This window comes from Setaria viridis, chromosome 2 (genome assembly GCF_005286985.2).
Source record: "Setaria viridis chromosome 2, Setaria_viridis_v4.0, whole genome shotgun sequence".
NCBI classification, from domain to species: Eukaryota; Viridiplantae; Streptophyta; class Magnoliopsida; order Poales; family Poaceae; genus Setaria; species Setaria viridis.
The window spans coordinates 1,862,343-1,984,238 of NC_048264.2; the positions used below are offsets into that span (position 1 = coordinate 1,862,343).

Genomic DNA, 121,896 nt, shown 5'->3' on the forward strand with positions numbered 1-121,896 from the left:
ACACGTTGCATTGATGGTTCTAGGCATGCAATTATCATAACACTGCAACCCAAAGTAGCATTGGCCAGCCATTTCATGTAAAAGCATTGTCAACAAATAAATGATAACAAATTGATCTCAACAAATGGTTTGGCAATTACAAATCAAGATCTCCCTTCAACCCCAAGGATAAATAGACTTTACCCCATGATCCTATATATGTTGACGCACAAAGAGGTAATGAAGACTCTGGAGATCAACCAGATCGAAGGGGATGACGAACAAGCACTAGAAGACCTCAGGACGATCGGCCTAACCACCCCCAAGCTGATCTACTAGGGGTATTTCCTCCTCTTGAACTCCGCCTCAACTCACCTTCTGTAGATCTGATATCTTCTCTATTCCTGAACTTGTGGCAGCAGTAGAATGGTGTACGCGCGGTTCTTGGGAGATTCTCCTCTCTTCTTCTAACTGTGGTCCTTCAGGGGATATTTATACTCCTTTTCCAGTTCGTTGGGAGGTGGATCTGAGCGAATAGTCGCTAGAAAAACCCTAGGATATTTGTAGACATCACGCTAAAGAAATGGAAGCACGAACAGGCCCTGGAACAGGCGAGGTCAATCGGCCCAGAGGGTCCTAGGCCAATGGGCCTAGGCTCTTTTTGGCCCATCTAGTTCTCTCCTGTCATGTGCTAGCCTTCCTTGATGATCCATGTCCAGTTATGAATTGAGCTCCATATGAAAGCCCTCCGGATATGTTTTATTTACTGTCAAAACACAATATTCTCCAAAATACTATACATATGCAATAATGGGGTTATTTCACATGCTAAGGGGCAGGTTAGTATAAGAATTAATCTAAAAACACCACATAAAAAGCACTAAAAGGGTGGCAATAATGAGTGCCAACAACCCCCTCACGGTTAGCTCTTGCTTATCCTACAGCAAGTCAGGCGACCACAAACTTCCAATGGGGTTAAACAAAGATCTTGAATTAAGACAACCCAAAGCAAGCGAAGCAAGTACTGAGCCTTTTAAGTAAAAATCAGAGAAGCTGCAGAAATAATCCAAGTATGGGTGTTCAAAGGATCATCTAAGAAATAATGCCAGCCCCCACAGCTTCTCATCTAGAACTAGACAACTTCAATCAATGATACTTACTTTGTGGTTTGCCATGGAGGGTTTTTCTTCTTCTATTGTAAAAACAATCTCCCTGCACCAAGAATTATAACCAAAATTTTATTCCAGCTACTCACATTATGCACAATACAAAGTGGCTATCCTATTTGATTTGCAAGCTCTCATCGCTTTATATATCTCCTAGGTATATAGTGGAGCTTGGACAAGGTTAGCAAGAGTTAACACACAATACTATCAAGCTAAGAAAACTCTAACGGTTGCCTACCTTCTAAGCCAATGATCATGAGAATTTCCACATAATGAGAGGTTTTCAAGGATGAGAAGATATAGAATGGTGGACATGTGCAAAGGCAATAAAAATAAGTGACTCTGAGGCAAAGATGTCATCCTCATTATCGGAATCAACATGGTTGGAATGAAGAGGTCTTCCAGCCTCGGCTCATACAGAGAAAAATCCTAGAGCTATCTCGGAGTACTCTACTGATATTTATGAATGTGTTTTCTTCAAAGAAAGTTCCGAGAAGAGAAGGAAAATAAACAAAGAAAGAAAAAAAGAGAAAAAAAAGAAGGAAAAAGAAATAGAAAAGAAAGAAATAAGAAAAGGAGTTTTTAGTATCGAGAAAAAAAAAGTGTAGAGAAAGATTGCATTACTGCTTAGAGAACGAAGGCCTAGAGGAGTCTAAGCCTATCGGCTTGGCCTCTTCTGCCCTCCTCTTTAGCTTGTCTTGCTAGTATAGATATCTTGTGATATTCATAGCTTATTTATATGCCATCCATGACATGAGATGGAATAAATCTTCAAATATTGGGTTGTGTTTAAGGAAAAGGTAATAAAACTGAGAATTTTTTGTTCAAGTTTTAGAATTCAGTAGATCACATGAGTGATCCAATTAAGAACTCTCATTATTGAATATTGATGAGGCTAGCAATAAGAGATGATAGTAAGGACATGATTGATACTTAAATTAAAGCTTCCAAGAGAGCGATCATAACCCAATTCAATGCATCAATTCTGCATATGGTGGATAGGATAGGCAAAACTCTCAACCTTGTAGCAAACTGATCAACTAGATTTTGTAGAGGTTTTAGATAAGCAATTAAAACTAAAATAACCTTCAATTTAAACCTTACTCATATCCGAATCACTAGACCATGCTAGAGCATGGGTATTGCATAGATAAATCAATTACTAAGCTCCACAACAAAGATTTTAAACTTAACACAAGGCTCATGATCAAATGCTATAAAGACAAAGTAAAAGACAAGATTGCAAAGGTAGAAAAGAAATTAAAAACACATTAGCATGATCCTCAAATTTTATTCATGCTTCTTCCCATGAAGACTCTTGTTGGCAGTAGTTAGTGCGCTAGTTTGAAGTGCAAGCGCACGGATTTAGTCATAGCTTTTCCCTTAAAGTGTTCCCCTAAGGTTTATCAATCCATGGAAATAAAGTCACATGCCCTAAACTAACTAACTAATTCAGGTTGCAAGATGTTTGTGAATAGACATGAAGATGAGCAGATGTGAACAAGATGTAACTCATCTATAGCAAAGCCTAGACTATGCATATGTTGTAGTTCTAGCTAGATGGCAAGCAAAACATAGTTCTCATTCAAAGCATCTTTAAAGCATCATCTTCGATCTGACTCCCGAAAACCCCCACCTTACACGGAAGCAGACCCTGTCTTGATCCCCCTATCGATGCAAGCAGTTTAAGGGCATGAAATAAAGCACATGTCTAGCTGTTATGATAGATCAGGCATGCAATTATAGTCACCATGACTAGAAGAACACCCTATGCAATCAACAAGATTCATAAAATAGAATAACCAAACTCATAACAGTAGAAATCATAAAAGGAGGCATATGGATCACTATTGAATAGGAACTCATCTATTAATTCACCAGGAATAATTGTTCATCACAAGATCTCCACTAAGGTCATACCTACGACTTATGAGTCCTAACTCCAGAACTTTGACATGGATCTTCCTCGTAGGGTGATCACGCTGGCCAGAGCCTAGCCTAAGCTAGCCTCCAGACAAACCGCATGGCCCTCAGCTCTCTGTAGATGGTTGTCCCTCAAGTTCCCCAGCTTCTGTTGTGAATTGTTCTCTTCATGCCGATGGAGAATTGGGATATTTATACCTGGAGAGGCCGCAGTCCAAAAGGGAAATTGAATGGGCGAGAGAAAGGCCCAGGCCGATCAGCCTTGCCCTTCCTTTTTTTCCTCTCACATCCTACTTCGCTGCCAAGTCTTCTCTAATCTTTTGGAGTCTTCTTTTGTCTTTCATGTGGGTCTAGCTCGTCAATATCCTCTAGATAAGAATGGATCTTGATAACCTTCCAAATTGTTGCTTGCTTCATCTTGATCCCGAGTTCAACTTGTCATATCTTCAGAAACTTAGCTAAGTCTTCCTAGAGGAATGCTTGCCGAAGATGAGCATGAATGGGCACCATGGGACCCTAGTCCGATCGGCTTAGGCTCCATAGGCTGATCGGCCTGGGCCTCTTTTAGGTCCATTGGCCTTCATCCTTTTCTAGGTTGTCATTGATTCTAGACTTCATCAAATTATGCTCCAATATAGTCCAATTTTCTGCGAAAACAGAACATCCTCCAAAATGCAAGGCATATGTGAAAATAGCTTGATTGCTAGGTATGATCAATGTAAATGGTGTCATTTGTATGCCAATATTGAAGATAAACAGGGGTTAAAGTGTGTCAATAACGAGCGCCAACAACGCTAAAGTACTGATCTAGTCCTAAGTCTTCCCATAAGCTTAAGAATACTACTACTTTATCTACTTTTGATTCAAACCAAACACTAATTAAGACTCACACAAATTGACTCGACCTCGACCGAACTGACTCCGAAAAACTCAACACGAGAAGTAAACTCCCCCCCCTAATGCTCAAATCTTATGACATCCTCATCGTAAAAGCATTTAGTACAAAAGGGTAAGATGCTCGTATATGCACTAATCTCGCTTGCCGCACTAACACAAGGGGCGGATGCTGCTTTCTTCCCCGTTGCTCTTGTCCTTCCTCATGTTGTTGCACATCCCAAAGATCCTCCTCACATTCTTAAGCAGGAATTTGTTGTCATCCTCCTAACGACGCTCGTTCTTTTCCATCTTCTGGCTCAGCTCTTCCATTGCCTCTTCTTGAGGAGCCGACATTTGGTTTGAGCTTGTGATCTTCACAAGATTGGTGTTGATCCCTTTCTGCCTCTTCTTGAGGGATAATATGTTTTTGTCTCAGTTGTGTAGAGACGTTGCCCTTGTCTTAGGGGACCGAGACTTCGAATTTCGAGTGATCTTGTGTCTGCCTTTTACCCTTGGTATTTTGATTACTTGAATGAGCCTTTCTTTTTTCTTTCCCCTTCTTTTCTTCTTTTCAACCTACGAATTTGTGTTGGGTGTTGTCAATGCACTCATCAAGGGGGAGATTGAGGACCAATGGTGGTCATCCTTAGATGATGAGTGATTGACAATGTTGTGTGGAATGATTTTGCTTGGCTTGTGATGTGCAGGTGTAGGATGTGACATGGCGGCCGATGACGTGCAGTGAAGGTCAAACGAAAGCTTCATGCCGATGGAGCAAGGGTGGTGAAGGGTAAACGTGAGTAGGCTTGAACCGAGGGACCCGAGGAGTTCAGGCAAAGTCATGGGCAATCCACATGGTGCATGGAAAAGTAAGAGAACATGACGGGATGGAGACGGGGTCGGTCGAGTCGAGCGGGAGGCTCGGCGGAGGTCAGACACGCGTCGACATCGAGGAAGTCGCGTGGCAGCCAAGCGGAGATGGCCGGTTTGGGTGGTTTGGGCCTCAAAACCACTGCGCAGGTAAGTTTCTCGATTTGGGCCTCAAAATCAGGGGCGAGCTCGTTGCGGCTGGAGCTTCGAGAAGGAGGGCACGTGGCATCATCGCGAAGCTTGCGTCGAGGCGAAGCAAAGTCGTGAAGGTGGCGTGTCCGTCCGATGCGTCTAAAAAAACTAGACTAAAATGCCCCTGCGTGGGCGGTTATCCTAGTTATAGCTATAGGGGTATTTTCATCATCAACCAGAGACTATATATGCTAGAGTTGGCTAGTTTAGATGTGTGCTTGGAACCCTAATTTCATTTGTTTAGAGGCTAGCCAAGTGCTTAGAGAGAGGTGAGGAGGTAGATGAGAATCTAGCCTCGTGATTTAGTCAAATTTGTGGTTCAAATTTGTGGCTAAATCTTTTGTTTCTTCCTTTTTCTTTTTAGTATTTTCAGAGCTATTTTTGGGGATTTTTGAGATTTATTGGGGAAAATTGTTGTTAGAACCCTTGTGAGCATCTTTGATGTGATCTCCAAATCCCTCACGAATTTAGCTTGAATTTGAGTTTTTCCCAAACCGTGTTATTCGTATAGTGTTTCGGTTATCTCCAAAATTCGTGATGGATACTTGAGTTTTTCGAGATCTTTGCTAGGGATCTATTAGCCTTTAGGGTCAGCGTGGTCAGCGGGCCGCTCGCTCGCCAGGGTCAGGCAGCGACTCAGGCCTGCGCAGCAGCAGGGAGGCGGCCTAGCAAGCGGCTCAGCAGGCCCAGAGAAGCAGGCCGCGTGCTCCAGGCGCGAGGCAGGCTGAGCGCGACGCAGGCCGGCAGCAGCAAGCAGGCCCAGCAAGCCATGTGCTAGCATCAGGCGGACCAGCGACAACAGCAGCAGGCCAGCAGGCCGTGCGCTAGTGCCAGGCTAGTGAAGCGGGCCAGGTGCAGTGGCCCACACGCGCAACCAGACCAAGCACAGGCGGCCCAAGTTCCCAGGCAGACAGGCGGCCCAGCTGGCACAGAGCAGGCCACCAGGAAGACATCCACCAAGCACAGTGAGCTTAATCATTTAGTCCTCTGTTAATTCTTACACTTTACTAGTTAATCATTGTCATCTTGTTTAGCTATTTATACAGTACTTTGCCTTGCTAATCCTGAGATGCTTAGTCGAGTAACCTTTAGTTAATCCTTCCATGTCTAAAAAGTAAGTGGTTAGTGTCTTTACTTCGTCTCATTTGTGCAAGTTTGTTGGAGTTACTTTATGCTTTGCTTGCGCTATGTATTGAGAATATCAAATTGTTCCTAGGCTGAACTTGTCACGAGTTGACTTGTATCATCTTGACTATTTGACGAGTTAACACTAAGTGTGTTTTGGGATGGTAGTTGGGACGTAGGTCTTGTTCTCCTAGAAGAATTTTAAAGGCTCCCCTTCCCCCTATGGTCGTTTCCTTCAGTCTCCGATGAGGGATCATCGGTGACGCGGAAAATTCGCGTCTCCGATGTGATTTACATCGGTGACGAAAATTTGGTGACATGAATTTTTTCAGTCTCCGATGAAAGTTGAGCAGCGTCTCCGATGCTGGATTGGCACCGTGGGAGCGCTTGGTGCAGCCCTTTTCTGCAGATGACGTGTGGTCTTCTGTTGCTTGGGAGCAAGCTCCGCATGTCCGCAAGATCTGCGGCCTTTTGTTGATTATGTCGAATCATGTCAAGGGTCTTGGGATCGTATATGGCTGCGCCTGCTCTCACCCTTGATTGTCATCGGGCCCTATGGGGTAGCAGTGGCTCCCGGCTTCCACAACCCCCTCGTAGTTTCTTCCGAAACCGCTCATGGGAAGTTGTCTGAGCTGCAGCTACTCACACTCAGCCCAGACGGCAGAGAAACAGCTCCAAAGCAGCTCCGGTCTTCTGGTGCTCCGGTAGCTCTGGATTCAACTCATCTAAGCGATGGTCACGGTCAACAACCAGACCTTGAATAAAAAAGGAGGCACAACTTACAAGAAGTCAAAACAAGCCGGTCGGATAAAATCATAAGACAGGAAGGATTTACATGCAATAACTCCTGGGCGTCCCGCACTGAATCTTTTAGCGGCTCCCCAATACGTCTAACCAATCTCTTGAGAACAAAGGAATAGTGACGAATAGCATATTCCAGAAATAATACACTATTATGAGCCGGGTACTCTACGTTACCTCAACTCTACCGCCAAATTCCTGACGTAAGGAAGTTTACACTGTGATTATTCAGAATCCTAGCTAGTTTTATCTCAAAGGCATGTCAGAGAAGTTACCTATGACAAATTCAGCTATAAACAACAGCTATCACCATGGCATGTATGTCTACAAATTAAGTGTTGCCTTGCAATGATCCTTGTAGAGAAACATTGACTTGGGTCTGGTAACATGCATGACATGACTCATGAATGCGCCTTCTCGTCATTTATTTGCGCTCTGAGATATTTATCTGATGCAAGAACAATTGCAGAACCATTCTACAGCAAACATAAGAATGAAAGATAAAATTCCTCACACATAAAGTTTTGGTCCAAACGAAATATCAAATATAAGGTCTGAGTTACTGGAACGGAGACATCTAGCCCAGCGCCCTGCATTTGAAGAATGCACACGGTGGCCAGTTTATTACAAATTCAAATTCGAAGGAAAACAAAAGGATTCAGAAGACATATTTAAAAATGATGAAACACCTCAAAGACTTAACGATGAATAACTCAAGAGCCAGGAGTGGTGTAAGTCAGATGAGGTTCCTCACGTTGCTCCATTTGCACTATTATTTGTGTTCGCGTGATCCACTTGGGTTCTTTGGTCTGATTTTGACATTTAGGTAAATTTCCTGATCTGGTTTTTCGAAAAACTTCCCCCAGACCTTATCGTCATCCACGGCCATTGTGCCACTGTTCAATTTTGCAATTATTATCATTGACTTATTTTCATCCTCGGTATAGCCAAGTTTCGTCTTGATTGTTTCCCTAACTTCGGCAAAGCTCATTGTCTTGGATGCCACAAAAGAGGTTCCATCAACGTCCCACTCAGCTGTTACAGCCACAATTTTTTCAACCGCATCTGTGAAAGTGAGAAACATGTGTATGAAAACCATGAATTGATTAATCAAGTGTTTGAAGCTTTAAGAAAAGCATGGTTAAACCATCTTTTTTCCGATTCTTTCGCTAATGCATGCATGCATTGGATTAATTGATCTATTGAGTTATACTTGATTGATCATGCCGATAAAACTGTGGATCTATGTAAATACATGTTGATCGAAAAGAACTAGATTGAGGGAGTGAAGGAAATGTCCACTTGCATGCAACGATTGTAAAAGTTTTATGAATTAGGGTTAGTTATTGAATTGCAATAGATGACCATGAAATGGAAAAGCAGTCAAATATACAGAGCTTTTTTGTGAAACATATCAAGTTCTCTAATTGCATGATTTTTATTTAATTATTGAGAAAGAGTGGGGAATCAAAAATCGAGAGTCAAATGTACCTGATTTTGGAGTTTAGAAATTAAAGCAGCACTTAAATGTATGTCATGTGCACTATAACATGCATGAACAAATTTCCTATGGAATATGCATGTACTTATAAATTCCAAACTGGACACTTACAAAGCAGCATACATGTGGTCTATACATAGAACTGCAAGACCATCTTAAAAATGGTTTATACTGATAAAACATTATCTCCTGGAACCATTGATAGAATGTCAATCATCAGTGGTTCACACGTCCATGGATCTATGATGGAGGGTAGAGAATTTTGTACAATTATGACTGTAAAATGACAACTAACGATTCCACAAAGTACAATTAATATAATTTGAAATAAAATTGCTCCTGGCTGAGATCCGATATAAAGACATAGATGAGTATTAGTAAATAAAGACATTTGACATTTGACTGCACACTATTTTTGCTTTAATTTAATTTATAGCTACATGCATTCTCAAACTTGTTGAATTCGTTACTGCGGCTATACCTTCCACTGCTTGTTTTTGTCTTGGAACACTGGAAAGTGTTTCCGAAGGTTGTTGTGGAATTTGCCCTCTCTTCGTAGGAAGTTCGTTTGGCGACATACCAGGAGAACCTTTGTCATAAACATAACGAAGGAAAGTAAGAACTATAGCATTTGTTGCATGTATCATTTTAACCACGTCAATGGTAAGCCATATATGCAACTACACAAGGACATAATAACAAAGGATTTGGGGCTTACCACCGGTATTACTAGCTGCAGCCGTTGTCCAAAGAGAAGATAGATTGGATCCGGACAAGTGTCCGCTCCATGGTTTATATAGCATGAGCTCATACGAGACAACAAAAAGAATTGGAAGTGGCTTAAAACAAAACGTGAGGTTCCATTGACTTAAATTCCCCAGTAACCGCGACGTGGTTGGGTTCCTTGAGGTGAAATCTGTTCACCTAGATTCGAGTCATATACTCATATTAACATGTGGCTTATTTTAGAATTTAACGGTACTACGACGTGCATGTAAATACCGAGATATGTATGTTGATTTTGTCAATCTCAAGATCTACCAGCTCAATCTCTCGAATATCTTCGTAATGATAGATTGTGCGTACCTTCATTCATAGGGGTAAGTGTGCTTAAGTCTATGTATATGGGTCTATGCTTGTGTACAGTATTTCAAAAAAAAAGTGTTGATAGGGGTTGGATGTGCATACCTACATTCATAGGGGGTGGTGAGTGTGCGTATACATATGTGTGTCTACTTTAAAAAAATGACAAAACATGTAGGGTGTGCATACCAACAGTTACAGGGGTGAATATGCATATGTATATGTGTGTCTCTACATGTATACTGTGTTTCAATAAAGAAAATCCCCAGTAGCCTGCACCATTGATGCTAGACATCAAGCAACTTAAGTGAGCCTGACAGAGAATATATAGGCTATGTATACGCTAGGGAAGATGTCAGCCATAATGTCCATTTGATGACTATTATAAGAAATTGTGGCTCATGCACCAACCCAAGTGAAAATTTTCAATCTCCTTTATGTTTTTCCTCAATTCCCCCTTTATTCTCCTCCCTCTCCCCAAAAGAAAAGGAGAGACACATCCTCTCTTGTTTCCCTCCCGCATCCTCTTCTGTCCGTGACTACTCCCCGTGCATGCCTGTTCAGGTCAAGTGCTGCCTCCCTCATGATCCCAGCATGTGTCGCCCTAGGCGAGGCCACGAATAGACTGCCTGCGTAATTCCCCCCACCTTCCATCACCCACTACACCCATGGCACAAAGCCGCCACCTAGGGGGCTGCCCACCGCCACGTTCACATGTTGTTGCCTCCTTACCTGTACCGACTGTGCATCCATAGCTCTCAATGTCGTTTGTGCATTGCCCGTGTCTTGCTACTACTCATCTATCGACCCAGCACATCCGCCATTACTCACCGCGTGCACCCCATTGAGTCCGTCACCGTCGACCTCCGTGACGGGTGCATCCATGTCCCTGCCTCTGCCATTGCCAGCCATTGCACCTGAGCCCACTTCACCGGCATATCGCCTCATTGCAAGCCAGGCCTCACCACGTGTGCCGCTTCTCTACGCCATGTGTGTGGGGCGAGAGATAGAGAGAGACAAGAACTGACATGTGGGTACCCACATGTCAGTGGAGATGAAAGGGAAAGGATATTTAATGCTTCGCGCACCTACCCCGATATACTAAAATTGTGAAAGAGAATTCCCTATATAAAAAAAAAGTGTATAAAGGAGAAATGTTAGAGCTGCCACATACTCCCTCTATCTCAAATTACAAGTGGTTTTGCTTTTCTAGATTCATAGATTTTGCTATGCACTTAGATATATATTATGTCTAGATGCTAGGTGCATAGTAAATGGTATGAACCTACAAAACCCAAAACGACATATAATTTGGGATGGATGGAGTACCTTAGATCTAGTCTATCAGTACGTTCAATTGTTGTGATGAATATACAACTATAATGCGGTGTTATGGAATTATAGTTTTCATTTATATTTTCTTTGAACAACTTTATCTTAGTACGCTGCAGAAGTTGACGGATTCTAACAAGTCTTGTCAGGTCTCCTTTTATTTCCTTTTCTTTTCAAAGCAACCGGACCAACTAATTGGGCAAACAGCTGGATTTGCGCTATTTTACTTACCAACAAAGTCTGACAAGCAAGCGAAGTGTTAAAAAATGAAACTTCTACTACAGCCCGCAAATACGCTTTACTGCATGTGCATGTTACAGAGCAATTAATGGCGGTGCATACTTTATACCGGCATTTTTAGAGATACAGTCAAATACGATGTACATCTATCTAACTAACAGAAGTTTGACTTCCAGTACAAAAATATATCCAGTTCGTTTAAAACTAAAAGGGTGTTTGGGAACACCCTATTAAAGTTTAACACCTGTCACATCGGATATTCGGATGCTAATTAGGAGTACTAAACATAAGCTAATTACAAAACTAATTGCACAGATGGAGTATAATTCCCGAGACGAATCTATTAAGCCTAATTAGTCCATGATTTGACAATGTGGTGCTACAGTAACCATTTGCTAATGATGGATTAATTAGGCTTAATAGATTCGTCTCGCGAATTAGCACAAGGTTCTGCAATTATTTTTATAATTAGCTCATGTTTAGTCCTCCTAATTAGCATCCGAACATTCGATGTGACACTGTTAAAGTTTAGCCCCTCGTATCCAAACAGCCTCTAAAAGCTGGTTGCTGCCAGAGCAGAGACGATAGCATATTCGGTATTACTCCCTCTTCATGTTCTTGTGCTTCCCATACGTTAGTGGCGATTCAACATCTTGTTTGTTTTTATCAAATGAATCATGAAAAAAGTAATCGTTTTTCTGATGTGGACTTAAATGCTGGCAAGTGTTAGAAAAAAATTATTCAGTCCAAATTAGCTTTATCTTCGAAGTCCATTTCTTTGATTTTGGAATAGAGCCCTACGTCAATTAACCCTTACAAGATGCTACTAGAAAATTGGCCTTTTAACACCGGCTGATAACCCCTCCTAAGTACTGGATGTACAACCAGTAATGTGAAATTGAGACTAATAACATTGGTCTTGAGTTTAGGGAGGCCTACACACAATTTATCCTAAAGTCACAGGTCATACGATTTTTTCCTGAAATATGCGCACACGGTGCATATGATTCGAACACAAGACCTCTCACCTTGTATGTAGTATCCTTACCATCTCATCTACTCAGGAGATTTAATTTAGGTAAGACATGCTTTCCTTAAATTCACCCGTGGAGATTCTAAGACCTCCAAAGGTTCCATCCACCATATATATTCGTGCCAGTATATATATGTGGTGGATGGAATGTACGTAGTGAGAAGGCCACGGGTGGACCTGTGGCAGAGGGTTTCATCCTACACGATTGTTCCAGTTGGGGACCTAAAAGTTTTAGCAAGATATATATATATAAAAGACATACAAAGATCAGTATGCGCTACCAGCCAATATATTGTTTTTTTACCGTAATCAGCGGGGAAGCCCAACCTATTTTTAATATAATTTTTTTAAGATCTATTTAATTCGCTCCCATAGTCGTAGACCTATTGGATGCTACTCAGTTGCTCTATCCATCCTTTCACAACAACCAATATATTGTTACAATCTTATGATCTACAATACAACAAAGATATTTTGGATCAAATTCCCGTGTAAAGCGATGATTACAAACAACACTAACGATGCTATCTATCAACAATCGGACAAGTGAGTCCAACTATATGTGTGCTAGGCAAGATATGTCCGTCAAAATGTCCATTTGATGAATATTTGAAATCTTTGTGGCTCAATAATCTTTAGAAAACCTTTTTTAAATCAGTCGATAGTAGTTCTTAACTATCATCGACCAACACTACAAAAAACGATTTGTAAGCGTGCCCCATTTTCTTTTTAGGTCGGATCGAACGGTTACCCGCTCCTACAATAAGAATCGGTCACCGTAGTTTCCGACCTGCCACTGGATATTTCCAAGGACGGAAGGGGCATGGGGTGAGCCGCTCCTAGAAATAGGAGCTATTTCCAACGAACCGTTCCTGAAAATCTGGGTGGCTTGGATTTCCAGGAGCGGACGGAATGGTCGCCCGATCCTGCGAAAACAAAAGAACAGAGCCCGGCGCCTCACTCACATGGTGCGCTCCACTCCCATTCTACCAAACCTTATCTATTCTCAGATCTTATCTCGTCCCATTCACCTCTAGCCTCCCTTCCACTCCTCTCTCTCCTTCTTTCTCTCTCCTCCACAGGTGGACGGCGCGTCCCTGAGCACCGGCCCTGCGGGCGGCGAGTGCGGACCTATGGTCGGCCGGCTGGCCGGCAAGCGGCGCGATCCCTGCCTCGGCCAGCTCCCCGGCGCAGCGCGGGGCGGGGCCCGAGACTCGGCCGGCCGGCCGGCGAGCCGCGGGGCGGGCGGTCGGCTCCCCGACGCAGCGCAGCACAGGTCCCCCTGCCTCGGCCAGCTCCCTGGCGCAGCGTGGGGCGGGGCCCCTTGCCTTGGCTCGCCGGCGCAGAGCTTCTTTGACGGCGGCGCCCCCTCGTGCTGCTCCGGCAGCCGCACCTAGGTGGTAGCGGCACGGCGGGGGGCCCCGGCTGGCGCGGAGCTGCTCCAGCAGCAGGGCGCGTCTCGGCAGCCGGCGCGCAGGCCCGCGTGGCGGCGCATGGAGGCGAACCCCAGCGGCGGCCGTGGCAAGCGAGTGCGTGAGCTGGCCGCCGTCGGCGCAAGGTGGCCCAGCCCCATTGGGAAGCGACACACTGGCGGCCCAGCGCCGTGGGGAAGCGACGCGGCGGCACTCGGGATTGTATTTTTTTGTTTTTTATTCAACTAGGATCGTGCCTGTGCGTTGCTACGGGCAACAAAACATTTATATTATAATAGAAATGCCCGTGCGTTGCTACGGGTCATTACTTGCTGTCACGTTATTATACGTTTGTTCGTACCATTTTTGAACTTTGAACAAGAATTTTCATTTGCAAGACCTGCGCTCTCTGTGCCCAATGTTGCCCATCAAGCTTAGCACAAATAAATAATCGAAAACAATCAATGGAGTATTTTTCAGACATAAGGAAGTAATTTTCCCAATAAAAACTTTTTGTCACTTTAATTACTATCAGGGACACTTTTCTTGTCTATCTTTACATATTTCCTATCAATGCTCTTCTTCCCTAACAGCAAGCAGACAGCAAGGAAATCCATATGTTTCCGAGTACAGCAATCAAGGCATACCATTTAGAAAGTGTGTTTTTTTTGTTTGCAGGAGAATCACCTATTTGAAACAGAAATAATAAATGTCAACAACAGTTATCCCACACATTCACAAAACCGGCAACTCCAACGTTCCGCTCAGGGGTCGGACACTCCCGACCCCAGGACTCAGGGTCGGGCGAGGCGGAGCTTCACTCGGGGGTCGGGCGCATCCGACCCCGGGACCAAGGGTCGGGCGAGGCGGAGTTCCACCCTCAAGGGGTCGGGCGCATCCGACCCCGGGACCAAGGGGTCGGGCGCATCCGACCCCGGGACCAAGGGTCGGGCGAGGCGGAGTTCCACCCTCAAGGGGTCGGGCGCATCCGACCCCGGGACCAAGGGTCGGGCGAGGCGGAGTTCCACCCTCAAGGGGTCGGGCGCATCCGACCCCGGGACCAAGGGGTCAGGCGCATCCGACCTCGGGACCAAGGGTCGGGCGAGGCGGAGTTCCATCCCGCAGCTATGTATACAGGCAAGAACGCAACCTCGATTCCGATCCAAGTCGGCCTCGATTCCGATCCGATTCGGCAGCGAACTCTCCTGGCAGTCTGGCCCCGACTCAGCCTCGATTCCGATCCGAATCGGAAGCGAGCTCTCGTGGCAATCTAGCCTCCACTCCAATCGCTGCCCGCTTCGCTGCCGCCTCGAGGATGCGCTGGCCATTACCGAGTCGACACAATCGGCGTCGCGCGGGTCCCTGAAGATGATGATGGCGTTGATGTCGGAGGACGGCGGAAGGTCGTCGGTGGACATGGGGTGGAGGGCGAAGGTGGGAAATGGCCGCAGGCCCCGGATCCGGACGGAGCGGCGGCGGGAAGTCGACAGAGGATGATGACGTCGATGTCGGAGGATGGCGGGAGGTCGTCGGTGGACATGGGGTGGAGGGCCGGACGGAGCGGCAGCGGCTAGATCCCCAGAGGGAGGGCGGCGGAGGAAGGGGAGGGGAACAAGGGAGCTAGGTGGAGGGCCGGACGGAGCGGCGGCGTCTAGATCCCCCGAGGGGCGGGACCGGAGCCGGACGGAGTGCGGCGGATCTCGATCCCCCGAGAGAGGGGAGGGGAACGAGGGAGCGGAACTCTTTTCGCTTTAATCCCTCGTTTTCCTATTTTTTTCCACTCGAGCCCCCCTATACTCAGAATTGGACTGCGGGTTGATATCACAAAATGTTAGGGGTTTTTTTGAAAAATAGCCCGACAGACGAAAAATCCAGGCAGAAACGTTACTTGCTTTAATAATAGGTAAAGATTACACAACCTATACATGGCAGTCCTTCGTAAAATTATGGGAAAATATAAAACTAAATCACCGGTGGAGACTAAGTACTCTATAGTAGCCAAAATCTATTTGCATCTACATCACGGGCTTACCTTTTAATCCTGCACACACTTTCACCGGTGATTCTCAACTTCTGTCAAAATGAATCATCTAGGACAAGTGCTATCACTAAAAATTTTGCTTACAGAATTGTAAATCAAATTAGGATTAGAATTCTAACCAGTACAGAGCATCACTGAGTAGGCTACCAGCTAGTAAATCATGCAGCATGATTGAGTAACCTTCCATTAAATTAAATAACTAATCGAATTCTTATCCAAAATAATAATCAAATTCTTGATTTGCACAAGCCTGATGTGTGTTTGACTAACTGAATTCATACTCAACTAAGAGGTGCCTTTACAATAATGACATCTACATTCTGGCTTATACCATTTGATTTTGTGGGCATCCATTCCATTATCAGATCCCTTAGTCTATTGGAGCCAATCATCAATGAGATTCAGGCATCACCAGTCACCACCACACCCTGCTGGCCACTGCATGAATGAATCTTATCAGCATCGGTTAAACAAAATCACAAAAGGTCACTCCTTTCCACAATGTGCCCCTCAATGATTTAAGCCAAGACTTGAAGTTTATTATGAACATTTCACCCTGCGTGTAGTAGTACATGGACTACTTAATCAAGTAGATCATCGTAGAAATTAGGAAAACTGCATCATGCCTTAGTGGTGAAAAAGCAAAGGGGATTCCATATTCCTTTCTTAAAAACTGTGAAGCAAGAAGAAAATATAAATCACCTTGTTCCAGTTTTAAAAAGAGCTTCATAGTGCTTGTGCAAGCAATACCTTGAACTGAGCCAACTCCCCTGGCTCTTCGAAAAATAATGAAAATATTTCCTACCCGTTGTAAAAATTATGAACATAAACATACATTGTTCAAAAATTAATAATAATGCTGGTACGTACCATTTGCTTTGATCAGAAATTCATTGTTGCTTCAGACCACCACTTGCTTTGATCCTCCCAGTTCAGAAATTCATTGTTGATTCAGACCACCATTTGCTTTGATAATGAGACAGCCATTCGAGAGCAGCAACTCCAAAGAACATAGTGAAGTCAATAAATAGAAAACCTCCTTAAAGCAACTCATGCATCCAGGCACGTACTCGATTTCAATTGTGGAAGCAACTGTGTATATGAAGAGAGAACAGAATGCATCATAAAAATCAAAAGTCTAATTAACCTTTGACAAAAAAAACATTTGAATCTGTACACACTTGCCAAGGCCAAAACATCTCACCACCACTCCAGATAAACAGAAGCAATCAAACATGTTTTTATTTTTTTTTACAAATGAAATACCAATGAAAAATAATTTCTATGCTCAATGCACTACAGCCACTATAATGAGAATTGCACAAATGGATGCTAGAAGTAGGAACTAACAGATTTACACATGCTTAGTCTATGTACATCGTATTTAAAGACTAATTAACCAGTTAATTACGACATTACCAGGCTGCAATGAGTTCCGTGACTGACAACTGCCCAGGCGTTGCTCTTGTAGGTCCCCCTCCATCCAGTGAAACTGCATCCAGGATGGGGCCTATTGCATCACGGGAGCTCCAGCCCCCTGCCGGCAACATCGTCGTCCCTGTCGTGCTAGTCATTTGTGTGCTGAGTGGGAGCATAAAAGATCTGAACTTGGACCTTGTTTTGAAGGAGAATGAGTGGATCCGTTAATTGGTAGCAAGGAGAGGTTGCTGATAAGATTTCAGAACGTACCTAGGAAGAAGAACAATAGTGAAGCAATGTTGTTTTGTAGGCAGCCGCACTCGACGGCGTAGAACCAAAGGCGATGGGCCGGCATCGTCCCTGGAGGCTTGGATTTGGCCCCAACCCCGCCACCGCGGGTGCACTTGAAGATGGTCGTGATGGTGCGCACACGCCGGACGGCAGCCCGAGCATGGCGGCCGCCGCCGCGGTGCGCTGGGGCTGCTGCACCCACGGGGCGCCGGGGCCGAAGAAGACTGGGTTGTGGGCGGGCGGGCACGCCGTGGAGGAGGATGTCGGGGGCGTCACCACCTCCGACCACGCAACCGCACTGTCGCGCCGTGTCCCCGGTCGATGGGGAGAGGTGGCGCCTCGCTTGATCCGGCGGGGATGGAGACCGACGGCGGCGGCGGAGTGGACAGCAAGGGTAGGGATCTGGTCGGGGACTCGGGGTGGATGGAGGGGAGGGGACTGCTGGCGGCGGCTGCGATGCTGGGCGAGGGAGGAGGAGTAGGCGAGCGAGGGGAACATCGGATGGCGGAGCGTGAAGCGCGGAGCGCGAGGAGGGGCAGCGGACGGCGCGCACGGTGGGCTTCAAGGCGTTCCATCGGAGGGCGGACCGGGATGCGCGGAGGACGCGGGAGCAAGTGGACGGGTGAACGGAGCGGAGGGGCAGACGACGTACGAAGTTTTTTCTCCTCTTTGGTTTTTTTAAGAGTAGAGATTTCTTCGGGCCGGTCTCGACATAGCCCGTCACTGGAAATAGCATTTGCAGGGCTAGATCGCCCGCCTCTGCAAACAGCAATTTCTTTCACAGAAGCGGGCATCCCGCTCGACCTTGCAAATACCATTCAACCGCTCCTGTGCAAACTTTTTTTAAGTAGTGCAACATATTCAAATTAATTTTATTCAGCTTCTATTTTGGTAGGCTGAGATAAGCATAAACCCCACATTCTGAATGAATAAGTTAAAAATGAAGTTTTCACTAAAGATGTATTATTTATATCTACTAAACAAAATGGATCTGAATTTGAGATTCTTTTATTATAGTAGCATGACTGCCTGAGGAAATGGTCATGTCCGCATGCGCTTGCGCGGAGAGGCTGGTGGCTTAGCTGCTTCTGCGAATGCTATACCAGCATGTACATATAGTTTTTGTAGTTGTGATCAAACCTCTGAATTAATTTTGGGAATTTTTCCTTGATAGAGACAGCATCCTCCCTCATGTTTTTAAAAGCGTTTATGACAAATAGGCAATAAAGCTTTTAAAATTATGACTTGCAATATGTTTTGCACATTTCGACATGATAGGTCAAACAGAACAAATGTGTCAAAATTCATTCATAGTAAAGTAGTTTTGTTGGCATACCTAGACATATTGAAATCAAAATTATTTGTGTTGTCAAAGTTATGTTTGGAAACCATGTCAGTGCAAAAATAAAATCTACTTTTCATGAACAGTCACTACTGCAGAAACAAGCTGTACTTCGGTTCTAAACCATTTGTACTGGCGGTTTTTGAACAGACTGTAATGAAACATGCATCTGTCCGAATAGGTATTGGAACAGACGGTACAGCGGTTCTAGCCACGAACTGTCTTCAAAAAAATAGATTCTTACACAAAAAATAGGAAAACAAATTTGCACAAGAAGTGTCCAAGGAATCTTGTTTGCCCTATATTTCCAGAAGTCTTCGATTGACAATTGAACCTGTAATTGCGTGCTCGCGCATGGTGCTCCATAGCCACTCCACCTATGCAGTAGATATTGGAGAGATGTTTTTCCTTTTAATCATTATTAGCCGAAACTTTTGATGATAATTTAGATATATAAACAACTTCATAAAAAAAAGTTGTTTAACTACAAAGTTGGGATTTCGATTCCATTTGTTGAGTTTGTTGCTCTAGTGGTTTTATTGCTTGTCAACCATAGACCTTGTTTTCAGCTCGCGGATTAACCCAAATACAATGAAAGTTTTGCCCTATGTTTGATCTTTTGTTGAGAAACTTTGTTCAGCTAGGTTCAATGTTTGGGTAAAAATAGTTTTCTATTAGAGGTGAAAGAATAGTGTGTACCTAGAAAATAAAATGTACGAATAAGTGTTTTCATAGTCGGTTTGCGGATAGAAATTGAGTTAATGTCATTTTTAGTAGGTTTTTGTACGGTGAAAATGCCCTTGAACTTTACCGACGGCTGATGCCATTTTCACAGACGATCTTAAATTGCCATCGATTGTCGAAAGTATTTGGCAAGGCACTTAGGTCAAATCCGACTCTGTTGTTTTTTTTAGAAACGACTGTACAGGTGGATTCTTCAATATTGAGTTGAGAAAACAAATTAAATCACATTTTTACTTGAGACCTTACCTGCCACACAAGTCGGTCAATAGCATCGATTCTTGTGTAGATCCAACTAGTACGATATTTATAGTTTTCGTTTACCTGCCACACAAGTCGGTCAAGAGCATCGATTCTTGTGTAGATCCAACTAGTACGATATTTATAGTTTTCGTTTACATTTCCAAAGAACAATTTATGTCTTGCGTCGAGGAGCTGACTCCACAAGATTACCTTTGTCACCTTGTCACATCGAATATTCGAATGCTAATTAGGAGAACTAAACATTAGCTAATTATAAAATTAATTGCAAAAGCTCTAGGCTAATTCGTGAGACGAATCTATTAAGCCTAATTAATCTATCATTACCCATGATTAATGTAGCACCACATAGTCAAATTATGGATTAATTGGGTTTAATAGATTCATCTCGTAAATTAACCTCCATCTGTGCAATTATTTTTTAATTAGTCTATATTTAATAATCCTAATTAGTATCAAACATCCGATGTGACATTTAGCTCGTAGGAAACAAACACCCAAGTCTCCTTTTAGTTACTTTTCTTTGGGAGTAAACAGACGAGGTGGGCAAACAACTGGGTTTGATGTATTTAAAATATGCAAGTATTTTACTTATACCGAAGTCTAACAGGCGAAGAGTTACCGATGAGATTATTTCTATTACAGAGCCCGCAAATACGCTTCGCTGCATGTGCATGTTACAGCGCAATTAATGGCACTGAACATTTTATACCTGCACTCAGAGAGTCAGATGCGATGTACATCTAAAAAGTTTGGTTTCTTGGATGGTCAGATTTATCGTATATTTAGAGGGTGTTTGGGAGATAGCGGTTAAAATCGGATGTTTGACACTAATTAAAAGTATTAAATATAGGCTAATTATAAAACTAATTGCACAACCTCTAGGCTAAATCGCAAGACAAATCTATTAAGCCTAATTAGTCCATTATTAGTGACTTTGACATTATGTAGGCTAGTGTAGAGACTTTGATAGTTGGGCCAGTGCAGGCTATGATGTCCGTGCATGTCTTTTTCCATTTGCCATTGTGGACAGGGTCCATGGGTCCTGTCAGTAGCGTTCTATATATGAGACATTCAGGCAATGTTCAAACGCACTACTAACACTTCCCAACCCGAATCCACCGTTTGTAGTGAGGTTGCGTCTCCCTCTAAGAAATGTCATCGTGGAGGGAGGAGAAAAATGAGGTTCCACCATGGAGTGAGCACCCCAAATGCCACCGCGACTTCCGTGCGTGGTTATAGGTACGGGAGGATCGCATACCTAGGGGGAAGAAGGGGTGTAGGTACTTCAAGTGTCCCAACATTGACGATGATTTCAAGATCAGGCTGTTCATAAACATTTTGAATATATTTTACCTTGAACTAATCAGGAATGAACATGCAGGCATGCACGTTCACGGAATGTGATGAGGACATCACTCCTTTGGATGCACACGATACTCCTCAAGTTGTACAAGGACCAATCACTCGAGCTGGAGCACGACAAATGAATCAACAGGTAAGCTCGTTTTTAGGTATGTCCTTTCATGATTATAAGAATGAGATACTACCTAATGATATTATTGTGATTAGGAACTTAGGAGAGGACCAGTAAGGACATGGAGAGAGTTTTGGAAGTGGAAGAGACCAGCGAGGGCGCCCAAATCAAGTTGGAGATGCAATACAACTCGGGTTCGTTTCAGCCTCGGATTTCAGGAGTAGCAAGTAGTAAATTGGACGCTCCGGTGGCATACGGAGGCCGTTTTGGACGTTCTTTATATGGATGGAAAGATAATTTCGAGGAGCTTCCAATAGCACCAGTCCACTGCAAAATACGGCCGGAGTCAACAGGAATCGTCGAAAGAAGTTGACGTCCAGAATCTGTCTGGGTGCTGCGTCACCATCTTTGGGCCGTTGGCCCATGTATCCTGTCGAGCCCATTAGGGGGCGCGTCCCTAGGGGTATGCACACCCCAAACCCTTATTTCCTCAGTAGCCGCCATCCTTCGAGGGTTAGGTTTTTCTTAGATTCATTCTTCATGCTTTTTGATGGAGTTCGCCTTGCACCGGACCGACTAGGCTGCTGCAATTGGTTTATGAAACCTCAACTTGAGTGCTTAATCATTCATCTGCAATTCGGATTGTGTTCTTCTCGTTCTTGCTTGTGTTCTTGGATTCGCTTGCAGGGATTAGCCTTCTTGGCAAGGTCATCCGCGTCCTGGATGGGGGTGATAACCAACGGAGCAGTGGTGTAACGATCATGGGGTGAATCTGTTTCGGCAGGAGCCCTAAATCGCCAACGTCGAGTCTCCACAAATCCAACATACCCTACCTACTGGAAGATCGGGACCAACACCCCTATTAGCTGGTATCAGATTCACAGGTTTCCCATTAGGTAATTCTCGTGATCTTCCTTTTACTGTCCTAGAGTCTACTAGCTGAAAAACACAACAAAAAATCCCGTCCTATAGCCCCTTTGTGCCTTTCCAATTTTAATTTCAGTGTTGCTTTATTAAATTTGTGTCCGTAGTTGAGTCTTTGTTGCTGGTTTAGATTGTGTCCAAGTCTGGTTATGTTTTTCCTTGTGCCGCCACCCATCTCGCATCGTCGCCAACCCTAGCCGCCACATTTGTGCCACCGTAAAACCCTGATTTCGGGGCAAATGTTGAAACGGCCATAACTTTCTGCTCGGAGGTCGAAACGGGGCAATTTTTTTTCACGGACATCTACAGAAAATTTCCTACGTGGTTCTCCCCCACTTTGTCCAGTTCGGTGAAATCAGATTGCCGTAATTCCCTTTGCAAGATTGTGTTTTTGAGGTTCAAAGTTGTTTCTTCTCATTTTCTAGTATCTTCGTGAATTTCCCTAGCTCACATCTATTATCCACATAAGTTGAAACTTGGTGTGCTTGGTTCTTTTGGTTCTTAGGTGCTCCTGGTTCAGAAAAAAATATTCAAAAACACAAAAAAGAAAAAAAAACAAAGAGACAAAAAAAAATTTACAGAGGAGCACCTGAGACTTGGTACACCCTGAGCAGAGCTGTGAGATCCTGTCCTTTGACTTGCCTCATTGTGGTTTACCCTGCTCGCTTGTTGTTCTACAACTTCTACTAGGTGCACATTTAGGCCAGCAACTATGACGAGTCTTACGAACATTTATTCAGTTTGCATATCTGTTATTACTATCATATGTTCCTTGCTACTTACATAGCCTGCCCAAGCTCCACTTTCTCCTAGTCAAAAAAGCTTCAACCTTGGTGATCTGCCCATGCTCCGCTTGGTGTTCCCTCACCGGCTGGTACCCTCCTTGCAGTGTTGGTAAGAATATTTGCAAGTGCGGGTAAGACGCCTGATGAGTTGTTCCACCTCACATATAGCCACCAGACCCCCCCCTCATACTTGAATAGGGCTTTGTACTTCCTATTTTCTTTGCTAACATTCCAGGAACCGACAAAGACAAAGAAGCTACTAGCCCATCCAACTTCAACGAGTGTGTTTCTCGGGCGGACCTTGATGCTACCACACGGATGATGACGCAAGCGCTTGAGCAGCTCCAGCGATGATGACGCAAGCGCTTGAGCAGCTCCAGCGTTCTATCGCAGCCATTGCTACTCGCCTTGCCCACATGGAGGAAGAGCAGCGACTGCGCTGACCAGCACCACCGTCTGAGGATGAGGGTGATAATGAGGATGACGCCACCCTCACTGGTGAGGATGCTGACCAGCGACAACCTCCACATAGGTGTAGCCCTGGTAACCACCCCGCCCAAGGTAACAATGATCCTTATTCCAAGGTTAAATTCTCAATATCGTCATTTCCTGGTACCTATGATCCAGATGTTTATCTAGATTGGGAGATGTCGGTTGAACAGAAATTTAATGCTCATATGGTGCCTGATATACATCGTGTTAGATTAGCTACTAGTGAATTCACTGGGTTTGCTATTCTTTGGTACTCTGAACTTGTTAAAACTGGCACTGATCCACCAACGTGGGATAGGTTAAAACGAGCAAAGCGTGCTAGATTTGTTCCTCCTTCATATAAACGTGATTTGGGCAAAAGATTACAGTGACTTAATCAAGGTAACAACTCAGTAGAAGAATATTATCAAGAGCTGCAAATTGGTATGTTACGTGCTGAGGTAGAGGAGGACAATGAGGATAAAATGGCTCATTTTTATGATGGTTTGTGCCATGAAATTCAGGATATAATTGATTATAAAGAGTACAATACTATCAATCGCTTGTTCCATCTTGCTATGTTGGCAGAGAAAGAATTGCAGAGACGTCAACGGACGAGCGGACAACCCCGGACGAGCGGGCAGCCATGGCGTTCACCACCATCGGCTTTTACATCCCGACGACCAGCGACTTCATCTACACGGCTAGCAGCACCCCCTCCATCAACTACACCGACTGAGGTGAGCAAAATAGTGAGCATGAAGGCGAACAACAAGCCTTCGTCATCTTCTACCTCTACGGGTCGTTCGGCACCTATTCAGTGCCATCGTTGCAGGGGTTTTGGACATGTCATGAAGGATTGCCTGTGCAAATGAGCTTTCATTGCGACAAAGGACGGCGGATATGTAAGTGCTAGTGATGTTGAGGGTGAATTTGCACTTGCCGCTAACCTTGCAGGCGACGACGATTTTTCCAATGAGGATGGAGCCATTTTAGGAGCAGCGGCTTCGGCGGGCCATGAGAAACTCATTGTGCAGCGTGTCTTGAGCGCTCACATGGCACAGGAGGAGCGGATACAACGCCACAATTTATTTGAGACTCTCTTCGTCGTGCACAAGAGGCCTGTTCGGATCATCATTGACGGTGGTAGCTGCAACAACTTGGTGAGTCAGGACATGGTAGACAAGCTCCAGCTTCCCACACGTGATCACCCTCACCCGCACCATATTCAATGGTTCAACAACAGCGGTAAGGTTAAGGTAAAGCAAACTGCGAGGATTCATTTCTCCCTAGGTGAGTATAGCGATGTTGCTGATTTTGATGTTGTGCCTATGCAAGCATGCTCACTTTTACTTGGTTGTCCTTGGGAGTTTGATACTGATGCTACACACCATGGTAGAAGCAATAAATATACTCTTATGCATAAAGGAAAGAAACTCACTTTGCTCCCCATGACCCCTGCTGAAATTGTGCAATTTGAGATGGAAAAACTTGCTAAATCTACATGTAAAACTGCTAGTACTTCTGAAAATCAGCAAGTAGCTAATTCTATTTTCCCACCTAAAAATGATAAAGTTGCTTCAAATTCTTCTCCTAATGCGATCAAATTGAAAGATGGTGTGATGCTTGCAACTAAATCTGATCTTGCTGAAATTTGTGATGAGGATGCGCCTTGTTATGCTTTGATTTGTCGAGATGTGCTATTTTCCATGGATGATACATCTAGCACTTTGCCTCCTGCGGTCACTAACCTTTTGCAGGAGTTTCGATATATTTTCCCAGCTGAGATACCTCTAGCCCTTCCACCCATTCGAGGCATTGAGCATCAGATTGATTTCATACTTGGAGTGAGCTTGCCGAACCGTGCGGCATATCGGACCAACCCTGAAGAGACTAAGGAAATTCAGCGCCAAGTGCAAGACCACCTTAACCGTGGGTATGTTGAGAGCCTTAGTCCTTGTGCTATTCCTGTTATTTTGGTCCCAAAGAAAGATGGCAGTTTTCGCATGTGTGTAGATTGTAGAGCTATTAACAATATCACCATTCGTTATCGTCACCCTATTCCTAGGCTAGATGATATGCTTGATGAGTTGAGTGGTTCTATAATTTTTTCTAAGGTAGACTTGCGTAGCGGATATCACCAAATCAGAATGAAACTAGGAGATGAATGGAAAACTGCTTTTAAGACTAAGTTTGGCTTGTATGAGTGGTTAGTAATGCCTTTTGGTTTAACTAATGCACCTAATACTTTCATGCGCTTAATGAACAAGGTCTTACGTCCTTTCATTGGAAAAATTTGTGGTGGTATACTTTGACAATATATTGATTTACAACAAGTCTTTACTTGAACATCTTAATCATCTACGTGTTGTTTTCAATGCTTTACGTGATGCACGTTTGTTTGGTAACCTCGACAACTGCGCCTTTTGCACCGAACGAGTTTGTTTCTTGGCTATGTTGTGACTCCACAGGGGATCGAGGTTGATGAAGCTAAGGTGCATGCTATACAGACTTGGCCGACTCCCACATCAGGTCTCAAGTGCGGAGTTTTCATGGACTAGCCATTTCTAGGAGCAATGATGGTACCACCCCCTGCAAAAAATGATTTCCAAAGGTGGGTGATGGTACGGCCCGCCCTTATAAATGGTCCCACGCAAATAAATTCATAACTTTTTTCGTATGATCTCGGACGAAGACAAATTTTATATTAAAATTGTAGAGCTCGACGAGGTATAAAACTTTATAGTTGATAACTTTTTCATTTAAGATCATTTAGTAGTCCAAAATTTAAGATCATTTCAAAGTCTTCAGGGTACCCGCACCTGCAAATACTGTTTCAACTAGCCATATAAATGCACCCACCCTGCAAATGTTGTTTCAACTAGCCAGCCCTGTACCCCTACGAATGCTGTTTAAACCTTTTTTAGTAGCGATGGGCAAAGTTCTCCGCAACATTACGACCTGTGACATCACCACCAACAACGGGCGACGGGATCAGAGGTTAAAGCCTATTAGTGAGCACTTCGGAAATGCACTTAACGGCAGGGGCGGATCTGCACCCCGTGCTGAGGCTGCTGCAGGCTGCAGCACCCCCTTGCCCCAAAAAATTCATCTGTCAACCCTTAATTGGCTAAATTGCACTATATAAAGATAGACCTTATGGATCAAAGCTTCTTTATTTATTACTTGTTCAAGCGAAATATTTAAGTAGCTTGTCATGATTAAGATATTACTCCCTCCGTTCCAAATTATAGGTCGTTTTGACTTTATTAGATTCATAGACTTTGTTATGCACTTAGATATACCCTATGTCTAGATACATAATAATATATATGTATCTAGAAAAGTCAAAACGACCTATAATTTGGAACGGAGGGAGTATTTAGCTCGAACTCTGAAGAAAGCAAGATTTTTAACTTGTCAATATATAGCACCCGCTTTGCTCCGTTCCTGGATCCTCCACTGCTTGACGGGACAGTTTTGCAAGGGAGATAGGCCGAAAAGCTTCAGGGGCATGAGCCGTTTCCTTTTTAGTGGTACGAACAATTTATGCGCTCAAGCTCGGCCCGGCAGGAAAAAAAAATTAAAAAGGAGCAACAACAGCGTGTGACGGGCCGGGCTCCTATTTAACTTCTGGTAGCTAGTTAAGCTAGCGAACTTTGAAGCCCAATAACACCGAGCAAAGCCCAAGTAGAAATTCTATTCCACGCCTGCTGCGAAGACTGAGCTACTACTACGGCAAACGTCAGCACCACTGTTTCCTTGCCGGAAATTTCTAAACGTGCGGATTTTTCAAATTGTATACAACATTATATTTGATTTCAAAATAATGGTGAACTGCATTTATTTGCATTCAACATTTTCAAATACACGATTCAACATTTCATCCAACCTAGTTCAACATTTTCGAAAAACTATTTCAACATTTTTTATATAAAATGTTGAAAGAGTATAATCAAACTTTTTTTTATATAAAATGTTGAAATAGTGTAATCAAACTGTTGAAATAGTGGATTCCAAATGTTGGAATTGCGTGTTCGGGGTGTTGAGTTTTACACAATTTGGAGAAACTGGTGACACATTTTGGAACCAGTGGAACGGGGCTGCCGTGGGGCTGCGGCTCGCGGCAGCGGAGGCAGGGCGCGCAGGCTGAGTGGTCGACGGCGGCGGAGATGAGAGCCGCAGCATGGCGGAGCGTCGGGGCGGCGCACATGGGAGCCACGGCGACGGAACTTTGGGGCGGCGCGCATGCGCACACAGCCGCAGCTGAGCGTCGGTGGGACGGCATGCATGGGAGCGGTGGCGGGCGCGGCACACACGCAACGAACAGAGGCGGCGGCGGCTCAAGCAGATGGGGAGTGGTAGGAGATGGTGGAGAAGATGGGGGCAATAGGGCTCGGAAAGATGCAAAGCATCCGATGGATGAGAATGTGGGCACGAATCTCGAACACCGGAAGGAAACGGGCAACCGGAAGTTACATAGTAGGATCTCCGCGCCGTGACCACATCCGATGCAGCCTTGTAAAAGCCTGAACCAAATCCATCAGGCCCTGGGCTGGAAGCGAGGTGCATTTGTCTGAGGGCCGCTTCGATCTCAGCCCGAAGGAATGGGCCATCCAATAAAGGTCATCAAGACTAAACCCCGCGCAACTCCAAGCTGAGCAAACTCGTGATTACGAGACTCCTCCACTCCTACCACAAGCAGTTGGATTTTATTACTACGGATATGCAAATTATTTTTTTTAAACATTGGCAGGAGCTTGCATTTAAGAGGAATAGAAGTTTTGTTTACCAGTTACATAGCGATTACATAATGAACTAGTACACTCATACATCCAGGGGGAAATGGTAAGCGTGTAGACATTAGAGGTGAATTATGTCTTCTCGTATCCATGGAGTGCCGCACGGCTGACGACGAGTGAGAATATCCTGTTGAACTAAGCCGAACACTTGATCTAGCCGCATTGTTGTGTTTTCGAAGATCCTTCGATTTCTCTCCTTCCAAATATTCCAAGTGACGTACATTAATATTGCTGCTACTGATCTTCGCTGTTTTGCTTGCATCGGCGTAAGAGTTTCACTACAAATTTCTGAATGTCATCCTCATTGCCTAATAGAAATCTGGCACCCTAGCCCATCCAATTGTAGAGCAGCAGCCACACTTCTTTTGCAAAGGGCATTGTAGGCAACACACATTTGTTTCAGGAGCTTGATCACATAGGGAGCATGTTTCTGAACAAGTCCAGTTCCTGCTAATCATTTTATCTGCTGTGAGGATTTTCTTTTGGACAAGCAGCCAAGCAAAAAAATTTATTTCCCTTCAGCGTGGGCTCTCCAAATGTTTTGATGCTGTCCATTTGAGAAAGTTCCTTGGAGCTGCGCCTGAGATGCCGATTTTGCATTGTGTAGTCCATCTGCAGACCAGCGCTATTGGAAGATATCATACGCCAGAGCTCCTCGTCCAACTGTAATTTGTGAGTTCTTGTTGTACTGTTCGTTGCTTCCTCCAAGCCAACTTGTACAAATTCGATGCAATGTCCATGGGGCTCTTCCATCCAACCAGCTGTTGTGCCAGAACTTTGCAATTGCTCAATTACCCACAGTAACAATAGTGCTGATCCTGAATGGTTGCCTGTCTGTATTGTCACAAGGTGTGGAAGACCCCACCCAAGGCCTCTCTGGATCTTTCCATTCATACCATAGCCACCTTAACCTTAGTGCTGTACTGAATAATTGAAGATCCAGAATGCCCAGCCCTCCCAGACTTTTAGGTAGCATACATTTCTTCCAATTCACAAGGCAATATCCCCCATTAGTATTTTCTGCTCCCTTTCAGAGAAAACTCCTTCTTATCTTGTCAATCTTTTTGTTGGCCCATTTTTGCAAGGGGAAAACAGTCAGAAAGTATGTTGGCATGAATGAAAGAACTGATCTCACCAGTGTGGCCCTCCCAGCTATGTCCATCAGTTTCCCTTTCCAAGCAGGTAGTTTTGCTGCAATTCGATCTATGAGAGGTTGTGTCTCAATTCTTCTTAACCTTTTGGAAGTCCTAGATGCGCAAATTAAATTAACACCCCCCCCCCCCCAGTTCCTTGATGGAGTCAAAAAGTGATGACCCAGTTGCAGTCAGTCTCACGTTGCGAAATGGACCCAGATTTCCTCCGTCATTTCTTGGCTGCCACACTTCTAAGGCGGGGAACCAGGGAAGTGGCCGCGTTTTTTCACCACAACATCGCTGGGGTGCTTTCTTGTGTTTCTTAAGTCCAAATGCAATGCTACTTGTGGACTGATTACTGAAGATCCTCTACATCCTTCATGACCTTGCATAAGTAGTAGATTTGACTGAACGCACACAAATCATAATTGATCAAACGTAGACAAGAAATAGGAGATGCTAAAGCTTAGACCGGAGTGTAGAAACTCGAGTAGGGAAAGACTGAGTATTTTTCTTTTTCATGGCAAATTGAAAAATGATTTTCTTTTTATTAGCAGCAAACTAAAAATAACACATTTTGTACAGGACATTGAACATGGATGTCGTGATGTATGGGCCCACCAGCAAGTTTGGACAGTCGAGAAAACAGGGCTGGGCATCAAGACGTATCTAACATGGAGAATATAGTGCAGGATGGTGTAGTGGACATGTAATAGAAGTAACTAGTTGAGGATAAGGAAAGTACTCGTTGTAATAAGAGTAGGACTCTTCTAGTCGTATCCGACTAGTATTCTTGTTATCAATCGACATATAACCCTGCCACCGACTATATAAGACAAGGCAGGGACCCCCTTCAAAGCAATTTAATACAACCAACGCAATACAAACACACAGGACGTAGGGTATTACACAATTCAGTAGCCCAAATCTATCTAAATCGTGTGTCAGTTTTCACCTTCGAGTTCCTGATCTCGGTGAAACCCACTAAAAAATCCACTACCTCGGGATACCCCTCAGTAGGTTACCGGTCTACATACAGACAGTTGGCGCTCCAAATAGGGGAATTCTCCGATGATCCCCTGGCGAACTCGATGGCACAACTTATCATCAAGCCTATCATCACGTTTGAAGAAGGCACGATGTTCATCTTCGGCTCATGGTTCTATGTCGCAGACGGCACCAGCCCCGAAGAAGAAGAAGCTTTCCACCATGAAGCTCCAACAGCAAGACATCAATGATCTCGTCGAGAATTTCAACAAATTTTCAATTTCTAACCTGGTCAGATGTGAGGAAGACAAGTTCGCTCAAGCTCGACTTCTACTCCGACTCTGATCGATCCGCTCGAGCAGGCTCCAGACCCATCAAGCATAACAACAATGTAGTCTTTGGTTTGTAATTAGGGAAGATTAGTCAAGGAAAACTCTAATTGACCAAGATAACTAGTACCGTTCTCACTGAAACTTCCCTGATAGCAACTTTATTATGGTTCAAATCTGATATTGTACTTTTATCATATTATGACTGTGACATTGTTGTTTAATATACGTGTATCACTGTAAACTATGGTTACAAGGAGGCAAGAACTGATGCGGGAGGCGTATAGAGGAATATACCTAGAAGAAGGGTTCGACAAATGGTTAACGAGTTTGACGATACGGATTATTCTAGAAAGACATAGAGATGGACCTAGAACTTGAACAACATTGTAACTACTACTATTCCCTCCGTCCCAAATTGTAGGTCGTTTTGACTTTAGATATAGTGCATGTCTAGATGTATAATAATATCTATGAATCTAAAAAAGTCAAAACGACCTGCACTTTGAAATGGAGTGAGTAGTTGATAGATGGTTGGGTCCTTAAAATTATTCTAATACCTCTATCAGTCATATCAGTAATGGTTTGAACGCGGATTCATATCATGTGTACCTGCCAAGATACCTTAATAATGATCAGCCTGTAATGGTCATGAAGTTTAAATAATGTTATAATAATAAACTAAAGTAAGTACATATATAATAAGAAAATACTCCATCCGTCCCAAATTACTATTCATTTTGAATTTTCTAAATACATATCTTTTGACGTGCACCTAGATATATACTATGTCTAGATACATAGCAAAACTTATGTATCTAGAAAAGTCAAAACGAATAGTAATTTGGGACGGAGGAAGTATATATAATGACCAATCCTTTGGTATCATTTTGCGCTGTTGGAGAAACTCTAATTTTCTTATTTGACGTTCATAAAATTTTAAATGGTTTACTTGCATTGAGACTCTAACATAATCAAAGTTCTAAAATAAAGGAGCTATTAGTACAAATACAATTCTTCCCTTTTATTTATTAATACAATATAAAATAGTATAAGTACATTTACCACATGTTTCAGAGTGCGTGCGTACGCGCATGACATACGGCTCTTTCATGCGCTAGAACGAACTAGAAGTTCTTGATAACATAAGTGCCGGGTAGTGCTGCTGCTGCTGCTGAGGGTCCCTTGTAGGCCTTGTTAGGCCTCGCTGTAAATAGCCCATAGTTTGCCTTGGATGCACCAGCTTTGCCATGTCCTCCAATTCTTGATGTACCACCATATGCCATGCAGGTCGTCGTGCTACCGTAATGTTGTTTCATGTCCATCCCATAGCCAAATAAGTCCCTAAACGGCCTGCTAGGCACGCCTAGTATGACATGCTCGGGTGTCGTCGTCATCGTCGATGCCCTGTTAATCTTCTTACCCTCCTCCGCCCATGCATGCCAATGCAAGCCGCCGTTCATATCCGGCGCCGGCGCCGGCGGCTGGTTGATGAAGCGCACTATGCTCTGCATGAGCCTCCTACTGGTGGCGCGCAGCGGGCTGTAGAGGTGGAAGCCATGGTCCTCGCCCTCCGACTCCACCAGCGTCGCCTCGCCGCCGGCAACCGCGTAGTAGTCACGGATGCGGCCGAACAGGCGGCGCCCGCGCTCGCTCAGGGTGTCCTTCTCGGCGACGGCGACGAGGAAGCGCCGGCACGTCAGCGACGCGATCTCCTCGTCGGGAGGGTTGAGCCGGGGGTCCTCGTTGCCGGCCTGCCCCGCCGTCACGAACGGCCACAGCCTGTCCACCCCGTACGCCGGCAGCACCGCCGCGCCGTCGCCGCAGGCCGCCTCGGAGGGCAGCCGCTCGGCGCCCCACAAGTAGGGCTGCACGATGACGACCCCCTCGATGCCGACGCCGTCGCGGCTGGCCCGGACCGCCGTGTGGTAGACGATGTTCCCGCCGGCGCTGTCGCCGGCGAGGAACGTGCGCCCCGGGTCCGCGTGGTCGGCGAGCCAGGAGTCGGCGTGGGACGCCGCCCACCGGAGAGCGGACCAGGCGTCGTCGTAGGCCGTGGGGATGGGGTGCTCCGGCGCGAGGCGATACTCCACGGACACGACGAGCGCGCCGGCGGCCGCGGCGAGGGAGGTGGCGTAGCGGTGGTACGTCCGGCAGAAGGCGCTCTCCGTGCAGAAGGAGCCGCCGTGGACGTACACGACGAGGGGGAGCCGCCTTCTGCCGCCGCCGGCGGCCATGGCAGCGCGGGAGGGGAGGAACAGGCGCGCCGACACGCCGGTGCCCGGGTCGATGACGACGTCCCTCGTCGCCACCCCGCGGTTGGCTGTCGGGTTCTCGGAAGCAGGCACGAAAGGGCTCCTCAACAGCCGCTCGACGCGGCCGTCCTTGTACCGGAGAAGGAATGGGTGGAGGTCGACGTCGACGTCGACGTCGCCGACAAAATTATTCACACAGTTCTTGTTGGCATGCATGGCGTGGTGAGCTGTAGCTCGTTCTGCTTTTAATTCAGCCTATCTATGTTTGCTGCTCTTTGTTGTGTTGTGGGCTTGTGCGGTAGCTGCTTGTGGGGTTTATATAGCTGGAACATTATTTCATTCCAGTCCGTTAGGTACCATCATATTACAAATTGGATCCATTTTGAAATGGTGTTACAATTTTAGTAGAGAAGAAAAATCTGCACATGCCTCTTGCAGTGTTGGGTATTGATCTTATTAATTTTGACCTCCTTTTAGTAATAGGAAGTCCGGCTCTATTTGGTATGGCTCCAACTTTGGGTGGAGCTGCTCCACTCCAGAACTCCAGGTGGAGCCAGCTCTGGGTGGAATTGGAGCTGTCTGATGGAAGTGTTTGGCTGGATGTCCACAGCTCCAGAAAAGAGGAGTTTGAAGGTGAATTGCCATTCTTGTTCCCAACTCATGGTCCCACCTGTCATCCTCTTATCCCCCTCTTTTCTTCCTCAGGAACGCAGCAGAGCATGACAGAGCAGGGAAGAAAGGGAAAGAGAAGAGGAGAAGTGTCGCGATCTTTCGATCTAGAAGGAGTTGGATGCCCTGAGAACCTTGGTGGAGAAGAAGCACGCGACGCCACCCTCGAAGAAGATGGCGTAGGGAGGGCAGAGTGCAAGCATGAGCGCATGTGCGGCCACATAGGTCGGCGCCGCCCATGGCCCCAGTGCGTCGCGGGCCTCACGGAATGCCGCCACCACGGAGGCCCCATCCTACCTGTACCGCCAGCCCGCGCCCATCGCCGCCATGGCCACGAACGCCGCCGCTCCGCGTGCCCAACCCCTACCTCGTCTCACCGCCATCGCCGCGCGCCCAACCCCTGTGGATGGAAGGCGGAGGGCGTTGGGCGGCAGCCGGCAGCGGGGCTCGACGGGCTGGCGGAGGTTGGGAGGGAGATGCGGCCGGCGGAGGGGCTCGGCGGCCAGCGGCGGGCTTCAGGTGACCGGCGGCGGCAAAGGGGCTCGGCGGCTAGCGGCAGGGCTTGGGCGGTCGGCGACGGGGCTCAGGCAGCCGGCGGTGAGGGTGGACGCAGGGGAACAGGCACACGGGAGGGAGATGTGGCGCGGGGGGGTCTCAGGAGGAATAGAACGAACCTTTTTTTGTTTAACCAGTGGTATTGGTGGGTAATTACCCACCAACTCCACAAGGAGGTTCAAAGAGGTAGTTTTGGAGCTGCAAAAGAGGTGCTCCAAAATTTCACCCCATTTACACTACAGCTCCATGGAGTTTTGGAGCTGGGGTGTTTGGCTGGAATTTTTGCTAGAGTTGTTGGAGTTTAACTCCAGAGCCATGCCAAACAGAGCTTTACTATTGAGTTGTATGCGCTGCCTAACAATCCAATCCAAATCTTAGGCCCTGTTTGGATCAATGGGTTAAATTTTAGTTGGCTAAAACTTAGCTCCTATGATCCAAATCCAAATAGTGGGGCCAAAGGTGGGCTAAACATTAGTCAAACCCCCAACTAAACTTCAGTTCATTAGCCCTCCAAACCTAGCTAATGAGGGCTATTTTGAGACACGAATTGCAAAAGATCAAAAATACCCTCCACTAAAATCTTACCATTTTTCTCCATCACCTCCCAAGTGTGGGGACCTCCCTTTGGGAGTCCCGCTAATCACCTGTATTAGTCCCTAGATTAGTAGGCTAATACAGTTACCATCACAGTTCAGTATTTTAAGCAATAAAAAGCATATAATTTAATAAATGAAAGGTTTTTACCTTAGCACAGCGAAGGGAAACGCAGGTGCCCATCCACTAACAGGATGGTCTACAACACCTGGAGACCTGTATGATGAAAGAAAGGCTGAGCCCACTTATGGTTGGTATTCAGCAAATCCCAACCTTAACTAGTATATTATATGCAATATGGGAGGTGGTCAAGGAATATGGTTGAGAGGAAAAACCTATGCCTAAAACATCTCACATATGCAAAATGGATTTAAAAGGTGAGTTTTTATAAAGACTCTCTAAGATGGTTATTATTATATTAATGAAGGTTGTGGTCCTAGGGGGGAAGCTGCCTCCCCTACCAGTCCCCAGGTTTTAACTATGGAATTCGGTCCACAACCTTCATCCGGAATTCTTATCATACTAATTCCCACCCAAAGACTAATCATGGCGGCTTTAACAAAGTAGCTCATAACTGTGAGCCTCGGCTATCGATAGATTTGCGCAGAGGTGTACATATCCATACGTTCGATTAGCCCATACGTTGATCCTAGGCGGTACTAACCTACGATACCCATGCCCGCCCACGTTCATCTCTAAACAGCATTCCCTAGGTCCATCCACGGATATATTAGGGTCTAAACAAGGGCCACTAACCATCCGCTACGCAGATCCAATCCCTGAAAATGTGCACGAATATATAAAACAGGGCCTCTAGCCCTCAGGGTCTCCGATCCTCTAAACAGTCAACCCGTGCCGATCGGACCTGGAACTCTGTGAAGGTCCTGCTCCAGCATGTCTGTTGCCCACCTTGGCCCCTTGGGATGGATGACTAGATTCAGCTAGCAGGGTTCGAATCAAGGCCTGACATGAACAGGCACTCCCGAAGGCTGTACCTTTTTGGAATGTATGGTTGTGCGTGTCACAAGAAATACTCTCCCGATGAACCGATCCTTACTTGACCAGGGTAAGCGTCAGCGCAGTATGTCCTTCATAGAGGTTGTCCGCAGGCCCAAAATACAACTTAGGGTTTGTATTACTATCATCTTGTTTATTAACTCACACATTCCCAAAGGAAAAACCCTTCCTAAGTTTTTTTTATAAAAATATAAATATTTATGGTGGGGTGTTAGATCCTCTCCATAGAGGATCCAACTAGGTTTTATTCCCCATTTACGGGGTGTGACTCAACTTGCCTAGCATATCTACTATAGAATGGGTTGGTAGGAAAAGTAGTTTTCCTAGAGTGTTTTGGCCTGTGGCATTTCAATAGCAAAAAGGGAAATTCTAGCAAGCGCATATTCTAAAAAAATATTTCTAAAACAATGCAGTCAATATTAGGTTGGTCAAATTATTACTCTCGCACTCAATAGGATAAAACATGAACTAGGTGTCAGGACTTGCCTTCATCCAAAATCCTTAACGTCCTAGGGCGACCAGGGTTCTTGGCTTCACGCTTTTTGGATCTTCATCTTCGAGCAGAGCCTGGCCGTCTACCGGGTGATAAGAGCGCATAAAATAACAATCAATAAAACAATACACCAATAAATTCCTAAGAAATAGAAAGAAAGGTAAAGGATAAGTATTTTGGGAATTACCTTATACTTAAGGGTGAATTCCTGGGTATTCGAAAGATAATTCATTAATTATTTAGAAATGGGTTTCTAAATAATTAATGGGTTGGTTGGTTGGATTTTTTGGAAATTCTAGGGTTTTGGTTGAGTAGCACAATGACTGGGTTTGGACGATAATTTGAGATTTGGGTGGGTAGCACTACGGCTAGGTTGGAAGTGTAGATTTTATTTGGATATCAAATTTTGGAAGGGTAAGATTTTTCGGAAATTTTAGGATTTTGGTCGGGCAGCACGACGCCTAGGTTTGGACGATAATTTAAGAGTGAGGCTTTTGGAGATTAGTCAATTAAATCAAAATATATTTTGAATACATAACAAGCGTTTGATTAGGACACGTACTGCGTATGGAAGATACAGACCTGCGCTACGCCTATGTCCTTGTCCCATCTGTGCGCATGACGCATCTCTCAAAGGAGAAGGCCGGCAGGGCAACGAACTGGTAATTAATGAGTAAATAGATGTGGATCAGGGAGCGGCAGTGAAGTTTACCTGCCGCTGCAGGCCTGCAGTACGCAGGCGGTGTTCCCCATTGCTCTGAATAGCGCCGGCCATCTTAATTCCCTGTAGTGATATCGCTGGACTGATCACCAACAAGCACAGCAGCGTGGTGTAGTCCGGCGTCGGAGATTCGGAGTCCAGCGGCACCCACGGCAGCTTTTAGATCTATTTTGTGTTAATGACGATGGAGAGAGAGGGCCAGGGTTATGGGTCGATCCTTATGTAGCGGTAACTATCAGTTGTAGGATGGGCAGATCGTGGAGTCCGCTGCGGATTTACCGAGAGGCTGTAGAGAACCGTCGGTCACTTCAACAATAGCCGACCGTGATTATGAAAACTTTAGGTCATCAGGTAACTTCAAACTTCCATTCATCAGGGTAACAATAGCCAACGATGTTATAATGCACCGTCGGTGACTATCAAACCATCGGCAAATAGTAATATTCCCAAGAGGTAGTCGGGAAATTCTTGTGACGGTTGGATATCAAATTTGAATGGAAGTTTGAAGTGTAGGTTGGGGATTAAGAGTGAGGCTTTTGGAAGGGTTTGGAGTTTGATGATATGACTAAGATTGAGTAGATGCCTTATAGGGGTTTGAATAGTTTTAATATTTGAATGAAATTCAAATATGGTTTCTAAGGTTTTTGGAAGAGAGATTCATCGAGGAAACATTTCTAAGGAAGATTTAAGAGGGATCTCTAGAGCAATCAAATGCAACACAAATGTGAGTTAGATGCATAGATTTAATTTACGAAATAGGTTTTGAATGTTTCAGGAAAAGAAGTTTAGTTTGTAGTTAGAGAAAAAAATTTAAAAGTACATATTTTAGATGTTCTAAAAAGCGGGATGTTACACTAAGGATATAGTGGACTTTTACAAATAATTGGCTAAAAATTAGCTTTAGCTCCAAACAAGTCATGGCTAAACTTTAGTTTTAGTCCATCCAAACAGGCCCTTAAGCGGGTGGAAAATAGTGGACAATTCACTTATACTTTATCACTCTCTCTCACGTGGAGGCTGCCTCAAGCCTCATACATGCATGTAACATGGAGCTATCAGCAATTTATTTTATTGTGCTTATCAGGTTTTGAACTCGAGACCTCTACCTTGATTTGGGCCAAAGGTCTCGGTGCGAATCTTGATTGGTGCACGTTCCTTTAGGCCTAAGTGAGTCTCCATGTGAAGTAGCTAGAGTGTTGAAGGATAAATAAATGCCTATATATTTTTCATATTGAGTTGCATGGCTAACCAATTTGGTCCAAAAGTTTAAGTTAATGGAAAAGGATGGGTAATCCAATTATACTTTTTCGTATTGAGTTGCATGGCTAACCAGTTTGGTCCAAAAGTTTAAGATAATGGAAAAGGATAGGTAATCCAATTATACTTCACGTCTTCAACACATAAATTGACCAAAATTAATAAAGGACCTATAATCTCATACAATAATTCTAATGAGTTATGTGATCTGCATATATACTTGACACATTCTACAATAAAATAGCTTCTATGGTATTTATGCTAGGTTTCCATGGTAAAGTATGTGCTTTAATGATGCTTTCTACAAAGACGTACAAGCATTCTCCGTGGTCTTAATTAGATGCGAGAAATTTAGAATATAGTGCTGCTATGGCATTTTCCATTGGATGGCTGAACCCTGATCTATCAACAAGCAGCTGAGTGCTGCTATTCTGCTATTGCTTCGATCCTGAAGTTGAAGCTTGATGTCGTCCACGCATTCTCATGTCCTCTTCTACCCCCAAGCCCTTAAGCTCTTCAGTTGTGCAATTATTATTTTTTTTGGTTACTGAAACAAGTGCTCATATCGTATGATACCTTTCAACATCACAATCGACGCATGCAGTCTCCTAGATTTTACGTTTAATTTCACACTGCTATAAAATTATTTTTCAAAAGATGGGTGGCAACTGTGTTTTCACATGTATTTAGCCAACCACATGTAGAAATGGCTAGTCCGCCTGTGAATATGGATTTTCATAGGCGGACCTAAGAAACTGCCTGAGCATGTAGAATATCACATGATGTTATCACGAGGACCGGCGTGTGCTGTATATTTTTCCTCGAACCAAAGTTAATATATATTTCACTATAGAACATATATTCAAGACACTATACAAATAATCATCAAATAGAACAGATTCAATTCCATTCTCTATATCTCTCAACCATCATCAAAGACACAAGGTTTTTGTGATAATTTTTCTAAACGAGTTTGCCTCTCCTTTTACTGAAAGCAAACAGTAGTCCACAGCACATCATCTGGCAACAAAAAATTCAGAACACGACATGTTTCGAGATCTTGGCTCCACCTTTTTCGCATCAACATAGCTTCACCTAAAATTAGATAGCTGCTGCCTTGACCAAGCCATAATTTGTGTGCAAACAAAGATTAGGTTTTCTTGGTTGTGCACAGTTCTCACCATTAAGATTGCATAGTGACATCAACGAGAACCAAACTGTATGCATTAATGGTGCATGCAAGCACATGCACGTAGTATAGCAGTACATGCATAAGCATTATTGACCAGTTGACCACACAATTCACAGCTCGCTGCCAAGATTAGCCGGTAAGGTTCCTTGTGGTGAACCTGCTCACCAGGGTTCGAGTCCTCGACTCAGCACTGATATTCGTATTTTTCTGAATTTATTCCAGGATTTAACCATGTGATTTGAAAAAAAAATCCCAGCTGGCTGACTGTGCCCTCCTTGTGGTCTCGTGTGGACCCGCCTGATGTGCATCAAGAATTGGGTATAAGATAAAGATACATAACTATAGAATTAGATAGACCTAGCTACATCACGTCATAATTGGTAGCTCATAAAGATTGGTATGCCAATTGATCACCCATATGACGGCAGCACCTAACATGATAAAGATTGGCACCTAAAAATGGATAAGACTTTTTTTTGTCATAATTGCCATGCCCACGTAGAACATCACTAAGATTTTGTTATCGTGACGTCGACAAAATCGTAGGAGCCAATTTATAATGTTTCTAGGGATATTTGGTAGGTGTCATAGAAATTGGCTGAGAAATTTCTAAATGTATACCTCCTTTTGGACTTGAAGTCTGTATAACACCTTATGTATATATTTATTATTTTTTATATAAAAAATCCTGCTAATCTGCTCAAAAAACATCTAGAGCAATTGAATAGTGATTTGCGATGTAGTTAAACAGAGTGCATTCCATATACACAAGAGAACAAGTGTACCACATTAAGCACTGGCGAAAAAAGATGGAGGCGAGCAAGAACTGTGTTCGCAGCCAAGCCTATGATTGGAGCTTGAGAGAGAGAGTGAAGGTGTACAACGAGAAAAAGCTATGACAAGCAGGATTGAAATGAACAAGGGATAAGGCTTTGTATACGATAGATGATACAAACTCCCTCCATTCCAAATTGTAAGTCATTTTAGTATTTTATCCTATGTCCAACTTCTTCAACTTTAACCAAATATATAGAGAAATATGTATTAACATAAATAATACCAAAAAACGTGCTGCCAAGTTATATTTCAATGTGTGGATTTAACGAAAGTAATTAAATGTTGTAAATGTTGATGTGTTTTTGCATAAACTTGGCTAAAGTTAGAAAAATTTGATTTAGAACAAAATTAGAATGACTTGCATCTGAGAACAGAATGGATGAAATGTCTTTGATAATGACCGGCGCGGCGGCGGCTGGGCAGTGTGGCGTGGGCGGCCGGGATATCGGCAGATCCAAGATGATCCCGCGGTGCCCAACTAATATAACAAACCATACAGAAGAGGACGTAAACTTGTGCAGGACCGACGTCCAACTAACAGCATGTGTATGGACGAAGAAGACGGCTATCAACCAAAAAGTGTCTGAGGACCACGGTGGTCAACCTAATTAAGTTGTCACGATCATGTTCCGGCCGATCAGGAGAGAAAAAAAATGGCATGTCGATCTCATGCATGGGTGAGTATGTATGTATATGTACGGTCGTCATCATCTTGTTAGCAGCAGCAGCAGCAGCTAGCTCCACCTACGAAACAAGCTCCAACATGGCATCGGCGTCGGAGCCCGTGAGCCCCGTGGAGAGACTCATGAAGGATCTGTACGTGGTCGCCGCCATCGGGCTCGCCGCGCCGCTGGACCCGTCAGCATTTCGCGCGGGCCTGGCGGCCCAGACGGCTCGCCACCCCCACTTCTGCAGCATCCAGGTGACGGGCAAGGACGGCGCGCCGCGGTGGGTCCCCACGGCGGTGAACGTCGACGACCACATCGTCGTCGTCCCGAGGCTGGACGGCGCCGAGGCCGACCCGGACCGGGCCGTCGAGGACTACCTCTCCTCCCTCTCCACGCTCCCCATGGACCCCGCCACGCGGCCGCCGCTGGAGTTCCACCTCATCGACGTCCGGACCTCCGAGGCGGCCGCCACCGTGGCCATGCGCGTGCACCACGCGCTCGCCGACGGCATGGCGCTCATCACGCTCCTCGTCTCGTCCTCCCGCAGCGCCGCCGACCCGGCGATACCCGCGCTGCCGCCGCCCCCGCCGGCGCGCCGAGCGGGAGCCATCTACGCTCCTGCGCCGCCGCGCTCCGGCGGGTTAATAACATTCCTCGTCGTGTGGGTCTGGTCGTATCTCTTGCTCGCGTGGCACACCATGGTCGACGTCGCTGCCTTCGTCGCCACCATCTTCCTCACGGATCCGCCCACGCTGTTCAAGCGAGCGGACCATGGCGGCGAGCCGCGCCGCGGCATGCGCTTCGTCCACCGGACCTTGAGCCTTGACGACGTCAAGTTCGTCAAGAACGCCATGAACTGTGTACGTATATAAGAGCAATTGATTGTTTCAACAATTTATTTGCACAAGTTTTGCATGTCTTTAATTATTGTTATCATTACTATCAGATTAATTCAAAAAATTATTAGTTCCTTTCTCTTTTAATCTGATTTTTTTAGTAGTCCATGTTAGTCGAGTCTCTCTCATATATTTTGTGACGTTCCCTGTATATATACGTGTAGACTGTCAATGATGTGCTAGTTGGAGTGACTTCTGCTGCTCTATCACGATATTTCTTTCGGAAAACCGGTGACACAAAGACAAGGAAAGTAGTGTTGCGATCAATACTCCCTGTCAACACAAGGCCAGCCACTAGCCTACAAGTAAGATGTTTGCCTTTAATTTCTGGCATGCAACTAATGCTAGATCTCCATTTTTTTTCCCGTTCCCGTGACATTTCTTTTTTTAAAAAAAAAGAAATTTCATCTCACTATCAGATATCTTTGTAGCTCATAATAATTACTAATTTTCAATATGTGTATGGGCAGATGGATGTTGATATGATAGAATCTGGTAAGAGTAATGCTGTGAGATGGGGAAATCAACTGGGGTACATCATCCTTCCATTTCATCTGGCCATGCACGATGATCCGCTCGAATACGTTCGCAAGGCAAAACAGATTATAGATAGGAAAAAGAGTTCACTAGAAGTGGTCATCATCCATATGGCTGTTGAAATTATCTACAAAATATTGGGCCCAAAGGTACATTTACTACCATTTTACACATATACTCTTCTAAGATATCAAATTGAAAAAGACCTTCCACAAGTCAAAAGTCTCCAGTTTGTAATTAAATTAACTACCACATTACCTCCTTGTAAGTGTACATGTTTCTAATAATCACACTGCAATGCAACTTGTCGCTTGAACCAGGCGGGAGCTTATATCTTCAATAATGTGCTCAGAAATACAACCATAACTTTCTCAAGCTTGATTGGGCCACCTGAACGGATAGAGTTATTTGGGCATCCAGTTGCCTACGTTGCACCCAGCGTCTATGGGCTTCAACAAGTAAGCCACCCAGCCATCTATCTTCCATACAAAACCTCAAGTCTCAAGTTACTTCCAAACTAAATGCAACATCGGTCGTGTAGTTTTGTCAAATAACAAAAACGATCCACCAGACAATGCATAATATAACGATTCCAATTTTTGCTGAAAAATGCAAGAAAACATAAAAATATTTATTTGGTTATGCATGTTTTCCTCACAAAAATACTACTTGATTTTTACTCTTTGTAGGCTCTTACCGTGCACTACCAAAGTTACAGCAACACCATCAAAGTCATTCTAGCAGTTGATGAGGCACAGTTTCCAGATTATTGCCAACTCTTGGATTACTTTGCTGAGTCCCTCAACCTTACCAAGGACGCGGCTGCAAAGACTTCAGCAAAATCGATTAAGAATGAGTAAGGAAGGAAGAAGGAATAGTTCGGTGAATGCTCCAGCTCAAGAGCCAGATGTATATGTGCTTACTGGTACTGATAATGTGTACCGCATTAATATGTGTGATGTTGAGTAATTATTAGTAAATATGTAAAATCTACCGGAGTGCAATGTGTCTACTCTTGTTGTTAAATAATGAAGTTTGCCAAGTGAATTATATTGGGGTTGATATTTTACACATCTAGATAGTATGTCTATCTATAACTGTATGTATACAACTGTATACATGCAATATGTGTGTTTGTATATATAGTATATATTCAGATCGATGTATATATACATATACATCACCTTATTATTTCCTTCCCAGCCGAGCCAAATTTGTAGAGAGCACCATGACTGTCTGAGGTGGTTTTCAAACACGGCCTATCCTATTTAATAACAATATACACAATTACACATCAACATCAATCAGCGCAATGTCGGTCATTTTCTCGTTCTTGTGGTTATACTCTGACTAGCTATGTATCATTATGAAATGTACTACAGTTCTAGGCTTCTAGCCTGCTTATTATGTTGTGGAGCTTATTTTGCCTATAACAGATTTTATGAAGGTAAATATATAATTCAAACCCCATGATCAATCTTGTTACCTTAATGCAATGTTGTAGGCTTTGCCAACTAAAAAATAAACTTTCTATAGCGTTCAATTAGGACATCATGCATGCAGTAAGAGATCATAGATCGTAACCAAAGATGCATGGTGCAGCGGAGGAAGAGTTGTAGAAACCCGACCATCTTAATGTCATATATCTCGGTGTAGAGCAAGTAGTCGACCGTGCCCACGAACTGAACGTCTCCTCGCGTGCTGGCACCAACCCCAAACTCATCACCAACCAGCACTGCATAAACAGCAACAATGACACCAATTGTACATGTTGAGGGGCTTGGAATGAGAAAACTTAAATATTTGCAAAAATTAGGGAGAGTGTCCATTAGAATGCTGACTTCTTTCAGACATCTTTATATGAGTTTTTTTCATAAGGATTTCTCATTCAAGGAGAGCATGTTGACAAAAGGTTATATGTTATATCCCCCATAGGGTTTTTTAGATATGGTCATTTGAGACACGTTGGTATTTATCTAAATTAACTATGAATAGGGTTTTTACATTATATACCTATATCTATATTTCTTAGATTTTGCACACACACCATTTTTTAGAGAAATTGTTAACAACTATAGGATGATAAGACGAAGGACAGAAGGAGCATCTGATCAAGTGTTGGAAATAGATCGGGTAACTAACAGTTACTCCCTCCCAGCATAGTTCAAAAATCATATTTTTCACAAATGATAGTCCTATTTTCCATCAACGTAGACCACGGCAATAAATTACATCGATAATGAGGACTCATCGCTGCGACCACTGGAGGACTAATGGGGATCGGAGAAGCATTTTGCATAAATTAGATGATAAGCAAGGTTGTTTTTCTTGTCTATGTATTGTCAAGGTGAAATATGTCTATCAAAAGAGAACAGAGGAAGTAGTAGATAATAACCACTTGTGGTTGCTAATGACAGATATGTGCGCCCCTTACTTTTTCGAGAAATTTTGGAAAGTAATCGCTTACTTCTCAGCATTGCACGTATATGTCGCTTCACACACACAAACAGCAGGATATGGGTATATTAGCACTCCCAATAGTACCTACATCATTTCTATAACTTGTATTATTTTATTTGTAATCGCATAGCACGACACCCTTGCCACTCCCAATAAATATGGCAATAATAATTCAGCTCCAACCGAAATAGGATGGCAATAATTAGGCTGGCAGATGTTGTTCCAATAATTTAAACCCTTCTCTCAAAAAATAATAATATTTTAAATCCTCTTGACAATGTATAAATAGTACCATCACTTGTATCACTTATGCTCACATATACATACTCATTAGTCATCTCTCTTGATATCCTTGCCTTCACAACAACCATTGTACTCCCAATAGTCCAAGACGATGCCAAGCACATTGGCCCCGGTCCGTGAGATCCGGCGTGCGCAGCGTGCTGATGGCCCAGCAGCCGTGCTCGGTATTGGCACTGCAAATCCAGCGTTTTGTGTTCTTCAGGACGAGTTTCCGGACTACTATTTCCGTGTCACGAAGAAGGAGCACCTCGTCGACCTCAAAGACACATTCAAGACACTATGTACGTAAGCTGCTTAAGTAATCTACTGAAAAAATGCTTGTTACTCCCTTTATGTAGTCATTTTAGTTTTAATTGTCTTACATTGAACTTCTTTAACTTTGATCTAATTTGTAAAAGAAAAATGCACCAACGTACATCTGCAACATCAAACAATTTTCATTAAATCCGCCATTGAATACGTGTTGATAGTCCAGTGTCTTGATCTAGATGTTAATGATTTTTTTTTTTTTGGAAACATTCTCATATTCTGACTTGATGGCGATCGACACTGCTCCCAACAATTGGGTTAATAATTAGGTCGGCTCACGGGGCTGGAGAGACGTTTCTTTCACCACACGGAGCAACTGCTCAACGCCCACCCGGGCTTCATCAACGGGACGCCCTCGTCTTCCCTAGACGCGCGGCTCGACATCGTCGCAGAGGCAGCTCCAAAGCTCGCCGCGGCGGCCGCCACGGAGGCCATCGCGAGGTGGGGCCGCCCGGCCACCGACATCACCCACCTCGTCGTCGCCACGAGCTCCGAGGCCCGCGCCCCAGGCGCCGACCTCGGTCTCGCCGCGCTCCTCGGTCTCCGCCACGACGTCCGCCGCACCGTGCTCCAGCTCAACGGCTGCTCCGCCGGCTGCGCCGCCCTGTGCCTCGCCAAGGACCTCGCTGAGAACAACCGCGGCGCGCGCGTCCTCGTCGCCTGCGTCGAGCTCACCATCACCTCCTTCCGCGCGCCCCGCGAGGACGACACCTTCGACACCCTCATCCCGCAGGCGCTGTTCGGCGACGGCGCCGGCGCGGTCGTCGTCGGCGCCGACGCCGTGCACGCCGCCGGCGAGCGCCGGCTCTTCGAGATGGTGTCCGCCTCCCAGGCCTTGATACCCGGGACGGAGCACCTTCTCAACATGCGGCTCGGGGAAGGCGGCATCGACGGCGACGTCTCCGCCAAGCTGCCGATCTTCGCGGCGCGGCACCTGGAGCGCTGCCTGCTCGACGCGCTCGCGCCGCTCGCCATTGGGGGCGGCGAGGGGAAGTGGAATGACCTCTTCTGGGCAGTCCATCCGGGCAGCCGTGGGATCCTGGACCACATCGACTCGGTTCTCCGGCTGGAGCCCCGGAAGCTGGCGGCGAGCCGAGCTGTCGTCAGAGACTACGGGAACATGCTCTCGGCGACGGTGATATTCGTGCTCGACGAGCTGCGCCGGCGGATGGACGAGGAAGGGGATGAGGCTTCTGAGTGGGGGGTGATGGTGGGCTTTGGGCCGGGATTCACTGTCGAGACCATGGTGCTGCACGCTACAAAGTACTAGCAACATGCTACATGATACGTCAAGAAAAAGTTTACATTAGCACTTGTTTAAGAAACAATGCAAATTAAAGCAGGCAAATTGATGTTGATCCCCTCATTATGGTTAATTGGCAAATGAAGCTGATTGATTCTACTCTATTATTTGTTGGATCTGCATATATCTGATCGTATATGCAATCTGTTGTCGTCCTTTTGTTGGTTATTCTGTCTGAAAAAAAATAGTCTCAATTTCGGTTTTGTGGATCAGTTTCAGTACACAAGGCTGCAGTGCACACGGAGAAGGAACTGAGGAACGAAGTATCTTTGAACAAAAAGTTTATCTTTCTACATTGACATCGAGGTGCTATGCCATCACATGAATCCCTTGTTCCGGGCTTGGTGCCGCAGTTGGGAACGATGATTGCAAGCTGCATACAGTAGTGACTGAATGCGTCGCCCTTAGTTTATTCGAACCAGCTTATTCACTTGCCCTCGAAGGTGAAATCTCAAACTACCTAGCGGAGTTGGAATATGATATCATTACGGAAACATCTAAATTAGGTTCAAATTTTGTAATGACCGCACCACCTCCTGTATACCATTTCCAATCAACACCGTCTGAAGAAAAATGAATAAAAGAACTAACAAGAACACTTCCAATTTCGGCCACATAAATCCGACGATCACATGTGAAAAGGAAAAACAAATAATGAGATAGATTTATATTTGATTCTAGACTAAACTTGCCTCCACCAAGGTTGATGAGCTTAGCCCTTACCATGAACCAGTTCCTGGGTGTGTCGAGATCCTCCAGGACATGCGACACCTCCGGTGGTTGCTCCAGGGAAATGAGGTACTCCATGGCAGAGAGGTCCGATGTCGCACACAGGTGATGGGGCTTGTTCGGGGGAGAAGCCGAGCCAGAGCTCGAGGTCGGGGACGTACGCTACTCCGCCCATGAACGGCAGCTCCCAGTAACCGGCGTGCCACCATTCACGTCCCATCGTTTTTTCGTGAATACGCAGGAGAGCTGCGTATCTTTGTATTAAGAAGAAAAAAGTTTTGTACATCGGGCCTATTCGGGCGCACGCACACGGGTTTAAGCATGTTTTAGCTTACATTACACCACCGCAACGACAACACAGGTGGCACAGAAAGGCCGAAATCAAAAATGCTGATCTAAAACACCTGATGGTATCGGCCAGCCTATGGTAGCTAGGTGTTTTGCACCAGAGGCGCACCAGAGTTGCCCTTCCTGAATGATCTCCTGCAGCAGTTGTGAGGCATCCTTTGGTGGCGATCTTGCAAACACCCTTTCATTGCGTTCCTTCCATATTTTCCATGAAACAAGTATAAACGTTGAATCGAAGCCTTTCATTTGCCCGGAATGGACACCGCTTCTCTTGCTGAGCCACCAGTCTAGCAGTCCGACTTCATTTGCCGGGATGGCGTTGTGCAGGTTCAGTACTACACTGACTCGATGCCACACATGCATAGAGAAAGGGCACCTAGAGAAGAGGTGATCTGTAGTCTCTGACTCCTGGTCACACAGGCCACAACGCGCATGATCTTGCAATCCTCGTCTCTGCCTCCTAGCATGTGTCAAAGCAACAGGTGCCAAAGCTGCATGTGTGCTGCCTGGGAACGATGACAAGCAGATGGTGCGGCCACCGTCGATCACGGTGTGGGAGGCGACAGCTTCGTTGGAGGGTGGCCGTGGAAGAGACTCCCATTGCCAGGCTTCGCGGCTGGTGGGCCAACGAAACAAGTCGGCGGGGCCAAATCCGAGGACGTGGAAGCCGGAGTGCAAGACGTAGAGGTCCTCTTCCCGGCCGTCAGGGTTGCCGGTGGAGACGACGGCGGTGGGCTTGATCCCGGTGAAACCTTTCATGGTGGGCACGATCAGGTTGGAGTGCGCGTCGGCGTCGTAGACGACGGAGTGGCCCTCCTTGTTGCAGCGAAGAACGGCAGATCCGGCCAGTCCGAGATGAGCGTGGGGTAGAAGAGATGCTTGGAGACGTCCAGGCGGTGCACCGTGTACATGTTTTTTTTACTGCTCCGCCACGATGATCACGAACCGTCGCGTGATCATCCTCTTCCTTCCTAGTCTTGGATCTGTGGCTGAGAAGAAATTAGGAGGCCCGCGCAGGGATTAAGTCTCTCCGGTCAGGTGCGGAGGCGCCTAGCCACCTGGTACGCGGCGGCACTGCGCTCGAAGAGGTCGCCGACAGGCGTGGCGACGCCCGTTCTGCCGCTGCCGATTTTGGGGGAACGGAGGGGTTTTCCGTACTGGAGGAGCAGAGAGGAGAGAGGTCGCCCGTTTCTCCCTTCGTGGGTTGGCCTGGTGGGCTCGATTGGGTCGCGCGTTGGGCCGAATTACGAAGCAGGACGGAGATTTCAGCCTGGTGTGTATATAACCTGCTTTGTAGAAGCGGTCCAATATGGACCACGGCCCACCCGTTGTCCTGGCGGGCCTGGGCCGAAGGGACTACGTGGCAAGGCCCATGGGGTGCATGTTTCACTCTGAATTTGACTAGTACGACTGAACTATAGTGCATGTCATCCATGGGAATTCTGAAAGTTATCCTTCCACGTTCCACCACCTAGTGCCCTCGGTGTTTCTCAGAAAAAAAAACTAGTGCCCTCGGTAAGTAAGGTCTCTGTCTTCATTATCTGAAAGATAAATTCTTTTTCTTGGATTTCTTCATCTCTATGACTGACGAGTAGGTAACCAACATGCGGTGCAGTCTTAACTTTGTGCTGTGTGAACAGGGGGTTTTGCCGGTTGATAGGGGGATTGGATGACCTGGCTGGGTAGGAAATCATGGTAGAAAATGGGTTCTACATACCATGGATGTAGAGGCAGTACTTAGAGCTATACAACTAAAGAGGAAGGTGCTCAGAGGGATAAATGGCAAATTGTTCCAAATTATCAAAAGAGATTGGAGTTTGAGAAACACATTGCCAGCTTTTGTAGGCCAGTTTGTGCTGGTCGAGGCATATGGCAGGTTTCGATGGCAGAATTCACCTTCGTTGTTGATTTGAATAGCAGAACGTGTGGATGCAGGAAGTGGGATGTAACTGGTATACCGTGCTGCCATGCTGTGTCAGCCATACAAGCATTCAACCATAGGCCTGAGGAATATGTGGATGATTTGTTCAAAAAAGAGGCATATTTGCTAGCATATGCAGGACAAATCATGCCTGTCCCAGATAAGACACGGTGGCTGCGGACTCCATTTCCAGGTGTTGATCCACCTAGATTCACGATACAACCTGGGAGACCAAAGAAAAAGAGAAGAAGGGCTCCAGGTGAGCGACATGTGGCATCAAGATCGTCAAAAAGGGTAGCAATCAGGTGTAGCCGTTGCAAGAGTTTTGGCCACAATGTTTCTGGTTGCAAGATGAGGAAGAGTGTGGAAAATAGGGTTAGTTCCTATACTTGTGCCTACAACTATTGGCATGGTACTGATATTGTCTATGATAAAAGGCCTTACATTTTTACATTTGCAGAGGGGACCAAGACAAAAGGTTCGCAAGAGAAGAGGGGAAGGAAGCCCAAGAATGATGCAACTTCTAGCTCACATGAGCAATCTCAGCAAAATACTCAGATAAGTGCACCACAGAAGAGGGGAAGGAAGCCAAGGCATGATTCTACTTCCAGCTCACATCAACAATTTCAAATGATGTCCAATTCTCAGCCTGAGGTTCAGATATATTCACAGCAACCTCCTGATGCTATACCCATGAACAATAGGTATGGAATTGGGACATTCCACCATGTTGAAGGAGGCCCCACAATTGACAGGATCAGAGCTTCAAGGGAAAGATTGCTTAGGAAGAAGTAGTCATGTGAACAAAACAGGGTAATGTGGCCATTTGTAATTTGTGTTGCCTTGTACAACCTTGTTACATTGGGCCATGTGACCACCTGTTGTAAATATATGTGTACAAGAAGTGTCATAAACAACATTACATTTTATTTGCCTGCAACAAACAATCTGTCATTGCCATGATATTTGTGTCATCTCAACACAAGCCATCTTTTTTATTAGTTCAGAACACACAAGCCATCTTTTTTTATTGATTTGGTGTTGAGCACATACATAACAAGCTTGTTCAGAACATGTGTTGCATCTGCAGAGCTATAAGACATACAGACATTGAACCATGGCACCTACATCTACTGAATCATGACATCCATATCTGCATAACCTCGACAGTTGACATCATTCTCACAGCAAAAAAGGATCTATCTTGGGATTGCAAGTCCCAGTAATCATGCCACTCTTCATAGACAATAATTCTTCCTCTTGGAATTCAGCTTATCCTTCATTTTTTTGTGCTATCTTGCACCCAGTTTTCACCCCGTTTCTTCTGTATGTCCAATGCAAAGAGTCCACAATACTTGTTTCTGCTCAACCTGCAAAAGAAACAAGGAATTTTAATAAAAAATTCAGAAGACACAGGACATCATTTACCAATAACAATAGACCGATTGAATGGCCAATTAGTTAGATATTATCATAAAACAAGCTCTACGAGCTAAATGAAATTGATATGCGAAAGGCATGTGTATCATTGCTCTGTCTTACTGATATTCTGAATTTTTTGTACGACATCATTGTTCAGGCTTTAGACCGGAACATGTATCCGAGTACCATCGGCTTCGGCAATTAGCTTCCTGACGAGATTAAGCTGATTTTCATGCTAGCTTCCTAAACTTTAATGTCCAATACCTAAACCAAATCTCTAATTGCCCGCAAAAAAATACAAATCTCTAATTCCCAAAACCTGTACCAAGATTGACGGCACACCTGTGGGACATCAATCTGTCCTGCTTGCGATTCGCGCCGGCGCCCTCGCGCAGCTTGCCGCCTTGCACCGTTGCGCTGCTGGCAGCTTGCTGCCGCTCATCGCTGGTTGCCGGCCGCTGCCTCGCACCGCCGTGGCACAACTGTGCGACATCAACTCGCGATTCGCGTCGTCGCGCTTTGCACCGTTGCTCTGATGGCCGCTTGCTACCGCTCATCGCTGGCTGCCGGCCACCGGCCGCCGCCTCGCATGTTCCCCTGGCCGCCTCTGCTCCGTCTCGCCTACGACGAATGCAGCGGCTGGCCGCGTCGCGCGTCCGGCTCGGCTCGGTGGCCTGGTGCGGTCTTAACCAGGCTGCGACGTGCGAGACTATGCCACGCTGGCTGGCACGGGCCGACGTGGTACGTGGCCACGTGGGCTCCGGGGGGGGGGGGGGGGGGTGCCGATTGCGCCTAGGCCGGGAGCAACAAATGGGCTTATGGGGGGATTATCAAACCGAAGGTGACATATGGGGGGTTTTATACAATTTTGCCTTTTGTTTTCCTCCTGCAACCTGATGAAAGTGAAGGCCTGTTGCCGTCGTCTTCTCGCCGATGCGCATGATGATGGGCTGCCGCGCGCTGCGCGCCTTCTTCTTGACAGCCTGGGGGTGGCGCCGGGCCGGGGCCCGGGGCCCACGCCACCAAACGAATGCAAGTTGCCCGGCACGGGGACGGTTGGGCAGGTACCTCCGGATGGGCCATGGGCCAGCCCGGTGTCTCGTCCGTGCATGGACACTATTCGATCCCTCCAAAATCTATTCAGGTGCCCGATTTAGATACTGCTTTCCTTCCCATCAATCACTTTCTCCCTCCATCCCAAATTACTATTCCTTTTAGATTTTCCAAAAAAAACTTTCAGCAATCATGTTGGTTGCCCCTGCTCTCTCGACCAGCATTTTGTTGGTCGATTGGATCGGTAATCAGTACTGATGAATAGCACTTTAAATGTTTCCTCCTCTTGCTTATAAGAAAATGTTTTCTCCTTTGTCGGACATGTATGTGTACTTGGATGCTTCAATTTTACATGCATGATTTGATCCCAAATCATAATCTTGATGTACCAAACGGGATATCGAGAATCTTTTATGTATCAGAAAGAAAATCAAGAAGCACGTACTAAACAAGACATTAACGATCCGTGAGCGCCGCATTAGTGGCTATCTAATCAGCTAGTGCTGCATGTCTTGTTCTTGGATCAGCATCACAGTCTGCGACGCTCCCGGCCTACGGGCCAGCCCGGTGTCTCGTCGATGCTTGGACTTTTCGATCCCTCCCCCACCTGAATTGACGTTGCCTTTGGCCAAAAAACTTTGGCATTTTGGGGATGTTACAGAAGCTCGGGGGTTTTGCACGTGGTTGTGCTTACACGGGGGAAAGCAAAGCAAATTACACCAGGACTCTACGACGGGAGCGTCCGCCCGCGGTAGGCGGGATGCCCAAAGCCGTGCGTCTTCTCTGCACGAACGGAGGATGTTGTTTAGGCACGGTTGTTGCTCGTTGAAGACGACGCCATTTCTGTGTTTCCAGAGGTGCCAACAACAGAGGAAGGTGAAGACGTCTCGGTGCTTCCGCGGGAGGCCGCCGGGCAGGGGCGCGCGCCACAGCTCTCGGTGCATGGCTCCGGTGCGGCGGCGGCCATCAGTGTACGGTACAGGAGCGAGGTGTTCAGCTGCCCCGCGTCCCTTGTAGCGGGCAGCTGCGGACGTCGTCCCCATCGCTTAGTTGATCTTCGGCCAGCAGTTCATGCAGCTTCTCCTTTTCCGCCGCTCCGGCGCGTGTGAGCCTTGGTTGGAGGTAGCCGTCGATGCCCCCTTAGAGCGCCGGCAGCCTTTCAGGCAGGGGTCCTGTAGGGAGCCAGGAGTCGTCCCAGAAGGCCAGAACGACGTGCTAGCACCATCCCGGACCTGCACTGTGGTGATGGTGCGGTACGTCGGCAGGAGCTCTCGCAGTGAGTTCCAGTGGCTCCCCACGACGTCGCCCTCCAGCGTGACGAGGTTGACGTGCCGCCGCACCCAACGCGCCCAGGCGGAGCCCGACGGGTGGAGCAGCCGATGCAGCAGCTTGAGGAGGAGGCACTGGTTTTGGAGTCCCAAATGCTTCAATCCAAGTCCGCCGAGCTCCTTTGGAACGCGGACGTGCTCCCAGCCGACGAGACATTGGGCTCCGTTTGCGTTTTCTTCACCGGTCCACAAGAATGCCCGGCGTTTCGCGTCATGGAGGTTCTAATGCATACCAGTATACTATTGTATACTCCATGTAATCTCCCATCGTTTAGAGTAATTAATAAGTTTACATGTGTTTGGTTGCATGGATGATTCTGGATGGAATGGTATAACCAATTTACTTATACCATATGATGTATTAATGCTTATACCAACCAAATAAAATGATGATTATTAATTTTAATCATTTCATATATGAATTAAATGATACAACTAACCAAACAGTAGCAGGAGTAGTATTACGCGCACACGTATACGTGCATGCCTTGCATCGTGGAGTAGTTAGCCAGTTGGCCTGCGGCCCCTATCTCGCCCGTGTTGCTCACCAGCTGCGCGCGCACTAAGGTTGGATTCGATAGGACAGAGTTAGCTCTGATGTCACGTTCTTTCTACAACTCCTGCTAGAATGCTAGCTGCAAATACCAGCTAATAATCCTCGAAACCGAGAGCAGTAACATGAAAAAAATCCGGAGCACCGCGAATGCACGCATGCGGTGCACCTAGCTGGCTAGCTGGGCAGAGCTGGGTTCATTGTCTTGCGTCATGGTCCATGTGGCATTCGGCAACGCATGACCATTTTTTGTACGTGCACCAAAAACCCTTGTTGACATGATGATGTCTACACGTTCGGCCGGGTGGAGAGGGTCCGACTTTTTTGTTTTTTTTGTTATTTTTTAAAGATTCTCACATATACGCTCTGGTGGAACCATTTCAAAATCTGGACTCTTAGCTTGACGCCATTCACGCTGACGTCAATCTTGCATATCTTGGCATCAGCCTTCCTAGCGCTAAGGTCCATGCGCATATGCTGGTAGGAGCTTGACGCCAGCTATTGTGACGAGGGTTGACTACTTACAGCAGGACAGGTACGTACGTAGTACATCATGTGAATGGCATTGGACGATATATATTGATCCGTTTTGGTCCGTGCTCTGTACCGGGCAGGAATTAGCTCGTCCTGACCGGTGTGCAATTATATTAGTATATAAGTTAACTGTTAACATATCGAATTTGGTACGTGACACCCGGCGCATCTCGAGAGAGAGAGAGAGAGAGAGAATAATTCCAACATCTGGCGCGGTCGGTACAGTACTACGACGAGCACGCACGCAGCCCTCCAACATGATTGGGAGTTTGGGACCCACCCACAGGCAGTGGGGTGCGCGCGTGCATGCACGCCGCCACGTTCGTAGTGGGGGCGGCGCTGACGTGCCGGGCGCCGGCGGAGCAGTGATCCGGCCCGCCAGGCGCCAGGAATGGACGTGATTGTCTGTTCGTCCCGCGGAAGGGGACGGAAATTATTGGGCACATGTTTCACATTCGTTCCTCGCCTCTCCTAGCTAGGTTAAACGTCTTTGTCGTCATATGGGTAATACTGCAAGGGTGCAAGATCTTGCAGCTTAATCATTGTGATTGCACCCGAGAATGGGATCTTGTGACGCGGAAAAGGACACGTAGGCTCGATCGAGCACCGTGTGTGGCAGCGTCGCATTATACGCAGAGACAGAGGGTCCGGGCAGCCGGTCAGGTGTCGTTTCCACACCATCTGTGTGAGTATACATGCACATGAGCAAGATCACGCAGTCACGCATGTGCATGCCATGCAGAGTTAGTTCTGATGTCACGTTCTTTCCACAACTCCGATCCGGCTGCAAGTACCAGCTAATAAGCCTTGAAACCGGGAGCAGCAACATGAACAAAATCCGGAGCACCGAATGCATGCATGCGGTGCACCTACCTGGCCAGAGAGCTAGGTTCATTGTCATGCATGATGGCCCACATAGCAGTTAGCGCGCATGACATTTTTTAACCCTTGTTGCCGTGCATGATGTCTACACGTTCGGCCGGGTGGAAAGGGTTGACTATAAAGAGCAGGCCGGACAAGTACGTACACGTAAGTACATCATGCGCATGGCATCGAGCGTCCATGTTCGCGCACTCTTGTGCTTCCGCATGTAGGGTTAGTTCGTCGTCGGGGATCGAGACGACAAGCTTGCATTGCGACGGTGGTGCGTCACGTACTCCCCATGCAGAACGTTATCCAGTACCACCTGGGCACGCGAAAAACAGCCAAAGATCTGACGAAGTCCAAGCTAGCTGAGCAGCAGCAGAAAACAATATCCGATCCGGAGCGCTGAATGCACTGCACCCTGTACCAAGATCGAGCAACTCGATGCATCGCATTTAGGATGGGGGTATGGAGGTCGTGGACTCCGGACAGAGTGAAGTTTACTGCTATCTCCTAGCTCGAGGTAGTAGAGCGATAGCTCATCCCCACCGAGTTTCTGCGAAGAACCATTCGTTTGTACATACCCACTACTACCTTAGCACACGCACCAAAGTTTGTACTAGCTAGCTAAAACCTAGCTCTCTTAGCGCAACAGATTTTTACCATGCTCTGGTGTGGTGCGGTACCCGACCACAAGAGCACCAGATGCAGCACCTGATGAAATTGAAGCAGCACTGAAGCCTGTTTGGCTGCATGCTTGCATTGGCCGGTTTCATGCTCTGCTTTGTCGTCTTCTCGTTTGATGGTATGGCTGTTGGCTGCTGCTGCAGTGCCTGTGCCTCTCTCTCCTGCTTTCCAGCCTGGGGTGGCGTGAGGGCACCCCATGGGCCATGGACCATGGGCCAGCCCGGTGTCTTGTCTGCGAATGGGGCTGGCTATTCCAAGTCAGTCCAAGCGCGATTCAGGTGCCTGATTTAGATCCTGCTTTTCCCCATCATCACAAATTAATAATAATATAATGCTACCAAATCTTACTCGCCTGATCTGTCAAGTGAGATTGTTGCTGTATCATGTATGGCTGAGTTTTTGCCTGACAAGCTAATGGGCTGCTCTGCTAGGGAGAATCTCAACGCAAGCATTGCCATTGCTGCTGGAAATAAAAAAGCCGTTGCATTCACAGTACAAACTTTATTTTGGGATTTCAGCCAACTATTTTATTCCCTTTTTTCAAAGAATATCCATACAAATAGTGTCTGTCTGGAACTAATTGTATATGAGGTCACGCTCCTAGAAAAGCCTCACACTTTCTTTTTTTTTTTTTTGAAAAAGCCTCGCACTTTCAGCGTCCACTGCAATCATGTGGCTTGCTCGTGATGGCTCCACCAGCATTTGTTGGATCGGATCAGTAATCAGTACTGAACTACTGATAATATAGCACTTTGAAATGTTCCCTCCTTTTTCCATATAAAATCCGTTTCCTCCCATCCTTTTTTCCTACATAAAGAAATGTTTCCTCTCCTTTGCTGGAGACATATACTTGGATGCTACTCCGTACAATTTTCTACGATTTTTCGATCCCAAATGAAATTTCAGATGCACACCAAACGGGACAGCAACAGTAGGCCAAATCCATCAGGTGCCTACCACAGGCTCGTTCGTTAATTAGTGCCTAATCGATGCTTGGACTCTTCGATCCCTCCAAATCCATCCACCAAAGCAAACCTCATCAGGTGCCCGATTCACCACCACCAAATCTCGCAACGTCTCATGTCACCTGCCAAACGAGACTGTGGCTGGAATGGCAAGGGCCTGCCTAGCTTCACTGAATAAAGAAATTTCACGGCACAAGCATCGCAATTGCTGCTGTGGTTGTTCTTCAGTCATTTCTTGCATGCATTCTGATTCAGCTGGCAGACTCGATTATCCCTCACTTTGAAGCATCCTCTGCAGCAAAAAAATTTGCTGGATCAGCCAACCATTGTACGGGGATAAATCTCTCCGAATTATTGGAGGTTCCAACCTACAACAGTGATTGTTCTGTAATTATTATTAATAATGGGTGCCATTATCTGCACAGTTAGATATGCAGCATTCATATTTAATCATAATAATCATTGAGCAGCTCCTGTGTGTGTGTGGGTGGTAATCACCCGAAGAATAATTGCAGTCACCAGATACGTATTCCTGCCCGTACATGCAGTATCTATTCGGTAGACAGTACAGCGCATGCTCCCAGGAGTAGCCGAAAGATTCCTCGGTAACAAAGAATACCAGAGAGGAAGCAGTAGAATGTACTGTACATTCGTATCATTGCAGCGCTGTGCCGTGCGTTCCAGAGCATGAATGTTCCCACACGCACGTACAGTACAGTGTAATGTGCGAGCGTCGCGGTACGGGGAACAGGTAGAATAAGCAGGAGTCGTCGTCGCCAGTCGTGGTCGCGGGTCTGTATTCCGGTCAATGATTTGGCCTGGCAGGCAGGCCAGCCGCACAGGCTGGTGAGAAGGCAAGATCCTCCATGCATGGATGGACGGCGCCGGCAGCAGGATGGCTGGCCGGAGGTTATTCCCGGTGCCAGCCAGCCAGTGTCGACGAACCCGGCGGCAGGGAAGCGGCGATGTGAAATGCATGATGAATCCGTCGCATCTCGACAGAGAATTTGGACGGGGTGCCGCGCTAGACAAGCATGCACGCAAACGACGCAACGCAATGTCCAAGTGGATCCATCCATCCATCCATCCCTCCTCCAACATGATTGGGCTCGCTCATGCTTCGCGTGGTTGTGGCTCGTTGCTCGCGTCGGGCCCACCAGGCAGCCACAGGGCCGGCCGGCCGGACGCGTGAGGCCTGGGCTCCCAGCCAGCCGGGGCGACGTGGCCACCTAGCTACACGCTAGTAGTACACGCGGGTGGGCCCAGCGAGGAACGGCCGTGGACCGGAGGCGCATGCACGCCGCCACGTACGTGGGGACGCCCGCTGACGTGCCGGGTCCCGGCGCCAACACCGAGTGATTCCGCCAGCCTGGAACGGAATTGATGCGAATGAAAAATGATTAATTTATATTTAATACTCCTAATTAGTATCAAACTTCGTGGCTGGTACTAAAATCCATTTTCTTTGAGGGCAGTCCCAATGGAAGAAACCAACCTAGTTTCCATAGTCTAGGATATTGTATCAAGAAATCATCCTTCACAATACAACTTTTTTATCTAGAGTCTAAATAAAAATCCAACCAATCATTATCCCTTCTAGTACCAGATCCTCTGTGCATCATATAAAGGAGCTCGAGTGATGGGTAGCAACGGTGCAAGCGCAAAGGATCCTGCAGTAATTAAGAAGAAACTACTTGGGTCTCCCCAATGCAGAATCGCTGATTTCTTGGCTCATTGGTGCGCGTGAGGACTTGGTTTCCTCTCTAAGAAATGGTTTTTCTCTCTCTCCATAATAAATCTACTGCCACATCAGCAAATTGCTTAGTTGGCATGACAATTAAGAGGGATAGAAACTATCATCAATGTTCCATTGGGACTGCCCTGAGAGAGAGACAGTGGACAACAATAATTGCGCACATGTTTTGCGTTCCTGCCCTCTCCTGGATTAAATGTCTTGTCAGGGTTACTGTAGCAACAAGCAAGCCAGCAACTGTGTCCCTCCGCTTTTTAATCATCGCGTTGCGCGGTAGCGGTGCTACTTGGGCACAGCTACACTGCCCCTGGCGCACGCGATCTTGTGACTCGGAAGCGGACACGTCGGCTCGAGCACTGTGCGGCAGCGTCGCGTTACGTGCAATGAGGGCTTTTGAGGGCCAGGACAGCCGGTCAGGTGTCGTTTCAACAGCATGTGGACGTATACATGGATATCCTCTTGTGTGGCGAATTCATCATGGATAACACAATACTTTATGTAATCTCTATCCTGTAGTTTATTCTGCTCCACCGGGATAGTTTATTAGGGTCGTCGGACCCCGACGAAATCTCAGCGTAAAACACTCTTCATTTCTATACTTGATCCTGCTGTCCAAAGTAGCCGACTCAGATGGCAGGCTCGTCTGGCTTCACCCCAGCTCGGCTCTAAAGATATGTGTGTGTCCGACTCCAAATCGGAGAGAGAAGAATAAACAAAGGTGACCATACAGTACCTGCGTTAACTATCCAAAACACGTCGACGATGATGACGTTATATACGTGGAAGAACAAATAGGGAACCATCCACAACTACACAAACATTCGTCACCGTCAGCCTCAAATCCGACGTCACCGACGATTTTGATTCCGTCGACGGTGATGGGCTCTGGCCACACCCGCACCAGAGCCTCACCGCCACCACACACCGGAGCACCAAAGAGAGGGGGGAAGCTCACGCGCCTTGTGATCGCCGTAGGTCGTCTCTTACCTCGTCGCACCACCGACCGCTGAGGTAACGCCGTTGCTCCACCCGCACCGCCGCTCCTCCACCTGCGTCGCTACCCTCCACGTACACCTCACCCCGCCGCCGCGCCTCACCGCTAGTGAGGGCGAGTGGAGGAAGGAGGGGAGGGGCAGCCCTACACCTTCGGCCGCGGCTGCCACCGCACCGTTGCGAGACGAAGGGTACAGAGAGGAAGAGAGAGGGGGCGGAGAGACAGGACGTGGGGAGAGAGACAAGTGCACGTGAGGGAGAGAGGAGGGGATAAGGCGGGCGTGAGAGAGAGAAGAGTGCGTTTGAGCGGATAAGGCGGATGTGAGGTGCTATGAATGGAGATGGATAGAATTTTTGGGTCTGAACCTCAAGGTTATCACCGCTGGTTTTAGTTTTCATCGTCGCCGTTGAAAATCGGCGGTGATGGGCCGGCGGTGATGGCATTTTCTATAGCAGTGAATCTTTAAACAAAAACAAAGAAGTCTTTAATTTTGCAGACCAGACGTGGCAATGTTGCTCACCAGCTATACGGTAGTGGTACCGGTATAGTACGCGCGCATGTGCATGCGCATGGCAAGCATCGAAATTCGCGTGCATCCGTCCATGTTGCATTGCGCACCAGCTGCGCCAGCGCGCCCTAGCCGGCCGCTAGGGTTGGGCCCAGGAAAAGACAAGGTTCGTACGTTCTGTGTCCAGGTACTTCCACGACTCCTGCTGCCAACAAATTATCACCAGCAGAAATCTTGAAGCCGAACAGTAACAGGAACAATATCCGGAGCGCCGAGTGCGGTGCACCTAGCTAGCCAGAGCCGAGAGCTAGTAGGTTCATGCATGGTCCGCGCACAGCATTTAGTGCAATAACACGACCATATTTGTGCACCGAAACCAGGCATTCTTCTTTCTTGCCACGACGTCTACACGTTCGGGGTGGAACGGTTGCACTGTTGGTTCATGAACTAGATAAGGACACGTACGTACATCATGTGCGTGGCATTACATTACACGAATTTCGATGTTTGTGCACTCTTGTGTCCGCATATCTAGTGTTCGTTCGTCCGGGAGGCGACAAATTTCGCATCGCGACGATGCGTACACGTCGTCACGTACGCTCCCAGTTTATCCAGTACCGCGGCGTGCAAATAAAACAGCCAAAGGTCCGACAAAGTCCAAGGTCATCAGCAGCAACAGAAACAATATCCGGAGCGCCGAATGCACTGCATCGCGTCTAGAATGGGTCGTTGGGGTCGATGCATGTTTCTCGCCACGAAGCACGGGACCTGCGACTGCTAATGGGCACACCATCGGACGGTCCACCACGCCAGATTTAATTTATGCTGGCACATAAAATTTAATGTGCTAGCAGGTGTGATTGGCACCCACCAGCAGAAAGCTTCCTTAGCTGATAGGGGAGCACCTGCTAGCACAGAAATCACTGTGCTGGTGAGCAACATAAGCCACCCACCACCCACCAGGACAGATGGACCATCTGTGCTGGCGGGCGGGGTCCATCTGTGCTAGCGGGTGGTTTATGTCGCTCGCCAGCACAGACCTCGCGCAGATAAGATCGTGGGCATCTTCTTCCCTAGCCAACCTTCCGTAGTAGTTTTAATATTAGCGTGGCAAAAAATAGCTCTATTCCAAATGTTGGATTTTTAATAATATGAATTATATATTATGTACGATGCAGTTTTGAATAATGTGAATTATTTATTATTCAAGTTTGTTGTTACGTGGTTGGAGATACATATTTCAATTTGATTGCTAAAAAGTGGCAGGAAATAGAAATCATAAATAACTCACGGAAAATAATATATTGAATGAAAAAATACATATTCTTGGAACCATCTATGCTGACGAGTGATGTAAGCACCCGCAAGCACAGAAAGTATCTATGCTAGTGGGTGGCTAATGTCGTCCGTCAGCATAGCGGACGAGCACAGACGGCATTTGTGCTGGGTTAAGGTTGTTGACAGGTCTCGCACCTGCGAGCACAAACCTGTTCTAGCCGCCAGCACATATACTTCCCGGCGCAGTGGTCCTCGCGCCCTCCCCCAGGCGTCCAGCTATACCAGCTCTTCCGCGCGGGCGGGGTTGGGAGATGGAGTCGTCGCCGTCGTCGTAGAACGGACAAGTGCCCGGCCGTCTCGTCGCGACGCGCCCATACATGCAAGCGTCAAGCGTGAACCGTCGACGTCGAGCATGCATGCTATGTATTTTTGTGCACCGAAACCATGCGTTCTTGCCATGATGTCTACACGTTCTGGTGGGAAGGTCGTTGACGATAGACACCGTTCGTTCATGAAGTATCGTTCATGAAGTAGATAAGGACAGGTGCGTACATCAACGTACATCATGTGCATGGCCGATGGCGTTCCTCCTCCGCGCGCGTCCATGTACGTGCACCCTGTGTCCGCCGTACATCTAGGGTTAGTTTAGTTTGTTCGTCCGGGAGACGACAATTATTCCTGCATCGCGAGGCGACGACGGTGCGTCGTCACGTACGACACTCCCAGCTTAGCCGATCCAGTACCTTGGCATGCAAAACAACGAACAAAGGTCTGGTGCCAAAGTCCAAGGTGAGCAGCAACGTGATGCCCATCCGCTAGTTTTGTAGGCACCCGCGCATGCAGAAGCGACGACCTGCGACGAAGACGACTGAGACCATTGGGCGGCCACGTGATGCCCATCCGACGGTCCTCACGCGCCCCGCCACGCGTCCCGTGTGGGCACACCACCAGGTCTCCCGCGGAGATGGACTCGTCGTGGTCTCACGGATATCGTCGACGTCGACTCGTCGCCGTAGTATGACGGCCAATGAGAGCCCGGCCGTCACGTCGTTCGCCCATACGTGCAGGCGTCAAGCGTGAAACCTCATGCAAGCATGCATGCATGCATGCACCGCGCCAATCGCAAGTGTTTGCGCGCGCGGTGGCACCCGGCCGCCCCGGCCGTCTCCTCTCTGCTAGCTCTCGTTTGTCTCGACCCATTCGCTCCTCCCGAGGAAACAAACCGCTGCAAGGTTTTTTCCCCCATTTTCTGTCCTAAAGGAAACTAAACAAAAGGACAAAGTAGAGCTTCTACCACTACTACTATCTCCTACCTTCGGATAGAAGCCTAGAACGGTAGCTCGACGCCACCGAGTTTCTGCGAAAACCATTTGCTTTTTTTGCACGCTTTTTTGCCCGCTGTTTTCAGAAATTTTAGCAGTAGCCTAGCCTTTTCTGTTTCTCGAGAATATTGGTCTTCATCATGAAGCTACGTACTTTGTAGCAGGCACTAAAGTTTGCACTAGCAGCTTTGCAGCACAAGTTGGCCTGGCCGCCCCCAAAAATTCGTGATCGATATTTCGGCCTCACGATCGGAATTAATTAAAGTGCACGACGCAGCAAGTCAACCAGTGCAACTTGCTACCACTTACTCGCGCGCACGCGTGCGTGTTCTGCCGAAACACGTCGCCGCCGGAGCAAGCAAGGAGCATGTATTTTTCACTCCTGATTTTACACTGTGACAGCGACCTCGTGTCTCGATCTGATATGCACTAGTCCTGGGTACGTCCCCAAACTGTACGTCATTTTTTAGTTTTTTTCTAGGTACATACACATAAATATAGTGTATGTCCAAATGCATACGAACATGTATGAAATTAAAAAAGTCAAAACGACCTACAATTTAAAACGGATGGATACGTAATATTTATTGCGTATACTGACATTATTTGACATACGTGTCATAGCAATCGCAGTTATGCTTACACACGGTCAGCTAGTCTCGATGAAATAATCTCGCAACTCATTACTCGGTCCGTCCAAACTTATGAGAAAAATTTAAATAACCTGCAATTTTAAAACAGAGGAAGTAGTTCATCCGTTCTTAAATATATATCCGTTCTAAAATACATGACGCCATTAACTTTTTACTCTAACTTTGACCACCAATATCTATTGAACGAGTTAGTTAACTAAAGTAAAATATGTATCATTATATCTATTGTCAAATGTACTTTAGATTTAACCTGTAGGTTTATTTATTTGATAAATATTTATAAAAAAAATGAATAGTCAAATAAATGAAAAAAAATCAACGCGTCGTATATCGAAGAACGGAGACCGTAAACTTGACCACCGTATCCTCTAACGGATCGGAGCTGATCACCCCGGCGCCGTTGCTTGCCCACCTGGCTACACTACACGACACATCCGCGAGTGGCATTGTCTTTGGCGCCGTGTGCCGCTACGTTTACGTATACGCCCCTCTCTACGTACACTGCCGAGCCCATACGCCCGCGTACGTATCCTATCCACCACGGTACCGCCTTTATTCCGTAACGAGCCGAGCGGAGGAGCAAGCAAGTAAATAAAAAAAAAAGCCGGAACGGCAAAATCCCGGAGTCCACGCAGGTCAGCTGGCCCCAGCGGCACGCCAGCCTGTCATGCTCCCTCCCCGCTTCCTGTCCAAGCCAAGCCCAGCTGATATTTCCCACTACACGACAAGTCCTCCCCCACCCCAAGCCTAGTCGCCTATAAATGCCGACCCCGCCTCCACCCCCATCGCCATCTCATCTCGTTCCCCTCTCCTCTTCCCCCATCAGATCATCAGACCACCACGAGACACCGTGAACCGCCGGCGCCAGCGACACGAAGCAGACCGATCGATCACACATACCGACGATTACACCAATGGGGCTGTGCCTGTCGAGCGGCGCGGTGGGCGACGCCGCCAGGGCGGCGGCGGCTGGCGCGCCGAGGGACACCGCCCTCGTGCTGCTGCCCACCGGGGAGCTGCGTGAGTACCCGCGCCCGGCGACGGCGGCGCGGGTGCTGGAGGACGCTTCCGCCTCCAATGACGGCGGCGGGTGGTTCCTGTGCGACGCGGACCGGATGGGGTTCGAGGGCCCCGTGGCGGCCGTGGGCGCGGACGAGGAGCTCCGCGCGGGGCAGATCTACTTCGTGCTCCCCGCCGGGGCGCGCCGCCGCGGGCTCAGCCGCGAGGAGGTCGCCGCGCTCGCCGTAAGGGCCTCCGCCGCGCTCTCCAGGGCCTCCGCCGCCGCCGCCAACGGATCGGGTTCGGGGAGGCGGAGGCGCGGCGCCGTCGCGCCCCTCGTCTTCGCGCCGCCGGAGGAGGAGCACCAGGAGCTTGAGCGGACCTCCTCTTACAAGGTGGCGCCGCCGCAGCCGAAGCGGCGCCCGGCGGCCCGCCCGGGAAGGCGGCTCGAGCGGTTCGCTTCGGATCTCACGGCGATCCCCGAGTGCGAGATGAGCAGTGAGTAGCGGCTACCTGGACGCACCGGATTTCGAGCGATCACTGAACGAATCCAAGCGAGACTGCACTGCCGTTTCCCGATCTCCCAATCAGCCGGACCCTGGATTGTTGCGGACGCTCCCGACGCAGAGGACGACGACGACGGAGGAAACAAAAGCCACGCCCAGGTGGGTGGACCCCACGCGGCGATGCGCCGCCGTGTGGTGATCGGACGAATGGTGGTGGTGGTGTGGTTTTGGCACGAAAGCTGAACCGAACTGAATCATCCATCGGTTTGGAGGAATTCGGGATACGGCCTGATGAACATTCGTAGGAATTCGTAGGAATTTTGGTCTTGAGTTAGCTGAGCTGGTGCACGTGATTCAGATGTCGGTTGGTTGCTTTGCAGCTGAACAACGAAATGTGAATAGAGTATTTCTTGCTGAGAAAACAATTCTGCACATGCCTCTGCACTCTGCTCAAATTCTTGCGTACTCCGTAACCTGATAACCTGAAGAAGCTTTCACTGACCCTGCAGAATTCGTTCAGGTTCTCTACTCTGGCGCACTGCCGTTTTCAGTCCGATTGGAAAATTACAGTGTCCTTCCATCAAATACAAGCACGAGTACTGCTCTTTGCATTCTTAATTACTAATACCGCAATGGTTTACGCATATGTTCAGTCAAATGCTACGTTTTGTCCTCGCTGATGTGCACGAAAGGGTTGGTAGTTATAATAGCATGGCACTCTGCTTCTTCTCCTGCAGAGCAGAGCAGCTGTGAGCCGGGTTACCAGAGAAAGAAACATAATTTTGGTGAGACGTCTGAAACTCTGAATTGACAACATGGCTCCGACCTCCGAGTGGTTGCTAGCTTGAGATGAGTTTGTTCCGTCTTTTGGAGGGTAGAAGAACAAGCGAGCCAAATACGGAGCTTCTTTCCCGTCCCGGACAAAGAAAGATACGATACATACGCGGAGTACTTAGTTTTCAGAGACGTGTGCGGTTTTGTGGTGGAGCTGGGATTTGGGTGCTGCAGCGACAGCATCGTACCAGTTTCAGATACTAAGGTTGATAACTTGGTAACTATGCCTGTCAGCAAAATTGCTGATGTAACATGTTATTTAATGATGATGAAATTCTTGATGAAATTTTTACTGAAGCTGACCTTGTGCGAAGCCCCTGTCGCGTGGACGTGTCGTGTCCTGAGCCGTCCAATGGGTGGCTAGGCGCGCAACGGCACTACGGAGTAGAGAGCACACTACGGAGATGGCCTCCAGCTCACTCGCCTGGCGTCCTCCCCGTCACGCGCGCGTAGACGGTAGACCCGTTGGCCGTGCCTGCACACGGCGGGCGGGCGGCCGGCCGTTGGTTCGTGGAGCAAACAGTAGATATGCTTCTCATTTTTTCTAAACCTTTTAGACTTCTACTAGAAAATGGAGACCATGAGCCTCTTCAGGCTTAACAACCACCCCCCCAAGCAGGCGCGAAGTCACGTTGGGTGCAAGTTCCTTGAGCAGTGCACCATGATCAATTTAAGCCTACCTTCACCCCTGTCCTTGAGCTTAAGTACAACCTTTTGGTTAAATTTTCACGTGTGTTTTCCTCGTTGATGTGATGCGCATGGAAGCGTCAACAGCTATGACATGTGGAATGAGAGCTTTTTATTTTGGGGGAAAGAATTAATGTGGAATGAGAGATGTCATTAGTAGCTTAGATGACTTGTTTTCCTGGATGGGAGGTCAGTGATAGAAATAAGCGGTTGCTAGGCTATTAGGTGCTCACCAATTCGAGCTTTACAAAAAAGGAAAAAGAAAGGGAGTGCATGCTCGACGCTGAGAATGCGATCGAGATGCATATATGCACAAACATACGTGCCTGGAATCCACCATCAGTTTTGTACTTTTGTTCCGCCTTTTCGTTTGGAGGGTAGAGCGAGCTAGAGCAAGCCAAATACGGCGCTTCTTTTTATTTCCGTCCCGGGACAAAGATGACAATACGTACGCGTAGTTTTCGGAGAGCGAGAAGGTTGTGGACGTGCATGTAGTTCCGTGGCGGAGCTGCATTCGCGAGCTGCCGTGCGGCTGTGCCTTCCCTTGTGTGCCGCCCTGTCGTCGTCTCGTCGTCCGGAACGAGATGATGGCCTCCAGCTCGCTCGCTCGCTCGCTTGCTTTGCCGTCTCGTTCCGCCGTTGGCTTGTCTGCACACGGCGGCCGTTCCATATCGATCGAGGCGCGTCCTGGCCCCGCTTGCGTCAGCTTGACAGCGAGCTTGCACACGAGCAGGCGAGCAGCGTCGTGGGTGCCGCACGGACGACGCGCGGGCACGTGCGGGCTGGGTGCCGCACGCCCATCGCCGCGTGATGTTGCCGGCCGCCGGGCGCGCCCACTAGATCTATATATAGTACTCTAGTCTACTAGTAGAAGAGGCAAAAAGATACGAGCTGCAGCTGGCGCGAGCATCAAGTGAAGTCAACTCGATCCATGGATCGATCGGGTGTGCAAGCTGGAAGAGCCGCCGCACCGTGGCCACGCGAGTGCGGTGATGCCCCGCCTACAGTTTAGGTGTAGGGTGCGGCGCGGCGAGCAGACCACGCGTGCCTGCCCGCACCATCAGTCGTAGAAAGTGATGCCCGGCCGGAACGGAAAGGAACCAAGCAGCCAGCCAACTGTTAGGTTTAGGAGCTGTTTGGAGGCAAACCACTAAAGTTTAGCACCTGTCACATCGGATATTTGAATACTAATTAGGAGTATTAAATATAGTCTAATTATAAAACTAATTGCACAGATCGAGTCTAATTCGAGAGACGAATCTATTAAGCCTAATTAGTCCATGATTTGACAATATGGTTGCTACAGTAACCATTTGCTAATGATGGATTAATTAGACTTAATAAATTCGTCTTGCGAATTAGATTCCATCTGTGCAATTAGTTTTGTAATTATCTCATGTTTAATCCTTCTAATTAGCATCTGAACATCCGATATGACCCTGCTAAAGTTTAGCGCATCGTGTCCAAACACCCCCTTAGTCTCACGTCGAAAGTTGATGACGGGGAGTATAATATATAGGTGAAGGCAGCCTTCACCAATCATGCTAGTCTTTTAGGTTGAGTTAGATCTAAGATTTTGTTATTGTGGGCTGCGGTGGACCTGGGTCTGGTGGGGCGTCGACTCGTGGGTATAACGGCCTGGGTTGCTTGTGATGGAAGAGTTGGACCCGATGTGTGACGGAGGAGATTGTTAGGTTTAGTCCCACATCGGAAATTGTTGGTTGGGGAGTACAACATATAGGTGGGGGCAGCCCTCACCCATCGGGCTAGGCTTTTGGGTTATTGTTGTGGGCTTCGGTGGACCTGGGCTTGTTAGGGTGCTGGCTCGTGAGTAATAGCGACTGGGCTGAGATCCTCTACGCACTCTAACAAGAGTTATTAGGATCAAAAGGTAGGAAACCTGGAACATCTCTGAGAACAGGGTGCAGGTGCACGGAAAAACCAATGGTGAGAATCAGAGCTTGGGTGTTTGGATCTATGGACTAATTTTTAGTTCAGGTCATATAGGATGTTTGGATACCAATTAGAAGAACTAAATATGAACTAATTATAAAACTAATTGCATAAACGAGGACTAATTCGCGAGACGAATCTATTAGGCCTAATTAATCCATAATTAGCACACTGTAGCATCACATGGGCTAATCATGGACTAATTAGGCTTAATAGATTCATCTTGCGAATTAATCCTCGTTTATGCAATTAGTTTTATCATTAAACTATATTTAATACTCTAAACATCCAATATAATAGGAGGGACTGAAGCTTAGTTCGGAGTATCCAAACACCGCATGCAAAGTTGTGCATGTGTTTGTGCTTACGTGTGGGCTGTAGAGTACGAGATGGGTGCTGTACGTTGCTGCGTGATTAGCTCATGGAGACACCGTGAGGTTCGAGTAGCCGGAAAACTCGATCTCGATGGATCTCAGTGGTGGACGTGCACAAGGCCATAATGACTAAGGCAGAGCGCAGGTGATGGTGTGGCCAATATACTTTTCAAAAAAAAATGATGTGGCCAATATCTTTGCGCACATGATTATTGGATGACGACGGGTGGGTTCGGTGTTGAACCGAACCAGATAGTCCGCGGATTGGTGTGGACAGTCCAGTGATCGCCAAGCCAACTCGGTTGGATCAGTTTATTGCGACGAGGTGCCGTGGAGGAGTGTGGTAGGGTTGTACGTACAATGGAGTTACAAGGCACGACGGGGTGTTGGGGAAGCTGATGGAGAATTGCAACAGGCGAAGGAGGAAAGGTAGCATGGACCTGACCTCGGGCCGTGTTGCAGGCTCGTTGGCAGCGAGCGAAGGCTGTCGATGGTGTTCAGTCATGGTGCACATGTCTATTGATAGGAGCGCGATGGCGGTTCAATCGGTGCTCAGAAGCGACGAAGTCAATGGCAAGTTGACATGGTCGGTGTGGAGCAGCTCATTGGTAGTCTACCTATGATGGGTAGATCGGGCCGAACAGTTTGCGGGGCACGAGACGGACAGTTCAGGATGGCCGGCGGACAATTCACTTGGAGGGTAAACATACCGTGATGCATGGTGGAGAGACTGACGGCAACAAGCTAGTTAGACTGCAAGTCAGAGGCAGCGATAGGATCAGCAATGACGACATAGCGACAGGCTCGTAGGGGGAAGCGGCACGATGCTGGGATCCCGGAGTGACCGGTGTTGCGGTATTGGGAAGGAGCGCCCGTAGTCATGCCCCGTGGATCTAGGCTTTGGCTAAACCTCGTCAACAAAAATCGTGTCTCCGTTATTGTACATGATCATGCAAGTTCATCTCGGTAGATACAATCAACGTTTCCGTTGGTGGAGATTAGTGGACGAAGGCGTGGAGGGTTAATTTCTAACTAGTGGTCCCTAGCGTACCATGGCCCGGGGCGGCCCAGCATCAACCGCGCATCATGATCCCATCAGGGAGGGTGGTCTCTCTACCTGCTCTGCTCTCTGGTGCGTCCGTGTGTTGAGCTTGAGCATCAACGGCCGGCAGCAGGCAGCCTGCGCTGGATCCGTTGCAGATCCTCGTGTACTTGAAGTTAGTTGCAGTCCCGGATAACCAAGAAACTAATTCCTGCAATCCTGCAGGATACAGGTGGGGAGATGTAACGAGCGCCCAGGGTTGCACAGCACACGGCAAGCCCGACCGACTCCGGAACGCTTGCGCACCAACACCTTTACAACCTTCACAGGATGTGCAGGTGTTTTTTTTTTAAAAAAAATTACATATATGCAGGTGTTCATATGAAAAAAGGAGGAGCTTTGCATCTGTTGAGCTTTACACACACCAGCGGCATAAGCAAAAAAAGGAGGATTCCAGGAGGTGACCGTCCCGTCCGTGGGAAACTGGGAATAATCATCTCATCCGTCACTGCAGGCGGCTGCTAGCTACGGGCTCAGGTCATGTAGTAATAAGAGGGCTAGGGTGCGGCGAACAGACCGCGCGCCCACTCGCAGCTCGCTGCTAACTAGAGTCTACTGGTACAGAGCTACGAGCTACCACTGCCGGCGTAGCCATGGACCATCGATCCATCCTAGTGTATGTATACCGTATGGGTAGCTGCATGCATCAGCTGGGAAGAAGAAGCGTGGCGAACCTCACTTCCAACGCAATAGGCAGAGCATATTCCGGCATCAGGTTGCAGATGTCCGCCCCCGCCGTTCAATAGCCATAGCCAGCTGCTCTCAACTGGAGAGCTCATCTCCCTCTCTCTCTCTCTCTCGATCTCTCGATCTCTCGATCCGGTGCCATGGGCCATCGGGGCTGTCGTCCATCTCCACGGCATCCAGCAGCAAGCGGACAGGACAGGACAGGCAAGGAAATCGAAAAATCATTCCCACAATCGGCAGGTGCACCAGTCTTTATCTCCAGGCGTCCATTCTGCTTTAACATTCGCACTCACGCTGCCTCGCGCGGATGTTCGTTGACTGCCTATCCACCGCTCCGACGGCGCCGACATCACCTCTCCTCGCGACACACTGCTCGCCGCGGCCACCTTCTGACTCACCCGCCACCGCATCGTCCTGCGGCTGCCCTTCTCGCCGCCACCTCCTGCGCACCTCACCCGCCGCCGCAACATCCTCTGCCCTGCCCGCCATCTCCGCCGCCGCGACATCCTCCCCGTAGGCATTTCTCCCCCGCAGCCCCCTCTTCCTGCCGTCGCCACCGGATTAGAGCAGTGTTCTCCGCCACTTCTTGTGCTTCACCCGCCGCCGCAAACTCCTCCGGCTGCCCTGCTCGACGCCAGCTCCTCCGTCTCCCCTGGCCATACACCTAATCTGCATCTGACATGGCTTCATAAATTTTCTTTTTCAGTTATTCAGGGGGCGTTTGGATGTCAGTGGCTAAACTTTAGCCCTGTCACATCACACGTTCGGATGCTAATTAGGAGGACTAAATATGAGCTAATTACAAAACTAATAGCAGAACCCCTAGGCTAAATCGCGAGATGAATCTATTAAACATAATTAATCCATCATTAGCAAATGGTTACTGTAGCACCACATTGTCAAATCATGGACTAATTAGGCTTAATAGATTCGTCTCGCGATTTAGCCTAGGGGTTGTGCAATTAATTTTGTAATTAAACTATGTTTAATACTCCTAATTAGTGTCCAAACATTCGATGTGACAGGGGCTAAAATTTAGCCCCTCCCTGCCAAACACCCCCTCAGTTCATTGTACTTTCTTCGATGCCAGCAACCTCCTTTTGCTCACTGCTGCTAACTCTGTCTGCTTCTCTTCTTGGTCAGTTGTTCAGTTGCCAGAATAGGGCAGCAAATAACAGAAAGTGTTTTATCACATTTCAATTGATACTATCTGATCGTTGTGGCTTAATGGATCTTTTGACTGTCTGTCTCTGATTGTTTGTAACTGATGAGCCTATATTCTGAACTGGAACAGACATCTCTGCGGGAGCTCACTACTCTTGGAATCAAGAATGCTGAGAATTTGGCAATTCCAAGTGTTAGAAATGATGTAAGTATTTTTCCAGTCTTTGAGAATGGATATGTTGTTCTCTTGTTAGATGAGGGCAAATCATTATGGTTTAGTGAAATTTTCAGAACAAGCAGTTCATATGCACTACTGTAGCATAATTCAGACCTAAGCATCTCGCTCTTTTCAGAGTCTAATCCTGCATTGTCTCTACTATAACCGAAACCGAGCATAATTCAGACCTAAGCATCTCGCTCTTTTCAGATTCTAATCCTGCATTTTCAGAACAAGCAGTTCATATGCACTACTGTAGCATAATTCAGCCATTGCAGTCTTCTGCAAGCAGCAATTGGAGCGTTCTCTACTGTCTTCCTGACTACCAGGAAAGAATTGCTAGGCATGAAGCTGCTCACTACTTGGGTATGTGATTCTCCTGTCCAGTAAGACTATATCTGCAAAAGAAATTTACTGAATGGAAAGCTTTCCTGAAATTCAGTCGCCTATTTGATTGGCCTCCCTATCCTTGGATATTCTTTGGACATCGGAAAGGAACATGTTAATTTGATAGATGAGCAGTTACAGAAGCTAATATACAGTGGGCAGCTTGATGGAAAGGAACTAGACAGGTAACTCAATTTTTCCATACTTACAATCTACTTCATATTTTGCGTACTTCTGTAGTTCTGTTTATTACTGACACTGCACAATGTAGAATGGACAAAACCTCCACAAGAAAGTGTTGGCAATAGGCCATGATTCAGACTTGTAACTTAGCATTTTTTAAAGTAGGACCATGTCTAACTAGTTGTCACTCCAAGCAGTGGGAAAGAAATGTTCTGTGCTAATACAGAGTACATTCTTACCTTCAGTCCACCCATAACAAACTAACAATTTGCAACGAAATTTCAGGTCCTCCGGCTGGCCTGACCCCACTGCCTCCTTCTCCTGTCATGCGATTCAGATTCAAGGTGGGAGCAGATCAGTTTTGAAATGTTTTGTCAGGAGCATTTCGCCGATCTTTTGTTTCGAGCGATGTGTTCAGATTCAAGACTAGTTAATCGGCTTTGGTTCATCTATCCTAGGTTTAATTAACTGATTTTTACCAGGCTTCGATTTATAGGATATGATTTATACCAAGTCCTTTTTGTCTATGATTGAATACCCAGGGCATGTCTGTTTTTATGCTTAACTGTATAGGCATTGTTGGAATACAATGACTATTGGAAAGGCACTGGAACACCAGTTTGCAGCAATGATGTGAATGGAGTCCGTGGAAGGCAGAGAACTCTGCCACTGAACTCAGTATAATTTTGTTAGGCGGAGACTCCATTATAGATTGTGCTAGTTTTCCATGAGAACGCTGGCATAGAGCTCCATTTTCTCTGAATGTTTAATTACAGGAGGTTTAATCCCCTATCATGAGCTGGAGTGAATGTCCTGTGGTTAATCCTTCCTCTTTTCCGAGTTATGTCTCTGTGCCAACAAAACCTTGTTGTATCAGCACCTTTACCAGATATAAATTGAATAGGAAATAAGGTTTCCAATTACTTAAGCACGATGATTCAGGAGTTACAGATGTGTGTTAAGTTGGTCATCATTCTGAATAAAAAATTCACAATAAAACGTGGAACTGATAGGTCCTTTGTCTATGCTTTATTCAGATGTGAATTTTCAGAGAGATGTGAAATACTGTTCCCAATAATAGTTCTTTCTTTCGGTGGACTGTTCCTTCCTTTATTCATCTGGACAAAGTGTACTGTACAAATGCTAGTAGTCCAGATTCTCCTCGTACCTCTGCGTCCTCACCAAGGCCGGCGCCGCGCACGCCGCCACCATCCTCGCCACCGCCCGCCGCAGCGGCACCACCCTCCGCCGGCGCAGCGGCCGTCGTGCCGGGCCTCGACGGCGGCGCCGTCGACGCGCTGTATCCCAAGTACCTGCACGCCGTCTCCGGTCAAGATGGCGACGACGGCCCGTGCGCCATCTGCGCGCGGCGACGCGCTGCGGCGCGGTCCGGGGTGCGGCCACGGCTTCCACGCGTGCTGCGCCGAGCGGTGGCTCCGGGTGAGCGCCACCTGCCCCATGTGCCGCGACTCGCCCGTCGCCAAGAGCATCCCATGGCCGTCCGGAAGCTGGGAAATTTCCCTTTGCCGCCATTGTGACGGAGTCCGACTCGAAGGCAGGGGAGCGACTCGGAATGTCGGATTCTAATCTGCAGCCGGGCAGGCAATCCGATTCGATTGCTCTGGAAACTGGAAACCGAGTCGACTACAGACCTCCGATCCGAACCGGGAACAACCCCAACTGGCCTATAAATCCATGGCAACCCTCCCCTCCGGTGCTCCATCCATCCATCCACCCATAACCTTCTCCCTTCTGCCACCGCCGCCGCTCTGATCCCACTTTCCCAGAGTCATGGAGATGGCGGCGCCGGTCCCGGTGATCTTCTCCCGCGGCTTCCGCTTCAACCCGACGCCACTCGAAGCCGCCACCTACTACCTCCCCCGCCTCGTCGCCGGCGCGCCGCTGCACGAGGCCGTGCGCCCCGTCGTCAACCACGCCGACGTCTACGGCTGCGAGCCCGGCGACCTCGCCCGCCAGTTCTGCCCGCTGCCCAGGACCGGGCACCGATTCTTCTTCACCCACTGCAAGCTGCAGCAGCCGCAGAGGGCGGGGAAGGCCAGCAGGGCCACGCGCGTCGCCGGCTCCGGGTCGTGGCACTCGCAGAGCGTCAAGGACGTCGTGGACCACGCCGGTGTCAAGGTCGGCGAGATCAGGAAGCTCCGGTACAAGAAGGGCGGCGAGTACACGGACTGGCTCATGGACGAGTACTCGTGCTGCTTGGAGGACGCCGTCGCCGGCGACAAGCAGTTCGTGCTCTGCAACATCTACGTGTCCCCCAGAGCCGATCAAGGCTCCGCGGCGCGCCAAGAATCCGCCGCCTTCTTCGCTCCACCTGCGCCTGCGCCCGTCGTGATCCTCGCGCAGGCAGCGGCGGCGCCCAAGAGGCCAGCGCCGCAGAGTGCCGAGCCGCCTTGCCCCAAGCGGATGCGGGGTGCCGTCGCCCCGACGCCTCCGGTCGTGCAGCCGGCGGGTTATTGCACGGCGTCCTTCGCCCCACCACTGCCGTACCCGTACGTGCCTCACATCGCCGCTTCAGCTCAGCCTCCGCCGCCGCCAGTTCCGACCCGTCTTACAGCGCCGCCGCAGAGTCGCTCGCCGGCGCCCACACCACTGCAGCCGCGTTCGCTACCTAAGCAGCAGGCGCCGCCGCCGACTCTCTCGGTGGTACGTGCCTGCCACATGCCAGTGGAAGAACCGGCACGTCACTGCCAACCGCCTCAGCCGTCCGAGCAGAGGAAGCAAAGCACACGTGATCCGTTTGAAGCCGCTGAACAAAGAGACGAAGCAGAGGAAGAAAGGGTCGCAGCGCCTGTTGATGAAGATGACGACTGGGCCGAGTTGGAAAAGTGCATGGACGACGCCGTGCCAACAGCCGAGGGCTCAACGATGAGTGAGGACGAGATGGACCAGCACTTATCCTCGTTGTTGTTTGAGGAGGAATAGATCATCCCGGATGCAATTGCAGCACCTGATCCGGCGTCCAAGGGATCCAAATCGGCGCTTCAAGATGACTTGGACTTGTTTCACAAGATACTGGACGACACCTTACGACGATCGAGTTCAACAATGGCTATTTGACGAGCTTGCCTGGACACGAAGAAGCAGTAGCAGCTGTGGAAGAGCTCCACACAGAAGAAGGCTTCCCGATCACATCTCGTGGTAGGAATGTAGGATCGCAGCACATGTGAAATTTTTCTGTGGATGGAATTTTACATGCCATCCTGAATGTAAATGTAAATGTAAATGTTGATGAGTTTGTTAGGGTATAAGAATAATAGGGAATAAGAATAATCCTCCTGTCCAAGACCTAATGTATGCCATGACATTATCACTGTCAGTCTCAACAGTCTTGATGCAGTATAATGGCCGCCAATTTAGTTTTTGTTGCCCCATGTTGTCTCCTGATTTTTCTAATTTTTGTACCCCATTCAATGTGCTTGATTACCGTGGGCTGTGGCAAGTAAAATTTCACAACCAAGGAACCTTCATGAGATGCGTATTACATGGTAAAATAACATGCACAAAAAACAATAGGGTCACTTTCAGTTTATTCACTTGTTCTCGTAAAACTGATATCTGATATGAAGATATAAGCTTTGACAATATTTAAGAATGCATTTCTGAAGAACAAATGGGGTTTCTTTTTTTTTCTTAAAAAAAGAAAGGCAGCATACACGTCTGGCATTCTTTTTAGGAGTATAGATGTATCATCGACTTAGAATTTGCTGTTGTGATTCAAATCAGGCACCATTAGTGTTACATTATTAGCACTCACTAATATCTCAATTCTCATCCCGTAACTAATAGCAGCGATTTCGACGAACTGAAAGTCTGAAACCACCTAAGCATCCCATGGCATTCCACACTGCAATCACACTAGAAGAACTCCCATCCAGTTATCCTCTCAAATTTGTGACAGAATGATGGTGAACAGCCCACCAACAGCGATCGGAGAGTCCTTGGCAACGTAGACTGCTGTTGTCTACTTGTCTTGCGACCGATGCCATTGCTTCTAATGCGACGATGCTGCTGCCCAGAGGCTGCATATGTGTTGATCAAAATGCTGCTAAAGTGGGAATGAACTGAAAGCTCATTTTGAAGGGTAACAACGGAATGATTCATGCGTTGATGAAATGCTTCAAACATTGGGATGAACTGTAAGCTCATTTTGGCGGCTAGAAGTAGGATGGTTCATTTCATTTCTGAACTGTAAGCTCGTCGAGGAGGACGGTGCTGTCCGTCAGGTTGCCGTGTACGATGCTCATGCCGCGTCTGGAGGTAGGCTTGGCCACGGGCTGTCATCCGCGTCGCTCAGTCCACCGGCGTGTTCGGAGCGCGAGCTGCAGCAATGCCATTCATCACAGTACACAAGTTCAGAGTTTCGGTTTCACACGCGTCAAAAAGTGCAGAGTTTCGGTTCACGGGGACTCTAAGGAGTGGAAGGAATGACTAGCTGGCAGCAAATTTGACCAAGAGATTTCGTAGAATCAAGTTAAGTAATGTTGATAATGTAGTGCTGAATGTCTAATCCATCAATTCAATTGTTAGGACCAGTTGTTAGGAAACTCTGTCAGACACAATTGTTGCAGAGTTTCACTTCAAAAGGTACTGAATACTGAAAGGCGATGGGTTAGGAACAAAACGCACTATCCGATCCGGCTCCGCAAATCTGCCCCCATCAGTCATATGCAAATGTAAGGGCCATTTGGTAGAGCTATGGCTATGGCTGTGTCTTATATGGTGTAGTAGTTTTTTTAAAAGTTTCCGTTTGTCTGGTTTGGTAAAAACATTAGGTAAAACGGTTTCGCCTGATTGTTTCAAATGGATAGAAAGGTGAAATGTCCATGATATCCTTTATTTTTCTTTTTTACTTCTTTTTTTTCTTTTATTTCCCTTCTTCCTTCCCATTCTTTTTTTCTCTCTTTATTTCTCATTCTATCTCTTTCTTAACTCCCCTTTGTTTTAAAAATCCTAAAGAAGGCTATTAATGGTGCTAATAAGGATTTGGAGCTTAAGAAAAAAGTTGGCAAAAAATGGAATAAAGATATTTGAATGTATACAACACGATGGAAACAAGTTTGGCTCAAGAATTGGATCATAAGTGCCTCAAATCCATGGTCAAAGATAGTGAATATAGGGTCAACCCTGTAAATGACTGGAAAAACTCTAAGTCTGAATACAGTGATAAGTGGCCAACTTTGGGCCAAAATTTGAAGGAATTGTACATAAACACTTTGGATAAGTACACACAAAATGGTAGGTGTGATATATGGTTAGCAGATTCCAACAGTTCTTGACCATAGAAAAACGAGTTTGGATATTCAAATTGGAGGCCTAAAGGTGCACAGTTTGCTGGCCGGCGCTTCTCTTCTGCGCAACACTGCATATTTGGTGATTATTGAGAAACCGATGCCGGCATTCGTGTACGTGTTCATGCAAATGAATTTTACCGGCAACATAACCAGCAACAAATTCAGACCCCTTTGGGGTTGTACAGACTACAGAGCATAGCCTGAGGATTCCATCACACAACAGAGTGCACTCATCAACATCACAGGTGCAAAATAGTGGGCCAGCAGTCGGATAAAAAGAGCTCACCCAACGATACCGGGGTGTTCGGATGCACGGACTAATTTTCAGTTCGGATCACATCGAATGTTTGGATATCAATTAGAAAGACTAAACGTGAACTAATTATAAAACTAATTGCATAAGACGTGGCTAATTCGCGAGATGAATCACCTAATTAATCTATGAGTAGCACATATTTACTGTAGCATCACATGGTCAAATCATGGATTAGACTTAATAGATTCATCTTGCAAATTAACCTTCATTTATACAATTAGTTTTGTAATTAATCTATATTTAATACTCCTAATTAGTATCTAAATATCTAAATATTCGATATGACAGGGGCTAAACTTTGGTTAGGGAAACAAACAGGCCCTGATTGAACAAGAAAGGGGCCATTTAAACATGAGCATGATACACAGCTTCAACATTCTGGTGACCACAATGTTCAGCACCAAACGCAGAAATAATAAAAAGAAAACGACCCATGCACCGCATTTTACGAAAACCAGTCACAATTCCTACACAGCCGCCTCTGAGGGGCGAACTACATCCTAATAATATTCACACATCGTCCGGTCTCAGCCCAGACCATAGCTCGCGTCTGGGGCCGCCAGGTTGGTGTCGAATGGTACCTCCACCCTCTCCTTCACGACGCAGTGAGCCCTGCCGCCCTCCAACACCATCACCTTACCAGGTGGGCAGCGGCGCTCTTCCTCATTGGCTGTCGCCGCTGCTTTACCAAACAGCCCGGCGATGTCCAGCTTGATGCTGTTTGTCCCTATCACCGGCTCGTAGCCGGCGGCCTTCATGATGGACACGGCGCCGACGACCATGACCGCCGTCTTGGCCATCCATCCGATGAATGATGTGATTCCTCCTCGCAGACCGCAGCTCGGTGTGCTGGTGTTCCTGTTCTCTGTCCCGTTCGTTCTTGTGCCGTCCTGCGTCGCTCCGTCAGAACCCAATCCGTTATGCAAGCTCTTCTTGGGCTTGGACACGTAGTTCAGAGGGTACAGGTCGTCGAGCACGAACGAGTTGGTGACATGATTTGAGTAAGGAGGCAGGATGAGGCCATCGTCATTCTCGATCTTCTCGCCAGCAAACGCAGCAGCCTCATGGATTACCTCACAGTCCTGCCCTTTGTATTCCTTGAGCTTGCAAAGCAGGGATCTCCGACTGCGGTCGATCTGGCTCAAGATGGTTTCTCGCTCATATCTTTGCTGGTGCTGGAGGTCCTGGCAGTGGCATTTAAGGTGTTAAGATTGCAATAGATGCTAATTTAGAGAAAATCTATTAACATAACAGTTCAATGTGATAGAACAGTAGAGAGCATATTGTCCACTCTTTTGGGAACAGTTAAACAACATAATTATTGAACTGACAATTATAATCCACATAGCCAGTAACTTACTGTCATGAGGTGCCCAAAAGATACTCTCTTGGTGAGATAAGCAGCACAGTGAGTTACATAAAATTTGACCAAAAGTAATTTTGCTCTAAATTTCAAATGAAAATGATTAACAGGTAACACTAACAGTTCAACGTGATAGAACAGTAGAGAGCAAAAGCATATTGTCAACTCTTTTGGGAGCAGGCAACAACATGTTTCTAACTATCAATTATAACATACTGGCAACTCTCGCTTGGTCAGATAAGCATCACATTGATTAAAGCACGAGTTACATTAAATTTGCTCCTCTGTAAACTTGCACTATATTTGAAACAAACAACTGGCTAACAAGTAACACTAGTAAGTAAATGGCGCATTAAATTTCTATACCTTTCTCTGCATTTTTCCCAAATGTGTTTCCTATTTATGAAAGGGAGCAATTCAAAGGGATGATCCAAATAGCAAGGCTGTGAGCAAAAACTCAGCTGAGTCTAACAATTTAAGTACATCCAGGAATTGACATATTTAGTCGACTAGTACATGGCAATTCCTAGCAGCAGCACCCTTCTATAAGTGAACTCCTTACCCCCCAAAAAAAACAATCTCAAGCAGATTGTAGCACACTGAGCCAGAAAAAACAATTTAGAAATATATTTGGTTCCGTTCATCCGCCAGGAGATTACTCTCTCATGATGTTTTTCAGTTTCTTATTGTTACTTGTGCTTGAGGTCGTTTACTATCATGTAATTTCATTGTAAAACTATGTTCAACCTTCTTCTCCTCTTAAATGAATAGGCAGCGCTCCTGCCAATGTTTTCGAAAAAATATATATTTGGTTCCTGCTTATCTGCTCCCATTTCTACCTATATATGGTCCCCGCTTATTCCTTGTTAACAGGCTGCATCCTGAAGCAACAGGCAGTGGCCGATATCTAGTCTGACTATCCCTCCAGAAGCTAACAGCGAGGACAAAATCGGACCCAGTCACACATCAGGACGAAGCAATCAAAATGTCAGAACAAGATGAATGCAGGCCTAGATTTGTTTCCGTACCGCTAATCCATGATTAAGAAGGATTCGCTTCCAAACAGCTACTAGCAAGGGTCAATACCAAAATCATTCACGAGTTACCATCCATGAAAGCCGTCAATCGCAGCACAAAGGAAGGAAGGAAGGAAGGACTGATTAATCCACAGACAGACCTGCAGGGACGCGAGCTGGCGCTCGAGCGACTCGAGCGCGTCGCCGATGCCGACCAGGCTCTCCACCTCCCCCTGCTCATCCTCATCCTCGCCTCCATCCCCTCCCCCCGCCGCGCCCAGCCGCTTCACCGCGCCCTCGGTGGGCCGGGCCGCGGCGGCGCAGGCGGATATCCTGGAGCGGAGGTCAGAGGCGCGCGCCAGGACGAGGCCAATCTCCTCCCCCTCCATCTCCGCCGCCGCCGCTCGATAAAACCCTAGCAAAAACCCGCAGGCTCGCAGCGCAGCAGTGGGTGGTGGCGTGCTCTGTGTGCCTCTGTGCTGTGGTGGTGGTCAGCTCCGCGCCTCCGCCTTCGTCGCGACTCGCCTCGTCGTCGGCTGGTGGCGGGCGTGTGCGTGGCTGTGGAGACGCCGAGGCGCATCCGCCGCCAGGTGGGCCCCGGCGCAATCCCAGCCGTCAGATCCGTAGCGCGGCCCGTCTCGCGTTTTTTCCTGGGCTTTGTTTAGCGTTGGGCTTGTGAACCCGCTTTCCGTCCGCGGGGCGGGGGGACCAGCAGCGCGACGAGCTGGGCCAGACGCAGCAGAATTTTTTTGTGGGCTGGGTCGTCTCTTTCCCGGAGGCCCATAAAGATCTTTTCCGTCTCTTATTTTCTTCTCTCTTTTTGCCCCAAAATAGTAGAGGATATTTGCTTTCTCAAGCGACGACGAAATCTAAAATTGAGGGCGTCAAAAAAAAAAAAAGTCTACAATTTAGGACTTACACTCTCTCCGGTCAAAAAATAGACCTGTCTGTTTAGCACCGGTTTGACCACTGTTTTCTAATATATTTACTAAATCTAACAAATTTACAAGATTGTCAATTACATTTTGAAGACAAATCTGTACAGATGATTCTATGGTTTCAAATACAAATTACTTCTTGTTGATTGGCAAAATTTCAAGAACATGATTGGATCCTGTCAAGTATATACTTGTTCATGATGTCACATGAACTCAAAGCATATGCCCCTGCTAATTTGTCATCTTTTTTTTTTTCATTTTTGTGTTGCTATCTACAAATTCCCTTTACACTGCGCAGCTTCTCTCACACACGCAATAAGATAATACCCGTTCCTACAAGATAATGGATGCAATTTTTAATCATGCTAGAATCAAAATCTATCAACACCACCTAACAATCACTTTTTTTTTTATCAAGCTTCACCCATCAGTGCAGTTAACGATCAGCATCAGCAACGCCGGCGAGTTCAGACAGATCAGCTGAGGTGCGGGAAGGCGAGGTCCCTGGCGAGCAGGTACCGGAAGCTCTGCCGGTGTGGCACCCACTCGACGACCTTGCCGGCGGACCTTCCCCCTCCCCGGCGGCACCGCTGCACCGCCGTCCGCAGGGTCTCCGGCAGGCTCCGCTGCACGGCGTCGACGAGGCGCTCCGGCGAGAGCTTGGCGTCCCGGGCGTAGGCCTCCACCAGTTTGGGCAGCAGCACCCGGTGCTCCTTCCACACCCCCACCGTCGCCCGGATGTAATCCTCCCTCGCCGCCTCCAGCTGCTGCGACAGCCGCTTCGGGAAGTACACCCGCACCTGCACCATGAAACACGCGCCGCCATGGCCAAGAGCACAGAGCTCATCAGTGAAGAACTTGCAAAAGACTAAAGGAGTGGCAGGCAATGATGCGTCGAGTACTTTGATGAACATTCTTGCATGCTACTACTGTGGATGCATACTCCACTACAGGCGCATACCAAGGAAGGCAAGGAAACAAAAGCAGATACTTGTCGAGCTCCTTTTATCATTGTGTTCATCCATGGCAGGTTTCAGTTCACTTCTCCATGCAGCTTTATCACTTTCAGAAACACCTCAAGGTTGTCTTTTTTAAAAAAAGAAAAGAAAGGAAAGGAAAAGAAAAGAAAAGAAAATGGTATGTTTGATTGTTACCATGCTCAATTATGTTTGAGAGTTCCCAGGAACCACAATGTCTACTAAACTACTTGCCAATCCATGGTTTCATGGCTTTGTGTTCAATTTTGTCAGCTGAAAAGAGGGTGTGTTCTCACCGCGGGATCGGAGTGGCTCCCCGAGCAAAGCGCAAAGCGCAAGAGAGGCTCCGACTGATGAACGGCAAAGGCCTGCCACTCGCCGCCGCCGGCTTTGCTGATGCTCCCCCGGCTCTTGATCCTTGGGTTCAGCAAAGTCCGCAGCCACTGCACGCATCATCAAAAGGATCAAAACGGGGGTTCGATTCGATTCAATCAGACACGCTGCGAGCCAAACATTCTCATCGTGTTTCCAGGAACATTATTCCGCATCGTGCTCCTCACTACATGTGTGTTCTTTGAGACTTTGACCCAATGATGATGTGGCAGCCAGCACACTTACATGTCCGGGGCAGTGCGTCGTGCTGCACCCAAGAACAAGGCCCTGGATGACCGCCGCGTTGATGGTGCGCCCGGCGATCTTGCATTCGGCCTGCAGGGGAACATTCTGTCAGTCGTTGCCGGCGCGGCCAGTTCCTGAGGAATTGTTTGTCTTCTTCGAGACGGTTTCGATGATGATCGATGGGGAGTGACAGAGGTTGGGCTTTACCTTGACAAGCAGTGATGTCTTCTTCAGGTGGTTCTGTGGGACGCCGTACTTCAGGTAGGCCTGTGGGAGTTAGTGCCATGGATGAGAGATGTAGCATGAGTAGACAGAACACAGCAGGAAATTAATTTGTACTGATTGCAGAGAATTCATAATTGTAATGCGAGGAAACACATTACATGCATCAGCAATGCATTGTGTATGTTGATCCAGAAAGCGAGCTTCTCCTCGTTCGTCATCCGCCGCAGATCAACAGTCTCCAACCGGTACAGAATCAACCTGAAACTCCAATGTGCAATACAATTCAACACAAGTTACAGTACTGAACAGAAAGAACTGAATTTTCTTTCAACAATTTCAGTGCATAAAAAGTTAAAAACTGTAATAAGAACTACTCACTTGTATGTCTGGAGCAGATCTTCAGCTTCTCTAAGCCTTCGCCGGTCGCGGGAGATCGCCGGCACCTCAACCATGGTGTTGTAGGGCCCACTGAACTCCTTGAGGCCCTCGACATGGAACGGGTTGATCAGCCGGGAGTCGAGCGTCGCTTCCCTCCTGCAGTTGGGGCTCCACATGTCACCGAGGTACTGCGGGGAGACCACGCTCGCCGAGGAGAGCGACGAGGACGGCGACGACGACGGCCGGTGGTGAACCAGAGGAGGGTCGGCGAGCTTGCAGAACACCCCTGCCATGCACCTGACCATCTCCTCCGATAGGTTGTTGGGAGTTTCAGGGATGTGGTCAGCCACATTTGTCCCCAGGTAGTCAGCCAAACTCACCACTCCTGATGTTGCAGTTTCCCCTTCCTGCTCATGAACACAGCCAGAACAAACGAAGATTGATTTGAAATTTAGCAGAAATAACCTAAATTTAGCAAAAGTAAGTTTTTCATCTTACAAACGTTGCAGGTGCTAATTTATACTGTAAATACCATTTTCTGCTACTGAAAACTGAACAAATTTCAGCATTATTTCGGATTAAACAATTCACCTCCAAGAATGAGAAAGGTTGAGAGTGGCACGATCGAAGAGCCCTCGCGAGACTGTCCTCAGTGGGTGATATCCTGGATGAACACACTCCCCGGAACGACAGCGCAGACTGGCTTCTCAGGCCGTGATCAAAGTCTGTAGTCCTCCTGGGGCACGTCGACGGCGAAGAATCATCCGCTACGGCGCCATTCCTCCCCTTGCTAAGCGGAGGGCAGCTGTAATGGAGCATCGGATCGCCTCCTCTCCTGACAGGAGCCTTCGCCTTCGGCGTCTCATCGAGCTGCGCAGACCGTGAGCTCACTGACAGCTTCGGCGCCTCCCGGTGAGCATCTGAAGATTGCAATGTGGGTGCCTGTTGCTGCTGCTGCTGCTGTTCAAATGCTTTTCTGTAGAGTGTTAGCAGGTACTGCTCCAGGTGCTTGATCTCCAGCTCCAATGTCGCAACCTCCCTGATCAGCTGGGTCGCCGGCTGATTTCAGAAACAACAGTTTGAGCTTCTGAACATGCCATTCATGAACTGGGAACAGATTAAACAAGAACTGGTCAGGTAATTAGGTAAAGGGTGCACCTTTAGCATTGGGCTCTCGTTTTGGAGAGTGATGGGAGCAGGATCAGGCCCCAGCGCTTTCTCCAGTGCGCCGCGCACCACCTGCTGATCCTTGAGGTGCATCTCCAGTTGCAGAATCTGCATGTGCGCATCATGTCAGACAGAGAAACAGAACATCAAACAACTGGGGATTCATCGTTTTGTCTACAATCCTTGTACTACATTTAGGCACAATTTATCTTTTGGGTAATTTTTTGAAAAAAAATCTTTTGGGGTACTTTTTTGGAAAAGAAATTCTTCTGTGAGTTCAGTACAGGACAACAAAAGATAAGTGCAAGAAGGAACAGTTTCAAGCTGCCAATACAAGTGTAGAACAAAAAGATCAATGAAGAACAGTTGCAGATTTCAGGTCCTTGCCTCTTTCTTCAGGGAGTTCTGCGTCTCACTCCTCGGCTGAATTCCCTTCTTGGCTTCACATTTCTGCTGAGGGTTTGAGTTTTTACCTTGCTGGGGGAAAAACACGATAAAACCAACGAAATTTCTCAGATTTCAGTAACAGCTGGCAGATGAAATCAAATATCCAGAAGAGAGTAGCGCAAGGAAAATTAAGAACTTACTACCAGCTTAGTTTGGTTGGACGTCTTCTGTGAAGAACGCAGAGCACCCTTAGCATCTTTGTCCCCCAAATCACTGCCATTACGCAACCATCAGAAGAAATTCGTCATGAACATTGCAGAAAGATGATAAAACCGAAGAAATCTGCAGAATCGAGCTTGTTGTGCATCCAACCTCTTGGAGCGCTTGAGCCTTGCTGAAGGATTGGAGGGTTTCGCTGCTCTGGGGAAGGGCGCGTGCGCTTTCTTCTCCAGTGCCGCCATGTCCGTTCTTCAGACACCGTGTGAAAGCAATCAAGAACTGGAAAAAGACATACAAAAAACCAAACCAAACCAATCAAGAACCGAGGCCGAGAAACTAAGCTTGTGCGGAGAGATAAACGATGAAAATTTCAGGACATAAAACAAGAGAACTCACACAAATTGCTGGACCTGGCTCAGAACTGATGGCTCAAGCAGAGGAGAGAGAGGGGCAATGGGGAGGGAGAGAGAGAAAGAAGAGGGAGGGAGGTAGCTCCCAATGATGCAAGCAGAGAGCAGAATGGTGCCTTCAGAAGGCAGAAGCCTTGCACTGTGTATATCCACCAGCAGCCAATGTGGCATCTACCACCACCAACTACTTCCCAGGTCAAAGACCTAACTTAGTGGACATTTTGCAAGAGCAAAAGCCTCTTTCCCATCTTTCACCTGCAGAAGCCCCCCAATGAATCTCACACAACATCAGCAGGTAGTGTTTAGTATGTGTGTGTGCCTACCTGCCAAAAGCCCAAAAGGCATTGACCATGACACCTCATATAAAGAATATGCAAAAGCCAGCCTTTTGCCTTGTTTTTATCCTTGTTGTGAGCAGTAGATGATGTAGTATTAACTGCTACCACTGCACCTTTTGGGCCAAGGTCAGAGAAATTTATTCCTGCCTGGCTCTAGTTCTTGAATCCTGCTTGATTCACGGCACAGCTATGGAATCGAAAACTAGGGAAAGTTTGCGGCTTTTTAAACCTGCTTTGGTTATTTGCTGTGTCGGTTTTCCCTCTCTCATTTCACTGACCTTGATATAATAGTAGTTTCAGGTACCGTTAGTCTGAGACAGGTGAGAGATTATAGCAATTGATTAATGAAAAATCATTGTCTGCTGCTAATACTGCCAATGTTTCCTGCCCAATGCCAACGCAAACGTCAGGGTTACCCTCTCTACCCCAGCCAAACTATCTGCAAGATTTGTTTTCCTTTTCTGCAGCAAACTATCTGCAAGATTTCAACCATAGAATAGTAAGCATCACTGTATGGGCACATCATGCCATGGAAAATGCAATCCAGAAATGTTAGTTAAAGTGGAATATCCAAATCATGTCGGTGCTTATCCTGGTAATCCTGGTAAGCAGCAGTTGAGCTGTTAGGTTTCCAGATGTGACAGCATGAGCTCATTCAAAATCCCTGTAGTACAGGAGCATTTTGCTCTCTCAGATGGGGATCTTCGTGACAGTGATGGGCAGGTGACCAATATGAATGCAAGAGATATGATAGTACTGCATCATTTACAACAACTCACAATGACAGCAGGATCTTTGAGCAGAAGCATAACCCTGAAACTCTCTCTCATCAGCACAATTATATTCATATGGGTCTTTTTAGGAAAATATTCGTATAAAGTTTGAAAGCTGCAAATTACACTCATAATAGTGCTGCATAATTTTTCCTTTAAAAAATTTTCTGCACTCCCTATTAGTTTTTGGGAATTTTAGTATGGGATCCAGATTATAAAGCAACAAAGCATGTAGTAGCATTTGATCGGTATATCCCCACTCTCTTTGTGAGCATAAAGCCCCCATCTAGAATACCAGCTTAGTGGTATAAAGCCCCCATCTAGAACTGTGAAGAAAATTAATTAAATAAATAAAGGGATTCCAACATGATATGAATTTGGTGGACCCCACATACTCCAGCCATTAGAGACAACACCCTGTTTTGTCCTAAGAATGTTTAAACCTTCTTGAGGCATACAAGCCTAAAAGAATGGAAGGGGGTGGCCTCAAAAGTGGAGAAAGTGGGGATAAAATGGGGCTGTGGCTGTGCCCCAAGGAAAACAAACCTTGCTCTGTTTGGGTGCTTCCTCTTGTTTTGGGCTGAAAAACCACTAGCATGTCTCTCTACTCTCTCATGTCTCTTCTCAAAAGGAAGCCCCAATGTAACCAAGTATCACTTGTCCTCTGCCCTAAGGGAGCTTCTTGCTTGTCACAGGAATAACCATTGTTCTGGGATGGTGCCTCTGCGTGTCTCATTTGGTACGTAAGGTGTGGGGCTCTTTGCGTTTTTGAAGCATGGGCATGGAAAAAAGTGAGGAGGCAACAGAGAAGAACACAACAAAAAATTAAAGTGCTAGGTCTGGATGAATTTTGTTCTGCTCTATTGTTGCTTACTTGCTTGGCCTAAGCCTGGCCTGATCAGGATTAGGTTTCACCCATCAAGTCAAAGATACGAGTTTAAACTAATCATCTCAATCTACTTGCATTGTAATCCATGCACGTTCATCACAAATCAAAATCCTCACATGATCTGAATAGTTTCAGAGTCCTTGTTTATTCTATTCTATCACCTCTTTTTTTTTCCAAAGAAAAGTTACATGGTTGGAACACTCCATTATTTTTCCAATTTGAAAAATAAACAAGAGATATTAAGATAAGCCGAGTAGGACCAGATCGACAGAATGAGCCCAAAAGCTCCAGTTAGCATTCACGTTGCCGGTTATGTCTTCAGCATCGCAGCAGTGTCCTTTAATTGCCCTAATGATCATAAGATGACGCCAAATTTAATATTTAATCTGTCCAACATCAACAACCACAGCAAGATAACAAGATTGACAGACAGCAAGACAGCCGGACATGCTCGCAGTCTGATGAGGCTTGGAATCTGGGCGATTTATAAAATCTCCAACACTCAAATCTCACATGGATCTTCTCAGATCTGAGCTATACATGTTTCATATCACAGCAGAAACAGATTTACTACGGGTCGAATTGTTAAATTTCTTGGTTCAGACGATCTTCAATCCTTGTTTTTATTTTCAGGTGGCTAATGTAAAATATTGACTTGATTTCAGTGACTAACATAGGAACAATTGATCTGACATACATCTTACCTAAAGTTTGAGGTAGTTTTGTTATTCTGAACAAGAGTGAAAGACTAACTCCCATGTAGTAGTAACATTTAATGCTGGAGAACTGATATGTTACTTAACTAGTTCATGATCCTATCTAAAAATGTGCCCAAGTCCAAGTGTGCAATGTTTAGTCACTCCAAGGTCTCCTCCTAGGTTATTACGCCGTTCTCTTCTTGTTTTATTGCAAGGTCAAAAGACAGGAGAATCCAATGTCTTCTACCAAAGTCCACAGTGATTCCATCTAAGCAAGCTGGTAGAGCTAGTAATCTCCATTGGGAGTAATCTCTAGCTAGCAAGCTTCTTTTGAAATCTTTTTTGAACCAAGCTACTTTTCAATCTCCAACCGACAAATGAAAAAGGAGATGCCTTTTGTCCACTTTGCAGTGGCAGTTAACACTAGTGGGATATCCCTTTACTTACTAAAAAGGCTGAGCATATAATACTTCCAAAGTAGTTCTAGTTAACTCTTTGCTCTACCTATACCAAACTTAGGTCACAATTCTCGTAACATTTTCCTAAAATTGCTTTGGTTATTAGGTCAATCTTGTATTAAGTTTCATACGCCAACCAGTCGATCTACTATATGAGTACCTACAAATAATTTTCAAATTGCATATACAAGTAAAATTAAACTATACAAAGAGGAGGGAGAAACCTGCAGGCTCGAAAGAGCGCCTTTAAAGCAGCATCTCGATTACAAACACAACAGCTAGGTCTAAACCAAAGGAGGCAAACATACAAAACATATTTCACCGGGACTCGTGCGCCACAGTCTGCATGCATGCACGTAAAAGCACAAAAGGTCAATGATACGTGCGTCCTAAACTTTTTTTCTTTTTGGGTGCACACACACAGAGAGCTCTACATCAAAGGACTCGAAGGGTGAAAAAAAAATCAAGACGAGAAGGCCATGCAACAAAAGCCAAACAAAAGGGGGGTCACCAAGCTAAAAAGGGCGGCAAACAAAAGGGGCTTCAACTTATTAGCACACACGGCAGGAAAGAAAAATTTTGTGGAAAAGGCGAAAAAGAAGAAGCAATGTGAGGAAACAAGGCCGGGTTTTGCAATCATCTTTTCACCAAAAGATGAGACATATATATAGGAAAATATTGACAGAAGATAGCTAAGATTGGAGTTGGATATGCAGAGTGGCATTATCATTCTAAACGGTCAGTGCATAATTTGGTAGGAAGTGTGGATGTCCAAACTAAGCATGAGAGAGTGGATTAAGTATTTAAGTGATGGAATGCAAGTTTTGTCATCTTTTTTGCAACCATACATAATGTTCGATTGAAAAGTTTGAACTCGTTGGTGTGCGTTTTAGAGTCCCGTAATGCTGCATATTCGTTGGTTGGTGCAAACTTTGGTAGAAAATGTTTCTCATGTGTGAATAAGCATGGTAGAAAATGTTTCGCATATATTTGAAATTATGTAGGAGTTTTAAAAAAAATGAATGCAAACTTGTCACCTTTAACCATCTTTGTTTGATTGAACTCGGTTTGGTTAGTGCATCAAACTTGTGTCGGTCCATGCTCAAATCTGTCTCCACGATTGAAATCTTCAATACTGCATATTGGTCATTGGGATGGTGTGGGGCAAAAGCCAATTTTGTGAGCGTGCGTAAAGTTGCGCCACCATATCTTGCCATTCCCAAAATTCGGTCACCATAGAAGTGGCCAGACAAAGGCCATTAGTTGCCATGCACCATCCACATTCGAGTCCTTTTCATTTCAAGTTTAGGCCTTTAATTTTTTTTAAACTAAGAAAGTAAGAATTCCTAATAATTCCTCTTATCCAGATTCAAACATGATTAAAAACCCGCTGTTAAATCCAGTTTCCGTTGCGAGAATCACAGTAGTTTTGCTAGGGTCTGTGAGGCAACTGCGTGTAGGGTCAAAATAGAGTGGCGTGTCACACGACTCATCAGCCATCACCACCGGTGCTTTGCTTTCCCCTATGGATGCATCTTTCTTTCAGCAAAAGCTCTTGGAACTGGGCGTCTGGGCCGTGCAAGTACTAAGCAAAGGGCCCCTTTGTTTGGGGGCCATGCATCATCCTCACTTTACTTTTTGGTCGATGCTCACCGAAATGTTGACATTATGGTACAAGACATGCTCGTCTACCTTTCAGCTTGTTTTGCATTGATTTGACCACGCAAGACGTAAAAACAAAGCATTCATCCAATCCAAGAACAATGTAAAGCAGATGGCCTTGCATGTAGACGGTGGTGAAAACCTTTCATCAGTTTTTCCGCTACACACAGACACAGTATTCACTTATTCAGTGCTGCCTGCTCCAATTGCCTGGTCGGCTGAAACATCTAAAATTTGAATTTTCGATTTCAAAACGAGACCATATACTGAGACACTGACGAAGCAACAGGCGGCGTTCTCCTCCAGACAAGCAGACCTGCATCCAAGCTGCCATGCACGCTTTGCCCGTGTCCATGCAGAAAGATTGCCAGGGGATTCATTGCAATTCATGGCGTCCTCACCGAACCTCCATGGACGCAGCGGAGCGAATGCAGGCGGAATCGCGACAGAATTCAATGCGAGTTTCTTGGAACGAGGGAGCCTCTGAAAGTCTGAATCGCTTGCACAGGAGATTCAGAAAAAGGCCGACGCAAAGTGCTGGACGCTGCATCGTAGTAGCTCTGCACACCTAGGCGACACTGGTGGGTCCCAGCGGTTAACTGCAGCGGCAGCTACTGTAACTGTACTGTATGTACAGTGGAGCCATGCGGATGCAAATATGCAATGTAGTTTTCGTTTGTACATGTCAAGCATGGCGACACCGATGTGATGAACTGAGTGCCATTGATGGGCGCTGGATGGTAGTGCAGGTGTAGTTGCTATTCTTTTCGACATGGAGATAGTTCAGCAGCTATCACTGGGTGACAGTGTGCAAACTTGCAAAGGTGATCAGGCCACGAGCCATTTCACACATTTCAGACTCCAGAGTGATCTTCCTGAATATCTGCTCTTTGTCGTCTCAAGATTTTTCAGCAAAGCTGAGCTCTTCCAGGTCGGAACTTTGGCGAGCAAGACAATGCCAGCAAGGAATCCAGAGTTCTGAAAACAACCGTACAAGGTCGTGGCACAGGAGTCAGCTGAAGCTGTTGTTCTTCAGCACCAAGTCAGTGATATGATATGTACAAGAGAGTGTCGTTCGGCAGATTTGCTAGGGCGTCGGATGTCACTCTCTTCGGTAAGGGGTTAACGTACTGCTGCAGGAATCAAACCAACTTTTTACAGTATATGACGGTGCATGTCACTCCACATTTACACAAAAATACACATGTAATGTGCCACCCATATTGATGCACGTCACACACTTCCCAGGAAAGTAGCAGTCGGATTGTTCCGCTAAGTCTATAATATGTAAACACCAAACCCCAAAATGCTGGCTAGCAACTTCAAGCTAAAACACTAGCTGATTGGAATAAAACGGTATGCTCAACGCGTTTTCATGCTAGTGTTTTCCCTCTTTTAGATCACGGAAACACCCACCGCCCAGCACACTGACATGCCCAATACGACATATAGGTATCAAAATCAACATTTTCAGAGAATCACGGTTTGTTGTGTGCATGGATGGATGCATGTGCAACATGATGAGGAGCTGGAGCATTCTCGTTAATCAGAATTTGTTCCGGAAAGTCCACTCGTATTGATCTGAACTGATAGCGCTGCATGACATCAAAGAAAAGAATAGGTAAACTGACATAATTATCACAACTATAGTACATCAACAATTAAAAAAAACACTTATCATGCAAGTCATTTCATTTAGCATTTTTTATAAAAACTGATGCATAAATCACGGAAATATAGGGAAAATAACGAAACTTGTTCCAACTGACACACATATCACTACTTCCTTCCAGCAAATATTATAAGATGAAGAATCAACTTAATCAATCTTTTCAACAGGATGAACTTCTTGGCCTGATTTTAACCAAATATTCTAGTGTAGCGCATTGAAGTATGAGTTAGATAATGGCTACATTAACAAGATCAATTTTCTCATTTTAGAAAGTTTTTATCAGATGTTATGTTTCTATCCACAGTAAAGAAAAGAGTAGAGATATGAACTGATAGCCCTTGTTACTCTTTTATATAATGGTGATGGCAGAAACTAATGTTGTAATTTGACATTTTGTTCAATACAGTTTCATGGGCCAACTATTTCACTTGTTTTCCTATAATGATCTGCAAAAAGAAAGATTGAGGTCACGAGGTGACTAGAGGCAAAAACAAAACATCCACCATAAAAGCTTTAGCATAGCACTAGATATTCCAGATGTAAGGGCATTATTTGACAATGCATGACACAGGTACCATCCATAAGTTAAAATCAAAAGGGTAAGAAGTTTATCCTGTTGAAAAATATGCAACGTAACACAAGTAAGATGGGGTTAGGAAAAATATCCCCAAATAACATAACAGTTTTCTGTATACTACTAACAATATGTTGTCTGAGGTGAGGTGATGTAGTTTGACTGGAAGTAGAATATCATGTTATCAAAGGAGTACCTTGTCTTTCCATGATGCATCCAGGATTCTGTAGTATGGTTCGTATAATATCACTCGATCACCCTCTTTAATCTATGGCAGAGAAGACCTAAATTAGCATGGTACAGCAGCTATTAAAGAAGAAAAGGATGGGGTAGTCTCAAAATTATTTGCTAAGTCACAAGCTAATCTTGCAACACAAAGAATTCAACAAAACAATTAAGTTGACCATTATCAATGATTGTGACAAATCAAGTGGTTATTCTTTGACTGGAAATGAACTTGAATCACATTGATTTCTAATTCCAGTTGTAGTTCCTTCTGACTTGTTTGTGTGTTCTAGTAACAGATGTGGGTGAGGAGGTGTGGCTATTGACTCTACCTTTTGGCCTCATTTTCATTAAATAAAATGGGGCTGGATATGCCTTTAGTTTTAAATATTTCACTAAAATAGACCGGTTCTTGATAACACGTAACTGAAAATAACTAATTCAACTAAAGCTGAAATTAGTCCAATACTGATCTTAGGAATGAAAGCTGTATTGTCAGACATTACACAACCATGATGAAACAAAGATTAAACAAAAGATAACAATAAGGATAATCAAGGAACACAGTGCACACTCTTTACTACGTGAGCATTCAAGAGGTCTTACTGCATCATTCCGTAGCCCATAGACTGAAAGTATAAAATAAGACTGATCCAAGTCACATGTTAAATAATACCTGAAAAAATTAAAAGTAATAATATACATTATGAACAATATGAGATATCAGGAGGAAGAAACAAGATACAATGGCATTTCTAGTAGGCACACTGTAAATGAACAAAAATTTGCATACATCTTTACTCATCTGCATGATTTTTGTTGAACATTACTCATCTGCATGATTATGTTGCACTTAGCTTATGATAACCAAGTCATCAAATAAATAGAAACAAGGTTATTGAGAATAATAATATTATTTCACTTCTATTTCTTCCATGTTATTTAACACTACCTCCTCAACTACAAGTTTGATGAGTATGTGCTTGGATGTTGGAGCGCAACAACAAAAAGTCCTCTGAGTCCCAAGAAAGTTGGGGTAGGTATGTTGGAACAGAATTCAATTTCCTTTTTTTGCGACTAACGTAACTCAATATCAGTTACCATATCTCTAAACTACCTTCACCTTATCAATTATTAACAGCTATTGCACAGCACATTGTTAAAGCGTAAACATAAATTTTTCCAGCTATTTAACATATACAAATGCCCTAAGGACAAGAAATCAGAAGGGAAAAAAAGACATGGGATGGTAAAGCATGCAAAACTAGCTTACTGAACGTTAAGTATAATTCAACTTACAATGGAGCAATATTGTCATGTCTTATCAAAAGAATAACTTTTCCCAAAACAGCAACTGCTTTGTTCAAACCCTCTGATAATTTGCTTATGGTAGCTTTCTTGTGCGATGATTTCACTGCGACATGATAAAGGTACAAAACATAAACAAGAAGTCAACAATAGTACTCCCTGTTCCAAAATATTTGTTGCCATTGACTTTTTGCTAAAACTTTGACCAGCAATATTTATTCAATTAATTAGTTAAGTAAAATGAGTACCACTAGATTTGTCATCAAAAGTAATTTAAACATGCCTTGTATGTTTATCTATTTGCCCAAATATTTGTAGAAAGACAAAAAGTCAAAGGAACGAAAAAAAATTCAATGGCGACAAATATTTAAGAACAAAGGGAGTATATCTTTTGAAAAGAAAATATAGAACTTCAATATTTGCAGTGTGTTAGTAAGATTATTACAAGTGACACCATTCAAGGATGACACCAATGATGCTAATCTTTTGGATCGTAATTGTCCCTGTGGAAGAATATTATTATAAGTCAGCAATTTCCCATAAAATAAAGAAACTATAATTTTTAATAGCACAATACTGTGTTGTTTTAGTCAATGCATTCTCATCAAAGCACCTACTCGAGCAAATGCAAACTGAATAGTAGATTGATTCAGCACATCTGCGATAAGTACATGGGTAAGATCTCTAGATGCAAGTCACACAGAAAGAAGAACAAAATAATTCTATAGATTACTTATGCCATGACCAACTTCATTAATGCAGTAGGGTTCCCATTAATTTATCACACGAACAAATTGAAGTTCTTAAGAAGATAACCAACTTGACCACATAGAAGTGGCCATATGATATATACCTGTGACACTGTTATCAAACAAATATGAAGTTCAACTTTTAAAGAAAACAGAAAATGTTAGGCTTGCATCACTACAGTTCCAGAAAAAGAGTAATGTTATTTAAGCTTCCACCTTCCAGTATTGACAAATATGCATAACCATTATTACCAGCCATTCTGTGAATGTGATACAGGATAAGTTATGTCGAACTCTGCAGCCTAAATAGCATAGTTATATACTGGGACAATTCTATAGGTTTACTTACCTTCATTGCATTCTCTAGCTTATCAAGGAGACTGACGATTTTCTGAACTTCTCTATCAGCACCAAGGCCAGGATCTTTTAAAGCTGCAGCTTCGAATCCACGAAGGGCCCTTTCATAATTCTCCAAATATTTGTCAGCCTAAGAAGATCAAGGTTCAAAAAAATCGCATGCAAATAATTATTGCACTTAGTTGTTGTTTAGAAATTGTTAAAACAAATTTCTGAAAAGATTAAAAATAGGCCTACAAGTATCTTGTTCCCAAATCTAAATCCTTTTCACCACACCACTGTAACTGGCACTGCAGGACAATATTGCCACACAGTGACACAGAAATGAAAATTGTGGTGTGGCAAGGATTACCCTCAGGCCACGCGCCCATGGTACCTTACCACACCATGAACAGTGCATGGAAGCACCAATTTACCATGCCACCAGGTAGAGTAGCCAAAAGGTATATTTAAATATATATTTACATATCTATATATAATTGAGTTTATTTTAAAATAAAAAGGATCAAAACTAAAAAAAAGATAATTTAGTTTACTCTAAAAGACATTGAGTTATCTGGGACACTCACTGTGGCACAATTATAGTAGAGGTCTGGATTTAAACTCATAGTTTTATCCTTCTCCTGCACATAAAATAAACTCAAGTTCGTCGAAAAATAAAACAAACTCAACAATATAAATATAATAGAAATGAGTCACACAGAAAAGGATTTGAAATCAATATAAGAAAGGTTGCATGTCGTACTTCTCAATAATTTTAACCGGAACAATAGCAAGAAGTATGAAATGTCAACTTACAGCATTCTGATACGCTTTCACCGAATGATGAAGCTTAGTGTGGTCCCAGGCTCCTCCCACAAAAAAACTAGTGAGATAAGCATTACCCATATTGTCTGCAGGTAAAAGGACATATGAACAGACTTTCTTGAAGGAATATTTTCTTTTAGGCTGCTGATTGAATTGTGCTTTCTGTGCGTGCTAGTCATATTGCATGTTCAAATTCTCAAATGGCAGCATGTACATGAATCACAATAAGGCATGGATCTTAGTTATGCATCCATACAACTCAAAAATGGGGCAAACCAAGTAGTGATCCATCATGCAAGAAAAAGAACCAAGTCAGGTATTAATCCCATCGTGCAAGATTCATGGTACCTAATACTTTTATTAAACCATGCATTTAATGCATCTATTTCCAGCACAACGTTGTTAAAGAAAGAATGCAGCATGTTAAATACTATAGGCCACAGACATGGTTATGAATTTCTAATCAACAAATGTGAACAATTTACAAAAACAGAACTTCAGCAACTACACAAGGAAAAGAACTCTTACACCATGAATTGCCATCTTTAATGTCCAGCATAACTGCTTCTTTTGCGTGCTGAATGCTCTCTTCCACTAAAACCGCCGGGTCTTCACTACCTGACAACGAGAACATAAAAATGAGACAACTGAGAACTCTTCAGTCCAAACAAATGATATTTTTCATAGTACAATGGTAGGTGCAAAATTAACATTGGCGATGTATTATTGATAGCAGCAGGCCAGCACTATAGTATACAGGATAGCTTGTTTCGGCAGCAGTTCTCTTCAATACTCTCACAAGCATATCAGGCAACAGAGATGCGGCAAAAAGAAGTTTCATGTGCTTAGATACAAAAGAAGATAATTGAAAGCATGATTAATTCAACAGTATGTTTATGATTTGACATAATTGGTAATAAGATATAGATGCGGCAGGGAGAATCAATTATGCAAAAATATTAGACAAGGAACTACTAATAATATAAAGGTACATCCTCACCTTGAGCCATACTTCTTTCAAGCATGGAGAGCTGGCACAGTATTTTCTTATCTGAACCCTGCCCAATAAAATAATGCTGGAAAATTCAGAAATATAGAAAAGGATACTTGGAACTACTTCTAGGTTAATATTTACCTTTCTTAGTGCTGACATAAAGCAATTCTTTGCTGCAGACAGATCCCCCTTCTTCCAAATGCAGCTACCCAAACATAACCATGCATCTACAAGAGATGGATTCAGCTTTACCTAATATATACAGTAGCAAAAGCAAAAAATTTAATTTCTTATCTGAGGAATTGTATACAAAGAGTTTTTTAGTCTCTACTACATACTGCTTTGGATAAATGATCTTCAGCCTCCTTATGATAGTCAGGAAAGACATCCAGTATTTTTCCCCTCAAATATTCAAAAACACCACGCTGTTGTGGAGATTTCTTTTGTTCTGAAAGTACAAGAAACAAAAAAAAATGAACGATATATGAGTGTGTCATGAAACAATGCCACAAAGCACAAGGCATCATAAGTCAGGTCGCATCAAGAAAAAAATTGCTAAGGCACATGGATACAGCAAGGACATCGAAACCCTAATGCAGCTTGCCTTATGTCCAACTTTGAAACAGAAATTCTAAGGCGCATTTACATACACGAAACGTTGATGATGCTGCCATTTGTTGAAACATTCAAGGACATCAGCACCATACAGCACCATTGCATATTGCACAAGTTTGAACTGGTTCCAAACACAACAACAGTGAGATTTGCTGGCCATGAACCCAGAATTTTAACATGGCAATCAACAGCACACTTCGCTTCTGTACAAGTAACGAATTAGGCATAGTCATTTCCAAATTCTATGTCATCAGACTAGAACCGTCGAATTGGGGGCTGCGAACCTACACAGATTGCAGAATGTGTAGCTACCGCAGTGGCCAGTGCTAGTAATCTGATCAGCGGGCACCGGCCTCAGCGTCACTCCTACCCGGTGTGCTACTAACTGAATACCCACTGGCCTCTGCGTTCACTAATACCCGGCAGTAATGCTACGAACTGAATCAGTCGCGAAATGGAAGGGAGGGTGAGTACCGGGCGGGAGGGCGTCGAGGAGGGCGAGTGCGGCGTCGGCGCGGGCGCGGAGCGCGGCGGCCTTCTCGGCAGGGTCCCGGGGGAAGAAGGTGTCCCGGAGGCGGTACAGCTCCTCCGCGGCCTCCGCCGCCCGCTCCAGAGGCGCTCTGTTCCCTTCCTCCTCTGGCGGCTCGGGCCGCGCCGGGCCGGAGCTCGCGCACGCGCTGGCCGCCGCCGGCTTCTGGGCGGACATGGGATCTATCCAAGCCAGGAGAGAGAGGACGGCGAGGGGGGACGGGAAGAGGCGCCTCGCACGTGCTCGCCGCCGCCGTGTCCTGTGGCGGCAGGAGGATGGGGGACGGGAAGGAGATTCAGAAATCAGAAAGGACCTGGTTGCTTATTGGATGGGTAAGCAAAAAGTCACTTGCGCTTTTTTTTTAAAAAAAAAAAAGAAAACAAAAGAAACTTGCGCCAATTTTGGGAGCGTGTGTAAAGCTGCACTACCATATCTTGCCATTTTCAAAATTCTGTCATCATGAGCGTGGTGTTCATGTCCTTTTCAGTTAAAATTTAGGCGTTTCATTTGTTTAGCAAAAAACAAAAGAAATATCCCTCCTGTCCAGATTCAAGTCGACGGTGCACGATGTTAAATTTGGGAGAAATTTGTTCGATTTTTTTGTATATATAAGGCACCGAGTGGAGGCCAAATTAAAGGATGCTTGTCCCCCGGTTTGTTTGCCAAAATTACAGTCAAAAGAGTGGCGTGTCATCTCATCAGCGTTGCCAATTACAGTTCTTCCCCACTGTGAACACTGAACAGTATTCAGTGCTCACTACGTACCCGGGCAGTGTACTGTACCCTGTACCCAATCGTCATCCCAGCTGAAAGCCTGAAGCATCTTAAATTCCATGCAGGCGGAATCGCGACAGGATTCAATGCGGATTCTGGGAACGAGGGAGCAGCCTCTGAAAGTGAATCGCTCGCTGCTTGCACAGGAGATTCAGAAAAGGCCAACGAAAAGTGCTGGACCATCTAATCTCCGGCATGTCAAGCACGGTGACACCCATACGATTGCCAATTGATGAGCACTAGATGCTAGTGCAGGTGCAGTAACTGTTGTTGTTTGTTGAAGGAAAGCAATACAAATTTTTTGTATTTTTAAAGTCTTCTCTATAACCCATGATCCATGATATTTTCCAAGAAGGCATTAGATGTTGTTGTCATAAAGAAATTAGAATAGTGTAGAACATAGATATTTGTTTAGTGAAAAATTTAGAAGGGGACACGTATCATTATTCTATGAATTCCCTTGACCTATTTACCCTCTTCCTTACCATACCATTCAACTATGGGAATGGCATGTGAGTGAAGTATGGTAGAAGTAAAGGGTCAGTGCTAGGTTAGCCACTAAACAGAGGGTATTGTACACTCTTATGTAATATTATTGTGTTGTAATAAAGTTCTATTTTCTATAAGTGTTAGTCTTCCGGTTGGGTCATATAGTTTCTAAGTACTTAGTGCATAAGTTGTGATCCATCGAAGGTTGGTTCTGTCACCCGAGATCACAAGGGTTTGGACTTCATCGTAGGTTGACTCTGCCATCCGGAAATCAGCTCTGCCACTCGGAAGTGAGAATGCGGCTCAGCTGTCGAAAGGACCCGTCACACCAAGTAACTAGACTAGGGCCTTGTTTAGTTGCCCAACTTTGGACAACCAAAAATACTGTAGCACACTGTAGCGTTTCGTTTGTATTTGTGAATTATTGTCCAAATATTGACTAATTAGGTTCAAAAGATTCGTCTCGCAAAGTACAACAAAACTGTGCAATTAGTTTTTAATTTCGTCTACATTCAGTACTCCATACATGTATCGCAACTTTGATGTGATGGAGAATTTTTTTTTTACATAGTGTCAAAGTTGGGATTTTAGGGAACTAAACAGGGCCTAGAAATTAAAAGAGCTGACCAATTTGTGTCCTAGATATAGGTCCTCAGATCAGTGACTCAATTTCCAACACTGTTCTTAGGATGGGCATGGGCATGCTAATACTTGAGAAACTTGACTCAATTTCCAACACTGTTCTTAGGATGGGCATGGGCATGCTAATACTTGAGAAACTTGCACCAGTAGCTGCACGCACCTGCTGCTGCTTGGCTGCTTGCAAAGGTAAGCAGGCCATGAGCCATCGACACATTTCAAACCTGTTTCATCCACATTTTGCAAAATACATGCATACAGTTTGACATCTGTTGGGATTTTTTTTACACCTGATGAGCTGACAAGGACGGTCAGTCACAAGCACTAGCAGTGAAATCTCACATGACTGATTTCTGTACACAAGAAATCAGACAGCCTTCACATCCCAAATAAAGCATTACAACACAAGCACAGCCAACACAAAATTAACCTCAGTTAAAGATCACCACTAGTAAACCTACACTCTACTTACTCCCCTCTCTTCTCCAGCATCTTCTAATGCAAACGAAGTCTCTTCTCTACCTTGTAAGAAAACCATCATTGCCAACTTGTTGCAACCTTGCAAGTTGCAAATTGCAAGCTGCAGCCAACATCACACAACACAGCTGTCATTCCCAGCAACGTCAGCTGATCAGTGCCGCCCCGAACTTGCCGACGACGAGCTCCCGGGCTGCTCGGCGTATGGCCTGACGAATGTCCTCCTCCACCAGACCTCGAACGCCCTCTGCAGGTTGGGACAGCCATCCCCGGCCTTGAGGAACCTTCCCAGCCACGCCATCAGCACGGCCCGCTGGTCCTCCAGCGGCAGCGTCAGGATGGCCTGCCCGACGCCGTCCTCCACCACCGCCCGGTCGAACCACCGGCACCCGTGCTGCAGCCACCGGTAGTCGTCCATCAGCGGCTGCAGCCACACGTCCAGCAGCCGCCGCCGGGTCCCCTCCGACGGCAGCGCCTCCCCTCTCCCGACGGCCACCAGCAGCCTCGCGCTCACGCAGCTCACCAGGTGCCGGTGCATCACCGGAATCCTGGGGTGGAGCTCCGCCAGCTCGCCCTGGCCGGCCCAGATCACTGTCAACTCATCAGCTGCATGCCTATCTGATAAAATCTCAGCTAGCCAGAGAAGGTTATCAGCCTCCAGAGTGATCTTCCTGAACATCTGCTCTTTGTCGTCTGAAGATTGTCCAGCAAGCACTTCCGGATCCGAAGCTCGGCGGAACAATGCCAGCAGGGAATCCAAGCAGTTCTGGAAAGAACTGTACAAGGTCATGACACATGAGGAGGAGTCTGCTGCTGAGGAACCATTGCTGGTGCAGATGCTGTTGTTGTTCTCCTTGAAAAGCTTCAGGACCAGGGATTTCATCTCGCGGCGGCCCCTGTCCTCGGTGCTCTTCAGCACCAAGTCGATGATGTGCGCGAGGGTGTCGTTCGGCGGGTTTGCTAGGATGTCAGATGTCACTCTCCTCAGCAAGGGATTCACCCTGTGGTCCTCGTCGTGCAGTTGCCGTATGGATGACACGACGTTCTCTTCCTCGTCGCCGACCCATGGAACTGCTTCCAGGTAATCTAGGCATGACATGATGCACGCTCGGAAGCCTAGTGATTCTGCGACCTGTACACAGGACAAATTACAAAAGTTCATACACTAAACATGAAAGGAATAAGCAAGTTAAGAAGTCAAAATTTTCTTTACAAATCAACTTAATTGTTCCTAAGTGGTAGCCATTTTTAGACAGTCATGTTACAGACCACATTCAGAGAATTTGTTTCAGTTGTATTATTCTATTAATTCCATAAGGAAAACGCGTTGCACTATGTCAACTATCGATTGTCAGAGTTGCTTGATGATCTATCAGTAACATCTAGAATATGCAATGTCTGTCAAAGTAGCTGTATCAGGAGAATATTAGCTCATATATGCTTCATCTAGTATGGGTTGATCGTGCATTTTCATCTAGTATGGTTAATATATGCTTCAACATTTGTGAATAATATGCGTAGAGCAGAGACAGATAACATAGCATACGGACAAATCGGCAAATCAAGTAACTATCGCAGGACAAACCTTCAAGATTCGCAGAACTCGTGGAACATTTTGCCTGATCAGCCTCTGCTTGACATCCTTGCAGTACATCAACCCAACAGTCTCGACATAAATCTCCACATCCTCGCAATCTGGCACCTCAATGCACGACACCGGAGACTGCCTCGAGATTCTATTGGCGAAAAAGGTACTATTTTCAGCAAGGATGTTCTTGTGAACAATCATCTTCACAGCAACCCCTTCCTTGCCATACAGCACAACCTTCAGATCACTCGTGCCGAGCTGCCCAAATCCAACCGAAATCTTATGTTGCTTTGGTCGCTTCTCGGGTGCCGGTGCCGGTGCCGGTGCAGGTACTACCTTTGGTGGATCAGGGGCAGCAACAGCATCTGCTGGAGGGCACAATTGCTCATCTGAATTGGTTCTAGACCTTGTAGGAGCGGACTGTGCTCTCTTCTCTGAAGAAACGGTCGGCGCCCTCTGAACCGAGGATGCCTTTGATGGAGCAGGGGATGCTCCTCCTCTAGGTCTGCCCTGCTGGTTTGGGCTCTTTGCTGTCTTCTGAAGTGCAGCCTGTGATGGGCAGCACCAGAATCCTTCCGGTGTGACAGCAATGGGGACATTTCTGATCCTTGGTGGCTGGCCATCAAGCCTTCCAATCTTGAATTCTGCCATGCCTATCTTATGAACAAGCCAGTATCTTCAGAAATCAGAGATGGCTAACTGAAACCACTTTTATCCTTTGTGAGGTTTAGTTGTGAATCTGTGAATGGTGCTTGTCTGCACACCTGAAACACAAGAATTCAACTGTTCAGTTCACATTTCACACAAACCACTCAATCAGAACATTTAGTCAAGAATCATAATTAAGAAACAAGAGCATGGCATTATTTGGTAGTGGTTGTAAATCGCACTTGTGTGCACACCCGAAACACAAGTACTGAACTACCTGTTCAGATTGCGCACGAATCACTGAATCAAGACATGCAGTCAAGAATCGTTACTAAGAAACACAAAAACATCGGTTGATATTTCCCCCCTATAAGATTACTAAAAATATGCGGATATTTCCAACTATTTCCCATCTCCTATCCATGAAACAGAGCTTGGACAATGAACCTCAAACCTCTGCTCCTGCCTAAAACAGAGCACAGAAGACCCAACTGCACATTCGAAAGAAAATTGCACATTCTGTAAGAACGATTCTTTAGTAAGCCTGGCGCTCATTTACCCGAGTCTCCAAACTTTGAGCAAGCAAACTGAAGAATAATTTCGCCATCTACACCGTTGCAAGCCAGCAAACTTAAGCAGGGGCACCGCGAACATCAAAATTCTGAACCCTCAAGAGCAGGAACCGAGAAGAACATGCACGCATGCTATCCCTCCTTCTTCAGCTCTCCCATCACACACACGAATGTCCAATCTCCCATCGAACTGACTCGAAACCGAACCCAAAAAAAACACTGAAAACACTACACTACAGAAAGGAAAGACGAGAAGCAGTAAGATTGAGCAGAATTACCTCACTCGCATACCAGCTCCGTCCTCACCGCACAAATCAAACAGGAAGAAGGGGAAGGCCTCGCTCACAGCCACACCATTCCCTCACCCCCGGACTCCCAGAGCTGGCAACGGGCGGAAGAAAGAAGAGAAGGCGAGGAGCATAAAGGCTACGCATCAATCCATCCCCATCTCCATCTGCATCCCCTTTTCCCCATCAGTAATCAGTAGTGTCCTCCCTTTAGCCCGCTAGCACACCGCGCCTGCCATCATTCCGACCTCCCCCGTCTCTCCTCCCCCCCTCAAGATCTCTTTTTTAAGCTTGCTTTCTTTGGCCCCTCTCCTTCCTCCTCTCACTCCAGACGAGTCACAGTCACAGTGGCTGACTAGCTGGTTTTCACCCCTGCTGGCTGCTGCTGCGTCGCCATCGTATCACTGTATCAGCATGGGGGGAGAAAGAGCTCGAACAAATCCAACAAGACTGTAGAAGCAGCGGCGTCGAGTACTGGGGCGTGTCGCTTCCGGCGTTTGGCTCCCTTGATTGGGTTCAGAGTCACTCGAGATGCCTCTCACTCGAATCAAAGCCTGTCCGTGTCCTGAGCTAACTAGGATTCGCCTGTCTCCGGCCACGCTGCCGCCACCGGTGCTCGCAAAAAAGTTTTTTTACAGCTTGGCTTTCTCTCCATCGGATCCCTAGTTTACCGTGCCGATGCGCGGGTCCCACATGTCAGCGTGAGGCTCCGACCTGGCACTGAGATAGCACGGTGGTGCGCGTGCAGCGTGGCAGGGGGTCGGTTTCTCGAATCTCTGGCGGTGCTTTGACTGCTGCCGGAAGGTAGAAATTTTTTTCATGTACCTGCTAAAAAGAAAAAAGAAATTTCTTTCGTGACACATTGGGATTATTAAGGTTGATCTAAGAGTAGTAGAATTTCAAACTTGTGTTTGGAAAAGCTGTGACTGCGAGGCCCATCGCACCGGCCACTACCAAAAACTAGCAACCGGGGACTGAAACGGATACCAAATGCTACAAAACTTCTTCAAATTCTGAGAAGAGAAAAGCATGTGCTTGTAGGTAACTGTTTGCCATCTTCTGGCTTTGTACACTTCGCTATTCAGGACGATGTTTTTTTAAAAAATTCCTGGCGCCTTGCCCAACGTGTACTCGTGATCGAAGGAGTCTCCTATTTTCAGAAATTGAGCTCTTCAATTTTCAAACTTGAATCGGTGTTAGAGGAGTTCGGGAGTGAGATAGTAAGCTTGGCTATGCATGGTTTATCGTGACATGGCCATCGTCGGTTAACAAAACACAACTTGCATTATTGTGTTTTTGCCTTGAGCAAAACGACATGCTTGCCCCTAAGCAAGTGATTAGGCGTAATTCTTTTTGAAGGAGTTATGCGTAGTTTATCTATGCTACCAACTACCATGGTTCAAGATCGGCATCGGTCTAAGCAATTGCCATCCAGCTAGTGGGAGCGTTGATTATGGTCATGGGAGGCTGGATGGCTATGGCTTTTGTTAGACTTTAGGGAAAATTGGTTTCTATACTAAAAAGATCACGACTTCCAAAAGATAACACCAAAAGAACGTTTGTTTCAACGAAAAGAACGTTTCTTTTTCACAAGTCAGTTACAGGCTTGCAACCGTTGAGTTCTCTCGAGTTTTTGTAATTGAGTTGTCTCGGATTAATTTGGAAAATATAATTTGGGAAATATATGAAACATTATTTGTCTAAAAATCGAAACAAGTAAAAGCATGAGGCGTGATGGGTTAGCTCTTCTTTTAAAAAAAACAAAGTGATGGGTTTTCTTGCTTTTTTGGCTAGTTTGCTCACACTATAGGATCGGAGTGCGTCATCACACAACCAAAGGATTAGCCTACAGGAGTGTACTTACATACTACGTAGGCTCATTGACCAGAAGAATTTAACACCTTTCCAGTCTCGGCCGGACTGAATGACACGAAATAAAGTTGATGGATTTTATTCCCCATGTCGCCTTTCTGTCAACAAAAAGTTGGTCGTTGAAATGGTGTACCGAAATGGGACTGTGGCTTTTCTTTGCTTAAAGCATCTTCATCGGTCTCTCTTTCCCAATTCAACTATTATATTGGAAGAAGTTGATAAGAAAATAATGCTCCAGCAGTTTTCATTCACCTTTCCCTTTTTCCTAATAATTGTTGAGATAACCTAATAATTCACCCCAACTCTCCCTAAATAAAGGAGGAGTTATGACTCACCATACGGTAGTTAGATTGAGATGAGATTATTGAGAGACTGTAAAAGTAACTCTCACAAAAATGATATTGATCACTATTACTATTAACTAGTTAGCGAGAAATATTTATTGAGTACTGCCGGAGATGCTGACAACTCTACTTTTATTTTTTTTGACCGCGACGAGGACTGTCCCAGGCTCACATCGAGGAGAGTAGGTGACGAATGCTGTCGGCTTGGTGAGCGAGACATGTTGGAGCACATGCTGACAGGCACGAGCTAACAGTAGAACACTGGGAGTGCTGGGGGCCACTGAATCCATGAGGGAAGAACAATAAGAAAAGTTTTTGTAACCTACAATCATCAAATCCATTGTCGTCTAGTCCGGTTAGGATACCTGGCTTTCACCCAGGCGACCCGGGTTCAAATCCCGGCAATGGAAATATATTTTAACATTTTTATCACTTTTAAATGAAAGCGTCGTTTCTATCCTTTCGCCACACGTTTTAAAGATCTCCCGAGCCTTATATTTGATGATTCGTTAGGGAGCTCTCAGCTACCTCTGATTAACAGATAAAATCAAAATTTTGAAGTGTAACATCAGGAGACTTCGAAGCCTTGCTGCACATCGGCTGATCTGTCTGCTGAGTCCCTTGTGTAATTTTTTATTAATAAAACAGGTGAAAATACAAGCAGGCAAGACCCCATAAGAACCAGGCTCATGAAAGAACTGAGACTATGCACTTGCTGATAAGAATTCAGAGTTAAAGGACGCCGATCGGGCTGTCACCGTCCTCGTAAACATTCCGACATAAAGCTTTTGATCGAGGCAACCAGCCCAGTTATTTAATTTACAAAAAGCTAAGGGCAAGCACCAAAAATCCACACTTCCATAGTCCCACGATGGTTATAAGGTGAAACAATAAGCATAACCCTATGGCCTTCGGGAGGAAAACCGTGGTAGCTCCAGGATCGCATCTGAATTGGCTTGCCGCGAGAACCCCAGCCCCATGGTTAAATTACGCACAATGGCGCCTCCAGTGGAGGAATTTCCCCCAACCACGAACGAGCAACCCTCTTTTTCATCTTGTTAGCAGCTCAATATCAGCGCCAACTTCAGCGATCTTCGAGTCCATAGATGCCTTTGCGCTGCTCGCAACGCTCTTAACATCAAGGTCAAGAGCAAGGGACTTCACATTGCCCTTTTGCATCTAAGGTTGAATTAGGTTAAGGATACAGGCGTGCCAAAGCTGGAAAATTTAGAAGAAATAATGCAAAGCTGTCGAATCAAATCACAGCATGAAACGCTGCAATAATGGAATGTTGAAAAAGGATACAAGAGAACCGATTGCAACGAGTGCCCGGTATTTCGAGTCAAAATCTTGAGTGTCATCTTCTGCAATCTGTAGATTCAAGAAATGTAAGAGATGGAAGTTCTCTGAAATTGCAATGGCTGGATGTAGTAGGTTGGAAAACTCACCTCGAGGGCAGCAGAAAGAATTTGCGCCTGACTCTGTTCATCCTTTGATTCAATTGAAAGAACAGCATAGCTGCACAGCAAATGTAGGGAACATCAGCATCTCAAACGCTATTGTTCCTTTCTAATGTTATGAAAGGGAAATTGCAATGTATAAATTCAACTTAAGACTTACTTCAGTAAAAGTGTGGCATATGCCAAGTGTGCATTCTTGCTAAACGAAGACTTGCAGTTAGACATGGAATCAATGATCTGAAATTAGGAAAACAAAATTGTCAGTCCACAAAGGAAGCCTAAATAACAGGCTAATGTGTGTTATGCTCTAATCAACCGGGTGACCAATGTTGTAGTACCACATGAGATTCACAAAGTAATTTAAACCAGAGGCTACTTGCATGCACAATGGACGAATTCCAGGGAAAAGAAATTATTTAACTTGTGAACTGACCTCAGCACTGTGGGTCCTCAACCATTGGTGCAAGCATGAGTTGTCAAATAAATTTGTCAGAGCTTTAAGGATTGTAAGCAAATTTGCTGGCTGCACAGGAGGTGCTACAGCTTTACGAAGGGTCTCCATAAGTACATCTGACACAACATAAGGAGTGAAGCTTTGTTCAGTACCAATAAATAATGTTTGATTTCTGTCTCAGTCAGAGTTAGTTCCAGTGATGGAAGAGACAAAGTGTAGACAATTAAACAATTTAAGCTTGCAGATAATTCAGAATGGGGGTTAGCAGAAAGAGAGTTATCCAAAACCCTACCATTTTCAGTTTCGATGGTCTTGAGAAGTAAAGCAGCTCCATCAGGATGCAACACGAACATTCTCAGAAAATCAATAACTGCAAGGTAATGGAATGAAAACCTTTGCCATAAAAAAATGAAACTTAAATATTTTGAAGCAAGAACTACTGCAGGTTTATTGCTATCCTTATTTGTAAATGAACCCATAGAAAATCTAAAATGGACTGTCTCAGCCAAGAAATTTAACAAACATAACTTTTGTTTCTGTGATTTGTTTCACCAAGAGCTTAAGAAGTTACATGATCCATCCCAATTCATGGTATTATATGAATTTTGTTGTTTCTAACTTCCAACAGCAACACATTGAAATTTTGCAAAATAAGAGAGATCCAATTTTCGCAATTTAATTGAACTTACCACTGAAAAAAAAAGAGTTAGCAGTAACATATTTTGATTTTGGCGACTCAACTAATAATATGAATGACATAGCTGCAACTGTAATCAAGGATTTTTATCGTACAAATTGGAGCAAACTAGATGATTGAACTACAAGTTTGCAACTAACAGGTTCTAACAATCATTAGGTTCTAGTTAGTGGCTACAGTCATTGGCAATAGTTTGTAACAAGTTGACACATAGTTCGTTTCTGCCTTTTCTTCTAATTACAGTGAAAATTCAATGGGTAACCGAACCAATTACTATGATGCTTAATATTTGTTATGGGGGCAAAGAGGGTACAGTTTATACCTGGAAACATCATTTTTGAAGGCCAAGACTTCAATATTTTTACCAACAATGCCATGTCAGCGTCTGCAAGCTTGCTTGTGTGATAAAATGATGTCTCTTTCAATACTTTCACTATGGCAGGTAATCTTGACATCTCAGCCTCAGATAGAGATAATTGTTTCTGTTCCTGAACATAAGTTAAAAAATTAAGTCAATATATGCTAACAACATGGACAGGTGAAATCCCCCTGAAATTGTGGAAAAGGATTATAAACTAAATCTCTGATGAACTTTATTTTTCTTTTTAAAGGATTATGATTCTAAACAAAATATGTGGGGGTATCACCTACACAAGTGGGGAAGAACTATTAAAGAAATGCGTTCCTAAAGATGTTTTAAACTCACAAAAGTTAGTTTAGTCCACACAACATACTAAAAGCACAAGGAACAGGTCACTAGGTCTATTTGGCTGGTTACTTGAAGTGAGTAGATATGCTATTCATCCTAATCAGCTGTTCCCATTATATCCATATCTCCAATGCGACCTCCTCTCCCTTTCAACATACTTCCATAAATTATTGTCAATGTAGGTTAGGTGTGCAGCTTGAGAGACAAACAAGCCAATTAGTGTGCATGAGATAAAGGAGAATAAAACCCACCACTAAAACTCGAGAATACAAGACCTGCAGCATGGATCTAATAGCATAACAACATTTTCTAGGTTTTGGAAAAAAATATTCTGATGTTAAATATTAAGAAGCAACAAAAGGCAGCCATGAAATAAGCTTTTAGATTACCGAGTCAGATGAAAGTGTGGTGTTGAACTCTGTAACTTTCTTCAGGATTCCATCAAACTGAGCTGTCTCAAATGACAGCATTCCACTCTGCAGAACAAATAAGCCAATTCTGGGTTAAATAATAAAAAGGAATGTTGTAAGACAACTCATTTGTTTAATGGCAGCTCGTTTCTGGTAAAAATAAAATAAAATAAAGACACCAATCATCCGCTACTGATCAGAGCGTTAATCAATACTGCCTTTATTGTTTTGTATAAGGCTTTGTTTGACTTGCAAGAAAATCTGACCATTAGTTCTTCTACATAACATTATACCAACATCATCAGTATTGTTGAAAGTTATATGAATTTATCAGCATAATTTCCTGTAGCACATGTATGGTTGGGATACTTGTACTGAAAACTAATAATGTTTTACTCTTGAAGTGTGTGGGCACCTTATAAAACCAAGGGAGGAAATAAGTATCTACTGCAATGGGATGCAAAGGGGACAATTAATATAGCGCAACGATATCACTAAATTCACGTGCACTTGCAAGTAAGCTTCACCGATGCAACTCAGTTTCAGAGATCAGCTGCATTCAACCGAGTCTCAAGTCCAAGTATCAGTATAATTTATACAAAATAGTGGTTCATGAATAAATGTAACAGTCGTACCTTGGGTATGTGCTTAAAAATTTGTTTTGGAGCATTACCTGCAAAACAAGTGTGTATAATGTATGATTCAGTATTTACCCAATAAAACATAGTAGAGGATAGTCATTTAATAGAAAGAAATAAGGGGAAAATAACCAGCTCGATTTCCAATATTTAACCACGGAGATTGAATACATACCATTTGATGAAGATGGTTGTCCCCCAGGTACATACGCATTAGCTGATACATAATCAACTCGGTTATCAGCAGCAGCCAAAAGTAAATATGACAGTAGCTAAAAAGACATGCTTACCCCCAGTGTAGGGATCCCGAAAAGATGGATCTGGAACAAAGTTATTCTGGCCAGAATTCTGCAGTATAAATTCTACCACCTGTTGGCGATATGTCAAGGGCAGATTTTCTTTCAGGAGCCACTTGTCCGCGACTGCGTATGGATCATCTGCAAGAAAACGAACGAGTGTAGCAGATACATAGGATAACATAAGAGTATTAAAAAACTCTCGTGCATGCATATGAAAGACACAGAAACATTTCATAATGTATGAACACTTGGAAGTTGAATCATATTAAACCAAGCATATATGAATCATGTACAAGTTGGTTTACTCTAGAACCGGTAGCAGAGAAAATCACAGAAATAGAAATACACGTGTGGTACCTGAACGATTATAGGGCAATTTTCGTATAGGTTCTCCATCTCCAATATCAACATTAAAAACTGCAGACATTTCAGAATGTCGTAAGAAAAAACCAAAAGGTTAGTGCAAAACACATCCAATGGAACTCAACTTACCAAAATCATACCGAACACCATCATGAACCTGGCCTTGTGCAGCGTCCCCAGGTCCGTCAACTACTTCACCAATCTAGCAATTTGGTTGGGCAAAGAATATCATTAGATAAACCAGCAATATATTGCACTGTTACTAAACTTTGCAGATTCTTATGTGATCAGGATATAATTGGAAGACAGAAAAAGTCTAAAGCACAAAGGGGTGTACTTTGTCCCATTTTAGCTCTGCTGAATTCCATGAATATGCAACACCGTTGTCCCCTTCTCTAACAATCAATGTTTGGCCATCAGAGGTCCCTGTTTGATCAAAACATTATAAAAAGTAAAGTTTAGCAAAGACATAATATCAAAACACAAACTAACTAAGACGGAATCTAAAGCTACTTCAGCTTAAACACCACAATATTTCCTTTCACTAAATATCAATAATATAATGAAAAAAATGTGATATATAACCTGGAACTTGCAGTGCCTCAACCCCTGGTAGATCCATCAACTTGAGTCCACCAACGGTCTTTCTGTTAAAGCAAGGAAAAGGAATAGTTGTATGAGTGATTCCAGGATTCCAATTTCAGAATTTCAGAAAACAGCAACAGCAGATAGACCATAGTCAATATCTATACAAACTGATGAGTGAATAATCCTAGCATTTCAACTTTCAGAAAATAGCAGAACAAATATTGTATGACAACTTGTTACACAGACCATGGTCAAATTGGTATCAACATAAGCAGATGGCTCTAATATACAAAACATTACAAAACTTTCAGAAAATAAGGATATGAAACAGGAGATGCCAACCTGCTAAGAGTGTATTGAGAAATAAGATCTGTATAAGCTGCAAGTTCCTCATCACTGCAGAACCTGTTAGCATGGGTCGTCCATATCCTTGCAGTACCATCAGAACAAGCAGTTACAATATCTCCATTTTCCAAGAATTTAACATCCCATATGCATCCCGGGTGTTCAATGCTTTGAACACAAACTCCATCTGCAACATTTTACTTGAAAAATCAGAGAACAGAAGTACATTAAGAACTTTATGGACTACACAAGTTTGGGTTGTGCCGACAGATATTTTCCTTTTACTGCACAAGTTCAGCAGGTAAGTATATAGTTTCAGTTTTCAGCATGGTACACAGAAGCATAGATAGGGTAAGTTTTTAAACATTCAGTTAGACAAAACTTTATGTTTGTTTAGACAAGACAGTTTGTGGAATGGGCTGCACCCTAATTTAGTCAGATTTCCGGAGTTGGTCAGAGAATGCCAATGCATTTATATTTACAATACAAAATACAGCACCTTTCCATATCTTCAAAGAACGATCCTCACTGCCACTAGCAATAAGACCTGAAGAATGTGCATCCACAGAATATACAAGAGATGAATGCCCAATCATCTCCAGCAGGGGCTGACCTGTCAACGCCCATAACTTGACAGTGCTGCAACAAACAAAAATTTCATGTGTAAACAAATAGCAACCACTGACAGTACAGTATAAACAAAGTGAGTGCATTGATGGCGCGTAACATTGAAAAAATGAGAGGGCAAAGCACTAAGGGTTGGGTATGAAACATTTTCAGCGAGCCCAGGCAACATTCTGATGAGAATTCCCCCCCCCCCCCTTCTCTGTTCTTATCAAAAGGTGCATCTATGCATATAAGCAAAGAACGAACTTATATGGTTATTCTTTCACTCACCTGTCATGCGAGGCAGAAAGAATTCCTAGACCTGGCATTTCTGCTAAACATCTAACAGTATCTGCATGTGACATAAACATTAGGTCAGGTTTGTGTAATCATACTGAAGAAACAACACAAAAACAGGTTAAAAAAATATGGCATGCTATATAATGCAAAAGTAGGATTTATTAGATTGAAAAATGATGTTAAATCTTTTAGGTAAGAATAACAGAAAACTCATTAGTGCAAGTATGTGACCAGAATTTCCAGATGCCCACATTAGACAGAAATGAAAGGACAATGTAAGTTCAATACACCAGCATGGCGGATACTGTTTCACACACGACCTTGTGCTTTCTGCAGTAGGAATAAAGCAAAGAGAACAAAACTAAACCTGCATGTCCTGAGAATGTCTGTATACAAGTCCTTCCTTTCCAAAGCTTAATAGTGGAATCACTTGAACCTATAAAAAGGGGGGATAAGTAAATTGTTAACGAATCACTTGAAAATTTTGTTCACAATTTATGAAAAATCATCCAAGGAAACTCTGATAAGCATTAGAATAAGTTTGCCGTTGCAGTGCCCCAAGCACTGTGTTATTGAAACAAGATGAGCCAATAACCTGCCGTCTCTTAAACAGAGGTCTTAAATAGTTAGTGCACCCAGTTTTTTTTTAGATGGAATATTTTCGAAAAGCCACCGTGATTCTAAATTAAGCGATTAAACTTCCAATATGATTTTGGTCCCAAAGTTACAGTGTCTATAACAATCGCATAGTATCATTTGTCAAAATGCCAGAAAACAAAAAAGATGATACATTGCCTCAACAAGTTACAAGATTGTCCACCAATACAGACTATATGCATAGGAACCAACAAAATGAAAAATATGAAGGGAAAAAACATATAGCAGAAGCTTTACCAGTAAAAAGTTCTCCTGTGGGCAGCTTTAGAACAGTCTGCACCGCGACCTTGTGCGCTTCCCAAACCTCTATAGCATTGCCATTTCTCCAGCGTCTTACAGTACTGCATGTACAATGTGTATGTAAGTGAAATAAGTGGCACTATAGTAGGAAAAACTGGAACATCTATTAGGACATCCTGCCATCAGAGCAAACACTTCAAGAACAAAGTAATCACTAAAGGGGCTTGGATAAATAACTGATATAGAATACAGCTTTTATATATTTCATAAAAATATACACAGCTTCAAGCATGATGGGAAGTATACAATATCTTGTTTGAAGCCACCTCATGAAAACTTTAGCACTTCTTAAATTAATAGCACACAGCCAGAGTCTGAACTCAGAACAAACGAGCATGCCAAGAAAAGATGCCACAAGGACAGGTAGCATTAAGGTTTCGCTTGAGTATGAGAGTTTACCAATCCATCGATGAAGAGATGATGTCACCGTTAGTGTCTACAGCAAGTCCAGTGACTTGTGAATTGTGTCCCTTCATTGTCTCAACAACTTCTCCTTTATGCAGATCCCAGAGGAAAATAAATGTATCCATTCCACCAGAAACAATTCCTCCTTCAGGAAAGCGGTCTGAAGGAGGGATCCAAGCCAATGGGCCCACAAAACTTGAATGTCCTGCGAGGGTCTTAGAGAGAACGTATTCACTCTCCTTTTCTGGGTTCCGTGTCCAGAATTTCACTGTCCGATCTCTTGATGACGTTGCGATCCCAGCATCACCACATACGCAAATGCCACGAACCTGTAGAAGAATAAACAAGATAAGCCAACGATGAAACAAGTGTCGATACAAAATGTAAAATCAAAATGACATTTTGACGATAATAGTGATGATAACAATGAGGCGGTTGAACTATAAAGTGCTGACTAATCTGATCTGAAGATTCAAGGATGGACCTTAAATCAGCACAAAACGAACATGGTGGAATTGCACTTAGAGCAGAACAAAAGAAGTCTATGTTTTCTGCACTGATTACATATACTAAGCGCAATTGCATCGAAACTAATTAACCGGCATTCATAGAATCACCAAACTAGTTGCAATTGCCTAGCAAAAACAGCTCAAACTACAGTAATCTGATCACTGATCACCCACCAACTAACCCTCTAGTTTACTCTACCACACCTAAACCCCCTTCTAAATCCACTGCCCCAAACTGAAGCCAAACCGAATTACGCCCCGCCAATGCACTCGCGCTCGAAATCCACCACCCTGGAAACGCACCAGACGGGCCGGGAGAGGGGCAAGCCAAAACCCACGGACGGAACGAAGCTAGATCGAATCACTGGACAAACCCGCGACGAGCCAGCAGATCAAAGAGCCGACGGTTTCCACCGCGAACGAGAATCGAACCCCCCGCACGCGAGGGCTCGACTTCGTGGCGGGCGGATCGAAACCGAGGGTATCGCCGCAAGCTTGGAGAGGAAGCAAACGGAGACGGAGCAGGAGGGGATGGGGCGGGGCGCAGGGGATAGGAAGCGGCGGCTTACGTCGTCGGCGTGGCCGTGCAGCTGGACGCCGAGGCGGTACTCGGCCATGGCGCCGTCGTACGGACGCGGCGGAGCGGGCGAGGGCGAGGAGGGAGACGACGAGTTGTGCGAGCTGGGAGTTGGAGGGGGACTCGGGGGCCGGGGCTTGACACGATGCCGAGCAGCTTCTTTCTTCGTTCACTTTTGGTGGCCGTGTCCATCTGATTTTTATAAGGGCTGCTGGGCCGTGGAAAGCAAGCAACGGGCCGTATGATATCTGGACTTCTTCGTGGGCCGAAGATGGATGATGAGTGGACTACACTGTCAAAGCCCAAGGAGTTGAAATCGGAACGGGTCGAAAGCGAGTTCTATAGGTTTGCTGCAGCAACAAAAAAAAAAGAACGAAAAGAAAAAAAAGAAAAAAACAGCCATACGTGTCACTAGTAGAGCAACTGAAATATGCCATGCTAGCAACCTTGTTCATACTGGACTGTTTCATATGAAAGCTTCATTTCAGTACCGATGAAATGAAGCCCCTGCAGGTAAGGTAACCTTGCTGACCTTCATCGACCGAAGAGAATTGGAGGATTCGGCCAGAAGTAGCAGCAAGTGTACCTAACATCCACGTCCAAAAAGAAATTCTAGTAGTTCTTTTAATCCAGCAAAAAGTGAAAAAATTTCATCATGTGCCATTATTTACAGCACCCAACAACAGTAAAAATTTCATGGCAAATTACAGAACGCAGCTGCAGATTTCTGCAGCCTAAAAAATATCTTTAAGGGAAAAAAAACAGAGGAAAGAATCGAGTATGCTATGAACGCTGACACGAATACAGTAATTTTCTGTTCATCACAAGGATCCATCTCCTGGCAGTTGCAGAGCTCTCTGTGGCCGCGCGCTGCGCGGCAAGAACCATCGATCAGGCGGCGAGCGCGGCCACCCTGCCCCTCCGCCCTGCTGCCCCGGCGGCGTAGCTTCGGCTCCTGGGGAACACGACGGCGGCGGCGGAGGCGAAGTCGCAGGGCCGGTCCTCGTCGATCCGCGCCATGGCCACGCTGTGGCTCCGCGGCACGGCCGCCGGGTGCCGCTCCGCCGCGGCCTCGGCCGCCCTCCGCTGCGACGCGGCGCGGATGAGCTCCCGCAGGTCCTCGTCGGCGTCGGCGCCACCGGAGGATGAGCGGCGGGACGAGGCGAAGCTGTCGACGCGGAACCCCGGCGGGGCCGCGGCGAAGGACGGGTAGCCGAAGGCGGCGTCCCCCGGGAGGTAGCCCGCGCACCCCGTCAGGCTGCGCACGTACAGGTCCCGCGCCGCGCACAGCGCCCGCCGCGGCGCACGCCACAGCCAGCTCACGTGGTGGTGGAGGTGCTTCCCGCCGCCGCCTCGGCTCATCGCAGCAGCTGCGCGCTGCCTGCTGATCGGCGATCGCTTGCTCTGCTCCTCTTCTTGGCAATGGCAACTTGGCAAGCAGGGAAGGCGATTAGTTTAGCAGCAGGGATTAACAGGGGATGGGCGGGTGATGCAAGGAGGAGGCTTTATACACACACACACACACACGCACGCATGACACGTACGGTCTTTGTTTTGTTAATTCGTTCTCATTTTTCTCCTTCCCTGAAAGAACTACCGTGAAAAAGAACCATTTGCCGTAGAATAAAAGCTGTCTCTTCCTTTCTTTGCTGCAATACTTTTCTTATCAGAAGAACTAGATGCCTTTGTCTGCTGGGCCATGGTGGAGACAACCAGACAGGGACGGGGCACTGCTTTGGTGCACGCCAGATGACGGCCACTGCCGGGATCTTTGAAGCGTTCGGTGCTCCTGTTTTCTTGTTCTTTTTTTGACAAGATGTTGCATCTTTTTCGCCATTATCCCTTGTCTCTGTCTGCTTGGTCTTATCCGGTTGCACCCACCTATAGCTGGGCGCTGGGGTGAGTGCTGACTGGACCTGTCTGAAACGGGGGCACGTCGGATGTGGGTGTGGTAGTTGATCCGCGCTTTCAGCATGCTACAAAAACCATCTGGAGTCTGCAGGCCCGTCATGGCATTTGGCGCGCTCGGAATACTCCCGCCGCTCCCATCAATAAGGAGCAGTGACCAGCCGTTTCGCCTGACTTTTTTTGCGACCAAACAGGGCTTGGCCATCACTAAGGAGCAGTGACGTTTTGTCTGATCACCAAGGGCTGGCAAGGTTTAAATTTGTTGATCTCTCGGCCTGCCGTGCTCGTGCATGACCTCATTGCGTTGCGTCTCGCAGGCCACGGGTCTAGTTTTACCGGTCTTTGTAAAGCACGTGGATTAGCCGATCTCGACACTCGTGTTGATGCGTCGCCCATGGTCAGCAAGCAGGGCAGCAGAGCACGAGGAGCGGAAACACTCGCGGATCGGAGTCATTTTCTCCAGAGAGCCCATGCGTTGCGGACTATGGTGGACAAGGACGCGGGAGCTGCCTTTTCTTTGTGAACGTCAAGTGACCATCAAGCAATGGCTTTGACAGGAAATGCCAAGTGCTTGTTTTCTGCCATTGTCGTGTCTCTGCTTGGTTTTATCTGCTCGCAAGTTTCTAATACCACTAGGTAATCGATCAATGGCTGACGACCAGGTGGATGTTGGATGCATCATGGGAGGAATCGAGTGGTCTTGGAATTACCCTGGTGGCTGCATGCATCGATACGATCCACGCTTTCATCAGCTGTCGAACTCCTCCCCAGTCCCAGTCCCAGCTAGTAGCTTCGATCGCATGGCATTTGGCATGCCGCCGCCGCCGCGTGCTCATCCCAAAGCCGTGACGAGAAGACCCTGCTTCGTCTGACTGACGAGCCCGTCACTGTCAGGGGCTCACCATCAGTCCAGTCATCTCACAAGACGCCTCCCTGCAAGCATACGATGTCACGCTGATCCTCTAATCTCTGGAGGATATACAATAGTGATAGGGTGGATCTCGTCGTTGGATGGTAACATCATATACGTAATGGCGTCATGCAGCAGTTATATAGCAGTTACTGTCATGGCATTTTGGCACCTGAGACTACATGTTCATGTTCGTGGTGACCAACTGCGTCGCCTGGCTGAAGCGTCCGTGTCTCAGTGTCTGGACATCGCCACACACATTACAGGCCAGTGGCCACGGTCCTAGTCTTGTACAGCGCGTGGGTTGGTGGATCTCCTCGTCGCAGCATGGTCCGTTAAAAGTGATCCCTGAGACCAACTAACGGTCCATAAAACAGGCAGCTGCGGATTTGTTTTTTTCGCAGATTGGTCTGAAACTAATGGCAAAGACGTAAGTACTTTACTCGCGATTCTTCTTCCTTGTAGTAGACCTTTTTATCTGCTGATTAGTCTGAAACTAACAGTAATAGATGGAGCGTACAACACGAAAGCTCTCGAATTGGGACCGACCCGTCATACCATCCACCGGAATTCCTCAGATAGTCACAACCAGCTAGCACATGGCCTGAAATCTTAGCACAACATGACTGACAACTGCTGTCTGAAACCTAGCTGCATGCCGTGTCCGATTGATAAAAGGCCGAGCATGTCGGATTCATCGTTCAATCACACCTCCTGTAAGTGTAAGGAGCTCTCGCCATCAGTCATCACATCACACCTCCTGCAATCGTGTCATGCTAATCCTCTAATCTGGATCGAGCTGGAGCATAATATATGTGTGGCGGATCTTGTCGTTGGATACATAGCAACATCATATACGTCATGTAAGTACAGTCATCAGGAATTTTTCAAGAGATGCTAGCTGGGCTTACTTAAAACCTTGCCGGTCTCCCATCCATGGCCTTTCATCTGCACCTGATGCACATGCACGGTCGCTCACTCGTGCAATGCATGTGTTTTATCTAATAGGGAGAGAAATAAAAGATGTCACTGTGTTACGCAACCAACAGGATGAAGAGAAAAATGGATGCAAGGAAATAGAAAAGCAATGCTATTGTGAAAATACAGACTGATTGGTATGGCAGGCACTATTGGAAATTCTAACACTTATTGGTCTGAACCCAACGGCAAAAGACTAAGTATTCTTTCATAGACTCACTTGTTACGCTACCTTGGATCATCTCGTCAACGAAGAACAGCACAACAACTCTCTTTAGGGATCGAAATGGCTAAAGACGACGACCGAGGAATATGATCGCCACTACTAATACCATCTGCTGATGGCCGTAGCTAGTCAGAACACATGGCTTCAACTTTTTGGGGCCAAATTAAACTAAACATGCTCAACGTGCCGGTATGTGTGTCGGTGTGGTAGATGGCTGCCTTTTTTTGTTTTTCAGGAACCCAGGAGCTCGGCTGCAAGAAGGAAAGAAGGTCTGTCTGCCTGCCGGACGGTCAGCAACAGGGTCGGGTCGCAGCACGAGGAGGCGAAAATTAATCCGCTCCCTCTCCATCGAGTCATTTTCGCCGAGCATATTAAGAAAAGTCCCATTTCCATATTGACTTTACGATGAATTTAATTTCCGTGCTGGCGTGGTTGGAGAATGGAGAAGAAGCGTGAACAGTGAATTATTTCTCTATTTGTAGTTAAATTTGAAAATATTTGACTTTGAAAAAACTATATTTTTGGGACGGAGGAGTACGCAATTGACCCCATCTCAACTTCTCAAGGGACGTTATTTGAATTTTATAGCTCTTAGTGCTAGGAAGTTTGGTGTGAGTCGTAGTATTAAAGGAGTGAAAGGGCGGGTGAGCTACTGCTTGATGGATGGATCGCGGTAGTATTATTTTGTGACCGGTGGGGTGGGAGCTAAAGTGAAGCACGTTTCAAACGTGGCAAGTTTTAAACGGGTTGAGCATGATGATTTGCATGAAAGGTGGGTATTTTTCCAAGGCTTCGGTCTTTGTTTGGATGGGCCAAAACTCCAGCCCATCCGTATGAATGGGCCACGCTTAAGTTTGAGGGAGGATTCAAGGTGGCATGCATGGGCCGGAGTTCAGGCTGCGTCCGTTTGTTCGTAGGCCGGCCCAGCCGAGCTGCAGACGCTGTGAGAATGCGATTCAGGTCCGAGTCTGACGGTCTGCCTCTCACTCTCTGATGGATGATTCTCTGACTGCCGTCTGTCTCTGTCTGTTGCTGCAGCTGTTGGCTTGTTCCAGCTGCTGAGTTGCCGGCTCTCAGCTAGCTACTCCGTAGTACAGTAGCCAAGGATGCACAAGAATGCACCGGCAGCAGATAGGAACCGACAGACAGCATCATTCACGACACAAAACGTTAACCGATTGCAGAACTGAAGACAAGGTCGATGAAGATCACGAAATCCTCGTTTTATTCATCCGGCCGTCTTATTGATCAGATCATACGACCCGCGACGGCTGAAATTTACAGACACGCGCGCGCACATCACGAGCACCACTCGTCACTGCCACTAATCAAGTCTCTCTCACTCAGCTCCATCACAACCAAACCACTGGTAGTATTACTACTAGCTAGCTAGCTAATCAAGCTACTGACAGTCTGACACACAGAGCAACACGTGCGTGCGCGCCATCCATATGATCCAACCCGTCGTCGTCCGCGGAGGCGGGTTCAGCAGGTGGCGACGCATCGGGTGGTGCAGTCGAAGCTGCACCCGCCGCCTCCCCCGCCGCCGCCGCCGTGGGCGCCCTTGTAGCTGAAGGACCTGAAGCACCGGGCCGGGCAGGTGAGGCGCTTCCCGCGGCAGGGCCCCTGCTCCGCGCACACCATGGAGGGCGGCACCACCGCGCCGCGCCGGTACCCGCGCCCGCCCTCGCCCCACCCGCCGAAGAAGCCGCCCGCGCCAGGGCCCCCGGCGCCTCCGCCGCCGAACCACGGCATCCCGGCGCCGAAGAACCCGCCCGGGTTGCCGCCCGGGTTTGCGGCGGCGGACGAGGCGAGCGGCGCCGACAGCGCGAGGACGGTGAGGAGCACGACGGCGAAGGTGGTCTTGGTCGGGGACATGGTTGGCGGCGGTGCTCGGGCTCTGGTTGAGAGGGAGGGGGGGGGGGGGGGGTGCTTGTGAGCTGTGGTTAGGTAGTAGCTGTTGGTGTGAGCGCTAGCTACTTATGGCGGGCGACGGGGACGCGAGAAGAAGGCAAGTGGGGTGGCGAGACCTTGGGGAAAGTGGAGGCGGGTGGGTGGGGCGGTGCGGCCCTGCAGCGCGCGTGGCGACTCGACCGGCCGGCGATGTGTGTGTGCGTGGGGTGGTGCCTGATCCTGATCGCATGGTGGTGAGTGCGGTCTAGCTGACAAGCAGGAGCTGTGTGGCGCCATCAACAGTTGACAGCTGAAAGCATGGAGATGATTGGCTCTGGGAAAACCATTGACCATGCACATTACTACTCCTACTTGATACTATTTCGAGCTTCT

At 46.1% G+C, this 121,896-nt stretch overlaps 12 protein-coding genes, 3 long non-coding RNA genes and 1 other non-coding gene across 18 annotated transcripts; 6 read left to right on the forward strand and 10 right to left on the reverse strand.

Annotated features, from left to right (window-relative positions):
- Window positions 1-7,422: 7,422 nt before the first annotated feature.
- On the reverse strand, window positions 7,423-9,271 carry LOC117842934 (uncharacterized). Its single transcript, XR_011897468.1, has 3 exons — window positions 9,152-9,271; window positions 8,915-9,022; window positions 7,423-7,997 (listed from the first exon to the last, which is right to left on the reverse strand). It is a non-coding gene; the product is annotated as an uncharacterized lncRNA (long non-coding RNA).
- Window positions 9,272-23,931: 14,660 nt separating this feature from the next.
- On the forward strand, window positions 23,932-25,600 carry LOC140221776 (uncharacterized). Its single transcript, XM_072291736.1, has 2 exons — window positions 23,932-23,988; window positions 24,179-25,600. The coding sequence occupies exons 1-2, from the start codon at window positions 23,932-23,934 to the stop codon at window positions 25,598-25,600; spliced, it is 1,479 nt and encodes a 492-aa protein (XP_072147837.1).
- A 5,935-nt stretch (window positions 25,601-31,535) lies between these two features.
- LOC117845934 (probable carboxylesterase 13) lies at window positions 31,536-33,063 on the reverse strand. Its single transcript, XM_034727009.2, has one exon. It carries the CDS (start codon window positions 33,005-33,007, stop codon window positions 31,664-31,666), a length of 1,344 nt encoding a protein of 447 aa, XP_034582900.1. The 5' UTR covers window positions 33,008-33,063; the 3' UTR covers window positions 31,536-31,663.
- A 7,771-nt stretch (window positions 33,064-40,834) lies between these two features.
- LOC117845651 (wax ester synthase/diacylglycerol acyltransferase 4) lies at window positions 40,835-43,277 on the forward strand. Its single transcript, XM_034726714.2, has 5 exons — window positions 40,835-41,654; window positions 41,855-41,995; window positions 42,161-42,376; window positions 42,548-42,685; window positions 42,917-43,277. Exons 1-5 carry the CDS (start codon window positions 40,890-40,892, stop codon window positions 43,085-43,087), a joined length of 1,431 nt encoding a protein of 476 aa, XP_034582605.1. The 5' UTR covers window positions 40,835-40,889; the 3' UTR covers window positions 43,088-43,277.
- A 1,734-nt stretch (window positions 43,278-45,011) lies between these two features.
- LOC117845854 (bisdemethoxycurcumin synthase) lies at window positions 45,012-46,706 on the forward strand. The gene is made up of 2 exons (XM_034726935.2): window positions 45,012-45,271; window positions 45,569-46,706. Exons 1-2 carry the CDS (start codon window positions 45,082-45,084, stop codon window positions 46,567-46,569), a joined length of 1,191 nt encoding a protein of 396 aa, XP_034582826.1. The 5' UTR covers window positions 45,012-45,081; the 3' UTR covers window positions 46,570-46,706.
- Window positions 46,707-50,400: 3,694 nt separating this feature from the next.
- LOC117845499 (uncharacterized) lies at window positions 50,401-51,766 on the reverse strand. Its single transcript, XR_004638072.2, has 2 exons — window positions 51,365-51,766; window positions 50,401-50,970 (listed from the first exon to the last, which is right to left on the reverse strand). It is a non-coding gene; the product is annotated as an uncharacterized lncRNA (long non-coding RNA).
- Window positions 51,767-64,291: 12,525 nt separating this feature from the next.
- LOC117842875 (uncharacterized) lies at window positions 64,292-65,451 on the forward strand. The gene has a single exon (XM_034723401.2). The coding sequence runs from the start codon at window positions 64,429-64,431 to the stop codon at window positions 65,017-65,019; it is 591 nt and encodes a 196-aa protein (XP_034579292.1). The 5' UTR covers window positions 64,292-64,428; the 3' UTR covers window positions 65,020-65,451.
- A 13,109-nt stretch (window positions 65,452-78,560) lies between these two features.
- Window positions 78,561-81,148, reverse strand: LOC117846482 (plastid division protein PDV2). The gene is made up of 2 exons (XM_034727673.2): window positions 80,776-81,148; window positions 78,561-79,419 (listed from the first exon to the last, which is right to left on the reverse strand). The coding sequence occupies exons 1-2, from the start codon at window positions 81,001-81,003 to the stop codon at window positions 78,763-78,765; spliced, it is 885 nt and encodes a 294-aa protein (XP_034583564.1). The 5' UTR covers window positions 81,004-81,148; the 3' UTR covers window positions 78,561-78,762.
- Window positions 81,149-81,775: 627 nt separating this feature from the next.
- Window positions 81,776-86,282, reverse strand: LOC117846569 (uncharacterized). 2 transcript variants are annotated; one of them, XM_034727791.2, is made up of 12 exons: window positions 85,920-86,282; window positions 85,677-85,802; window positions 85,508-85,577; window positions 85,305-85,394; window positions 84,909-85,025; window positions 84,342-84,809; window positions 83,751-84,157; window positions 83,531-83,630; window positions 83,355-83,414; window positions 83,148-83,237; window positions 82,826-82,972; window positions 81,776-82,352 (listed from the first exon to the last, which is right to left on the reverse strand). In XM_034727791.2, the coding sequence occupies exons 2-12, from the start codon at window positions 85,763-85,765 to the stop codon at window positions 82,029-82,031; spliced, it is 1,962 nt and encodes a 653-aa protein (XP_034583682.1). In that variant the 5' UTR covers window positions 85,766-85,802; window positions 85,920-86,282; the 3' UTR covers window positions 81,776-82,028. The 2 variants fall into 2 exon arrangements, with proteins under 2 accessions (XP_034583682.1, XP_034583681.1); XM_034727790.2 differs by having other exon boundaries at window positions 85,505-85,577; window positions 85,920-86,280.
- Window positions 82,346-85,299, forward strand: LOC117846570 (uncharacterized). Its single transcript, XR_011897515.1, has 5 exons — window positions 82,346-82,689; window positions 82,803-83,408; window positions 83,496-83,617; window positions 83,768-84,112; window positions 84,317-85,299. It is a non-coding gene; the product is annotated as an uncharacterized lncRNA (long non-coding RNA).
- Window positions 86,283-91,882: 5,600 nt separating the features above from the next.
- On the reverse strand, window positions 91,883-98,879 carry LOC117845229 (uncharacterized). 2 transcript variants are annotated; one of them, XM_034726193.2, is made up of 13 exons: window positions 98,527-98,876; window positions 97,776-97,885; window positions 97,579-97,689; window positions 97,444-97,501; window positions 96,972-97,061; window positions 96,435-96,529; window positions 96,206-96,259; window positions 95,629-95,766; window positions 94,976-95,033; window positions 94,522-94,636; window positions 93,829-93,898; window positions 93,194-93,265; window positions 91,883-92,346 (listed from the first exon to the last, which is right to left on the reverse strand). In XM_034726193.2, exons 1-13 carry the CDS (start codon window positions 98,756-98,758, stop codon window positions 92,230-92,232), a joined length of 1,320 nt encoding a protein of 439 aa, XP_034582084.1. In that variant the 5' UTR covers window positions 98,759-98,876; the 3' UTR covers window positions 91,883-92,229. The 2 variants fall into 2 exon arrangements, with proteins under 2 accessions (XP_034582084.1, XP_034582085.1); XM_034726194.2 differs by lacking the exon at window positions 91,883-92,346 and adding an exon at window positions 92,353-92,869 and having other exon boundaries at window positions 98,527-98,879.
- Window positions 98,880-100,699: 1,820 nt separating this feature from the next.
- Window positions 100,700-104,653, reverse strand: LOC117845575 (BTB/POZ domain-containing protein At3g50780). Its single transcript, XM_034726642.2, has 3 exons — window positions 104,047-104,653; window positions 102,546-103,312; window positions 100,700-102,092 (listed from the first exon to the last, which is right to left on the reverse strand). The coding sequence occupies exons 2-3, from the start codon at window positions 103,197-103,199 to the stop codon at window positions 101,115-101,117; spliced, it is 1,632 nt and encodes a 543-aa protein (XP_034582533.1). The 5' UTR covers window positions 103,200-103,312; window positions 104,047-104,653; the 3' UTR covers window positions 100,700-101,114.
- A 1,954-nt stretch (window positions 104,654-106,607) lies between these two features.
- Window positions 106,608-106,681, forward strand: TRNAE-UUC (transfer RNA glutamic acid (anticodon UUC)). Its single transcript has one exon. It is a non-coding gene; the product is annotated as a tRNA-Glu (tRNA).
- Window positions 106,682-106,961: 280 nt separating this feature from the next.
- On the reverse strand, window positions 106,962-115,740 carry LOC117844791 (ubiquitin homeostasis protein lub1). The gene is made up of 22 exons (XM_034725579.2): window positions 115,581-115,740; window positions 114,497-114,831; window positions 114,035-114,138; window positions 113,508-113,576; window positions 113,132-113,192; window positions 112,734-112,873; window positions 112,232-112,421; window positions 111,887-111,948; window positions 111,639-111,727; window positions 111,431-111,503; window positions 111,296-111,355; window positions 110,930-111,076; window positions 110,815-110,856; window positions 110,637-110,674; window positions 109,981-110,067; window positions 109,205-109,370; window positions 108,478-108,555; window positions 108,165-108,301; window positions 107,892-107,968; window positions 107,720-107,789; window positions 107,577-107,642; window positions 106,962-107,450 (listed from the first exon to the last, which is right to left on the reverse strand). Exons 1-22 carry the CDS (start codon window positions 115,626-115,628, stop codon window positions 107,322-107,324), a joined length of 2,268 nt encoding a protein of 755 aa, XP_034581470.1. The 5' UTR covers window positions 115,629-115,740; the 3' UTR covers window positions 106,962-107,321.
- A 488-nt stretch (window positions 115,741-116,228) lies between these two features.
- Window positions 116,229-117,302, reverse strand: LOC117844792 (uncharacterized). The gene has a single exon (XM_034725580.2). The coding sequence runs from the start codon at window positions 116,948-116,950 to the stop codon at window positions 116,480-116,482; it is 471 nt and encodes a 156-aa protein (XP_034581471.1). The 5' UTR covers window positions 116,951-117,302; the 3' UTR covers window positions 116,229-116,479.
- Window positions 117,303-120,812: 3,510 nt separating this feature from the next.
- On the reverse strand, window positions 120,813-121,550 carry LOC117842890 (uncharacterized). The gene has a single exon (XM_034723413.2). It carries the CDS (start codon window positions 121,486-121,488, stop codon window positions 121,096-121,098), a length of 393 nt encoding a protein of 130 aa, XP_034579304.1. The 5' UTR covers window positions 121,489-121,550; the 3' UTR covers window positions 120,813-121,095.
- Window positions 121,551-121,896: the final 346 nt, after the last annotated feature.

Excerpts from the sequence above, each read along its gene's own strand:
- LOC140221776 (XM_072291736.1), top strand. The coding sequence starts at position 23,932 with ATGGCGTTCACCACCATCGGCTTTTACATCCCGACGACCAGCGACTTC. Across the intron at positions 23,989-24,178 it reads CCAGCGACTTCATCTACACG|GACGGCGGATATGTAAGTGC; the intron begins GCTAGCAGCACC and ends ATTGCGACAAAG.
- LOC117845934 (XM_034727009.2), bottom strand. The coding sequence starts at position 33,007 with ATGCATGCCAACAAGAACTGTGTGAATAATTTTGTCGGCGACGTCGAC.
- LOC117845651 (XM_034726714.2), top strand. The coding sequence starts at position 40,890 with ATGGCATCGGCGTCGGAGCCCGTGAGCCCCGTGGAGAGACTCATGAAG. Across the intron at positions 41,996-42,160 it reads GGCCAGCCACTAGCCTACAA|ATGGATGTTGATATGATAGA; the intron begins GTAAGATGTTTG and ends GTGTATGGGCAG. Across the intron at positions 42,377-42,547 it reads ACAAAATATTGGGCCCAAAG|GCGGGAGCTTATATCTTCAA; the intron begins GTACATTTACTA and ends CGCTTGAACCAG.
- LOC117845854 (XM_034726935.2), top strand. The coding sequence starts at position 45,082 with ATGCCAAGCACATTGGCCCCGGTCCGTGAGATCCGGCGTGCGCAGCGT. Across the intron at positions 45,272-45,568 it reads AGACACATTCAAGACACTAT|GTCGGCTCACGGGGCTGGAG; the intron begins GTACGTAAGCTG and ends GTTAATAATTAG.
- LOC117842875 (XM_034723401.2), top strand. The coding sequence starts at position 64,429 with ATGGGGCTGTGCCTGTCGAGCGGCGCGGTGGGCGACGCCGCCAGGGCG.
- LOC117846482 (XM_034727673.2), bottom strand. The coding sequence starts at position 81,003 with ATGGAGGGGGAGGAGATTGGCCTCGTCCTGGCGCGCGCCTCTGACCTC. Across the intron at positions 79,420-80,775 it reads GCCAGCTCGCGTCCCTGCAG|GACCTCCAGCACCAGCAAAG; the intron begins GTCTGTCTGTGG and ends TGCCACTGCCAG.
- LOC117846569 (XM_034727790.2), bottom strand. The coding sequence starts at position 85,765 with ATGGCGGCACTGGAGAAGAAAGCGCACGCGCCCTTCCCCAGAGCAGCG. Across the intron at positions 83,631-83,750 it reads GATCTGCTCCAGACATACAA|GTTGATTCTGTACCGGTTGG; the intron begins GTGAGTAGTTCT and ends TTGGAGTTTCAG. Across the intron at positions 82,353-82,825 it reads GGAGCCACTCCGATCCCGCG|GTGCGGGTGTACTTCCCGAA; the intron begins GTGAGAACACAC and ends TTCATGGTGCAG.
- LOC117845229 (XM_034726193.2), bottom strand. The coding sequence starts at position 98,758 with ATGTCCGCCCAGAAGCCGGCGGCGGCCAGCGCGTGCGCGAGCTCCGGC. Across the intron at positions 97,886-98,526 it reads CCTCGACGCCCTCCCGCCCG|AACAAAAGAAATCTCCACAA; the intron begins GTACTCACCCTC and ends TTGTACTTTCAG. Across the intron at positions 96,260-96,434 it reads TGAAAGCGTATCAGAATGCT|GAGAAGGATAAAACTATGAG; the intron begins GTAAGTTGACAT and ends TTTTATGTGCAG.
- LOC117845575 (XM_034726642.2), bottom strand. The coding sequence starts at position 103,199 with ATGGCAGAATTCAAGATTGGAAGGCTTGATGGCCAGCCACCAAGGATC. Across the intron at positions 102,093-102,545 it reads GAGTTCTGCGAATCTTGAAG|GTCGCAGAATCACTAGGCTT; the intron begins GTTTGTCCTGCG and ends TCCTGTGTACAG.
- LOC117844791 (XM_034725579.2), bottom strand. The coding sequence starts at position 115,628 with ATGGCCGAGTACCGCCTCGGCGTCCAGCTGCACGGCCACGCCGACGAC. Across the intron at positions 112,422-112,733 it reads TTCTTTGAAGATATGGAAAG|ATGGAGTTTGTGTTCAAAGC; the intron begins GTGCTGTATTTT and ends AAAATGTTGCAG. Across the intron at positions 107,790-107,891 it reads TATGCCACACTTTTACTGAA|CTATGCTGTTCTTTCAATTG; the intron begins GTAAGTCTTAAG and ends TTTGCTGTGCAG.
- LOC117844792 (XM_034725580.2), bottom strand. The coding sequence starts at position 116,950 with ATGAGCCGAGGCGGCGGCGGGAAGCACCTCCACCACCACGTGAGCTGG.
- LOC117842890 (XM_034723413.2), bottom strand. The coding sequence starts at position 121,488 with ATGTCCCCGACCAAGACCACCTTCGCCGTCGTGCTCCTCACCGTCCTC.